Below are 144,179 nucleotides of genomic sequence, written 5' to 3'. Positions count from 1 at the left end.
ACAGGAATGGTTTATCAACATTCAACAGTGATCAGCGTGTCTGCGTCTTGTATCAAAGTGTGTTTGCATGGTATCGGTTATGAAATTGTGTCCTTGGATGGCAGTGGCACTTGTTTTTGGTCTCAGCAGAGGGGCAAGGATTGAATGTGTGTAAAGTCTAAAACGTATGTTATCCTTTTAAGCAGCATTGAAGCTCGGGACCTTTCCATGATCTTTCCCTCTTCCACGCATAATATCTGATGCCTCTTCCTGCAAGACGTCCCCAATGTGCCTGTCATGGTCTCCTCAACCATGAGCAAATATCAGTCTGTTCTTCTGCATTAGCTCTATTCTGGGGAACTAAAGTGGTTCTGAGCCAGACCTAAACCTAAAATGCGACCCCAGCACAGACGCAACATTTCCCCTCTTACAAGCTAATGGCCTCTCTCTTCAACCTTCCCTCCAACCTACATGCAACCACTGCGTCGCCCTTACATCATTGGTAATTGCAACAACTTGCAACTGCCTGCAGCTGGGATGACATAAGGAACCCTGTAATGAATATGTGTTGGAAGTCCCTTTTTCGGAACCATAAAAGGATGATTCCCGTAGTAGGTGCTCAGTTAAACGACCTACCTGGGCATTGGACGAGTGTAATAGCCTCTTTCGGACCCACAAATATGGTGCTGAGGCACAGGCCGTGGACTCTTTATTGAAAGATCCTGAAGTTTTACTCTTAGGTGAATGATGCACTGTCTAAGTCAGATAAGGAGGAGCCAAGTTTCAAGTGGGCTTAGAAACAAGAAATAAGCACTAAACATGATGGCGTCTCAAACTTTGGGCCACAGTAGACCTTACTGTACCACTGAAACATGCTCTCTCCTCTATAAGCTGCAAATTAACCTCTCCCTTTTATTTACCTTCATACCTTTTCATCTAAAACCTCGTATATTGCCCCAACAAATAATGCAAGCAGAGCCCACACCACTACCCCCATCATTTGAACTATATGGAACAAGCCAAATGACGTAGCGTAGCATGTCCTGTTCAAGAAGGTCACACCCACCTGTCTAGCCACAACAGCATCACTTAACCAAACCTGAACAACCACCCTGTGGTCCTGACCAACACAAACATTCAGTGCTGAACCACGCCCACTCCAGCAGCTCACTCAACAACTACTGATCCTGGCCTGGGGTTTTCAGAACCATAGATTTGGCCACAAGGCAATTTTCAGGCCATTTGTTGCACACTGGTGGACTCTTATGGCCTGATGCGATTGCATCATAAGACAAACTGCCCACAGTTGGCATAGCCAATAGGTCTCGCCTTTGGGACCTTATTTTTCCAGCACAATATCCTTGGTGCAACAACGTCAAGTTTTGCATGGCTAAACACTTATAAGGTCCCAAAGGCGAGACCTATTGGCTATGCCGACGTTGTTTTCACTTTGCCTTTGTGCTGCACTGTACATCACACAACCGGAAAGGTAAAGGTTTTAAACTTAGTCTCAGCTTAGTAATTTCAAAACCTATGGTAGACTCACAGAGATACCTTTGCTCTATGGTGCAAAGATGTGTGAGTGGTGCTCGGCAGCCTGATTGTGTGTCAACATTAGGGATAAAGCAGGATAGTGTCACATCCTAGTAGATATGCAACTTTCCAGCTCTCTCCCACTCATGCAGCACAGTACAGCAACATTGGGTGTTGCACTGCTTTGTGTGAAAGTTTTGCAAATCTGGACTTTAATGTTTCTGACTATCTGAATTGTTGGTAACATTTTCAATAGACCTTCTATGAAATAGTAGGATGTTTGAACATTTGGGGCCAGATGTAGGTGGCCATTTACCAGCCAGTAACGGCCGATTTCGGCCGTTACCGACCAGTAAATGGGTTATTGGGATGTAAGGGGCCAATTTTACCGAATCGGTAAATTTACCGAATCGGTAAAATACTGAATCGGTATTTTTACCGATTCGGTAACTTCTAGATGTAGGTGGGACTCTTCTGAGTCCCAAAGGCCTTTCAGATTCGGTATTTTACCTCCCAATCCAATTGGGTGGTAAAATACCGAATCCAGGTGTGCATGCACACCTATGCCATGTGACAGACAGACATGCCCTTATGGCATGTCTGTGTGCCACATGGCACACATGCCTGTATTGGGGGTGCTAGAGGGTGTCAAAGTGACACCCCTGCACCGTTGCTGGAATCGGTATTTACCGAATCGGTAAATACCGATTCTATAATGCCCATTGGTTCCTATGGGCTTCAATGCCCATAGGAATCAATGGGCATTACCGAATCGGAATTTACAGAATCGGTAAATACTGAATCTTAACGATTCGGTATTTACCGATTCTGTAATACCTACATCCCCCCCCCCTCTATTTAACCACTTCTTAAATACCGAATTGGTAAAATTCGGTATTTAAGAAGTGGTAAAATGAAATTACCTACATCTAGGCCATGATTACTACTTGAAAATATTACTTTTTGCTGCTACACAAATACAATCCCTAAGCATTACAAACCATAGGGATATTAAAATGTCATAATATTTATAACCTCTAATATGATCACGATGAAAACTGATCTTGCTTACAAAATTGTCACATTGTTCCGATTAGCAGAGTAAACTGATTTTTAATTAAATGGGCCTCCAGATACATAAATCTTACATTTTGATGGCAACTGCAGGCACTTGCATTTCAGTTTCTAGTTTGAAACTTCTTACGATTTCATGTAAAGTCGCTCTGACCAAAAAATCTTGGCCATATTATCAAGACGGGGCGATAAAATTATCGCCGCTTTATCGGCAGGAAACTGCCGCTAAAGTGGCGATAATGGGCTTGATAATATGCTCTAGAATTCCAATAGAAACCCAGGTTAGATGTCTAACCTGGGTTTCTATTGGAATTCTATGGAGTCTGTAAAATTCCAATGGAAATCCAGGTAAGACATCTAACCTGGGCTTCTAAGGGAATTCTCTAGGCCATATTATCAAGCCACTTATCGCCACTTTAGTGGCAGTTTCCTGCCGATAAAGCGGCGATAATTTTAACGGCACTCTTGATAATATGCCCCTCTATACTTCTTAGTTTAACAGCATAGCAGCTGGGTCACACCTCATTGACAAGTCTTACAATATGCCATCCTGCCATTTTATTGCTGAAGTTTCGGAAGATGAGATAACGAACTCACCTAATGAGATTTTAAGAATAACTATCCCTTATAAATAGCTTTGATAAATATGTATCCATTTTATTACGAAATCAAATCTTCTTGCTTTTCTAAATGATTCAGTTTCATGTTCCTGGAGTACAAAAAGGTTAATCTAAATTAAAATAATGCATAAACTGATAAAGTGAAATCTTTGATATCAAAAAATTATAAAACATAACTATCTGACTGTTGTATATCAAGGTATATTATGACATACATGTAAGAAAGAAAACAAATATATGGGTCTGTGACTGGGTCTGTGTGTACCTGTGTTGGTCTCTGAATGGGTCTGTCAGTGCTTGCATGGATCTGTGGGTGGATGTGTGAGTGGCTGTGTGGGTTTGTGAGTGGGTGTATGACTGCCTGTGTGGGTCTGTGAGTGGGTGTGTAAGTGGCTGTGTGGGTCTGTGAGTAGGTGGATGTAAGAGTGTGTGGGTCTGTGAGTGGGTTGTGAGTGTCTGTGTGGGTCTGTCAGTAGGTGTGTGAGTACCTGAGTGGGTCTGCGGAGGGGTGTTTGAGTACCTGTGTAGGTCTGTGAGTGAGTCTGTGAGTGGCTACGTGGGTCTGTGAGTGGGTATATGACTGCCTGTGTAGGACTCTGAGTGGGTGTGTGAGTGTCTGAGTGGGTCTGTGAGAGGGTGTGTGAGTGTCTATGTGGGTCTGTGAGTGGATGTTTGAAATCCTGTATGGGTTTGTGAGTGCAGGTGTGGATCTGTAAGTGGGTGTGTGAGTGTCTGTATGTGTCTGTGAGTGGGTTTGTGACTGTGAGTGGGTGAGTGAGTGGGTGTGTAAGTTCCTGTGTGGGTCTGTCACTATGTGTGTAAATGTCTGAGTGGATCTGCCAATAGGCGTTTGAGTGCCTACAATTGTATGTGAGTGGGTGTGTGAGTGCTTATGGCCTGTGAGTGGGTCTGAAAGTGCATGCATGATTCTGTGAGTAGGTAATTGAATGCCTGAATAGGTCTGTGATTTGATACGTGGCTGCTTGTTTGGGTATGTAAATGGGTGTAAAAGTACCTGTGTGGGTGTTAGAGTGGCTCTGAAAGTATTTTTTTTTCAAAGTGCACCAAGATTTGCAGATCCGTCGTGGATTTACACAGGGGTGATGCTGAGCCCCGTGGGGGATCTGCGGATTCCCAAAGTGGGAAAAACCCTGGTATAACTCAATTTCATACCCAACATAGGTCCCCAGGACCATTCTCAGATACTTTAAATGGCAGCCGCAACCTCCCGGTCAGGTTGTGGTCAGCCAATCACGGTTTTGCTGATGGAGTGCAACTTCACAGATCCAAAATGGGGGATCCACGGAAGGTCCGGGTCCCTAGACATACGATTTTGTTTTTCCATTAATAACTCTGCATCTACTGAATGGACATACACCACATCACAAAAAGGGTTCTTTCTGGACCAAGAGCTACCTCTTTGCCAAATTCGGTGTAAATTATCCAGTAGTTCGGGTTCTAGTTGTGTTCAGAATCCTTTTTGGGAAATGGCATGGGAAAGGCACATTTTTTTAACCCCTTTTTCTTGGTCCCAGCTTGAAGGAGTGCTACAAAACTTTCCACGCAGAGGTAGACATACCGTTGCACCTTATTTTGGGGGCGATTTCCCGAAGATTCGTCAAATGGCCCCAAAGTTATAAGCAAGTCAAAAAAACACTTTTCCTATGGAAAATAGGTCCTAACTATAACTAATACTCGTGATCACCAGTAGGCCCCCCTCCGCGTAGTGTAATGGCCTGGCCCTGGGGTATTTGGTTCCCAGAGCTGAAATCAACTTCACGGCCTCCCTCCCCATAATATTGGTGCTGGTTGATGAATCTTCACAACATTTTCCAAATAAAGTCCTCCAGTGACTCTTGTTGTGCATGTAATGTTTTAGGGCAATCCATCAAGCAGGGGTCACGAAAAAGGGGAGGTAAAAAAACATGCATTTTCCATGTTAATTACCATAGATATTTAGATATGCTTGCAGCCTGAACCACTGGAGGGAATTACACAACATTTGGCAGAAAGATAGATAATAGTGCAGAGAAGTGAATTTTCTAATCCGGTGCAAATCCATTCAGTAGTATTAGAAATATTAAGAGAAAAGAATGTATATATATCAGGACTCAGAAAAAAAAGAAAAGGGGGCAGGGCAGGAATACTCTGACCTCCATGATGCAGTGTTGGGGTCCCAGAGGGACCACCGCCAAGGCAGAAAATCATGTTTGTTCAAAATGTTCAGTGGGAGCCTTACTGGATATATGGCTCCAATTTAAAAATGTAAAAAAAGAAGTGTAGACTCCTGTGCTTCAATAATATTTAGCCCCCAGATGTGCCAAGTCCTGAGAACAAGAGCAAATATATGCAGGGGGAGGATGCATGGGGCTCCCACCTATGTTTTATTAACCTCTTCACCGCGGCGGACATTCCGCAATGGTCCTGAAAAAAATGACACATGCGCGGCTTAGACAGACCCCGGTCGTCCTCCAAACATGCCCACCATGACGTGGGATGGCTGGGGGCCATCCAACGCATCGAAGAGGTTAAAGCCCCGGGGACCACCACTTCCCCAGAGACTGGTTTTAATGTATGCAGGGGTGTGCCCAGTCGCCACCCCAGTGCCCTGGGCACTACCACCTCCAGAGGGCTCATCCTAAATAAATGTGGGGGATGTGCACTACCCACCGCAGCCCCAGGGACCACCAACGTCTTGGGGCACTTAAACTCATTTATGCGGGTGGGCCAAATGTGCCCGCATGAGCCCCGGGTACCACCACTTCCCTGGGGCTAAAGATCAAATTAATATGAGGGCCCGTATGCTCTCCACTGCAGCCATGCGGACAGCACCTCCTTTGGGCTGAAGATAAAATGAGTGAGGGGTCCCATACAGCCTTCACCACAGCCATGGGAACTGCCACTTCTCAGGGGCTAAAGACAAAATGAATGTTAGGGTGCCACTACGGCCTCCATTACAGCCCCAGGGAAATGCAACCTCCCCGGGGCTAAAGATACAATTAACGCGGGGGGGGGCATACAGCCTCCAATGCAGCACTGAGGACCAGTACCTCTCTGGACAATTCATTCAAATTAATGGGGGCCACACAGCCCCCCATAGCCCTGGGGACCACCATCTCCTTGGGGCTCACATCTAGAAAGAGGGTGACTGTGCGGCCCACCTCATGGGGCCATGGATGGCCCTGGGGACTGCCACGCCTCAGGAGGGCCCCCTCCTGCTTCCTCCTAAGGTGCCCTCCCTCGGGAGGTAGCAGTTAGCTCTTGCTTAGGTGGGGGCTCACAGCTCCTGCCATGCAAAAGCAAACATTACTCCGCTTTCTCCAAGCGAATCTGTTAAACAGCTCCTGATTGCAGAAAGCAGAATTTTCAATTGTTTTCCTGCACGCAAATTTGCATGGAGGGAAACAGATGAAGAAATTGCAGGGAGCTACGATTTAAAGCAGCTTCCTGCAACAATGCCAGCTCCCACAGGAGGTGGGGAGCCAGTTGGGACTGCAGTGGCCTAGAGGCTCCTCCACGGTCCCCTTGCACACTGTATACCCTGGGGTAACACAGGAGATATGGCCCAGGAAGGGGGTTGCATGGCGCTCCTCTACAAAGTATAATATCTGGCCCCGGGGGATGGGTTGTCCGGGGCCGCAATCGGCCTGGGAAAGGGTGCCTCCCTCCCCATAGTATTGGTAGTATTGGTGCCGGTTAACAAATCTTAATGAATTTTTCCTCAAAAAGTGCCCTGGTGTTTTTTGTTGTGCATATAAAAGTTTCGGGTCAATCCGTCAAGCGGGGGTGGAGAAAAAAAGGGGGGTAAAAAATGTGTTTCTCATGTTAATTCCCATAGAGTCTTTAGACAAGCCTGCAGCCTGAACAACAGGGCGGAATTACACCAAATTTGGAAGGAAGGTAGATATTGGTGAAGAGAAGTGCCTTTTCTTGATTTGGTGTAAATCGTTCAGCACTTTTGGAAATATTACGGGAAAACCAAATTTGTATATAAAGTGACACAGATCCTCAAAAAAACTTTTATACAAAGGAAATGGGAGCAGGGTAGGAATAGTAGCCTTAAGGCAATTGCTATAAACACATTTGAAAACAAATATTGTTATTAATTCTCAAATCAACCTTTGATATATTATTAACTACACATATTAGTTCAAACACCATAGAACATTGGCGATGCGGTTACACAAAAATATATTTATTCTGTTGCAGTCACAGAACGATCTTTTAGAAACACATTTTTCTTTTTTCATTACAGTCCATGCTGTTGATCCTTTGAAAGCCTGCCCAATGCATTTCGGGCCTGACTGGCCCTTCTTCAGGGCAATATTTCTGTAACAATGCAAACAATCCACTCTTTGTAATACAACTGCAGGGAAGCATATTGCAATAATAACTGCAAAATCCACAAATGTGTACAAGGTAAATGAAACAATTGTGATTATATTGCCACCTCTGTGTTATTGTTAGTTGCAACTACATGTTTCACCCAAGCAGTATATGTGCCGAGGACGTTGTGGCAGTGATCGTTTTAATGAGAGCACTGGACTTTTAAATGAGTCTCCTTACACTTTGGCATAGATACCCATTTTTGTTATACGTACTTGGAGAGAATATATGTATTCATTTTACCAGCTCCAATATTACACCCAAAGTGGGAAGGTTGCGGGCGCGTTTAGTCCGTTTTCACTTTTATCATATTTTATAGATGTCATACGCTAAGGCGAGTGAACGCGATTCTCCGTTTTGTAAGCAGCGGGGTCAGAGCACCATCTTAGATTGGAAGAATAGTCGCTTTATGAACGGGAAAGGTGAGTAACATCAGTTGTGATAGTTGGTTTGTGTTTCACGTAGATTTAAGAAGCAGGCAGTTTAATGGCTTTTTGTGGTGTTCACAGGTGCAAAATACTGAAGGATATTGGATTACGTGTAATCTCATCAGGTCGCTTCAGTTTCATATTCCTTAGTGTTAGTTCTTTTTGGGAAGCACTAGAAAGTTTGCACGGTTCTCATCGTTGCTGTGATTTCTTTCAGCATCTATGACTTTATGTACTCTACAGGTATTTAGTTGTCTTTGTGAGTTAGTTTTGAATTCAGCACGGCTGGGAGTGGATAATGTGAATTGATTTGGTGATGGGTTTTTACTCTGTTTTCACACCAGATTACTAGTTGGAACACTTTTTTACTATTATCTCCTTCTTATTCTTTCTTTCTTCCAAGCATGATCGGTCATTAACACAGAGATGGCAATATAATCACAATTGTTTCATTGACCTTGTACACATTTGTGGAATTTGCAGTTATTTTTGCAATATGCTTCCCTGCGGTTGTATTACAAATAGTTTATTTTAAAAAAAGGAACTTGGGCTCCTGTGCTTCACTAATATTTATCACCTGGTTGGGCCATGTTTTGAGCGCATGAGCAAATATATGCAGGAGAGGTGCACACGGGCCCCCTCCAATGGTTTATGAAAGTCCTGAGGACTGCCACCTCCCTGAGGTACAGGTTTTAATGTATGATTTGATTTGATTTATCATTTATAAAGCACCTGAATCACCCCCCAAGGGGTATCTCCATGTTAACAAACTGCTTTAGTCAGCCAGAGAAAAGAAACAAGATTCAGAAGTCTACAGAACTGCAGGGTATGCGGGGTTGATGCATGGCACCCCCTGTACCCTTTGGACAACCACCTCCCCAGGGCAAATCCTAAATAAATGCAGGGGATCCGTTGAGGCCCCACAGCCCCAGAGACCGCAAACTCCCTGGGGCACTTAAGCTCAAGGATGTGGGTGGGCCCTTTGTGCCTGTCACTGCCCTGGGGACTGCCACCTCCCGGAGCAGAAGATAAAATGAATGCGGGGGCCATTAAAGCCTCCCGCACAGCCCTGGGGACATTAACCTCCCCAGGGCTAAAGATAAAGTAAATGCATGGCCATATGTCCTCACAGCTGCCCCGGGGACTGCTACCTCCAAGGGCTAAAGGTAATAATGATGCAGGGGGCCCATATGGCCTTCCCAACAACCCCTGAGACCCGCACTAACCCAGGCCTAAAGATAAAATTAATACGGGGACTTGTGTGGCCCCCACAACCTCAGGGACTGCCACCTCCCTGGGGCAATTTATTCAAATTAAGAGGAGCCACCTCCTACTACTAAGAGGTGGGCCAATCCACCCCCTCATGGAGCAATGGATGGCCCTGGGAACCACCCTCCCCCCCCCCAGGGCTGGCTCTTGCTAACCTACAAGGTGCCCACCCTAGGGAGGTAGCCGTTTACTTTTGCTTGGTGGGAGCTGATGGCTTGCACCAACCAAAAGCTAAAATAGCTCTACTCTCATCAAGACGGATCTGTCAAACAGCTCTGGCTTGCAAAAGGCGGTGTTTTAATTTGTTTACCTGCAAGCAAATATGCTTGATGCATGAAAGCATTGCTCCCTCAAGCAGGGATCTGATATTTTAAAGCAGCCTCCTGCTTGCGACAGCAATGCTGGCTCTAGCAGGAGGCGGGGAGACAGCTGGGACCACGGCGGCCATAAGGCTCCCCCTGCAGACACATTGCAAACTGTGTGCCCCAAGGACACCCAGGAGATATGGCTGGGCCTGGTAATGCGGTCCCAGGGCTGAAATTGTCCCAGGAAGGAGAGCCACGTGTCCTCTTTCCCCTAGTCAGTGAAGGCTTGACCCCAGGGGATGGGATCTACACAGACAAAATAAGACGGGGAAGGTGGGCATGTGGCCCCCCTCCCCATAGTATAATGGCTGGGCCCCAGAGAATGGATCCTAGGGGGCCAAAATCGGCCTTGGCAGGGGGCCTTTGGCCCTCCTCCCCTATTAAAAATAAAAAGATAAAAATGCCGGGTCCCAGGAGATGGAGTCCAGGGGGTCCGAAATCGGCCCAAAGATGGAGACTGCGCAGCACCCCTCCCTATAGTATAATGGACGGGATGGAGTTCATGGGACCAACATTTGTGCAGGGAGGAGGGCTGCTCAGCCCTCTCCTCTATTTTAAAAAATGTAATCAAAATGCTGGGCCTCGGGAGATGTGGTCTCCAGAGTGGAAATCAGCCCAGGAAGGGGGCCACGCAGCCCCCTCCCCATTCTAATTATGACTGGGCCCTGAGGGATGACATCCCTGGGTCTGAAATCGTCGTAAGGAGAGGCCATGTGGGTCTCCTCCCCTATTCACTTGGTCGCTGACACAATAATTCACAGACCCACACAGACACATCCACTCACAGACTCACTCAGACACTCATGCACCCACTGATTGACCCACTCAGTGTAATGCACCCACTCAGTGACTCACAAACCCAGTGAGACACTTATGCAGCCACTCCCAGACCTACTTAGACACTCAAACACCCACTAACAGACCCATTGGGAAGCTCACTCACACACCTACTGAAACACTCCTGCATTTACTCAAAGTGAGGTGCTGTGTGGGGGGCTGTTCTGGTGAGTGAGTGGGTGTGTCAGTGGCTGTATGGGTGAGGGAGGTGTGGTGTAAGTGGCTCCATGGGTATGTAAGTGGGTGTGTAGTGACTGTATGGGCGAGTGAGTGGGTTTTTGATTGGCTGTATGAGGGAATGCCTAGGTGTGTAAATGGCTGTATGGTTGAAAGAGTGGGTGTATGAGTGGGTATGTTGTTAAGTGGGTTGATGTGTGAATGGCTGTATTGGAGAGTAAGCGTCTTTGTGAATGGCTGTAAGGGTGAGTGAGTGGATGTGTAGTGCTTGTATGGATGTATGAATGGATATGTAAGTGGTTGTGTGAGATTGTGAGTGCTTGCATGGGTGAATGAATGGCTGTGTTATGAGGCTGTATGGGTGAGTTTGTGGCTTTGTGGGTGGCTGTAAAGGTGAGTGACTGGTAGTATGAGTGGCTGTATGGGTGACTGAATAATTATGTGAGTGGGTTACAAGTGAGTGAGTGGGTGTATGAGTGTCTCTATGGAGGAGTGAGTGGGTATGTGAGTACTGGTATGGGCTGATACAGCTGAGTGGTTGTGTGAGGTGGTGTACAAGGTATTGTATGCAGGTGTGAGTGTTTATGTAGCGGATGTCATGGGTGATGTCATTTGAGATGTCATCAGTGATGTCACTGACCATCTCATGAGGGATGTAATATATCATAAGCAGTGCATTGCGGGGGCATAAGTTATAGTTAGCGCAGGTAACTATAACTGTTGAATATCACTGTCAGTACATCACTGTAACCTTTGGATTTTTAAGTGACTTTCTAAATTTTTTAAAATTCTATTTCCTAAATATAACTTCCGTGTAAATGTAGGTTTTTTAAAGTAAATGTCAATGTTTTTTCAACTAGTAGTCACATTTGCAGAGAGGGTGGAAAAGGGGGGTGGGGGGTCTGACTAGGACTCAGGAATCCTGCTGTGTGAAACTTACTGAAGGTAACAGGAGGGGTTCCTGGCCCCCAAAGACCCTCGGCATCCAAGGGGACTTCATCTCTCAACCAGTAGTGTGCCAGGAGCCTCGTTTGCAGAGTGATGGAGAAAGGGGGCAAGAGCTCCGACAACCTCTCAGTAATCCCACTGTATGGGAGTTACTGGAGGAAACAGAAAGGGTAATTGGCCACCACAGACCATCAGGAGTAAAGTGGACTTCATAATCTAACCATTAGTGTACCAGGAGGCACGTTTGCATAGTGGTGGAGAAAGGGGGTGTGGCCTCCAAAGACCTCTCAGCAATCCCACTGTGTGGGACTTACTGAAGTTTACAGGATGGGTTGTTGGGCCCCAAGGACACTCTACAACCAAGGTGACTTCATCTCCTAATCAAATGTGTGCCAGGAGGGGCATTTGGAGAACGGTGGTGAAAGGGGGCAGGGCCTCCGGTGACTTGTCGGTCCGGATTTTCTAAAAAAATATTTACTAGGTGAGAGAGGCTGTGTGATCCCCCTCACAGGGCCGATTTGGGCCGGATGACCCCATTCCCTAAGGGCATTCCTTTTTGAATGGGGAGGGTGGCCACATGGCCTCTTCCCAGGCCGTTTTCGGCCCTGGGGACCGCATGCCCCGGAGCTCAGCCTTTTTATTTTTTTTATTTAAACAAATAGGAGAAAGGGGGTACATGGCCTTGCTCCAGGGCTAATTTGGGCCTTGGGGACCCCCTACCCCGGGGCCTGGCCTCTCTTCTGAGTGCCTTGGTCCCACCCATGGCACCCAGTTACAACTGTTGGGGACTGCAAGGGAGCCTAAATGCCCCTGGGATCCCTGCTGGCTGCCCACCTCCTGCGAGAGCTGGCATTGCTTTCACAGAGAGGGAGTTGCTAAACAGGCAGATACCTCTCAGTGAAAGCAATTTTGCTTTACTTCCAGCACGCAAGAGCATATTAACTGCTGTCACTACCTGGAAGCAGAGCATTTGCAATGGCTTGGGGGAGCAGTAAAGCTCCCTTCAAGACATAGCAAACACCTATGTCCCAGGTTCGGCACCCCGGGACATAGCAGGAACTGGCCCTGGGGTTTGATGATCCCCATGCCCATCAATAGCTCCTTGAGAGGGGCTGCCTAGCCCCCCTCCTTTCTTAAATTTTGCCCAGAGGAGGTGGTCATACCCAGGGGGTTCAATATAACAAAAGCCCGGGGAGGTGGTGGTCCCCAGGGCTGCGGGGGGTCCCCGTGGGTCCTCTGCATAATTTGAAATTAAGCCCTAGGAAGGTGGTGGCCCCCAAGGCTGGGGGTGTCAGTGGGGCTTCTCTCACCTTTTTTCAAGTAAATGTTCGTGGAAGTGGCAGTCTCCGTGGCAGGGGGTTCTGAGAGGCTTCCTATTTAAAGTAAATAAGCCCCGGGGAGGTGGTCTGCGGGGCAGCGGGAGAGGCTGTACAAGCCTCCCTCTCATTCATTTATAAAGAAGCACTGGGTATGTGGTAGTTCTTGGAGCATTAATTAGTCCCAGGGGGGTGATATGTGTCCCCCTCCATTTTTATTAAAATTCCCCCTGGCCAGGCAGATTAGTAAAGTAGCACGGGAGACCGCGCTTTGATTTTTAATTGACAGGATCCGTCGATCCAAGGCGACTCCCTCCAAAAATCCGGGAAAAACATTTTTTTCTGCCTTGCAGGCCTCGGGGGTCAGTTTTTTTTTACAATGACCCCTATTTCTTTTTTAATATTTTTTCCAGAACTCAGATCAACCCAATTTCAAAAATGGCTACCAACACTTCCTGATTTCATATGTTGGCAGCCTATATATACACACGCACATATATATATATATAAATATATATATGTATATATTCACTGAAAAAAACAAAGCTTTCAGGGACGTTATAGTTAGGCTGACATTTGACTTGTACAAAACCAGAGAAATTCAGCAGTTATAGTTAGCTGACCTAAAAAACCTAAGCCCCGATAATGCACCGCTTATGACCTCACATATTACATCACTCATGACATGGTCATTGACATCACTGATGACATCTCAAATGACATCACTGATGATATCATCTACAGAAACACTGACACACCCACTCATACCCCATAGAACCTTTCATTCACTCACTCCCACACAACCATTCACAGACCCATACCAGTACTTACACACCCACTCACTGATTCATAGATCTACACACACATCCACTCACTCACCCATACAGCCACTCACACAACCACTCACTCACTAATACAGTCACCAACATACACACCCATACATGAATGAGAGAGTACATGAGTGGCTAAATAGAAGACTGTGCAGGTACATAAATGTCTGTATTGGTGAGTGACAGGGTACATAAGTGGCTATGGGTATACAAATCGGTGTGTAAGTGGGTATACAGGTGAGTGTGTGGGTGTGTGAGTAGTTCTATGGGCGAGTTAATGGGTGTGTAAGTAGCTGTATCTGTGACTAAGTGAGTGTGAGACAGGTTGTGTCGGAGAGTATATACTTGTCTCAGTCACTGCAAAGATTAGTGAGTAGATGTATTAGTATATCTATGAGTAAGTGAGTGGATGTGTGAGTAACTGTATGGGTGAGTGAATGAATGTGTGAGTGAATATATGTGTGACTAAAAAGGTATGAGTATTTGTATAGGAGACTGAGTATGAGAATGAGTGTATGAGTGGGTATATAATTATCTGAATGTCTGCATTAATCAATGTGTCAGTGGCTGTATTGGTCAGTGAGTAGGTACATGAGTGGCTGTATATGTGAGTTAGTGGTTACTTTAGTGGCTGTATGGGTAAGTTGATGTGAGTGGCTCTATGAATTAGTGAGTAGTATAACTAACTGGGACGATTTCAGCCCTGGGACTCCAAACCAACTGGGCCCAACCATTTGAAAAAGCATTTTTTTAATAGCTTAAAGGGAGGGGGCTGAGCAGCCCCCTTCCTGGGGTGATCCTTGCAGCTAAAATGCAAAACTGACAGATTACCTGTAATGAAGCTTACAAATGAGAGAAAAACATCACATTTTCTCCAGTAATAACAGTGGCCAATAAAAAACACCACGTGGTGCACCTTTGGTAGATACTTAGCAAAACTAAACCTATGCAAAAACCATACTTACTTCCTCCCTCGTACTAGACTTAGGTTAGGTACATTGGGGTAGGCATATTTTAGAAGCACAAGTTGAGTATTTTAGTCTATATTATTTATGTATGTATTTTTATATGGCTTAGAAACCATACAATGCTCTTACAGTATTATTTCATAATTCTCTTCTCGCTGTACGCATTATACTTTGCATTCTGTCTAACGATTGTGGCAGTTCACCTCTCTTGTATGAGAACGAAGACTGTTCAAAAAACCTTTTATTGAAAAACGCCGGTCTCACTATCTCTCAGCAACTCGGTAGAAACGAAGCATGCACGATTGACTGAGTGAACTAGTTATCTATTGCTTCCACGACTCTGGGAGATATATTCTTATTCTTGGGAAACAAAGTTGTCATGTTTATGCGGTTGTCAGAAACTAATCCCTTCTTGTGAATTCGAGAAAGTTTCTAGTGACCTCTGAGCTAGCTGGAACTCACTATTAAGTTTAGTATATTTGATAGAGACTTATTAACTTAAGTCCTACGTCAAATCTATAGGATATATTATTCCAATACGCAGAGCCTATTGGGAATATAGGAACTACACTACAAGTCTAGAGCGGCCTCTTGCTCTAACATACTACATGCAAACCACTTGCAGATATAAGATATAATTGTTCCGGATAGAGAGAGGCATAGCTTGGAACAGTCACAGGATTCTTGTCAACAGTTTAATTGTGACCGCAGCGATACACTCCACCCAGGAGAGAGAATGGTTTTGCAACATCACGAGGGAGGCTTTAGCATCACACTATTGGGAGTCAAAGTTGAGTCTTGCACAAGATATGAGGTTGGGTATGAGGTAGATGCCCACATTTCTGAGTGGACCAGTGGAATAGTGTGATAGTGTTCACCAACTCAACTCTGGTGCTGTCCCCAATGAGGACAAATCATTCAGATTTGGTCATCATGTTAAGCTAGCCTGGCTGATGAGGGGTGTTACCCCAAAACCGGTCCCGTGATGCCTGTTTCCGGTTCAGGGAAGACCTGCTTGACAGTTCGGGCTGGATTGTTCCCATGAGGCACAGGGTCAAGACTGATTTGCATATAGCTTGGTGTGAACTGAGGTGGCAAAGTGAATTAAGGAACAATGATAGATTCAACCCAGTTCTGTGACTGGGGGAGAGTGTCTAAAACATGTTCAGCGCTCCATCCATCATCTCTTTCTGTTTGCTTTGTTCACCCTAAGTTGGCATGGTATGCCCAGACGTGGGTCCCTTGCTAACTATGCCACTGGATTCAAGCTAGCCTGGCTGATGAGGGGTGTTACACCAAAACCGGTCCCAGTATGCTTGTTTCTGGTTCAGGAAAGACCAGGCTCGGCAGTTCGGGCTGGACTGTTCCCATGAGGCACAGGTTCAAGACTGATTGGCATGTAGCTGGGTCCGAACTGAGGTGGCAAAGTGAGAAAAAGAACAATGATGGATTCAACACAGATCTGTGACTGGGGTGAGTGTCTGAAAAGTTTCAGCACTCCGTCCATCATCTCTTGGTGTTTGCTTTGTTCAGCCCAAGTTTGCAGGGTATGCCTAGACGTGGGTCCCTTGCTCACTTTGCCACTGGATTCAAGCTAGCCTGGCTGATGAGGGGTGTTACCCCGAAACCGGTCCCAGGATCCTTGTTTCTGGTTCAGGGAAGACCTGGCTTGGCAGTTCGAGCTGGACCTTTCCATTGAAGCACAGGGTCAAGACTGATTTGCATAGAGCTGGGTTTTAACTGATGTGGCAAAGTGAGCTAAAGAACGATAATGGATTCAGCCCAGATCTGTGACTGGGGGTGAATGTCTGAAAAGTTTCAGTGCTCTGTCCATCATCTCTTTCTGTTTGCTTGGTACACCCTATTTTGGCAGGGTACGCCCAGATGTGGGTCCCTTGCTCACTTTGCCACTGGATTCAAGCTAGCCTGGCTGATGAGGGGTGTTAACTCTCAACCGGTGCCGGGATGCTTGTTTCAGGTTCAGGGAAGACCTGTTTGGCAGTTTGGACTGGATTGTTCCCATGAGGCACAGGTTCAAGACTAATTTGCATATAGCTTGGTCCGAACTGAGATGGCAAAGTGAGCTAAAGAACGAGGATAGATTCAACCCAGATCTGTGACTGGGGGTGAGTGTCTGAAAAATGTTCGGCGCTCCATCCATCATCTCTTTCTGTTTGCTTTGTTCACCCTAAATTGGCATGGTATGCCCAGACGTGGGTCCCTTGCTCACTATGCCACTGGATTCAAGCTAACCTGACTGATGAGGGGTGTTACCCTGAAACCGGTCCCAGTATGCTTGTTTCTGGTTCAGGGAAGACCTGGCTTGGCAGTTCGGGCTGGACTGTTCCCATGTGGCACAGGTTCAAGACTGATTAGTAATTATGGGCCGAAAATCAGTTCCGCTCGCGGAATTTGCAGATTTTCTGCAATTTTGCGGTCCACAAATCTCGCGAAATTGCTGAAAAATCCGCAAATCCGCTCACATACATACATTTATATACTCAACGAGGTAGCACTTACTGATTAGCCAGTAGAAAGTACTCCAGTTGAGTAGAGGTATGGCACAACACGGCGGCATCTTCATGGATAAATATGCAGGCAGGGTTTATTCTGGCACGATGCTCCTGTCACAAAAATTAAACCTCAACAGGAAGCACTTACAAATATAAATAAAGCAGGTGCCCGAGTTGAAGTTCAAATTCATTAACGCATTAGAATTAGCCCAAAAAACTTGTGAGCAAGGTCGAGGCTATGCAGGTGTGCTTTCTCCCCAGTTCTACAGTCTACAATTAGCTGTATTCCTTGATGGAGGTCTTTGCATCCACGATTTTCTCGAGCACAATCCCTGTGTAATTCCTGAGACCTGGAGGTTGCTTTCTCCTCATTGCTGCTCTGAATTGAGAAAACTAAGAGATATTTGCTTAAAGACTGTTTTTTAGTCATTTGGAGATCAACAATTATGAATTAATGATGTTTTGATAATACACTTTTGAAGTGCAATGTGGTTCTCATTTTGTAATCTGAACTTATCGTCATATTGACAGCCCTGAGGAAGCCCATTTGGGTGAAATGCGTTGCCTGTGGCTGTTGCTGTGTACATCCCTCATCCTTTTGAAAAATAAAGAAGTTTCTACACCGAAGATTGTGAAGATCTATCATTTTCGGCGTATTATAAGCCACTTGCTTCATGCCTCTCTGTGCTTTGTTTTGTTTCTGTTTATATAATAGGTCTTGTGGCAGTGGACCTCAAAGGTGGACACGCTTCGTGTTAAAGATTTTTTCAAGTTACAGCTAGTGATCAATGGGTTAGTGCGGCTTTAATTATCCCTTGCTGCCATTCTTTTCTGTTTAAAGCCAACCCACTTGTCTGTCCATATCACTGGTGTTGTTGTTCAGGGCCAAATACTCCAGGAGGGTGCGCATGATCGTGTCTACAACCACCGGGTCTTGGAGTTTCCGGAGCACTGGGGAGAGAGTCGGTCCCATCTTAGTTCCACTAGTAGGAGGCTGTGGTCCTTGAGAGTCTGGGGGAGGCGGTCCACCTCTAAAATATAGTGCTCATGTCTTCTGTAAATAAAGACCAGGCCGATTCTGGCATAGGTAGTGTGCTGCCGAGAAGTGTGAATAGTCAATTGTAAGGAGGTGTCAGGTGTGCCATACGTCAAATAGGCCTAAGTCTGCTAACAATGTGATTCCTTCCGGGAATAAAGTTAGGGACCCCTCGTGGCACTGTTGCAATTTGTCAGTGGGTTGACTAAGGGCCAGGCTGAAGTTCCCCTCATTGATCGGGGCCCTCTGTGTCATGCACTCACCTGGTTCAAAATGCAGAGACGACACTGGAGCCTATGCTGGACCTCTTATCCCTCTCGAAGTCCCACAAGTTCAAGGGACCAACCTCCTAGATCATGCACAGCCCCTGGGGTAAGAGGGTCTTGGATAAAATAAGAAGAGAGAGACCTGGTATTGTATCAGCTCAGTAGCTGTGCAACACTGTGTGATAGGATGTGTTAATTCCGAGACCTTCTGCATTTAGGAGGTAGATTTGCACTCGACCAGAACCTCTGGTATTGCGATGATGCAATGCTCAGAAAATAACAAGAGGAGGCAATTACCATCAGTACACTAACAGGTCTCTACTCTGTACATACAATGACCATGTATTGACTTAAGTAACATACACATACAGGTTTCATCAGCAGCTCAGCATGAGAACAGAAGAACCAAAATCCCAGATTGGAGTGTGAGCACTTCAACAGATAAACTCGTTATACAAATTAGAGTTACTTGCACTCCCAAGGATAAACTTGTAACACAGGTTGCATTTACTTGCCCTCCTAGAGATAAACTCAGAACACAGGTTGGAGTTACTTGCACTCCCAATGATAAACTCGAAACACAGATTGGAGTTACTTGCACTGCCAAGGATAAACTCGGAAGACAGGTTGGAGATACTTGCACTCCCAAGAATAAACTGGAATCACAGGTTGGAGTAACTTGCACTCCCAAGGATAAACTCGGAACATAGGTTGAGATACAAGGTTCATACATATCAAGGACTCGAAAGTGCTTTATCTTGGCAATACTATTCTCCAGAGAAACACGGAGCTAAAGTCTTATGTCCTTGCACAATCACAGTTCTAACTCTGAGGTTGCAAGTCGGTCCAGACCTTGAACACACAAGAGGTGCTGGAGAAATTCCCAGAGAGGGCATGGAGGAAAGGTCCATGGTCTTTGAAGACACTGATACTCGGTCTTACTTACTACTATAGGAGGATTAGTGTGCACTAACCTGATATCAAGTACTTAGCCTAGTTTTTCCACTTGACTAAAGTTTGAAGAACATCTCAAGGCTTTGAATCAGGGAGTCGCAGGGGATCCAGAGTAGCTGTGCAGGAGGGATAGATAAGGAAGACGTTGAGGGAGCTGGAGCCACAGGGACCGCCGGATCACTTGGACTTGAAGGAGACTGGAGTGCTTCTCGATTCTATATGTGAGTGGGAAGAGAGAAGCTAATTCCGCAGGGAGCAAGACCAAGTGACAAGTTGGGAATTGGTGAGGTTTATATATCCTCTTGCAGGCTCAAGGGATGTAGCTAGATCGCGTGTGGCACATTGGGCACATGGCCATCTGGAAGATTCTCGAACCATTGAAGAAAACACAAGTTAATACACTCGCTTACAGCAAGGGCATGTGCAACTTGACAATTGAGACCAAATAAGAGGAAACAAATGTATTTTTTCCCCTTGAACATGCATAATAAAAAACAACAGAAAGTCCTTAGTAGCAGCTGGAGCAAGGTTTGCCGTTGACTTGCGGAATTCGGGGAGAGACTTGCAGGGACTCAAGCGCAATGGAATTATGGGTTCTTGGGGATGCTTGCAAATACTCAAGCCCAATGGAATCACAGGTTTTGGGGAGCATCAGTCATGGTATTATAGCATGCCATAAAGTGCTATAGGGGTAATACAACATGAGCCCTGCATAGTATGCCCACTCCATAGAGGGTGCCTGAGGGGGTGGTGACACTCTGAGAATGCCATCATTGTTTGAAGAGTGTTGCTCAGGGAGGGTTCTTGACCGGAGCTGGTACAGCAAACTGAAGCTATTCAGAGTGGGAGGTCAACCCAGCAGCCATTGACCTCCAACCAACCTTGTCTATACCACAGCTGTATTGAATGACATGCTTAGGTTGAGCTATAAGTATCACAGCACCCTCCTTTTTATTTGCTAGAGGAGGCATAGTATTTGAGCAGAAACATGGGGCAACTCAGTCTACGAGTGTCTGCTTTCAGAGTGTGGGCCTCTTTAAGCTGGCAAATGGAGGCTCCCATTGTGTTGAGTTCTCTCAGTATGGCAAGCCTTTTAGAGAGATTTTTAGGGCCCTTGACATCGCATGTGACAACATTTAGTGTCAGAGGATTAGTGGTGATCATGTGTTGTGACAGGCTAAATTGCAGTGTTCTCACTATGGTCTTAGGAAGCATGTGTAATGGATGGTAAGGCCTGGTATATACCCACCTTTTCCTTTCCCAGGACCAAAACTAGTAACTAAAAAAAGGAGAAAGAACAAACGTTTGGGCAATGAGGTCCAATCTTTGCTCAAAATGGCATTGTTGGCCACTGCGGGTACTTGTAGGTGGGGTTTATCGGCATTGTAGATGTGAGGCAACACCCACAAGCTCATGAGAACAGCCCATGTTTAAGTTCACTGCAAATCCCAGATACTGCTGAAATGGGCAGACCCATTTACAATTCCATTTTCCATCTTTCAAACCAAAAGAATCTTTTCCTTGGTGCCTATCCAAGAAGAACTCATCAGCCTTATAATCCCACATGTCAGATGTCAGTAATCTAATGCACATTTTTAAAACAACGCTAAAAAACATGTGGGATGTAGGCAAGATTACATTACTGTAACATCGGCCATCGCAAAACCTCTTGAAAATTGCTTTTGAATTTTGCTAATGTTTTCTTCAGCAAATGAATTGTAACAAGCAACCTCACAACAGGACAGATCTTCCCTAACATGAAGAAACCTGCTCTTGACTCAAATGATCTTTCCAACTACCCAATTTCCTTCACTGGTAAAATCATCAATCCTCAAGAAAGTGGTCACTGCCCGACTGAAGGAGCACAGCTTTAAGAATCCCCTAATACAGAACAACCAATCTGGTGTGAGACCTTGCTGCAGCTTGGAGGCAGCTATGCTTCAAACAGTCAATATTTTGCCCTCATCATTAACAAAGGTGAGCCATTCCTTCTGATCGTATTCATCCACTCTGTGACTCTTGACACAATCTATCATCAGACACCTATTCACACACTGAATAAAGCAAAGGTTTTCCAACATGCTTCTACAATTATAACCTCGTCAATTGCTTTCATCTTGTCTCGATGGGTGCCTTAGGCTTCCAGGTATTCCCTATCACCTTCAGAGTATGTTAAGGCCCCATACCCTCCATCAGAAATGTAAGCTTCTACATGGAACCCTCTGGATACATTGTCACTGACAACAATCTCAATATCCATCTATACACTAATAAACTACAATCCTACCTCAAAATCAGATCTGCTTAATACAACCAGTGACTCAAAACTTACCTCAAGCTAATCCAGAACGAAATATCAACCACAAACCTAATGCTCATGGAGGCATGGACTGAATTCCTCCTGTTCACCAGCAACACCAAATGATCACATATTAAAACCTAGTTATTTGACATAGATTTAGATTACTTCTCTCCCAGCTGACAACCAATGCGAAATCACTAGGATTCACAATCAACTTAAATGTCTCCTTCAAGGAACACTTCTCAATGCAAGTCAAAACAGAATGGTATCAGCTCTCTCTCTCTCCTGATAAAAGTGAAATCCTTTGCACCTGACTTCAGAACACCAGTGCAAGCCTTAGCCACCTTCACCCAAACAGAAGCAACCCTCAGCTCAAATACCTCCTCAATATCTCACTGGCACCTCTGAAAGGCATTTTGACACCCTGGCAGGTTTCACCAGGCAGGTCGCTCCCCTCACCGCCACGCAGCCCCCTGTGTGACTTGAGCACCGCTGCTGCTGCCGCCCGTTGACCGGTATCCCGCCTGCGCTTTGCTTTTTACTTCGTTTTTGCTTCTGTACAGCCTGCCTCGTAGTGCTTCTGCCTATATCTCTGTGCCCCCAGTGTTGTTTTTTTGTGTGTCCGTTTTCTCCCTTGTGCCCCCTTCTCTTGTTGTCCCTTTTGCCTTCTGTGATCACCACCCGCTCCCCCCTTAAGTTTCGTGCCGCTGCTTCCCCTGCATCCCCTGCGGCCTGCCCGCCTTCAAACCCATTCACCACCCCGTTCCTGCCTCCCAGCTGCTCCTCCCTCTGACAGCCCCTCATATGGAGGTCGCTCAGTGCCAAATGCGCGCCTAGGGCAAGCCCGTCTGCGCCCCTTCGCACCTGGACCGCGCCCAGCATCAAGACCCCTGGCTCCTGCACACACCAGGATGCCCGCCTCCGCTATGACTACAGCACTCTCCACGCACTCAATGCCGGACTGTCTCATACCTGCTGCCAGGCCGCCCAAAAACGCACCCAAGGACCCTTCTCCTGCCAGGACTGCAGCTTTACCAGCATCCGGCCCGCCAACCCGCCCAACACGGAACCCAACTTCCTCAGATGTATCCTGCTCAACACCCGCTCCGCCCGCAAACAAGCCGTTGAACTCTGGAACCTACTCGACACAAACGCCCCAGACATCGCCTTCTTGGCAGAGACCTGGCTGACCCCCTCCTTGGCACCTGACATCACCATAGCCATCCCAGAAGGCTACAAGAGCACCCACAAGGACCGCACCAACAGAATAGGAACACTCTCAAAATCTTGACACACGCTGACAACACCCTCAACACCGCCAAACACCTGAAATCCAGATCCACACAGACCCCACCACCACCCTCAGAGGCACCGTCATCTACAGACCCCCCAGACCCCTCGGACCCTGACTGCAGTTCAGCGACTCCATCACCGAATTCATCAGCACACATGCCCTCACCTCCACGGACTACATCCTCCTCGAAGACCTGAACTTCCACCTCGAGAACAACGACGCCAACTCCTCCACCCTGATCAACAACCTCGGCATCCTCGGACTCAGACAACTCGTCACAACACCCACTCCGCCGGCCACATGCTTGACCCCATCTACTCAGCGAGCACTCACGTCTTCTTCGACCACACCACCGAACTCCACTGTACCGACCACCGATGCATCTTCTTCACCTTCCAGAAACACACCACCACACCCAGCAGATGCCTTGTCGCAGCTGGTGCAAGATCACCGAGGACCACCTAACTACACCCTCTCCCAGAGCCCACCCGCAGACCCAACCGACCCCGATGCCGCAGCCTCAGACAATGGATCAACGACTGCGCCAACACCCCCGCCCCGCTCAAGAAGCCCCCCAACACCCACACCAGCAAGAGAGCCTGCTGGTTCATTGAAGACCTCCATGCCTCCAAGCGAACCTGCCGAAAAGTAGAAAAAAACTGAACCGGCAAAAAAGCACCAAAAAACTACTCAGCACACAGGAACGCCACCGGCCAACCCCACCAACTCATCAGCGTTTTTGCACATTCCCCCTTCCTAGTCCGACTGTGACGGTGTCAGCGCTCGACCCCGGCGGTACCCGGAAGTTAGGCGGGACCGCATTGCACTCGGGGTTGGCGCTCTAATGTTTTCTCGGCCGACCCTTCATAATCGAGGGAGGAGGCGAACGCGATTCTGAGTAAGTGTCTGCTGTCATTGAGCTTCGTATTTTACCACTGCTGACCCCTTTCTTAACACGGTCTGATTAATATTTTAAATAGCTGTATCTCAGCGCTTTTAAAGTGTACTTTGTGTCTGTATTTTTAAAATCCATCTTCGCCCTTAGCCTGTGCCCAAATCTATTTGCTTGCCTCATTTGCACTTATTGCTCTTTGCTCTTTGCACATTTAGCGTTTTTGCACATTCCCCCTTCCTAGTCCGACTGTGATGGTGCCAGCGCTCGACCCCGGGTGTACCCGGAAGTTAGGCGGGACCGCATTGCACTCGGGGTTGGCGCTCTAGTGTTTTCTCGGCCGACCCTTCATAATCGAGGGAGGAGGCGAGCGCGATCCTGAGTGAGTGTCTGCTGTCATTGAGCTTCGTATTTTACCACTGCTGACCCCTTTCTTAACACGCTCTGATTAATATTTTAAATAGCTGTATCTCAGCGCTTTTAAAGTGTACTTTGTGTCTGTATTTTTTTTTTTTTTTTTTTTAAAAACCTTTATTTGAGCAAGCAGAAATGTACAAGGATGGGCCTACAACCACACGGGCCAGCCGCTAAAAAGGAGGAGAGACATATCACATAAGCCCGCAGAGGTAACCGTCAATCAACAATGCAATACTCCACATTATATACAGGACCAAAACAGGTTTTATATATAAGAAAGAACAAACATACAAAAAGGCGAGAGTGTATCACTGAAGGTCAGCCCAAGGGACGCAAGGGGGGGACAGCAGCGGAGGTGCAATAATAATATCCTAAGCACTAAGGAGTATGGAGCGGGGGGGGGAGGGGGGAGGGGGGCAGAGACCAGGAAGAAGAAGGGGGGAAGAGCCGGTGAGACCAGCTCAGTCCCTATATGAAGATTCCGGGAACGCCAGCCTAGGGAGATAGAGTAATCTCGACAGTGTCCACAAGGGGAGAAGTACAAATGTCGCCACGGTATTCGTTCCATTGACCCCACACCTTCACCCATGCCCTGGGTCTACCCCTGGCCACATAAACAGTTTTCTCACGGAACATGGACCAATCCATATTATCCTCCCATTGCGAGAGGGCAGGGGGCCTGGAGGCCCCCCAGAGTTGCGCAATATCTCGCTTCGCGATCATATAGCCCAGGGTGGCCCATCTAGTCTGTGCCACCGAATAGTCCGTGGGCTCCCAAACATTCAAAAGACAGCGACGAGGTTCCGGTCGCAAGGATATCCCCGTCACCACAGTCATCAGATCAAGCACGGCCACCCAATAAGCAGCCACCATCGGGCACTCCCAAAGAATATGCAGGAAAGTAGCACGCAAACCACATCCACGCTTACACAGTCCATCGGAGGAAAAGCCCATCACTATCAGTCGCGGTCCCGTCACGTACACCCGATGAAGGATCTTCAATTGGACCAAACGGAGTCGAGCCGGTATAGCCACCTCCTTCGGAGAGGAGAGGGCCGATTGCCAATCCTCATCATCAAGTTCCAACCCATCTCCCATCCACTGTTCCCGAAGCCGGGCCAATAAGTCAGTCCGATTGTTAATCAACTTTTTATAAATCAGGGAGACAGTACTATCAGGAAGATGTTCGTCAAGGATACGGTCTTCAAGTGGGGAAGAGTCAGGCGGAATCTCACCAGGAGCAAACACCGAAACCAAAGCGTGCTTGATCTGTAAATAACGAAAAAATTCCCGACTACTCAGGCCGTAGTCAGCCTGGAGGGCCTGAAACGGGCGCACCGAACCCTTAGAATATACATCCCCCACTTTAGAGATCCCAATCAGGTCCCAACGGTCAAAACCCTTGGAAGACCAAAGACCGCCCAAACGTTCTGAAGCATAAAGCGGCGTCGCCAACGTCAAGCGATCCTCCCAGCCCAGGCTCACATTCGCAGCACGCCACACAGTCAAAGCAGTCAAAGTAGGTCCCACAAGATGGCGCCCAGCGGAGCGAGAATAGAGCACTCTATTAAAGTCACCTCCCGGAAGCTGAAGTTTATCCATCTCAAACGCCGGATTACGACCCGGAGAGAACATAGCGTGATTAATAGCGGACAGATGGGAAGCCCAGTAGTATCTCTTAATATCGGGGAGCGCCATGCCCCCATCGTACCACGGGATGGAAAGTTTAGCAAGAGCAATGCGCGGTCGCCCATCCCAAATAAGTTGCCTCTGAAGGCTCTCAATCTCCCGAAAATAGGTCTTGGGGATAGGATCATAATAATTCTGGAGAGCGTAGAGAAACCGCGGTAGTGACATCATCTTAAACAGGGCCGCCCGACCCAATGGAGACAGGGGAAGTTTGCGCCAGCGGGCAACGTCCAAACGGAGCCTAAGCAACGGGGGAAGGAGATTACGATCAAAACGAAGGGACGGATCCAAGGTAACGAACACCCCCAAGTATTTGAAACCATCCCGGACCACCTGAAGAGGAAGTCTACTCGGCAACGGAGGCAAGATACCAGACAAAACGTATACACAGGATTTAGACCAGTTGATGACGAGGCCTGAGTTAGCGCCAAAGGACGCAAGAACGTCAAATAAAACAGATAGAGACTTGCGAGGGGAAGTAAGATACAAGAGGATGTCGTCCGCATAAAGCGAGACGCGGTCTTCGAAGTCCGGGGCCCAACGAATACCTTTAAGGGACGGCTCCCAACGGAGCCAGGCCGCCAACGGTTCAAGAGCGAGCGCGAACAACAGAGGGGACAAGGGGCAGCCCTGACGGGTACCCCTGCCCAAGGAAAAGGGGGCCGACACTCTACCGTTCACTACAACTTGCGCCAGAGGTTTCGCGTACAACAGCCTAATCCAGCTAATAAACTCGCACCCGAATCCAAATTTCTCAAGTGTCGCCCATAAATAGGGCCACTCCACAGTATCAAAGGCCATGGAGGCATCCAGGGACGCCAAAATGGCCGGTTCAGTCAAAAGCCCCGCCCTCGCCAGCGCGCCGTGAAGGCGACGTAAATTCAGAGCAGTGTTGCGATGCGGGATAAAGCCAGACTGATCCGGATGGACCAACTCTCCAAGAACCGAAAGGAGACGAGTCGCCAAAAGTTTAGCCAACACCTTAGGTTCAACGTTTAATAGGGATATGGGCCTATACGAGGAACAGAGGTCACGTGGTTTACCCTCTTTGGGAATGACGACGATTGTCGCCAGACGCTGATCATAGGGAAGCATGTTCCGCTCACGAGATTCTAGAAACATGGCGCGGAGATACGGCGCCACCTTATCGGGGCATAATTTGTACAACTCAATAGGCAAACCGTTCGGGCCCAGTGCTTTGCCCGAACGGAGCGATCGAACTGCATTGGCTATCTCATCATTCGTAAAAGGGGAGTCCAAAGCAATACGGTCCAAGTCGGTGACACAGGGCAAAGCGATATCACGCAGAAGAAGGCGGGAGTCGGCAACATCCCTCACAGACACGGGAGCATATACCACACGGAAATATTCCGCAAAACGATCAACAATGGCGGTCGGATCTATCACTTTCTCACCACTCGCAGACTGAATCACGGGCACCACACGATTAACCCTTTCTTTCTTGTCCAACCACGCTAGGAGTTTTCCCGCTTTGTCACCCACATCATACAATCTGCCCTGCTGCTCACGAAACATCACCTTTGCAGCGTCAGTGACCAGAGATTTATATGCAAACTGTTTGAGACCCAGGGCATGGAGTTTGTCAGGCGTGACACCAGATTCCAACTCGTCCTCCAAAGCAGAGATCTCCCCCTCAAGTTCCACCACCTCCTTCCTCCCTGCCCTCTTAGCTTCAACAATCAAGGAAAGGGCCTGTCCACGAATCACAGTTTTAAAAGCCTCCCACAGGGACACAGCCGAAGAGACCGACCCCTCATTTTCCAGGAAATATGAATCCATGGACTTGAGCAAGAGGGTACGAGTCTCAGGGGAGGAAAGATACCAAGGGTTAATGGGAGCCACTCGGCCCGCCGCCTCCACCCCAACCTCGAAACGAAGCCAGAGCGGCGAGTGATCAGAAATACCCCTCGGCAAGTGTAAAATCTCACGAACCGCCGATGATTGGGCTGCGGGGATCAGGAAATAATCCAGCCGGGACAGACTGCCATGGGCCCCAGAATGGAAGGTGTATTGGAGTTGAGTAGGATGCAACAGTCGCCAGCAGTCCACAAGGCCAAAGGTATCTAAAAACCCACCCAACCACTGCTGAGCCTGCGGGGTATCTCTAGGGGGATGGCGATCGTGAAGGCCGGAAAGCACCGAATTAAAATCACCGGCAAGAAAGAGAGTGCTATCAGGGAGATCCAACAGAACACGGCCCAAGTCAGTAAAAGTAGAGGCCTGCAAACCCGGGGGAACATAAACATTGAAGAGAGATAGGGTGCGGCCTTCATATCTACCCACCAGGACAGTATATCTCCCACGGTCATCATGAATCACCTCATCTATAGCCAAGGGGAGGGAGGTTCGAACAAGAATACCCACACCCCTAGATCCGGAGGTAAACCCTGAGTGCGCCACAAGGCGGTAGCCCCATCTATTCATCGCATAACAAACATTACCAATCAAATGGGTTTCTTGCATGAAAACAATGTCCGGTGACAGACGTCGAATACATTTTAAGACCACACTGCGCTTAATACGATCTCCCAGGCCATTAACGTTCAAGGAAAGAAATTTCAACCCTCTACCCCCCATCCCAACCACCCGAGCCAAGACCCCTCGTCCATGAGCTAGACATCAGAAACAGCAGCAAACACAGGAGCAAATCGCCTTGAAAACAACACACAGAAAAGAAAAAACTTCCCAACCCCCCTCCCCCAAACTGAAGAGAAACACCCCCCACCCTGCACCCCTGCAAAAAGCTAAAGAGCCACCCCAACCTGCAGTGTGCCTGTCGCCCAAGAACCCCTATTCTACACAAAGACCCCGGAGGAGGAAAGGTCTCCGTTCCATCCACCCCCCGACCTCAGCAAGAACAAAAATAACAAACGAAAAGACAGAATGATCACAATGTAGAGGGACGCCGGCCAACACTCCTGAGAATGTATTCAAAATAAGACATAAGAGCCGAACAGTTAGATCTCCACACCACCTTCGGCACCGCCAGGGTGAGCGGCGGAGTCTGTCTCAGGAGGACGGTCAGGCAATGAGTCCAGCCAGTCATTAACAGCATCTGGTCGATCAAAGAAAAGGGTACGTTCATTGTATTCAACCCGGAGTCTAGTGGGAAAGAGCATGGCGTAACGTAGGCCCCGATCCCGGAGACGTTTCTTGGCACCACGAAACTCCATACGTTGTCTCTGAACCTGTTGGGAAAAGTCCGGGTAAAAGTTCACCGTAGCGTTCTCAAAGGCCACCGGGCCCTCCACCCGCGAGGCCTGCAGGATAGCGTCCCGGTCTCTATAATGAAAAAGCTTCGCTACAATGGGTCTCGGCGGGGCTCCCGGCTTGACTTTGCCCCCTGGAACACGATGTGCACGTTCCACCGTGAAAAATTTTGTGAGACCAGAAGGGGCCAAATGGTTCAAGACCAGATCCTCAACCAGGAGATCCACCGAGTGGGGTTCAGGGTTTTCCGGTACACCAACCAGGCGAACATTGCAGCGACGCGCCCTATTTTCAAAGTCCTCCAGGCGACGGGTCATGAAGTCGTTCCCCCTACGGAGATTTCCAATCTCAGTTTGGAGCTCCGAGACGTCATTCGTAAGGCTAGAGGATTTAATATCCAGTGATTGCACCCTCTCATTCGTCTTGCCGAGATCAGCACGAATCAGATTCACCTCAATAGCCACGGTGTCAAGTTTGTGGGCCAAGGCCTCGTACTGTAGGCCGATGGATTCTCTCACACCCGAGATGGCGCCCATGATATCCTGTAAGGAGGGCTCCGCCGATTCTTCCAAAATTCGTTCGGACGCAATACTAGAACCAGGCAGGGCAGCTCCGGGGGACCCCTTAGAATGGGTATAACGGTCCATGACATTCGACTGAACTGGAGCTCCGCGCAGAGGTGTTTTCGTCTTGCGCGTCTCTCTGTCCCCTCTGCCCGCCATTTTGAAGATGCGTCACAGGACGAGCCACCAGGTTCGACGGGCCCGACACCCAAAGTACAGGATCAAAAGTACATAAAAAGGGGGCACAACTCGGGTAGAGGTCGCCAAACCAGCAAATAGGTCACATGAAAGCCCAACAGCCGATCTGCCTACAAGTCTCAGTCGCAACGCGACATCCACAGCCGTGGCCCAAGTCGGAACAGAATCGAAACCGAAACCTAGGAAGGGGGGACCCACAAGGCCAGATCTCCTGCCGTTGTTGTTCAATTGCAGGACGGCTACAGTACCGCACCCCGTCCCGGGCGCACCTCAAGGGCGGAGCCCAAAAGTTCAGAGCACCATAACTCAGGAATACGAGATCCAAATCGATTCCCGAAAAGTGCCAGGGTAATCAGCCAAGCGTCCCCTACACGAATTCTTGCAAGAAATCAGGATTCAGCCAGGATAAAATGTCGGGAGCGGCGAGGGTCCGGAGAGCGCTGTGCTCAAGCGGCCATCTCGGATGCCCGCCAAGCTCCTCCTCCGTGTCTGTATTTTTAAAATCCATCTTCGCCCTTAGCCTGTGCCCAAATCTATTTGCTTGCCTCATTTGCACTTATTGCTCTTTGCTCTTTGCACATTTAGCGTTTTTGCACATTCCCCCTTCCTAGTCCGACTTTGACGGTGTCAGCGCTCGACCCCGGCGGTACCCGGAAGTTAGGCGGGACCGCATTGCACTCGGGGTTGGCGCTCTAGTGTTTTCTCGGCCGACCCTTCATAATGCCATGATTGGACGAGCGCGGAGCGGCCGCGCGCAGCGGGCGCGCCGTCTGCGCGCCGAAGGAGCGCCAAAGGAGGGCCCGTCTGTGCCCGGACGGGCCTAGGGCCAGTGCTCCTGCCTGCCTCCCACGGACTCCACAACGTGCTCCCCTAAGGTATTCTTCCGAACAGTTAGTTGCCCTGAATACTGCTAGATGTGGTGCTGATAGTCCATGGGATGTATCAGGTAGCCTGTTGCGCATTTGCTCCTCATGTGAATTCTGCTTTGTGTCCTCGCCGTGCCCTTTGGATCAGGCGAAGACTAACCCGACGGCTATTAAAGCGGGGCTCATTAATGCCAGGTCTCTGGTGAAACACGCTGCTGATGTGTTTGGGATTTTAGATGAGAATCAGCTTGATCTCTTCTTTATCACAGAGACATGGCTTACGGAGTCCTGCGCTCCGTTGGTGGAGCTTGCAATACCCCGTGGTTTCAGGATCACCAGGGCTGACCGCTCGACAGGTAGAGGGGGCGGCCTTGCTGTGATTTATAGGGACCAATGGGCTTTTACGATCGAACCTCAAGACCCCTTGGGTGAGGCGGAGCTGATCCATTTTTCTGTGGTGCTTACCCCTAATTTCACCTTGGGAGGTACCCTCCTATACCGCCCTCCGGGCCATGTAGGTAGTTTTGTTGGGGGGCTGGAGGAGGTCATTGTTCCGCGCGTCTTGAAATTCACAAGGTATCTCCTTTTGGGTGATTTTAATATGCACGTTGACTTGTGCGACTCTAACGAGGCCATCCGCTTAGGTGAAGCTCTATCTATGGTTCACCTTACTCAATGGGTTGATACCCCAACTCATGAGGCTGGTCATTTTCTAGATCTGGTGTGTTCTAATTTTGAGATCACCATGACTCCCCCGGAAAGGGTTACCTGGTCAGACCATGCTCTGATTCAGTTCGCTTGGTCCCTGAATAGAGATGAGGGCAGGGGGAATCCCCCTCAGTCTCATTCTCAGCGGATCAATTTGGCTATTCTCTCAGACTCCCTTGCCCGAAACCGTCCAGCTCTGCCGTTGGAGATCGATTCCGCGGTCAGTGTCTTCAACTCCTGGGTGGAACAAGGCTCGGTCATGCCTACTAACAGGGGTCGGATCAAGAGGATTAGGTCCACTCCCTCTAAACCCTGGTTCACCCACTTCTTGCGGGAACTTAAATCTGGCTGTAAAAAACTGGAGAGGGTATGGCGTCAAGCCTATCTACCTGAGACTAAGAGCAGGTTGCGTACAGCACAGAAGGAATACTATGCGGCGATCAGGGCCGCCAAGAGCAGTTACTTCGCTGGGAGGATTGAGAAAGCGGATAATAATGGCAAAGAAATCTTTGCCATAGTTCAGAGCTTTCTATCTCCATGTGCTGCGCTTCCCGTGTTACCTTCTTCCGATCTCTGGTGTGAAGAACTTTCGTTTTTTTTTTTACGATAAAATCGCTAAAATCCAAGCTGACTTACAGAGGGTGTGTGGCAATTTTCAGTCTCTACCGGTCCCTCCATCTCTAAAGTTGTCTCAAACCAGCGCCCAATTTACGAACTTCAATCCAGCCACACAATCGGATGTGCTGGCAGTCCTTGAATCTCTGAAATCGGGATCGCCTCGGGACCCCTGCCCGGCGAGGGTGCTAGGGGGGGTGGCGAACATTGTTTGCCAGGAGGCTACTCAGATTGTGAACCTCTCCCTCTCCTCTGCCACTGTCCCTTCTTGCTGGAAGCAAGCCAAACTTCTTCCACTTTTGAAAAAGGCAGGGCTGGATCCATCGGCCACCTCTAGTTATTGTCCCATCTCTCTGCTTCCTGCGCTCCCGAAAGTCTGCGAGAAGATTGTATTCAGACAACTGGATAATGTCATCGAATCCTCTCAGGCCCTTCACCCAGCTCAATCTGGATTTAGGGCGTCTATTAGCACAGAAACGGCGCTGGTGGAGGTGTCTGAGGCCATCCGGGAGTGTCTTGATGGGGGCGGCAGAGCGGTCCTGATTTTGTTGGACCTATCTGCCGCCTTCGACACGGTGCCCCATGCTCTGCTCTTGGCCAGGCTGGCGGAGGCCGGCATCTCTGGACGTGTCCTTTCCTGGCTTACCTCTTTCCTGACCAATAGGACGCAACAAGTGTGGATGCCGCCTTATGCCTCGCGGCCAAAGAATCTTACTACAGGTGTGCCCCAGGGGTCCACATTGAGCCCCCTGCTGTTTAACATTTACATGACCCCCCTAATTCATCTGGCAGAGCAGCTGGGGGCCATAATAATGGCCTTCGCCGATGACACCCAGTTGTTGTTCACCTGGCCGAAGGACAATCTGGATACCTCGGTGGTGCGCTCGTGTCTGGCCTCTGTCTTCCGCTGGCTTGCCCTGGCACAGCTTAAGTGTAATGAGGAAAAATCAGAGGTTCTTCTTTATGGTACCTTCCCGGACAATTTCAGGGACCTCATCTGGCCAGTCGATCTGCCCTGCCCTAAATCAATAGGAGGCCCGGCGAAAAATCTAGGGGTTTGGTTCGGGCAGGATCTTAAGTTTGAAGACCATCTAAAAAAACTGACTGGTATCTGCTTTGCCACTCTTAAGGCATTGAAAAGGTTCTTCCCACTCCTCCCGAGAGAGGCTAAAGAAACGGGTTTGCGTGCCCTCATTCTGTCTAGGCTCGATTATGCCAATGCACTGTTCAGTGGCCTACCTGCATATCTTATTCAGCGGCTTCAGGTCATCCAAAATGCTGCTGTGCGGCTTTTATTCCAACTTCCTAGGAGAGCCAGTGTGCGATCTCACCTTCGCCGTCTTCACTGGCTCCCAGTCGCCCATCGAATCCTGTTTAAATCTTTGGTTCTCGCGTTTCGGGCCACCCACAAATTAGGTCCGATGTATCTGCAAAAAAGGTTTGTCATGTATGTTCCCCGTCGCGCTCTTCGCTCTGCAAATTTGTACCAAATGACCATGCCCAAATTTAAGTATTCAAGACTGGGCGGTCAATCCATTTCTGTTCAGACTGCCAGGGCCTGAAACGCTCTCCCGCTGCATCTAAGAGTGTCTCCGACAATCTGTATGTTTAAGAAGGGCTCAAAACACATTTGTTTAACATTACCATATAATCATTTTTCCTATGCGCATTTTTTTTCTGGATAATCTCACTCTTCGCGCCAGGATACCCTGTAGTAGCAGAGCGCGATATAAAAACATTTAAAACATAACATAACATAACATCAGATCTGCCAAATGGACCGCCTTCAGAGACTGCATAGACAACAACGCACACAATAGCAAAGAGCTCTTCAGCATTGTGAAGGAACTCTCCAACACCAGCTCCAACACCGACATCCCACCATCACAAGACCTGTGCGACTCACAGGCCACCGACACCCCTGCTCGCACGACCACCACCCGCGCCAACTGCCTGCTCGCCTGGCCAACATCAACGACAACGACACCATCAAGATCATGAACACCGTCCACTCCGGATCCCTGGTAAACCCCTGTCCACACCCCATCTTCAACAAACCCAGCAGCATCATCGCACCCCACCTCCAGAAAACATCTCCTTCGAAACAGCGACCTTCCCGAAGAGGTGGGAGCACGCAGAGATCAACGCTTTACTAAAGAAACCCAAGGCAGACCCCAAGGACCTCAAGAACTTCCGGCCCATCTCCCTGCTACTGTTCCCGGCAAAGGTCATCGAAAAGGCCGGCTGACAAAGCTTCCTCGAAGAGAATAACATCCTAGATCCGTCCCAGTCCTGGTTCCGCAGCAACCACAGCACTGAAACTGCCCTTATCGCTGTCACTGACGACATCAGGATCCTGCTCGACAACGGAGAAAACCGCAGCCTTCATCCTCCTGGACCTGTCCGCCGTGCTTGACACAGTCTGCCGCCACACACTAAGAGCACGCCTCCACGGTGCCGGAATCCAAGAGAAATCCCTGTACTGGACCACCTACCACCTCTCCGTGAGAACCCAGAGTGACGGCCTCCCCCTTCCGCTCCGAAGCCACCGAGATCATCTGCGGCATATCCCAAGGATCATCCCTCAGCCCAACGCTGTTCAACGTCTACATGGCACCACTCGCCCACGTCACCCGACAGCATGACCTCAACATTATCTCCTATGCCGACAACACCCAGCTGATCCTCTCGCACACCAAGGACCCCCACACCGCCAGAACCAACCTCCATGAAGGAATGAAGGCCATCGCCAACTGGATGAGGAACAGCCGTCTGACTGGGACGACTCCTGGTGGCCGACAGCACTAGGAGCACCAATTACACCCACCAACCACGCACGAAACCTGAGGGTCATCCTCGACTACACACTCTCCATGACAAAGCAGGTCAACGCCGTCTCCTCCTCCTGCTCAACACCCTTTGCATGCCTCGCAGGATCTTCAAGTGGAACCCCAACAAAACTAGAAGGACAGTCACCCAGGACCTCGTCAGCAGCAGACTGGACTATGGCAACGCACTCTACGCAGGAGCCCTGGACAAACTCCTAAAATGACTCCAACGCATCCAGAACGCCTCCGCACGCCTGACCCTTGTCATCCCCAGCTGCAGCCACATCACACCCCACCTGAAAGACCTGCACTGGCTCCCCATCAACAAGAGGATAATCTTCAAGCTCCTCACCCACGCACACAAAGCACTCCACAACACCGGACCAGAGTACCTCAACAGACGACTCAGCCTCTACACCCATGTCTACCAGCTCTGCTCCGCAGACCAGACCCTCACCACCATCCCCCGCTTCCGAAGAGTGACCGCCGGCAGCATATCATTCTCCCACCTCGCCGCCAAGACGTGGGACACCCTCCCCATCCACCTACGGCAGACCGAAGACCTCCTAACCTTCAGGAGACTCCTCAAGACCTGGTTCTTTGAACAGTAGCAGCATCCCCCCCTAGCGCCTTGAGACCCTCACGGGTATGTAGTACGCTTTACAAATGCTATGATTGATTGACGAGAGCCCTAAAGAAATTTGACTACATCACATCACCCCAATACTAATGAAGCTACATGAGCTAGGATCATACGTAGCAGCATAATTCAAATGGCCATCTGATAAAACAATCAGCATTATTTAATGAGAAACTGCCAATGGAGAACAACGGAATGCCATGAGCCAGAACATTGTCAGACTAGAAATTAATAAATGTAAGAAGGAAATTACTTGAAGAAAGGCTGTCTCCATCTTCAAACTCAGTATCCCCATTGACAAAAACAAATTGAAGTCACGTTGTTTGAAAGAGCGATAACATACTACACATTATGAATCTGACTGATACCTGCCTCCATGCAAATCATCTCAAATTATCTATGGACTGCACCCTTTGTTCAGTGACTGTACTTCCTATATTAGTGTGTCACGTAGAAATACCACTAACCATGGACATACAGTGCAGTAACTACAACTATGCTTAAACATATGCCTATCTACTCAGAAGACATCAACTCACTGTATTAAGTAACAATGCTGGTGATGCTCAGGGATACTGTGGGGAAAATGTTTGAATGAGCCATTTATGCCAATGGAGTAGGTTTATGTGGGCTGCTCCTCACCCAGAGGGACAATCCTCTGATTCTTGAAACCGTTGTTGAATAGTGGAGCTAGTAATGCATGGGCTTGGTGTGTCATATAGGATCTTCAAAATACCCAGGGTATTCCATGTTGGGGGCAGAACCATATATAAGATTACAGTTTATGGCATATCACTACAGAGGATCAATAACCCAATATCAGTGCACACAATAGCGATTCACAAACATATTGGTAAATAAATACAATACACAAAAATATAGACTTGCAATACTTAACCAAGAAAATCACAGATATTGACAACAGAAATATAGCTTTTATAAAGTAGGTTTTTTCTAATATGAAAACATAAATATTGTAAACAAAAATAGCAAAACCTTTAAATAAACATAAAAGTAGTCAAACATACAGCCTCACAGTCTCGACTACATTAATATCACCAAAATAATTAACTTAAAATGACAAAACATTAAAAAAAGCTTTTTAGGATATACTAAATGTGAAAATAAACATTGAGCAACACATAAACATAGTTTTTCTGCATACTCAACATAAAATAAACCTTAATTACCCAAAATAAAAGTAAAGCTAAATACATACAAAAATCAATTGAAATTATTTCTAATAACTACAAACATGTAAACAATATTTAATAAACAAAAAATATATATATCTATAGATATATACTCATATTTGCATAAATATATATTTACAAATTACCTACTGTCGGTCGCCAGTAGGTAGTTATAGTTAGGACCTATTTACCATAGGAAAATGGCAACATTCTATTCCCAATAGCTTTGGCGCCGATTGATGAATCTTCGCAAAATTTTCAAAACTAATTCTTTGTTGAGATCAACTTCTATGTTGAAAGTTTGGGGGGTGATTTGTCTAGGGGGGGCTGAGAAAAAAGGGGGGTTCCAAAACTTATTTAATTTCCATAGGAAAGTTTAGACAAGGCTACAAGTCGAACGGGTGAACGGAATTACCCCAAATTTGGCAGGGAGAAGGGTCTTGGTCTAGAAAGCACACTTTTGTTTATTTGGTGTAAATCCATTTGGAAGTTTTTGAGAAATATCGACATTTACATATATCGATATTTGGGAATTCTGCCATCTGATTGGCTAAAGCGTTACGAGCACAAGCTTGCTGCTGATTGGCCTCGAGCGGTGCGAGCGGTTGTAACTAGGAAGTGTTGGCCGCCATTTTGTGATTCTGTTGAAGCGAGTTAGGGGAAAAAAGGAGAAAAAAAGTGGGAAAGAGGAGGGTAGGAGCGCTGTGAGGTATGTAGGGTGGGTAGGGTGTGCTATATAGGGAGTGTGAAGCAAAGTAATTACCCCTACTGGTGTTAAAGTGCAGTTTTGCCCACTGTGAGATGGTGCTGAGGTGAGGTGCCGGTACACTCTGGGATGAAACCATAAGCTTAAACTGTGAGCTGAGTTGTCTGTAGCATACAGGCAGAACCAAAGTATTTACCCTTACCGGTGCGAAAGTGCTGTTTTGTGTAGAGTGAGATGGTGCAGAGGTGAAGTGCCGCTAAAATCGGGGATGAAACAGTGCACCTAAACTGTGAGCTGAGTGCTGTAAACTGATGTGCTCTAGGTGGTGTAGCATACTGGCTGATGTGAAGTATTTACCCCTACCGGTGTGAAAGTGCTGTGTTGCGCAGTGTGAGATGGGGGGGAGGTGAGGTGCCAGTACACTCGAGGATGAAAGTGTGTGCCTAAGCTGTGAGTTGAGTGCTCTATAGTATACTGGCAAAAGCGAAGTATTTACCCTTACCGGTGTGAAAGTACTGTTTTGTCTAGAGTGAGATGGTGCAGAGGTGAGGTACCACTAAACTCAGTGATGAAACCGGGTGTCTAAACTGTCAGCTGAGTGCGGTAAAGTGATGTGCTCTGGGGGCTGTAGCTTATCTGTGCAGGTGGTATGCATTTAGAGTATAGCGGGAGTGGGAGTCAAAGTACTTAGTGGTACCGGTATGAAGACTCTGGGATAAAACTGTGAGTGTAAGTCGTGAGTTTAATGCTGTGAAGTGATGTGCTGTGGGCGCTGTAGGATACTGGCCGCTGTAGCATACCTGTGTAAGTAGTGTTAGTGTGCGTTTATTCTATACAGGGAGTGTGAAAAGAACTACTTATCCCTATTGGTCTGAAGAGTCGAATGTAGTGTTTTAGGAAGCAGGAAAAAAGGAAAAATCGTGAAGAATATAATGCAGAATGTTGCAATGCCTTAGAAGGAAAATGGTAAAATGAGTTGTGTCTAAGAAAGTGGTTGCGTGTAATAAAGGGATGGAGTTTGAAAGTTATATAGAAAGTGTCTTAATTTTAGTGCCATAATTGGACCCACTGGTGCAAGAGCTAGGGTATCCAGCTGATTCAAAGTTAAACCACTTCTGCTGTATTCAAAAGTAAGCTCCAGCATCAGTGAATTGTATATTACATGTTACAGTTGCATGTGATAAGAAACTTTTCCAGAATTCAATAAAGAGTAGCGTTAGTCTAACCTTTGTAAATATTCTCTCCGTCTTTCAGCATTAGATATCAATATCTGAAAGTATATCAGTAACTGCATTCCTACCAAGCGGTTTTCCTCTCCTTAATAGTAGGTACCTCTAAATATGATCTTACTAGGTGGGGGTCTTGACACTACAATATATCTTTCAGAATTTAGACACACTGGAGAGTTATCTTATTTAGTTGTCCCTACTTTCTGACCTTCTCACTATTCATCTGATTATATAACCATCACAATTTTACTTTGCTAAAATCTGTCACAAGCTACAAACCTCTTGGATTTCTAATCTCTTTGGTCACTGTAATAAATCCTTTCTTGATAGGGGCATCATATTGTGATGTATTTCCTATGGGAACTGTACCAATATACCTGTTTCTGACCCTTGTCCGGTTAATATATCAATAGTGGCCATATAACGGCACAGAAACCCGTTTTCTGATTAGGTCATAGCGCATGCTACCACGTTAGGCAAGCACTATTCCCCCAGCCCCCATAGAAAGCATTTCGAGTTCTCAAAACAAATCAAACCTCCAGCAACCTGGGAAATCCCCCGCAGCTATTGTTTTGATCTAACCAAGAACTCCAGTAGAGAATGTATGAACGACCAGTTCTTATGACATCCTTATTGACGTATTTATGTCCATCCTTACGTCAATCTCGGCACCTTTCAGGTATAAATATTACCGACATTGCCCTAAGCAAACACACGGTGGTGACGAGATTGGAGCAGCGATACTTGCCGAGGAGCCCAGCTGATGCAGAAAAAGCCCACGGACGCTGCCCCTCCCTTTTGACGCGCTGAGAGAGAGACGCTGCCTTTTCTCTTGCCGAGAAATCCAGCTCCGGCGTTCCTAGCCGCCCTTGCGGGCAACTGGGATATCGAGTCCTGAGATTGAGATACCAGCCCTCCAGCCTTCTAAATCCCAGGTACTGAACTGAATAACCCCTCACAGAGAATTCTTGAATCAGATCCTTGGCAAAGCAAACTTAACTTAAACTACTTATCTACTCCCACCCACGTATTAGGCTTAGGTCAGGTACACCGGGGTAGGCGTAGTTAGAAGCACCAGTTGAGTACGATTAGTCAAATGTATATATGTATATAACTTTTATCCATTTTAGTATCATATGGCTAAGAAACCATATAAATGCTTTTACAGTATTATTTTATAATTCTGTTTTTACTGTATGCACTTTACTTAACTATAAGTATTGCAATAATAGCGATTCATTTCTCTTGTATGAGAAAAGAGACTGATCAATAAAATACCATCTTTTTATTGAACCACGCCCATCTCTTATTTCTCTACAAACTGGTGAAACTAAGAATGCACGTACTGACTGAGTAAAATAAGTTGTCTTTTGTTTTCACACGACTCTAGAGATATACTCTTGATTAGGGGAGAGCAAAGTTGTCATGTTCTATGGTTGTCAGAAACTAAATCCCTACTTGTCTATCCAGGGAGGTTAAACTCCTTCTTGCCTATTCGAGAAAGTTTCTAGTGAACTCTGAGCTCGCTGGCACACACATAACTTTTAAGTCTAATATCGTCAGTAGAAGACCTAGTTAACCACAATCCTACGTCTATACTATTGAAGATATTATTCCAATGCGCAGAGCCTATTGGGATAATAGGAACTACACTACATGGCGCCCAACGGTTTGGATAGGCGATAAATCTAACGCAAGACATTAGAGTAACTCAGTCGTGCTTTTTCACACAGACCCCTTTTCCCATAATACTCCAAAGACGTCTGGAGTGGGTGAAAGGTTAAATCCGCCAAAACTTCGTAGGAGGAGACTCCTATGTATGGTTCTTGGTTTATTCAACGTTGAAGGATACACTGTTCCAAAAATATTGTGCATCTAGGGCCCGATGTAGGTAAATCTTTTTTACCACTTCTTAAATACCGATTCATACCGAATCGGTATTTAAGAAGTGGTAAAAAAGAGGAGGGGAGATGTAGGTATTTCAGATTCGGTAAATACCGAATCGTTAAGATTCGGTATTTACTGATTCTGTAAATACCGAATCGGTAATGCCCATTGATTCCTATGGGCATTGAAGCCCATAGGAATCAATGGGCATTACCGAATCGGTATTTACAGATTCGGTAAATACCGATTTCAGCAAGGGTGCAGGGGGTGTCACTTTGACACCCTCTGGCACCCCAAAAATAGACATGTGCGCCATGTGGCACACAGACATGCCCTAAGGGCATGTCTGTGTGTCACATGGCACAGGTGTGCATGCACACATGTGCATGCACACCTGGATTCGGTATTTTACCACCCAATTGGATTGGGTGGTAAAATACCGATTCTTAAAGCCCTGTGGCACTCTGACATGTGCCAGCTACATCTGCATTTACAGAATCGGTATTTTACCGAGTCTGTATTTACCGATTCGGTAATTTTACCGAATCGGTAAATACAGAATCGGTAAAATACCGATTCTGTAAATGCATGCCCTACATCTGAAAACCCTAATACCGGTCGGAAACGGCCAAAATCGGCCGTTTCCGACCGGTATTAGGGCTCCTACATCTGGCCCCTAATCTTTGTTTCCATAGAAACCTGATCTGCAAATAAACAAAATAACCTTCCTGACAGTAAAATGTCAGAAACTGAAGAAGATAGGGAGGCAGCTAGAATAGCAGCTCAACTCCTAGCAAATGACAATAGTCTCCTACAACAAGACCCGGAGGCAATACTAATCCCGGTCAACATAAGGAAAACTATAACGTTAAAACTTATAGAAAATGGACTGACACCAAGAGGTGGTACAGTCATATTCGTAATTGAGGCACACGAATATCGGCAGACAGAGGTATTCTACTCATGGATAAACTTTCCAGCAGCGAACGCTGTAACAAAAGAGTTCCACTATTATAAAATAGAGGAACCACCGGATATCTACACTCCTTTCGAGGAAGTGGAGATATCACTCAAATACCAAGAGCACCTGCTCTTGTTTAATGGCGCCCTAAAACATAATAATCACATCACCAGGCTCGGTCCACTAGGTAGACCAGGAGTAACGTGGCCGGTCCTAGCCGGATACACACCACATCCAGACATTGAAGAAATGTCTGCACCAGATCTTTTATCACAGCTAAAACAACTGATTAAAATACACAGACAATTAGTCCAATATATAATGCGGACTTCAACAATCCAACCAGCTATTAAAATTCCACAGCTGACCCCTCATCAGGGGAACACAAATAAAATTACACCACAGAACATACAGTCCTGTTTAGGTAAAGTACCCGCAAAACGGGAACAAATTCTATTCTGGTTAGCACAAAAAATCACTCAAATAGAGGCGGTATTTCCGGATACCACCCCGGTTGAGAAACACAGGATTCTGACTATCTGTCTTCCAATGGGAATCGCACCACATGTGGAGGACTGTGACACTTGGGGTACAGTCTTTGCTTCCGTTTACACAAAAACACATGGTGTTCCATCCATGTCAGTAATACCAGATGTGCTAAAACAAATTCAAGATGAATACGGTCCAGAACCTGCCTTAACTCTTGGTATGAAATTACTAAAAGACTTCAAGCAGGTCTCGGCAATATTACTAGCCAATATAAAGGGAGAAGCAGCAAATGTGGCGATCCGCCAGAGGTTGAAAGAGACAGATATAGCAGACCAACCATTTGAAATTGCCAGAATCATAGAAAAATCCTATGAAGAACTAGGAAGAGATAGTTTGGGTGGAATACCTGTGAAACCCCAACTAATTGAAAATCCTGAAAAGATATTTATTAAAAATAATCTAAACACTCAAAAAAAGAGCTGGGATGGAAATAAACAATCAACTCCTAAAGAAAAAAGATTCCAAACCAGAGGAAGGTCTCCTCGGCGGAGAGAAAGATCTCCGGACCAAGGACGCAAGTCTCCCCAAAGGGAGCCCTCAGTGAAAAAATACAACCTTAGAAATAGGGATAATATAAAGAAACCTGACAGATATCAAGATATTGATACACGTCCCTCTCAATCTTTTCAGACTTCCTCACAGAAATCGGAAAGAAGAGGACGATCAGAACAGAGGGAAGAGCACGTAAAGTCCAAATACAAGGAACCTCCTCATCCAAATAAAAAATTACAATTTCCAAAGAAGAAGGTAGCCAGTATTAAAGTAATCAACCATGCCGAGAATACTGAGGACACAACTGAAAAACGGAGAATGGGCTCAGACAATGCTAGACAGCGCAGCAGAAGTGAGCATAGCTCGCAAGATCCTGATGAATCATCTGGAGACAGTGGACACGAATGAGTACATTCAGGTGGAAACTGCAGATACCAGAGTTAGCAAACCTCATAAAATATATGAAATAACATTACGTATAGAAGGGGATAAGACTAGGAAAATAAGGGGTCTATTTTGGGATAATCTCTCTAAAGGCTATGACATCCTTCTAGCTGAAAAAGACTGGCCACCAGAGTTTGTCAGGGAGTGCCCTCATGGCGAAGAAATAATTATGCCTGCCTTCTCCAATCATATTCCAATACATAAAAAGTATACACTTGCAAGAAGTGGGCAGTAGCCCAAGCTCCTGCATTATATAAAAATCATGTGGGATGGGATGAGGACTCTCCTCCTCACAAAATCCAGTTAAAATCACAACCTACTGCACAGAGGCAGTACCCAATTAAGCAAAAAGCTAACAAACAGGTAAAAGAGATCCTAGATCAACTTGAATACCAGGGGGTGATTGAAACTTGCACCTCACAAATGAACAATCCTTTGTTTTCTGTCTCCAAACCAGATAATTCATATCGTCTTGTTTTGGACTACAGACACTTGAACTCATGTTGCAAAACTTTTGCAGTGCAACACTCACACAGTGCAGCACTAATGAATAGCATAGTGCGCAAAAAATACAAAACAACATTAGACATCTCTAATGGATTCTTTTGTCAAAATATAGCACCTGAAAGCAGATATTTGACCGCTTTCTCAATAAATGGCTTGCAGAAAAATTTCTGTCGTTTGCCCCAAGGGTTCAAGAACAGCCCAGGATTATTCTCAGCAAGAGTAACAGAGTTACTACAAATGTATGATGATGAGGCATTATCTTATGTCGATGACATCTATCTAACAGACGATGACTTGGATACTCACTTGAAAAGAGTGAACACCATAATACTTGGGTTCGCAGCAGAGGGTTACAAATTCAACTTCAAGAAGTCAAGAATTGCCCATCTGACTGTCCTATTTTTAGGATATGAATTATCAAGTGAAGGCAAAAGCCTGGCTAAAGATTTCCTAGAGAAATGTGCTGTAATCCAAGCACCTAGGACACTGAAAAACTTGCAATCAATTCTAGGTTTCCTGAATTTCGGAAGAACTTACATTATAAACTATGCAGAGAGGGTTAAACCCCTCTATGATTTAATAAAATCAGATTTTAAAAGAATCAACTGGACTCAAAAACACACAGAAAATTTGAGATCTTTACAAACAGACATGTTAGTTAAAACAAAACTACAAACACGTGACAACACACGCAACCTTGTGATTCGAGTCATCCCAGGAAGATGCGGATTCACATACCTGACCTCTAACGAGGGAGAAAAGGTACCGATAGCATACAAATCACACTTGTACACAAAAGCTGAAATGAAATTTAGCCCAATGGAAAAAATCCTTACCGCAGTACAGACTGCTGTAGCGAAAGAAAGAGCCCTAGCACAAGGTAAACAAATAATCATCGTGACACCAATACCAGCCCTGGAGGCGGTAACAAAGGCAAGCATTCCAAATGCTAAAGCACTTCATCCGAGATGGATACAATGGGCTAATTCCCTTGCTGCAACAGACGTGGTATACGAATTTGATCCTAATTTAAAAACACAAGAATTTCTCCAATATGAATTTGAATGTCCTCTGCCCACAGAAATTCTGCCTCTGGAACATTACGGCTGTATAATATATACGGACGGATCAGCACAACCTGCAGAGGGGGTAATCAAGCTTACAGTGCTGCGTGCGCGATTGTTAAAGGTCGCTGGCACGAAGGAAAATTTAGACCACTTGTAACTAAAACACAATCTCTAGGAGATTGTACAGCTCAGCGATCTGAACTACTAGCATTCAAGATGGCGCTTGAAAATACCGATCGAGAATTCCCCACACTTATAGTGTGCGATTCATAATATTGCGTTCAGTCTTACAATGAATACTTGCAGATCTGGGTTGAGAACGGTTTTAAAGATGCAAAAGGTGGCACAATCAAGCATAAAATGCTTTGGGAACAAGTAGTTCTTTTACAAAAAGAACTACAAAAGACTCACGTGATACATACACTGAGTCATCAACGTGATGGCGTTCACGTTGCAGGGAATTCATTGGCTGATGAAGCAGCGAAGGCAGCTGTGCAGACGGCTTCCGTAGCTGCTATCACCCGGTCAAAAACAAAAATAGACAGCGAAATATTACAGGCTGTCAGCGCTACAGTAAAAGATGCGATAGAAACACTCCCGAAAGGCTTTCCAGTAAAGTACTCATACATAACTGATGCGAATAACATTCCATTTGCTCGAATCCCTGGAGTGGGGGATAGGGCAATTCCAATCATGGAAAATAGGTTAGGACTCATTATAGCGGCACACGAAGGGCTTGCTTCTGTACATGCTGGCGTTTCAGCCACAGTATCATTATTAAAACAGAGATACTGGTGGCCAAGAATGAGAAGACAAACTAGGAACTATGTTCTAGAATGTGAAATATGTCAAAGAATGAAGGTATCAACAGTGAAACGACCAGCCCAGACGCCCCTTCTAATCTCAGATAAACCATTAGCGTGTGTTTACCTGGACCACTGCGGTCCCTTACAAAGGGATGGTAACTATAAATATATCATGGTCGCAGTGGATTCATGCACGGGATTCATATTGATGTGGCCCCAGCGATCGGCTGACGCCAGAACAGTTATAAAAGATTTGCGAGTCTTTATCGGCACATACGCAATTGGCATGCTGCATTCTGACCAGGGTCCTGCTTTTAGCTCTCGGGCTTATAAGGAGGCCATGACCAGCATGGGCATTGCATTGCGGTACTTTTGTCCCTTTCATTCTGAGGGAAACGGAATCGTGGAAAGAAAAAACCGTGACATAAAGCAATCGATAACAGCAAAGGTATTAGGTTCGGGAGCTGGGTGGGTCAAGCATTTAATAAGTGTCCAACGTAGTCTTAATAATCTGCCAAGAAATTCTCTGAGAGGTCTCAGTCCGTACGAACTATTGTTTGGGACTAGAATGTTAGTCCAGGACTTAGATAGTCAGACTTCAGTGGTTAAAGAAAAATGCTTTGATATCAAAGATCGCTTGGCTATTTTACAGGACTTAAATGAAACAAGAAGAGACCTGAGCAACATAAAGTTGAAACAACAGCCAACAACCACTGAAGAGAAACCACCTGTCCCAGCAAGGCCTGTATGGATTCCAAAAATCGGGGATCTGGTCAGAGAGAAGATCGCGGTAAAGAAGGAATTTGGGCCTTCTTACAGAAAAGCAGTTCCTGTCTTGTCTGTCAACGGGACGAGATCAGTAGTATTACCGCCCCTTGCTGGTAAAAAGGAGAACCGAGTTGTATCCATCGACCTGGTTAAACCACAATCATGTGGCCAATAACAAGTAGTAGGCCAAGTGGACTCCCAAGAAGTAGTAGAACACCTAAGTTTGCTACATCCACAGAGGTTCCAACTGAAAGACTGATCACATTTGAAAAATCTACAGTGAACCAACAAGGACTATGCAACAAAGCAATAGAACTTGAACCTCTTAAAAGCCAAATCAAAACTTTACATCAAGAAACTCCACTCTACAATGATGTAACGGACTATGCTAATGAAACAAAGCAAATCCTAAAAACAAAAAGTAATCCAGATGCAATTGAAACAATTGACAGAACGGCATCCGGCTACTTCATCAATTTCGATGATTTTTCTGAAGATCTGAATGAACCTGACGATCATCCAACAAAAAGAACTTTTAAAGATAAAGCAAAGAAACTTTTTCATCAACTGAAAGCAACCTATCTGATTTCTCCATGGATTGAAATTTGGGTGGCATTTGGTGCATTTATCCTCATACTTTGGCTCATCATGGTACTATGCTTGGGACATTTCATTGAGGGAAAATATGCTAAAATGGACACAGCAAGCCAGAATATCAACTTGGTCCTTAAACCACACACATCTTCACACGTCGAGAAAAGAGAACTTTCGTCTGTAAACTTCACAGCCAATCCTATACCCGGCGGGGTAGCATGGGACAAAACTGAATATGAAATATATGGTCCGGTTGAACTACTGAAGTACCCACACCAATTTAACATTTCATTAAGTGACTTTGTAAAACCAAGCACATTCGCTGATGATTGGGATTTTGAAAGTATTAATGATATGATGTCTGATCTAGTGATGTCAGCCACATTTACAGAACATGATTATTTACAAGGTTCATCAAATTACGATCAAATGTTTTGCTATAATCATTATGGTAACCATTATCTGCATAAATCTACCCAGCCTAGAAATGTTTTAAATTTTAACCAATGGGAACATTGTGCAACTCCACCAAAAGGCAGTTCAAAAACATTTTATGATAAATATTCATACTTTTCAGGGTTTAACACAAGTAATGCAGAAACATTCTATTTCAAATTGTTAAATAAGACAGGGGTTAAAACCATGCTTACAAACACAAAATTGATATATTCAGACTCATTTTTTGAAAAAATGAATTCCTTTTAGTTTTGATTTCTGGAATGATAACATTGAAATGAAAACGATCTGGGGCACAAAAGATTGGCAAGTACAAGGTATAGAATCTTTATTTAGAGCCTGCATGATCCCAGAACAAATTATATTTTTTGAATGACACAATTCAGCAGACCACCTGTCTTGGTCTAGCCAAAATCAAAGACTTAAACAAACCGTCTATTCCAAAGCCAACTATGGATAGTAATAGCACCTCTGATGTTGAGATAGACGTAACCAGTATTTTAAACCAAAACAGAACACATCCTGAATGGAAACAATGGTTGATCTGGCCCACAGACACAAATAACTGTCAAGACAGATTCCTGAACAAAATACAGGGTTTCACATTGACCAGGCCAGACCCTAGATACTCCCAAAGACAACATCCAGGGATTGTAACTACTTACAGTGTGGGAAAGCTCTGCCTTCAATGGCTACATACATCCACACTGGCGGAAATTAAGCAACACCTAACTTTACTTAATGAAGGTGCTGACTTGCGCGATTTCATTATGGGACCACGCAAACAGCGTCAAAAATGTTTCATAGCGGCCTCTATATATGCAGCTTATAATGAAGCTTGGAAAGTAACTCAAATTGAGACAGGAGAAAAAATACGGGAAATTGACCGTGTTAATTTGGAAAAATCACTTTCTGTTGTAGACAATGGGTGAATGACTCTGTCCTCCAGAATATATTCACTGGACGGTATTGTGTCTTCAGCAATCGATATAATAGAGCAAGACTTACTGATGTTACAACACGGTCAGTCTCAATTGCGTTCTATTGTACAGCTTGGCTGGACGTTACAAAATGTGCGTTCAGGCTATGTGCCTTGGCGTTTAATCAACACAACGTCATTATTTAATATCTTTAACCTTACTGATAAACAAATCAGTTTGGCACAGAAGGGTGCTGACTATACAATTCTGAGCATTGAAAAACTGGAGAGATTACCATTGACAATGTCAGAACGACCTGTCATTGAATGGATAATACATGGGATAATAAATATTCCGATAACAACTTTTCAGTTTCAATACTGCCAAAAATATATACAGGCAGGCCAGTATGAAAGGTTGGGTAAAGGATACATTAAGTTGACATGGGACTTGCCCTATACACACACTTGTGTTAGTAACAAAGGACAGAGTGTATTTCTTAGTGGCAATAATTGTGCAAAATCACTAAGTGGTATACTTCTGTGTCAGGGTTTAAGTTTGCATGGGGCCTGTGAAGGGACTTCAAATAACCTTTCATGTCACCAGCTAGGCACACCTGCAACACGAATAGAACCATTCTTTAGGAGACTCTCGAACTGGAGTTACATTCTAATTGTAGATCGCAGATGTTGCAGCCTAATGCCCGGAAAACCTTATCTCGTGAGCGTGACTACCAGGGTCATGTGCTGTGAAAGAGTATTGTTCCCGAACGATACTCCAGACAGGGAGGCAAGGTTATGGCCCAGTTTTAATTTCTCTTCTATTCGAATTGATACTTTAAGCAGAATGAAGACTGTGCTCCTACAGACACCAACCAGGTTGACGTCATCAAAAGAAACGTATGATCTCCAAGTTGCAAGGACAACGGCAGAGATTCATTCACTGCTATCAACGAATAGCCCCCTACACTTCGCAGAAATACTAAACGAAATCTTAAATATTTCTGATACCAGTGGTATCGCCAGTGTATTTCAGACAGTTTTTTCAGGCGCTTTAACACCATTCAAAGCGATCCTGGGTATTTTTCTAAACTTCGTCCATTCTCTCTTTGGCGGACTACCTCTCCTGTTGGGACTAGTAGCAGGCGTCCTATTTTTGCTACTTTTGCTTCGATATGGCAAACCGTGTCACAGACATGACTCCACCAACAATGGGAGAAACAATCCTAGCTATCCGCTACCGGGACCGCATAACTAAAGTCCTTGGATTAGCACGGCTACGCGATTTAAATATGACTTGGTTTCTTTCATTCAGACCCTTGTGGCAGACCTGTGTTATGCCTGTATTAAGGTGCTTGCTATGCGGCGAAGAATGCGTGTTGGACACCTGTCTCACACTACAATCGGAAGTGCCATTGGATGCAGAAACTTTGTTGAGTCCAGTTAAGGCTCATGCATTGTGCTGTCCCCAGTGGCTACCAATCCTGATGACGGCATTCGTGGAGACTTCACCACTGCGATTGAAGGGTAGTGAAGTACAAGATGAAAGCAGCATCGATCAGGTACGACCATCTGTCAGCTATGCTGATCAAACCATCACTGAAAGCAATCATGCTCATGACTGCATGGTAGCGTCATTTTCCAACTTTGTCGAACTCTCACCAGAAGCTGTTGACTGTTTTTTTGAACATCTAAATGATATGATGTTTTCACCAGAACAGAAAGAATGACTTTGAGCAAATGTGCACACAGCGTTCCCTGAACTCTGAATTTGGCCTTCAAATTTAAAAATAAAGCCACTAAGAATTCTTCGAGTCTGCTCCTGCAAACAGGAACGTTCTCCAAACATCCAAAATATTTACCTTTCAGGCACTTATCTTCTGCTTAAAGTAAACTATTCTTAGAGAACAGACACTTCTATTTTTAGGTACCTCTAGGAGACATTACCTCGAACTCTTGGTTACTTACACATACGATTGTATTTCTATGTGATGAAATGGACTCGCACTTTTTCTTCTGTATTAAGAGCCATTTCATGTGTTATTTTCGCAAATCATTCGTGCAGATATAAAATGTGCATCCTCTTTGAATGATTACACTGCTTGAATGCATACAGTAACTATATTCATTTTCATGTACTACGCTAATCCAAATTTAATGCATATTAATGTATTTTGGGCGGGTTTGAATACACATACAATATTAGTTATGTTTACTATGCTTAGGTTAGTAAATATGGACATAGATTCCGTGGAGTGGGTGTGATGTATTTCCTATGGGAACTGTACCAACATACCTGTTTCTGACCCTTGTCCGGTTAATATATCAATAGTGGCCATACAACGGCACAGAAACCCGTTTTCTGATTAGGTCATAGCGCATGCTACCACGTTAGGCAAGCACTATTCCCCCAGCGAAAGCATACCGAGTTCTCAAAACAAATCAAACCTCCAGCAACCTGGGAAATCCCCCGCAGCTATTGTTTTGATTTAACCAAGAACTCCAGTAAAGAATGTACGAACGACCAGTTCTTATGACATCCTTATTGACGTATTTATGTCCATCCTTACGTCAATTTTGGCACCTTTCAGGTATTAATATTACCGACATTGCCCTAAGCAAACACACGGTGGTGACGAGATTGGAGCAGCGATACTTGCCGAGGAGCCCAGCTGATGCAGAAAAAGCCCACGGACGCTGCCCCTCCCTTTTGACGCGCTGAGAGAGAGACGCTGCCTTTTCTCTTGCCGAGAAATCCAGCTCCGGCGTTCCTAGCCGCCCTTGCGGGCAACTGGGATATCGAGTCCTGAGATTGAGATACCAGCCCTCCAGCCTTCTAAATCCCAGGTACTGAACTGAATAACCCCTCACAGAGAATTCTTGAATCAGATCCTTGGCAAAGCAAACTTAACTTAAACTACTTATCTACTCCCACCCACGTATTAGGCTTAGGTCAGGTACACCGGGGTAGGCGTAGTTAGAAGCACCAGTTGAGTACGATTAGTCAAATGTATATATGTATATAACTTTTATCCATTTTAGTATCATATGGCTAAGAAACCATATAAATGCTTTTACAGTATTATTTTATAATTCTGTTTTTACTGTATGCACTTTACTTAACTATAAGTATTGCAATAATAGCGATTCATTTCTCTTGTATGAGAAAAGAGACTGATCAATAAAATACCATCTTTTTATTGAACCACGCCCATCTCTTATTTCTCTACAAACTGGTGAAACTAAGAATGCACGTACTGACTGAGTAAAATAAGTTGTCTTTTGTTTTCACACGACTCTAGAGATATACTCTTGATTAGGGGAGAGCAAAGTTGTCATGTTCTATGGTTGTCAGAAACTAAATCCCTACTTGTCTATCCAGGGAGGTTAAACTCATTCTTGCCTATTCGAGAAAGTTTCTAGTGAACTCTGAGCTCGCTGGCACACACATAACTTTTAAGTCTAATATCGTCAGTAGAAGACCTAGTTAACCACAATCCTACGTCTATACTATTGAAGATATTATTCCAATGCGCAGAGCCTATTGGGATAATAGGAACTACACTACAATATTATGGGCCTACTATCTAACACAGCACTTTGAAACTAATTAGAAGCACATAGTCTGGCTTGTGAAAATCAGGATGCAACATATACTGACACACTAATATGCAGAATATCATATCTCTTTTTTCAGATGTGAAGAACCCCCTTATTTTAATATATGTTTGTTATGTATCTGTTTGGCCCTAATGAAGGTGATGCAAACTAAATAGTTCACTGAAACGTACGTAGGCCCTATACATCTGGGACACCCAGACAAAGAAACGTACAAGGAATGCGATCTAAAAGAAGAAGCAATACACAAGATAGAACTCAACAGAGTGAAAAATCATAGGAATTTATTCATAATAGATCAAATGGGATTCTCAGATGTATTGATGTCTTTTTTTGTTGTTTTTTATTGCACTTTATCACTGGTATGAGTATGTGTGGAGTTAGAATGAGTGATGTAGAGTGAATGATAGAAAGACTGTCAATATTGTGAAGTTTTTATGTGGGGTTCAAAAAGGAATTTGTCACTGTAAATATTGTCTATCCATTTTTCACTATTAACAACAAAAGAGAGCCTACAAATAGTGAATTATTAAACAACAGTTTGTCTCAGATGAGGAACAACAACACAGTGAAAAAATTAATTTAATTTAAATGGTCAAAAAACAAGGGCCTAGGTGAAGAGAAAAATATTATTCTCTAGAAGAACCCTCACTCACCCTAGTGGTGACATGCTTCATCATGGGGTTCAGTCACAGATGGGGCCGACTATCCCCACCTGTGTGCTTCAACGCCTGCAAGTGCAGCGGAGCAGGTATGTGAAAAAGAAGTGGTGTAAGTGATCAGTGATGGAAAAGTGTATTAAAAGATCACAGCTGTGCCTCAACAAACTTTATTAAAGGCCAGTTGTTCACAATAAAAACAGTGAAGTTACTGGGATATATATTAGAATTACAGTGACTTAATGTGGGTGGTCAACATGTTTCTGCTGGTTAACGCCATTTTGACTCAGCTTTCATCAGGACCAAAACAATAAAAAGAAAAATGCCCTACGGGGGTCCACACACGCTAAGGCGTGCCCACACCGTTAAGACTCCAGAGAAAAGACAAAAAAAGGGGTTTATACTCTCCTCTTTTAGACTCACGGTTTTACCCGTCATCAATGTTCCTGCTAATCGTCAGGATGTATTCTGTAAAATGATCAGAAAACAAACATATATATTAAATATGTCCCTTGCAGTTAAATGACCAGCTGAGTAAATCTTATTCCAGTTATTCTATTTTTAGCACATTGATGTAATTTAACATATAATGACGCTATTTTGGCAGATGTACACGCTAATCAGAATATACATAGTGCCACCACTCCAATGGAGACATTGATCCTATTGAATCGAAATTCATGATTAAAATACCAGCTATTCATAACATAAAAATCTAGTCCTCAACGCTGACTTTGGAGGCCACGGAGGCTAAATCCCAGACACAGGAAAAGCGGACTTAAGTCAATAAAAAAGCACTTACAGTGCTTGCAAAATCAGCATGCCTCATGGACTCGCAGTGTTAGGCATATTTTCACTCCCAGCTCCGTCTGATGAAAACCAAACGATACACATTAGTAAGTGCGAGTGATTATCGCTACGAATACAACGTAAGTACTGTGAGGACCGCCCCACCATGAAGCGGGATACATCCTCACGGAGACTTCGCGCATACACTTACTGTGTGCCGGGAGACTCGCCGCCTGAAACCTGGTGTGTTCGCCACTGCAGCCCGGATCTTACCATCCGCATTTGCTTGATGGTTTTTAAAGTTCCGTATTCCGACGTGTTCCGGCGTACTAGCGCGTCATCAGTCACGTGATCATGACGGTGTCATGCAGTCGCGGAACTAATACGTGCAGTATTTTGTTGTTATCAACAGTTTTTTAGAAACTTAGATATACGTTTGGATATAGATCAGCCGACCTAATCGCAATTTCATTTGTCACTACGCTCACAAAGGAATATAAATATTTTTATTTTCTTACTTGGATGGATGGGTTTTTATATAGCGCAATATCACCGCCAGGTCTCAAAGCGCTTTGCATTGGGAACCCGTCCTGGTTTTTCCCTGTGAGATAGCCCCTACTGGGTATCCCCAAGGTGAAAGCCAGGCATCCCGCCGCGGGGGGCCGTAGTGGAGATTAAGCAAGCTATTGCCCAGAGTTGCAGAGTGTGAACCTGTGATTCGAGTAGGCACCGAAGCGAGAATTACCGAGTCCGTGGACATTTTGGGCTCAAGACCCTGCCGCGTCGGGAATTGAACCCTGGTCCAGGGTCTGATCTCAGCGTCCGGGTCTGCCTCCTCTAACCAGTGAGCCACACTTCAAGTCCAAGGTAGCGTGAGTACACTTCCGGTATATGCAAATCTAAAGGCTAGAACGCTAACCCTTTCACAGTAGTAAAGTTAAATACTAGTAATTCCCAAAAGATGTTTAGTGCAAACTAAGGTGTCGCAAGGTTGATAACTCTACAAACTCGCAAAAGTATGAAGGATTCAGATTCCGAAATTAATCAGATAATCATGTAAAATATTTAATTTCATAGGATGTAAAATTATGATCATCGGGATTAGAGGGGTTATTTAAGTACATTACCCCACGGGATATCATCATTAAGTCCCACCTGGTGAGATGCTAAGCGATGAACCCATCTCTGCTCCTGTTCAAATAACCTTTGTTCACTGCCACTCTGTAAATGTTCAATCACTGTCCAGTGGAAATTATCGGGGGAATGTTTGTATTCCAAAAAATGAGTGGTCATCTTGGTGTTGCTCTTCCCACATCGTATATTGCTCCTGTGTTCGCATATACGTAGTTTGACCATTCTTTTTGTCATTCCCACGTATCTTAAACCACATGGGCAGGTTATTAGATAGACAACATTTGTTGTATTACAATTAGTGTGGCTTCTTTGTTCCCAGATTTTATTGGGTTCCAAGGTCAAGGTTTTCGAACTGCTTGTGAAGGGGCAAACACTGCAACTACCGCAAGGATAGTGGCCCACTACAGATGGTAGGCCCCACAGATTCAGGACGCTTCTAGTCAATTCTGGTGTTTTCCGGGGGCGTGTATGGACCAAAGCATCCTTGAGGCTTTTTGCTCTTTTATAAGAGAACAAAGGTTTGTCCCAACTGCAGGTATTGGATGTGAGAATCCTCCAGTGTTTGTTAATACTACGAGCCACCATATTCGAGGCTGTATTAAATGTTGTTACACAAGTAAGGGGTACTTCACCATTCTCTACTGTAGGCTTATCTTCCAAGAGGGAATCCCGATTTTGGTTTCGGTCCCTTTTGTAGCTTTTTGACAGAAGATGTCTAGGATACCCTCGAATTTGCATCTTCTCAGTAAGATCTTTGGCTTGTACCTTGTAGTCTTGAATATCCGAACAGTTTCTCCGTATACGGAGGTACTGCCCGAATGGCAAATTCTCCCTCAATGGTCGGGGATGAAAACTCGTGTAGTGTAACAAGGTATTTTTATTGGTTGGTTTGTAGTGGGTTCTGGTTTTTAACTCATTGGCAACCTTTGTGATGGTGACATCCAAAAACACTACCGTGGACTCATTGTGCTCGTGTGTGAACTTAAGGTTCGGGTCGCAGTTATTGACCCATGTGAAGAAAGAAACCAGTGATTCCTCATTTCCTCTCCAAATCAAAAGCACATCATCTATGTATCTTTGCCATAGAATGATGTTGTCACAGAACGGGTTGTTAGCGGGTAAAATGTGTAACTTTTCAAAATTAAATACATACAAACCCACCACACTTGGGGAAAAAGTACTGCCCATGGAAGTACCAGTGGCTTGTAAATATAACCGGTCTTCATATTGAATGAACTTTCTTTTAAGGGCCAAAGAGGCACATTCAACCACAAAGGACTTTGATGTGTTATAATCCCACGGGTTGGTTTCTAATGTGTGGGCAATTACCTCAATGGTAGCATCTTGCGGAATGCAAGTATAAAGTCTTTCGATATCTAGTGTAGCCAAACAACATTGTCCATCAGGCAAAGTGACAGATTCCAACATAGCTAGTAAGCTTTTGGTGTCCTTGATGTACGTACTAGTGGTTTCAACTATGGGTCTTAAGAAGTAATCACAGTACTTGGACAAGGGCTCAAGCAAAGAGCCCAGCCCTGAGAAAATTGGTCTCCCTGGTGGTGGAAGGATCCCTTTATGTGTCTTTGGGAGAGTGTAAAAATATGGAATTTTGCCCTCTGATGTTGTTAGGAAGTCAGCTCCTTGTTTGGTAATCAACCCTTCGTATTCCGCTGACATCACAAGTTCCACTATTTCAGATTTTAGACTCTCAGATGGGTCCTCTCTTAATAAGACGTAGTTGGTCTCATTATTCAACAAACGCCTACACTCTTGGTCATAGGCCTTCTTGTGTTGTATAACAACACCTCCCCTTTATCTGCACTTTTTATTACAATGTCAGTATTCTTCTGCAAGGTTTGTCTGGCCTTAAATTCACCCGCTGTCAAATTTTTGTAAGGATTTGGGGGTGCCAAGGATTCAATTTCTTTGACCACGGCTTGTTCAAAAGCCAGTATTTCCGGTGGAACACTGTGTGGAGGGGGTTGGAAGGTGGACTTCAGTCTAAAATTCGTATCCCCCTGCGTCCTCTGTGTAGAGTCTGTCGTTTGTCTCTCAAAAAAGCTCTTGAGTCTTAATTTTTGGAAAAAATCAGTCAATTCACAACGTAGTCTAAAAATATCTAGGCTAGGGGTTGGAACAAACCCCAGACCCTTCTCCAAGATACTTTTCTCATCCTCTGTTAGGATTACATTAGTCAAATTGGTGACTAAACGTTCTGGTTGCTTGGGCCTGCTCTCTGGTCCGCAGTTTTGCTTCTTGTATTGTCGCCCACTGAGTCCGACTGCTCCCAATGGACCTGGTTTTGTCCCTTTCGTTTTCCCCTTGTGCCCCGGCCCCTCCCTAAAAAAGGAGGTTGGAAATTTTTCAATCAGATTATTTTTCTTGCTTTATGATATTTAAAAAAAACGATAAAATGTTAAAAAAAAAAAAATTCTCGCAAATTGTGAAAATAAAATAAATGAATAACTAAAGAACAATATGTTTATGTGAATACTTCCTATCAAAGTTGCATCTCTGTGAAATGTTTAGGTAAATTCTATTTTGAAAGAATTATAGGTCAGTATAGAGGTGTATTACATGTATTTGCTGTTTATTTCTCCCCCTCTAGACCTAACAAGTATACTTGGGAGTACCCTTTATATATTATTTCTGCAAGAGCTAGGGTATCCAGCTGATGCAAAGTTAAACCACTTCTGCTGTATTCAAAAGTAAGCTCCAGCATCAGTGAATTGTATATTACATGTTACAGTTGCATGTGAAATAAACAATAGCTATTACACTTGAATGACTCTACATTCTATAAATAAAATAAAGGTAGGATACGATTACCACATGTATTGTTTAAGAAAAGAAAGAAATGTAAAAAAAATTGCAAAATGTAGTCATCAAACTTTTATGTACCTTGGCAGTGCTTTTTTGTAACAGAAAATTATCAACAGTAAAATTGTTGTCTGTTGTACAGTAGATTCAATGTGGTGCTTGTCAGAATTGGTACTAGTTCTACCCACATTGGAACTTTGAAGATGAATACAAACATTTCACTTCTGAGAAGCACATTCAGTACCTTTGTAGTCAAACCATACATTATTGTCTTCAGCTGTTTAAAAAAAAACATTCTTGTGGAGAGAGCGATGGCATCGAGCTTAAAAAACTACAATCGCTTCTGATGTACTCAAATCGAAGCTCCTGCATCAGTGAATTGCACATTATATGTTACAGTTCTATGTGATCTACAAAATAGCTATTAGACATGAATAAATACATTGTATAGTGAAAATAAAGGTAGTTTACGATTACCACACTGTGCCAACCAGTTCCTAAATAAAGTCGTCTTTTTGCAATTTTATCGTGAGGTTCTGAGCAGAGGCTGACTTTGAGTAAAATTGTGTGAAAGGGCTTTGTGAATAACCGGCAGGCAGAAAGGTGTGTGCACAGAGAATAGAGGTGGTTTCTAAATGGGTGTCGGGTTTAGGTTAATTTTGAAAGTAAATAGTGTATTTGCATAATCCATACATCACCAATTCCTGGTTAGACTGGAGACGAAAGGAGCAATCATGAGGATAGAGTTCAAATGTCTGAGTATACTTAGAAATGTATTATATCAAAGTAGTAGGATTGAAGTGCATTATGAAAACTTTAAAGGAAAAAGGAAAAAAAGATGGAAAAAAATCCATTCAAGAATAATGTGAGTTTTTTACAAGTCTTGGAGATTCCAGTTCAGAAGTTCTTCAGTGGCTTGAGATGCATAATGTTCCAAGAGGCTATTGTTGCCATTGTGTGAGAATAGGGAAGCGATCCAATTCATTTCCTCGAAGGGACAGTAATGTAACCCTGAATGTTGGAACAGTAATTTGAATGGCATGCAATCTGCGATGTTATGAAAGGTCGCTCGTTGCAGGAGATCTGCACAGAAATCCCATTCCGCTGCGATTCCTTTTTGCATTGCGTTCGCCATTGCTCTGCTGCCAGAACAATCAAATTCATGGTTTTCAAGATACTCCATTACCTGCTGGATATCTGGAGCGATTGTTGAGATGTTGGCAAGGCATACATCCATTCGCCAGTCGAATGGGCAAGTTTTGCAATCAAACAATGGTTCTACGCACATTGCATAGGTTTAGATAAATGTTATGCTGTAGCTAGCTCCAATAATAGATAGATAGAGGCAGGTAGCCGAAATGTTTTTCCGTTTTTTTACAATATTGATGTAGCTTGGCCTAGAGGCGTATTTTGTCTGATATAGTTGTTACCATAGAGAGTGTAGCCATTTCTAGAAAATGAATTAGTAGTAGGATGGCCGCAAAGAGGGCGAGAATTATGGGCACTGTTCCTGTTATTCCAGAGATGATGGAAAGAATGTCTGAACGTAGTCTGGTATTAAAAGAAGAACAGTTTGAAAGCGTGTTAGAAGGCTGTAGGAGACCGTGTTAAAAAGTGTGTCAGACCTTGAGTGTGACATGTGTTAAAAATTGGGTAAAAATTAACAAAATGTAATTGGCGGTTCGTGGTATCTGCAGTCGATAAATTTCTTTTGTAGAAGTGAGGAAGACTTCTGTTCTGAACAAAGGTGCTTTTAGTTTGGTTTGTTTCTTGAAATGTGTTTTCAAATTAGGATTGAAGGCCAAGTTGAAGTTTGGGAGTTAGTTTGTGTGGGTGGAAATAGATTTTGCCACAGGAAGTTACTGTGTTTGAAACAGTAAGGACATGCGGTATGCCAGCTCACATTCCGTAGGAGTGTATGTTATTGAGAAGCAGATAACTGTCATTAGAAAGCTGTGTGAATGTTGGTGTGATTGTGGGAGTTGGTGTGCTGTTAAGAAAGGACGCAAGATTGGTGGCTATAAGCTTAGAAGCGCAGTGTAGTTGGACAATCTTGGATAGTAATGAATGACTGCCATTGTGGTCGCACTATTTACCTGTAAGAAAAACTTTTGTATACTCTTTAAGACAGCGACATGTAAATGGAATAAACCACTGCTCGTGAATAAGCGCTCTACCTTATATAATGACATTCAACATGACAAGCAACATGTGCACGTAGCAGACACAATGACACTACATACTGTGGGAACCGTGGCTAGCTACGTATACAAATTAACATGGCATGGCACCTCTGCATCGCTATGCAGAATGTGGGGAGAGATGAGAGCAAAGTATGTGCGAAGGTTGCAAGTAATTTTCGATTATAAAAGTATACAATGCAAAGTCTTGAGGGGATGTGCCGGACAGACTTGAGTATGCAGAGCACAGACATGTACATGTCAACATACATTGATGGTCTATTGAGTGAAGTGGACAGTGGACGCAACCATGATAGTACAGTCAGTAGGGAAAATTACGGAATGGTGGCGCGTACGTGCCTCCCCCCAAATGTTTAGGGAAGTTGTCTGGCTCGGCATACGCAAGGCTAGCGTAGGGGTATGAAAAAAAGGCACGTTTCTTTGGGTGTGGTTCTCTTCCGGATTGGCGAACGTGTCTGCCAGGTCTGCACAGCTTACACCGCCATGAGGCTGATGCTGTGAGGAAGGTGGGTGCATGAATGATGCTCTCAGCGTGCTGGTACAGAGAAACCATCATCGATGCATGTATGCCCCACAGTTCACCTTTCAACACCGCTGTACGTGAAAGAGGGCCCACCACTTGCCCGCGGAAGATCCTGGCCCGAGTTCTGCGAGCTCGGAAGGCCCCTGAAATTAACGCAGGCTACAGCGGCACAGGCACACAGCACCCAGCCTGAGGCCCAGGAGCGTGGAGTGCTCTGTATAATAGTATCACAGTAGTACGACAGGTACCGACAGATGAATGGTGTTTTTGATAACATAGTGGGCGATGATAGACCTGTATCTGAGAGTGGAGATGAAGGTACTCCTTTCGACCAGGTGCAAACAACTCTGGGTCCCAACCGTGGAACGGTGTCTTGATCCCACAATGGACGGTGTTAGAACTGCATCTGAGAGTGGAGATGTAGGTACTCCCTTCGACCAGCTGCAGCCAACTCTAGGTCCCAACAGTGTAATGGTGTTTTTGATACCATAATTGGCGATGCTAGAACTGTATCTGAGAGTGGAGATGAAGGTACTCCCTTCGACCAGCTGCAACCAACTCTGGGTCCCATAGTGGTAGACTTTACCCCTACCCTCTCAGCCAATTAGGTGCTGATCGAAGGATCGGAGAAGGACGCAGACTCCTTTTTGGAGTCGCCATCTTGGGGGGACGCACAGTCTGTGGGCTAGTTGTTTAACTTGGAGGAGATAAATTGCAGAGCCAGTGCGCACACGCCAACTTCTAGCTGCCCCTCCCTTTACCACTATTTATGACACCGACAGGGCGTACGTGCAGAGGACGCCAATGGCGCTCCAAAGGCAAGCCCGTCTGTGCCCGTCCGCGCCCGGACGAGCCCAGAGGCCGGAAACTCTGCACAAAACAGTCCCCCTGCCCCGGTTGCTACCCGGTTAACATATTCTCACAGTGCTTTACGCAAACTTAGAGCTAGAGCGCTCTTCGACTCGCGTAGCATTTGTTGCTCTATGAATTTCCCAGGAGCCCTTGAACACCCGGTAGCCTGCAGCATCTGCAGCTTCCATACTTTCTCGGATACTACTGACCGTTATGACTCATCTAATCAACCCCCTCAAATTCTCAATTCTCCTAAATATATTTTATGCAACGTACGCTCTGCGGCTAAACATTCGGTAGAGGTATGGGACATGATCTCCACTCACTCCCCTGATCTCTGTTTCATCACTGAAACTTGGCTGACACCAACTAATCTCCCCTTGATCAACTTGGCCATTCCGGAGGGTTACAAAATTATACATCTGGATAGAGCGGGAAAAATTGGAGGCGGTATCACCGTTGCCTTTAAAAACCATCTAAAGGTTCAATGGCTGTCCTCCATAACCAATGATATCCTGGAGTTAGGGATTTTTAAAATCGCTAGGTCCCCCTCGGAGGTTTGGAATGGAACATTGATTTACCAACCACCAGGACCAAAAGCACATTTTGCTACCTATTTGATCGAACTTATTGCTATGCAAGTCCTCGCCTCCACAAAGTTTATCCTACTTGGCGATTTTAACGTTCACAGTGAAGATCTCGCAAACCCACAGGTGAATACATTGGTTTCCAGCCTCAACCTTATTGGCTTTGTCCAAAAGGTGGGTGGCCCTAAACACCAAGCTGGGCACATGCTGGACCTAATTTTCACCAATATGGAACATCTAAGCTGTCGAGGCAGACCTTGGTATAAACTTACACTAGAGTCCTTTAACGAGGCTATTTCATGATACAGGGGAGAAAATGACAATACTGACGGTAATGTCTCTGACAGGTTGGACAATTTCAACTCCAAGCTGATAACAGCATTTGACTTAGTCATTCCCCAAACTAATCACAGCACGACTCAACGACGACGATCTGCCACCTGGTATTCAGGAGAGCTGAAAAATGACAAATCCAGCTGCAAGCGCCTTGAGAGACGTTGGAGAAGCACAAAAAATCCTCAAGATAGGCATATCTATAAACTAGCACTCTCCAGCTACCATCAAAACATAAAGAAGGCGAGATGTATATACATCCTGAACCAAATTGAACAAGAGACCAACTCTTCTAAAGCTTTGTTCGACATAGTCAAAGATTTTGTGGCACCCCAAGCCTGTAAGGAAATATCAGTGGAGGCCCATAGGAATGAATGTCAATTACCGAATCGGTAATTACCGATTCGGTAAAATAGGGAAAGAGTCAAGGGTGGCAGGGTGGCACTTTGACACCCTGTTGAACCCCTGCATAGTGCTTGTGTGTACATGTGGCACACATACATGCCCTAAGGGCATGTATGTCTGTCACATGGCACAGGTGTAAATGCACAGATTTGCCTTTACAGAGGTATTCGTTATTTACCACCAACTAATATTGTTTTAGGATACTTGCTTCAAGAAGTTTTTTTTATATAAATTAGAGGTTTAGTAAAATTACCAAATTCATCTTGCAAGTCCAAAGGAACAGTGAATAGTGTAGACTGTGGAGAGATGAAATCCCAATTCGTAGTGTTTTGATTTATTCATTGTAGAGTTCTCTGTAATTTATGTATTTTTATTTTGTTAAAAGGGAGTGAGAAACAGTATTGATCGTTGTGTGTCTGAGTACTCCTTTTAATTAACAATGCAGACAGTAGTGTTCACAATTCAGATCGAGCTGCTATTGTGGATGATGCAGTCCTGTAAGAGAAGAGATTGCTGTAGTGTGCTCTGTCTGGACCACCTTTACACATCATTGCAGGCTCCGCACACGTTTTCTTTGCTTTGTGTATTGCAAACTCTAGAGCTCAAGTCAATGCTACGTGACTGTGGGCTCTTGTTGAAAGCTCTCTCTGGCCTATACTGCAGACTTCCGTGTTCACATTTGACATTGAGTCGGTATTGTAGATTATGCTGTCCTGTAGGAAAAGACATTGCTCCAGTGTGCTCTGTCTGCACCACTCATACGCATCATTGCGGGCTCTGCACACGTTTGTTTTGCTTCAAGTACTGCAAACCGTAGAGCTCAAGTCAATGCCAGGTGGCTGTGGGCTCTTGCTGACTGCTCTCTCTGGCCTACACTGCAGACAGCAGTGTTAGCAATTCAGATGGAGTCGCTATTGTAGATTCAGTAGTTCTGTAGGAAAAGACATTGCTCCAGTGTGCTTTGTTTGCACCACTCATACGCATCATTGCAGGCTCGGTACACATTTCTTTTGCTTTGTGTATTGCAAACTGTAGAGCTCAATTCAATGCCATGTGGCTGTGGGCCCTTGTGACCGCTCACTCTAGCCTACACTGCAGACAGCAGTGCTCATAATTCAGATTGAGTTGGTATTGCAGATGATGCAGTTTTGATGGCAACAGATATTGCTCCTAGTACTGCCTGTCTACAGCACGCATTATCGGTGGCTGTGCACATGCTGAATGCTTTTGATGTGGTTATGTGAGTGCACTAGAACTGATTAATTGTGTGTCAGTATACCACAAGTTGTTGTTCTTTTACGATGAAATTATTTCTATCTTATTTCACATCTACTGTCCCTACCTTAGTGCAGCATAAATTATTGATTCTTTTAATATTGAATCTCTGTGTGTGATCCAATGATTACTGTTGTAGTTGATGCTAGCAGCAACCATTCTCTGAAGGCTGATTTACACTTACCGCACACACATTCAGCACAGACGTCACTGGATATGTCACCATGGTAATAAAAAGGAGTCGAGCATACGTGCCCGTATCCGCTTCCTCTATCTATCTGTGTCCATGTGTTCATTATCTATGCATGATGCTGTCTCTGTGCCGTACTTTGTTACGTTGTGTTGTGGACAGCGTATGCAACCATGTTACCTGTGGTATTAGAAAACATTTCGGTAATGTAACTTTTAGGTGAATGGGTATCATAGGTGGAAGGCTACTTTACAGATCATGAATATTGATAAAAATGATGGTTGCATGTTGTGTGTAGTGTAAGATATGTGTATATTGCAAAACGGTTTGAACAAAGCTCTCTAAGCAGAAGAGGTGTATCTCATGAAATGCAGTACAGATATTGACTAAAATGGGTGGAGTTTGCAAACTGTTACAATGGGAAATGTTATGAACAAATGAAATTCTTTTTTTATGGTTACACTGCAATCGTGCAGCCAGTGCGCAATGAGAATGCACCCGATGTGATTTTGCGAAAATATATTTAGTATGAGATAAGTTTATTAGATTTAGAAATATATAACTGGTTAAAGTATTTCCAATTATCGCTTTCTCTCATATACACTTTAAAGTTTTTGAGATATAGTTTTGAGACAAAAGAAATGAGGGAATGGCGTATGCGGCGCGACATCGTAGGTCTATGACGTAACACAAGGCGTGGCAGCGTGCACTCGTCGCATACTCAACACGCAGCGGGCGCGACCCTATACGTACATGACGTAACACGTGGTTTGGTAGTACGTACCCGTCGCATACCAAAGTAGCAGCTGGCGCAACCTTATATGTACATGTTGTTACTCGGAATGCGGTGCCACAAACCCATCGAATACGAAATGCGCATCATTTAAATGTGGTGGATAGGATTCGCGTGTTGATCTAGCTTGGTAGACTAGCTGTACGAGACTGTAGTTTTCTCAACAAAAAAAAGATATACATGTTATGTGGGGAAGATATAAAAGATTACATACTTTGTCAAGTTTAAAAAAGGATGATAGAGTTGCAAAATATAAAAAAACTATTTGGAAAAATATAGGTTTTGTAAATATTAAAATATGAAATTAACATTTAAAAAACCTTCGAAACTCACTTAAAAAACCATAGGTTTTACAGACAATATAGTTAGGAATTAGCATTTAAAAAACCTTAGAAATTCACTGAAAAAACCATAGGTTTCAGGGACGTTATAGTTAGTTGGACATTTGACTCATGTAAAACCAGAGAAATTCGCCTGTTATAGTTAGTTGAGCTAACTATAACTTGCGCGCCTGCAATGCTCTGCTAATGACGTCACATATTACATCACTCATGACATGGTCAGTGACATCACTCATGACATCTCAAATGACATCACTGATGACATCATCCAGTGAATGTGTGTTTCTTTAAAGTTTAAATATTTTCATATATATGTATGCCAAGGTCTATTCAAGAATAAGTTGATGTAAAAGTGCATGAATACGTTATTTAGTAGATGCATGACTGACTCTATAAGTCACTGATTGAATGTATTTTACTGAATGCATGGGACTATTGTTTATAGGTATGCAATACTTCTATATTGAGAATCCTCAATGGTAGTACCACTAGAGAAGGTTAGCATGTTTATTGCCCACTAGGGCTGAACTTGCACTCACCAAAATACTTAAAAGGTATTTGCTCACTGATTATGCAACCATACAAAAGATCCAAATATACCAAGGGGTTCGTAAAACAATGTTAAATTGTAATATGTTTCTTTACTGCATAACAGTTTGTATGTTACCGTCTCAATGATGAGACTAAGGATTACGATTATCTGATTTGAAATGCTCACTGGGGCTGTACTGTTGAATACACTATGATGAATTCATGCCCTGGGCATGGTATTTCCAATGCATGATGGAGGCTGTACATGTAGTACCATACTTCCATGAATGTTGCACTGGTCGAAGTATTGAACTAAGAGGAATAAATAATGAAACTGTTAGTTTAACAGTTGTCATAATGAATTACGGAATAATATTTGATTGAATTTCCTTATGAGCTGCATCAGTGTGCATGCATAAGAATCCTTTTAAAGATGGAGACCAAAGTGACTCCATAGGTTTTGTATTTCTACTATGTCTATTGTATTGTAATCATCAGTTTATGTGAATGTATTGCACCACTAAGTGAACGATTGGCATTGTGACAAAGGCACAAAAACGCCGAAAAGCATTGATACGTGTTTGTCCACCATATGAGGATTAATCTGTTTATCTTAACTTTCCAAGAGAGCTGTATCTTTATATATACATAGAAGGGAAGTACCACCGGCCCTTAGGAACCTGTAGGCCGTAAGCCACCACCTGTGTTTGAGATTTATATATATCAAAACAATACCAATTAGGGTTTAGAGTGCAGCATAAATTATGTTAATATATATATATATATATATATATATATATATATATATATATATATATATATATTCACTGAAAAAAACGTAGGTTTGACACCAGTTATAGTTAGCTGGAAATTTTACTCGCATAAAACCAATGAAATTCCCACGTTATAGTTAGTAGGACTCACTATAGCTTGCGCGTGCAATGCACTGCTGATGACATCACATATTACATCACTCATGACATGGTCAGTGACATCACTCATGACATCACTCATGACACCATCCTTGTGACAGAGTGACAGACCTCCTTTCACTGTAATGTAAACCTTGATCTGAAAATAACACTTTTCATTGGTTCAGATCAGTTTTGGTTTCCAAATGATGAAAGCCCGGATCATGTGACTTGAAAATAACACTTTTCATTGGTTCAGAACAGTTTTGTTTTCCAAATGATCAAAGCCTCCACCTTTTTTCCTCATTCTCACTTTGTTATTTGAGTGAGGAAGACCTGCTTTTTCCTTACAGAGATGGCTACAGTCATATCAGCAGATGGAGCATCTGCCCCACCATCACCACCATCAAAAAGACCACCAGAAGATCACATTGGTGGTCAAGAAGAAGAGCAGGAGGATGATGAAGAGGAGGAACAGACAAGGTACTTCCTGCCTGAAGATAATCCCCCATACAAACCAAAAGAGCACTTCATATGGGAGTTTTACAAAATCCCAAGGGGTTTCAAAAAAGTCAACGCTGCGAAGGTGACTTGTCTGATCTGTGGTGCTGAGCTGTCCAGGGGGAACCCTAACAAAAAATATTCCTTTGGGAATCATACTATGGTTCGGCACATGATGCGTTTGCACCCTAACAACTATTCTGCAGCAGAGGTAAGGGCCCTCTGCAGTAAGCTACCCCAATCAACATCCAGACCCTCAACATCCAAAGAACCCATTCCATCGGGTCCAGAGACACGGGAGACGGTCCCAAATATACAAACAAAGTTTGGGGATTACAAAATTGTTTGTATATATTGCAAAAAAACAATTAATTATGGTCAGCAAAGCATCACACTAAATAATGTTGCTATGGATAACCACAAATGCCCGAAGAAACCATAATTTTTCCTGATTTTTTTGTGCTCCAGTTGAGCCATTTTCAATTCCCTGTTTTTTGTTTCTCCCCAAAGAAAATAAAAAAAAAATATAAAACTGTTCAGAAAAGCCAAAAAAAGTAAAAAATGTTCCAAAAACCAATAAAAAAAATATAAAACAACAAAAAGAATAAAAAAACAGTTCTTTTTAGAACTACCTCTAATTTATAAAAAAAACAACAATTTTAAAAAACTCTGTCATTCTTTTTTCTCAACGGTACGCGTAACGGTACGCGTACCGGGCCGCGCACCAAAAAAAGAAGAAAAAAAAAAGAATGAAGGAGTGAGCATGAGGGAAAGGGACAGAGAGAGTTATGTTAAGAGAAAGAGAGCTAGACAGAACAACACAAAGGGACTGTGTATTGGATAGTAAAACAGTGACGGAGGATTAGAAAAGAGAAGTGACTCTAAGTAAAGAGCGGTAAAAGAGGGTGGATAAAAGTGAATAAGGATAAGACATGGGGAGTGACAGACAGAAAGGAGAGAGACAGTAAAGGAAGGAGTGACTGAAAGGGAATGAGAGAAGCCGCAAACAAAGGTAAGTGAGGGAGTGTGGGTGAGTTGTAGGGAGTGAGCATGATGAAAGAGTATTGACAGATTGAGGGGAGAGAGACAGCGACGATAAGAGAGACAAAGTGAGGGAACGGAAGTGAGGAACTGTTAGGACAGACGGACTGAGAGAATGAGTGACAGGAGTGAAGTAAATGATTAAGGGAAAGGGACTGAGTGAGGGAGCAAAGGAAGGGAACAGAGGGTAAGGGAAGTAAAGCGGGGGGACTGAAACAAGTTGAATGCCGTAGGAGAGTAAGGGAAAAAGGAGTAAACATGGAGGATAAGAATAAGTGAGGGAAGCAGAGTAAGTAAACAGGAGTGAGGTAGGGTGAGGTTAAAGCAAAGGGTGATGATAAACTACATTTTTTAGTCACACTTACCATATAATTAATGTAACTTTAATTACATTTTTTTACTACACTTTGTATCTGTGAAAGTGAGAAGAAAAAATAAGTTATAATTAGTAAAATATATATTTCAAAATAAAAGATACAAATGAAGAGGTTAAAAAACATAACAGTGTATTAAGAAATAAAGTAAGAGTGAAGGACACAGAAAGAGAAATAAAGTAATGTAGAAGGACAAAAAGAGGGAAAAATTAGAAGGAGAGCAAATTACTAAGGGTAAGGCATATAGATTCACTGACAGAGAGGAAGAGAAGAAGAGAGAAATGAACTGAAGGTAAAAAAGATACTAAAAGAATGTGAGTTAGCAAACTAAATCAGGAAACAGAAGTAAGTAAAAAGATAATGACTGAGAGAGAAATGAGTCTAATTAAGGATGCATTTAGAAGAATGAGGAATGGAAGATGACTGAGAGTAAGTGAAGGAGAGTCATAGAGTGAAGGGATGAAGGGAGAGAGGATAATATAGAAGGATTGAGGGAAAAAGAGTGAGGAAGTTAGTAGACAGAGAGACTAAGGGAAGTACTGAGTGAAGTGGAGTACAATGAGTGAGGAAAGGAAAATGAGTAAGGGAGCAAAAGAAGGAAAGAGAGGAGAAAAAGACTAAAGCAGTGTTACTTAGAGAAAGTGATTCGGTGATGAAAGTAAAAAGAAGGACATTGAAAGATAGGAAATGAGGAGTAGTAATGGAACCGGACTAAAAGAAATGGGGTGAAGAACGATGAGAGAGAAGCAGTGAAGTTGTTGTAAGAGAAATGATAGAAGGTAGATAAACACAAGTGAACATAACACAAGGAGAGTGAGGGACTGAGGACATAGAGGTAGTGAACGGAAAATAGAGAGAAGAGGTCAAAAGAAAGGAGCAAACAAAGATAAGCGAGGGAGAGTGGGTGAGTTATAGTGACAGAGTGCAACAATACTGGTGAGTGAGTAAAGGGAATTACTAAAAGAGCAAAGGAGGAAAAGACGGAAAAGGGAAGTAAAGCAGAGAGACTGAAAGCTGAAAAGTGCTGCAAGGGAGAGAGGGGATGCAGACAGTTGAAATGGAAATGAGGGGTTGTGAAAGAAGTGCAGTAAACAAATGGGTGTGAAACAGAGTGACAGAAAGGCAGTGTGAGTGAGTAAAGAGAGCTGAAAGAGAGAGGAAAAAGGAAAGTGAGTGTGAGACAATGGGAATACAATATACATTACACAATACAAAATATAGAATAATTTATACAACAGGTTAGATAGTTTATTTTTGCTGTTCTCAGAACATATTGAATTTCACTAAAAACAGTGAGTTCAAACTATTCATCATATGACAGCGCGAAAAAAAACATGTAAACTTACAAATCACATATGTACACTAATCTTTGATTCACTTACTTTTCCTTTAGGCCAAATAGTACATCATGAAGGTCCTTTACGTTGGAAGGTACTCTGCTGTTCTCTAAAAATTCCATTTCATCGACTCTCTAGAAAAAAAGCTCCAAGAACATCTGAAATATGTTTCAATGTTTTCATATACTCCTTCTGTTCAGTCATGACTCTTTGCTCATTCCTTCACCTTTCCTTAAGGCCATATAATGTCAGATGTATCAGTATATTTTCAAATTACTTAAAACACACTCTAAAATTACCGTTTTCCCGACGTTCTGAAAGAAAGGCTCAAACAACATCCACTTACCATACCTTTATGAGAACTATAAATTTTATATTATCTTCATCACTGTTACTCACAATATAATTTTAAACAGCAAACTAACTTTTATTAACTGCTCACGTCTTCATAGGGCAATTACCTTTACTTAAATTTTGGTTCTAAAAACACTAGGTATGAATTTTTTAAGTCAAAAGGCAAACGTTGTTTGAAAGTCAAATGAGTGTCATTACACATAGTCCAACCTTTTCGACATTTTAAATAGCATGTGTAATGCCCTGATGTTGTTGAAGGACCGTCATGATAAATATTAGCTACAGTTGCAAAAGTTCTTCCTGATATTGATAACTGAGAAGCCACGAAATTTTTAATAGAAGTTGTCAATTTACTTCCATCAGGTCTAAATCGTTGGAACATTAAAATGACATACTGACCATAATTTTGTATAAATAATGTGGACAGCATTGCAGACTTACATTGGGTGCACACCATATTGTGATCAGCTGCTTTAACTAGATTATTAAAAGACACTGATTTACAGTCTAGTAAAGTCAAATATATAAATCTTTCAGTGTCTATTGTAGTACTACTTGATAAACTACAGTTGTCGCAGTCATGCTGCCATTGATAAGAAAGGCTAAAAAGATTTTTTATATCTACACCTTCATCTTCCAATACATCAAACATATACATTAAAAATTCCTGACAATCCTGCTGAATATTCTGTGAAAATTGATTTTGACCAGAACATATGTCTAGAAGATTTCGAATTTCTGAAACACTTTCTATTTTTGCTCTATCACTGCTACATTTCTCAAACACAGAATTCAATAAACAGCAGAATGTTTGATCCCGATTTTCAACAATCTGTTCTTGTAAATTTTGAAAAAAAAAACAACATTAACCACTACATTAGCATAGCAGTTGACACCAGAACTGTTTTTAAACTGAAATCCAACAACATCTTCAACAGAATCCGTTTTCCTTCTGCTTACAATTACAGTTTCATCTACTTTTTGTCTTTTTGCTACTACCTCACTGCAATTATTCTCATTTCTTCTTTTTCGGCCTACCACACGTTTTTCAAACAGAGGATATTGAGGCAAATGTGGAGCATACTCTCTTCTTAACCTATTGTATTCTTTAACACAATCTAGATCTACACACATTTTTGATTCATCACACTCAATCAAGTACAATCCTGATAAAGTTCTGACTCGTGATAATGCCACATATGCCATACCCTCTTTAAATACAGAACTTCCAATGTTCACCAAAGCACTATCTACACTTAAACCTTGAGATTTATGGATTGTCACCGCATATGCCAAACAAACAGGAAACTGTTTTCGGCGAACATATAAGTCTTTCACAAGCAAAAATCTAGCTGAACAACGACAAATTTGTTCTATTTCGTCAATGCCATCAAATTTTATTTTTAAAATTTCAATTCCATCTCTATTTTTGTAATTTACAAAATCAACAACATGACCCATTGCTCCATTTACCAGACCTCTTTCAACATTTAAATTCCTTCTCCAAATGATACGACAATTTAAACACACATTCAGAGTCTTTTCAAAACCAGCAGTTTTAGATATAGTCTTCTCTAATGAATCCAATTTTGATTTCAAATTTTCAGACAAAATGATTGTTGCTCCCATATGCTCTATTTTATCTATAGCTTCCAGTTTCACTATCTCTTCATTTTCAAACTTTAACATTTTGTTGTTGAACATGGAACATTCTTTCAGAGTTGGCATCAAACATATCCCAGATTTCTTTTCGTTAATTCTCTTAAAAATATTCTCTGGAAGAATGTTTTAATTTGGGTACAAATTTGAAATTAATCGTCCATGAAAAGCTTCTTTCCCATGCTGACTTACTTTTCCGATTCTTACATCTTGTAGAATATTTTTATAATCTTCATCCTTTGACTGCCGCATATTTTGGAGTAGTTCTGCATATTTGAAATGTAACCATGTATTAACGTTTCCAATGCTTCCTAGGCACTTCCTGGTATCTTCATGTGTGACCATTTTAAACACTGGTTGTCCTTTCACTGGAGTCAACTGCAGTAGATCTCCAAAAACAATAATGTGTTTCCCTCCAAATAACACATCATACTCTGTTCTAAGAATTTCTTGCATTCTCAAATGCACAAAAGCAAGCATTAGATTTGAGACCATGCTTACTTCATCAATGATAAGAAGTTTCATTTTCTTCAGGACTCTTGAAACTTCGGAACACACATCTCCATATAGCTTGTGGTATTGCAATTTGTTATCATGCTCCACTGGCAGCATCAGTAAACGATGTAAAGTAATCCCTTTAATATTATGTGCTGCCAGCCCAGTTGGAGCGGTAACAACACAAGATAGCGGTGATTCAGTCCTTTTCTGCAGATAAGTTGCAATTGCTTTAATCAGAAAACTTTTTCCAGTTCCCGCTTCTCCACTCAGGTACAGTTGGACAGGCTTAAATGATGTACATGAGCCCTCTTTTTTCTCATGACTGAATCCATGTTCAATCTGTTCTGTGACTTTGTCATATATCTGCTTCTGCTCAAGGTTTAGTTGTTTCACCAAATCTTCTAAGTTTACTACATCATCTTGAGCTTGTTCCATAGCTCTTTCCACCTCATCCATGGCAGTGGCAGCTTCATTTTGGATAATTGGTCCTCCTAGTGGATCCTGACTCAATGAAGTAGAACTCTGACTGTCTTGAGAACTGTCTCTAGCAATCTCTACAGCAATTGTGGCTTCTTGCTCTATCTCTTCGTTCAACATTTGCGGATAATTTGGAAAAACAGGACGTTCTATGGTATCCTTGTTTGCATTAAAAGAATCTTCGTAACAGAGAAAATCTCCAAGTAGTTCCTCTTCTGTACGCCATGGCTTAAAGCGTTGCAAAAGAGCTAAATAGTAAAATTCCCTTTTCTCTGGATTTTCGCAAGTCAATTTTCGATGATTAATCAAATGGCCTTTTCTCTGCTTCACTAGACATCCTTCACACCCAATGACAGCATATATTCCATTATTGATATCTTCTCTGATGTTCCTCTTATAAATATAGTTTTGCAGAACTTCATACAAACAACTGTTCTCAAGATGACTACTTCTATTTGGATAATATGTATCCAACATGTTTGTCTTCAAAATATCTGTACTGTTTGGTTCTTTCTCCGCCAAATACTCAATTTCTTGTACAGATTTCAAAACTCGGTTTCGTGTTGTAGCAAGACCTAGACTGGCCCAAATAATTGTTCTAGACTTGGCGTAGAGACTTGCTGATGATAACCGATCAGAACATTCATATGCTCCAATTTCTCGATGCGACAACATCTTCAGACTGACACTGTATAATTTTTTACTTATACTCTTTTCATGTGAAATGTCCTCCCACATTTCCTTCAGTTCTGTCTTTTCTTTTTTTGTGATGTAAGACGTCACATATCTAGCCACAGCAATAGAGTTGTCAGCAACGAACTGAATATCCATGTTAGCATTCCACATGGACAAAATCACTGGGTTGTAGTCGTTAATGTACTTGGACTCTTCGTTTCTTTTTAAATTGTATGTATTTTTTGGTGATTTCCTCGTCACAGTATGTCGCAGAGAAGACATCAAATTATTTACTCTTCCTTTAGAAATCACTGGTCGTGGAAACCCGAAACGACATTTTGTGTAGAACTTGTCCTTGTTTCTGAATTTTCGACGACAGTACTTTCCACAACAATGGGATTGAAAGAGTAAAACTTGTTGCCTTAAACTGTTTTCTTCGGTAGTTTTCGGATCAGCACATGTTCAATACTCTTCAATGAAGCTCATCACTGTCTCATCCGAATCTGTTCCAAAATTGGGTGCATCTTTAATCCACAACAACATATGTATGTGAGGAGCACCTCTCGCTTGATACTCCTTTCTCCAAAAGAAATCCAAAACCTCTCCAAGGGGAGGATTTTTTTTGTTGGTAATAAAAGACATCATAGCTTCAAATCTATGATTGAAATATCTGCATACATTCACTGGATCCAAAGAACACAGTTCTCCAGCAGTTTTGAATTCTATATTTTGTATATTTGCATTTTCCTCTCGTAGAAATTGAAGTAAGTCGTCCCATGCATACTCAGCACAGCTAAGAGTGAGGAACCATGTAGGAGTTCTTAAGTTTCTTAGCATACTTTTCAATTCCCCATGACGACGGTACCAATACTCATTTGTACCACGCTGACATGCTATGAGATTGATTAGATGAGATTCCAAAATATTATCTTGCAGATTGACTTTCTCCATTAAGTCCCTCGCCGAAACATTTTGCAGATGTGCTCCACTTTTCAGTATATGGTTTACTGCATAAGAAAGCCCAGACAAGTCACTTTCATACAGTAGATGAAACAAATATGGAATGCATTGACGAAACCTTGGATCTTCAGCATATAATCTTAAAGTTCGATATTCAGATGCAGGAATTTGAAGTGGTCGATCGTCATATCGTCCACCTCGACCTGTTGGAAATAAATATGGAAAACAACGAGCTTCCAAACTTTCTTCCCATACACTAATGGGACTTCCTTTTGCTGCTTTCATTTGAAACAAGTCAATTGCATTCCCCATCACTTCTTTGGAATGCAAAGGATGAACAGTATAATGTTCATATATTTCTTCACTTCTAGACACATCAACATTTTCAATGTGGCCAGCTGAACAATCACTGTCTTCATCTGCAGCTGTTTCCTCTGCTCCAACACATACATGTTTGTAGTACTCATTGTTTTTGACCAAATACAACGTTGCCTTTTTGACTTTCCTAACATCCACTAAATCTTGCCAGATTTTCTTACTCTTTGTCAGAACCCCATTAACTAGAATAACCAGAGGTTCCTCTTCCACTTTCTCTACACCAATTGTATCAATATTTGTCTTGAAATCTAGAGGCAAATAAACAACTCTTCCCTTTAATCCTCTCTGTAAATCTGAAGGAGGCAATTTCCATATCTTAGGCTCCATGCGAACAATTGCCTGAAAAGGATGGACACATTGAATGAAAATAGACTCATATGTATTTAAATCCATCAATTCAGGAGGAATGTCTACCAACTCCAGATTATTATGAACAGCTCTAGCAGGCATTCTGTTTTGATTTAATTTATCATAACAATATTTACAAATACGCTGATCAGTACTCAAATCAAAAGAATTCTCCACCCACAAATAAGTTGCAAAATCCTTCCACTCATAATTATTTCTCTTATCACTTTTTACGTATAAATCAACTAATCTAGTTTGATGCTTATAATGAGTTCGTCGACAACAAACACAATTAAAATTCGGCCTTTCTCTTGATTTCACCTTAAACCTGGTAATTTCCTGGTCAAACTTTTCTGTACTTGAAATCTGTACATTGTCTTCCACATTACCTTGAATTTCTGTGTCAATTTCTACACTTTCCTCTTTATCACCAAAATAACAAATCTCAATTTCTTCACAAATCTTCTTCACATCTAATTCAGTTCCATGCAAAAGAGCACTGTTTAATAGTTTAAGTTTAAGTGCTGGACTTTTTGCATAATACAACCTTCTCACTAATTTCCTCATTTTGTTATGATGCACTACTAACATCCTAAAATGATGAAAAACACTCTGACAGACTTTTCTAGAAAGACAAGCCAGTGAATGCCCTTGCAAACCTGTGTTTTCTCTCACTCTGCAAGGATCTAAGTCTTGCAACATCTTCATTTTCTGTTTTAGACTTTTCTTACTATATGTACATAAGAAATTAGAAAACAAATCGATTGATTCCTGTCACACACTACAAATACTACTACACTTCCAAGTGTACACTGGACCCTTAGTACGTCTCCCTAAAACTTCATCAGTTAACACCTCTTCTGGTTCTCTAGGCACAAGTTTCTCTTTTTCAATCGGACAACCGTCTTTCACCTCATATGCTCGACCACTGGTGTCAACTGCATGCACTACATCATTCTCCTGAAAGTAACTCTCCTCATTAAAAATGGCTCACAACTTGAACTGTGCATCCATTCTCCAGAAAAAACGTTACAAAAATGAGTCCGATTAATTACTCTTTTCCATCTACTGTTTGATTTGAAAACATCAATTGTCTTGTTAAGTGTCCTAATTCTATTGATTATTAAAATAAATAATTTTTTCTTAACTTCAAAAGCCTGATCAACAATCTTCTCTACACTTTTCTTTTTCTTATAAAAATCAGATCTCTGTTTACCTTTTTTTAATATTTTTTAACAAATTTAAAACCACCCTATTGCGAAACATTCATTTACGAATGTCCCTAAATTGGTTTTGCCTTCTATTCCTATACATATTATTCTCTCCTGCTCCAGTACTAACATTTTTGGGGGGCCTCTCCTTCGTTTTCAAATTTGCTCTCTCCTTCTCTTTTTCTACATTCTGTCCAACATTTTTTATTTATCTACATATGGTCCATAAGAAAGACTTAGTTGTCTTACCAGGAGCTTTTTTCCTGTTTTTTGAAGTATTTGTTGTAGAGGAGTACTGTAATTCCGTTGCTGTTTTTGATTTTTTCCGCTTGGCATCTTTTCTTCTCCTCTGCCTTGAGGGCATATTTCCTTACTATTGAAATCTTGATTTCAATCTGTGGTAAAGAAAAAAATAACACATTATAGACCACTATTACCAAACAACAAAGCAATGACAATAAGCAAACGGTCTATTCAGGGTTACAGATGAGGTGAGGATTGTCCAGGGGTGCAGAGGAGGTGAGGTCTGTATTGAAAAGTGTAGTGGAAGAGAGATATGTCTAGGGGTACAAAGGAGGTGAGGTCTGTGTCTAAGAGTGCAATGGGGGATAGGCTTCATGAAGTCTAGTCCACTGCACTCTTAGACACAGGCTTCACCACCTATGCTCCCCAGGAAAGGACTCTCTCCCACTACAGTCTTGAACACAGGCCTCACCTCCTCTGTACCTCTGGACATGCCTCACCTCATCTGCACAATCTACTTCCTAATCTGAGGTAACACAGGTGACATCATTGTGAAAGGTTTAAATATATTTATTTAATCATGCAGACACTATTTATTCCTTCTCAAAAATCTAAAAGCCATTGATTTTCCTCAAAATCGTTTTTCAAATCAAATTTAAGAAACACAGCACAGGTCCTATGTACAAGCATTCAATTTCACTACTGAAACCTCACTATTTCACAAAATACAAATCCTCTATCTTGCAAATGTTGATACCAGGCATTATCAAAAAAAATGACACAAACCAACAGCAAAGCAGCTCAATGTGCTTCCTAGTATGAGGTAACACATGTGACATCATTGTAAAAGGTTCAAATGTATTTCTTTAATCATGCGGACACTATTTATTCCTTCTCAAAAATGTAAAAGTCATTCATTTTCCCCAAAATCGTTTTTCACATCACATTTAAGAAACACAGCACAGGTCCTATGTACACGCATTCAATTTCAACACTGAAACCTCACTATTTCACAAAATACAAATCCTCTATCTTGCAAATGTTGATACCAAGCATTATCAAAAAACATGACACAAACCAACAGCAAAGAAGCTCAATGTGCTTCCTAGTATGAGGTAACACAGGTGACATCATTGTAAAAGGTTCAAATGTATTTCTTTAATCATGCAGACACTATTTATTCCTTCTCAAAAATGTAAAAGCCATTCATTTCCCCAAAATCGTTTTTCACATCACATTTAAGAAACACAGCACAGGTCCTATGTACAAGCATTCAATTCAACTACTGAAACCTCACTATTTCACAAAATACAAATCCTCTATCTTGCAAATGTTGATACCAAGCATTATCAAAAAACATGACACAAACCAATAGCAAAGAAGCTCAATGTGCTTCCTAGTATGAGGTAACACAGGTGACATCATTGTAAAAGGTTCAAATGTATTTCTTTAATCATGCAGACACTATTTATTCCTTCTCAAAAATGTAAAAGCCATTCATTTTCCCCAAAATCGTTTTTCACATCACATTTAAGAAACACAGCACAAGTCCTATGTACAAGCATTCCATTTCTCTACTGAAATTCAACCATTATCAAAAAACAAGACACAAACCAACAGCAAAGAAACTCAATGTGCTTCCTACTCTGAGTTAACACAGGTAACATGATTGTGAAAGGGTCAAATTTATTTCTTTAAGCATGCAGGCACTATTTATTCCTTCTCAAAAATGTAAAAGCCATTCATTTCCCCCTAAATCGTTTTTGACATCACATTTAAAAAACACAGCACAGGTCCTATGTACAAGCATTCCATGTCACTACTGAAACTTCACAATTTTACAAAATACAATTCCTCTATGCAAAGAAACTCAATGTGCTTCCTACTCTGAATTAACACATGTAACATCATTGTGAAAGGGTCAAATTTATTTCTTTAAGCATGCAGACACTATTTATTCCTTCTCAAAAATGTAAAAGCTATTCATTTTCCCCAAAATCGTTTTTCACATCACATTTAAGAAACACTGCACAGGTCCTATGTACAAGCATTCCATGTCACTACTGAAACTTCACAATTTTACAAAATACAATTCCTCTATGGACTAAAAACTTTTTACCAAGCATTTTCAAAAAACATGACACAAAGCAACATTAAAAAACCACAATTTGCTTCCAAATCTTCTCCATAGAGTATACAAGTCTCTCTCTATATTAAATGAATCATTACTCACCTTTACAAATGATTTAGGAGATTGAGAACAGTGTCAGACACACACACCAATATTTCTTTAGCAGAGCAAAAGGTATGTACTCCAGGCACTGCAACCATGAATGGCACAGAGAACTTCTAATTCTACACACATATTCCTCATGGTAACCAATCAAAACTCTTCCCTCTCTATTTTCAAACCAACACCCTTCCCCCCCTCAGCCCTTTCTACCTGTTACCATAGCAACTCCCTCCTCACTGAGCTCTCAGGTTTAAAAGTTTATTCTACAATGTTGCAATTGAACTTAGCAAGGATGTTTGACCTCTTAATACACCAGCTTATCCAGTGCAATGTTTCTTTAAATGACTTTTTCTTAACCATTCAAATTGCTTCTTTCACAAAACAGAACCATGCACCCTAACTTTCAGTTTTCAACTATCTGAATCCACCAATCATTGATTGTGATTTAAGAGCACTGAAACTCCACAGTTTTGTTTGCAAACTCCTAATGTTCCAACTGCCATTTCATTCCCACACTTCATCTGATTGCACCAGAACCTCCTCTTACCATGTATTCTGTCTGGATTATTGGACATAGCTACATCCACTGGGCTCAAAGGTATGCAGCTACCAGAACTTTTCACAACCTTGATTTACCAAATGTGAACATCAAATGGATTGGCCAGAGAGGATTGAGATGTCATCAATTGATACCATTGGTGAAAACCTTTTTTGCATCTGCCACACCCTCACCTCATAATTCTGCACTGTGGTGGAAATGACTTAGGCACTTTGACTGGGGTAGGTCTGGACATGCTTTTAAAGGATACCTTTGAGCAATTGATGGCACTTTTTCCTCAAACTGCCTTGGTATTTTCCAATATATGCCAAAGACAGAAATGGAAGTGGTCCAACCAATTTTGTCCACAATTTGAGAAAGCACGGAAACATGTGAATAAATCTGTTTCTGCTTACATGAGAGACTATGGAATGGGTTCAATATACAACAATAACTTGCGTTACAACATGCAAGATATCTACAGAGGAGATGGTGTGCACTTCTCAGATGAGGGGAATAGAATATTCCTCCTGAATTTAAGACTGTGCATTGGAACCTACTTGTAGGTACCTAAATCAGCCACAGAACCCAAAAGCTCTTTTCAGGGCTACCCTACCTCTGATCACTCCAAATGATTATTTTACTCTAACTTTTTTCACTGTTTTTCACCAAAGTACGCTCCCCGGTACTCGTACCGGGCGCTCCCCCCGCGAAAAATAATTTTGTTTTCGTTTTTTCGCCTATATGGGCCTCCTAAGCCCCCCTCAGAAAACCTAGGGGGTCAGGTGGTGTCTACCGTGCCCCCTTTTACCTATTCCCAACATTGTTTGTCCTCTATCTTGTGTCTCAAATCTACCGAAACACAAGATGGAGGACTCCCGTTGCGCTGCCAGTATGCATACCGGGGAGTGCACCGGGAAGCTCTCCCAAAATTTTTTAAAAGTTAATTTACATAAAAACCACCGGAGACACTTTCACCAAATATAGAATAGGCCCTACTACATACCAGTCCCTACCATTTTCCCAAATTTGGTGGAATTCCATTGAGCCATTTGAGCTGTAGCACTGTCTAAATATCCTGAGGTAAATTACATGACTAAAACACATATGAAAGTGTTAGAATTTGCAACCAATGAAAATGTTACTTTCATTTTGTATTTTTATGTGCTGACATTTCATTGGTTATAGACATGAATATATATTAAAAATGAGAGGGAAACACAGCCATTTTGACTAGTACTACCTGAGGTACATTTATTAAAGATTTCCTCTGAAAACATCAACTCCTTTCTGAAAGGTAAGTTGTTAATTTGTAAGGGCAACTATGTTCTGCACTTTAACTTAAATTGGAAAAACGTTTTCTGATAGTTTTTTACTGTCCCTCTGTTATAGTTATAGATTGAGATAGGCTTCTCTGTTATAGGTATGGATTGAGTTAGGCTTCTCTGGTATAATTATGAATTTACGTAGGCTTCATCACATGCACTTTTTTATATTTCTACTTCCTGCCTGATACCATACACTGCACAAAGATAACTTCACTGTTAAAAACTCAGAAGTACCTGTCTGAACTTAAACCCAACAGTGCCCTAACTCTACTGATATAGTTATTTTTTATGCAATTTACAGCAAACAAATGGAAGGTAAAGAGGAGAGCAATACAATTTCTTTTGAAATTATGGATAAAGATATTCTTAACGAAGACTTGGATTTCATGGATGAGTCTGAGGATCAACAACTAATTGACTGTCTTGAATCATTTGAGTCATGTAATGAAAATTTGGAGGACATTCCGGATGATGTAATATTAGAAGTGTTATTAAATTATGAACAATCTCAACAATAAATTTATATTTAATAATTAAAAATTGTTCGAGACATTATTCATTTTTATATGTAATTCATGAAATACTACCAAAATGATTATAATATAAACTGAGACTTACAGTATACTGTGCAACTTTTTGTGTTACATAGTAAGTTTGCTCAGTTACTTCCTTTCTCCCACTATATTATCTCCAATGTGTTTTTCACATCTCTTTTTCATATCCTGCCTCCTTTCTCTCACTCTCTGTCTCTAATGCACCATATCACCGCCAATTTTGTGTAGATTCAGAAGAGAGTAAAATGTAATACTTGAAAACATCATAAGGGAGCAGGGTAGACTACCCATGATCCCCTAGGCCTTCTCAGGGAGTCCTTAAAGGATCTGTTTCTGCTTTCCTGACAGACTATGGTATGGATTCCATATACCACAATAACTTCTGTAACAACATGCAAGATATCTACAGAGGAGACGGTGTACATTGAATTTAAGACTCTGCATTGGTAACTACATGTTTGTACTTAAATCACCCACACAACACAACAACTCTATTCATAGCTACACTACCTCTAAGCACTTTAAATTATTATTTTACTGTTTCACTGGGTTTTCCCATTGGTACGCTCCCTGGTACGCTCCCCGGTGCGCGTACCTGGCACTTCCCCCGCGAAAATCGATTTTTTTTATTTTTTTTCCCCGCGGGGACCTTTTATGCCCCCACATCAAACCTAGGGGGTCAGGGGGGTCTACCCTGCCCCCTTATGGTCATTTCCCCCTTTGTTTTTGCCACCTCTTGTGTCTCAATCCTACCGAGACACAAGATGGCGGCCGCTCCGGACTGTTTGGAATGTTGACAGACACCCGAGAGCCAATCAGCTTTCCGCGCGCGAACTCGCGTTACGCGCCGGGTGCGCTCCCGGTGCGCTTACCGGGGCGCGCTTATAGATATATATTTTTTTTTAACCTAAATTACTCAAAATCCTCTGGAGCACATATCTTGAGACATAGCAAAGGCACATCGGGCTACCAGTCCCTACAATTTTGCCAAGTTTCGTGGGAATCCATTCACCCGTTCGGGCTAAAAGTGAGTCCAACCGCCCTATGGAAATTAACATGGGGAAAACACGTTTTGGGACCCCCCTTTTATCTCAGCCCCCGCTTAATGAATCCCCATCAAACTGTCAGGGAAGGAGCGGAGCGCAGCGAGGCAAATTTGAGGAAAATGTCAGGCAGATCCCTCAATCTGCGCCAAAGTTATTCCCAATAGAATGTTGCGGATTTCCTATGGAAAACAATCCTAACTATAACTACCTACTGGCGACCAGTAGGTAATATATATATATATATATATATATATATATATATATTCGCTCCAAGTCCCACTGAAAAGTCCCGGGCACTTGCGGGCGGGTGCAGTTTGCGGTTGAGGGTTCCCGCAATGATACCACGCTCGGCTTCAAAAGTAGTTCACTTTTTCAAAGAACCGCACTCGTAAACCCATTTCCGTACTCACACCATCAAGTTTATTTTTGTCAGAGACAACAGACGCGTTTCAGCCTAAAGCCTTCGTCAGTGTTGATAGCACTGCGTATGCTGACTCGAGTTTACATGCATTCGTTCCTGATACTTAACATTAAAGATGGACTGCAACAATGTAGCAAGCTTATACGCCATCTTACAACATGTCTATATACATTCTATTTGTTCTTTTACGATACATAATGCAAATGCACATTTGTCAATAGTTATATAGTGAGTCAGTGATGTCATCAGTGATGTCATTTGAGATATCATCAGTGATGTCACTGACCACGTCATGAATGATCTAATATGTGACATCATCAGCAGTGGATTGCGGGTGCGCGAAATATAGTTAGTACAACTAACTATATAGGAGCAATTTCAATGGTTTTGTATGAGTAAAATGTCCAGCTAACTATAACACCACTAAAACTTATAGTTTTTTGAGTGAATTTCAAAGGTTTTGTAAAAGCTAATTCCTAACTATATAACTCCTGAAACCTATGGTTTTTTCAGTGAATTTCAAAGGTTTTTTAAATGCTAATTCCTAACTATATAAGGCCTGAAACCTATGGTTTTTTCAGTGAATTTGCAAGGTTTTTTAAATGCCAATTCCTAACTATATAAGGCCTGAAACCTATGGTTTTTTCAGTGAATTTGCAAGGTTTTTTTAAATGCTAATTCCTAACTATATAAGGCCTGAAACCTATGGTTTTTTCAGTGAATTTCAAAGGTTTTTTAAATGCTAATTCCTAACTATATAAGGCCTGAAACCTATGTTTTTTTCAGTGAATTCGCAAGGTTTTTTAAATGCTAATTCCTAACTATATAAGGCCTGAAACCTATGGTTTTTTCAGTGAATTTCAAAGGTTTTTTAAATGCTAATTCCTAACTATATAAGGCCTGAAACCTATGGTTTTTTCAGTGAATTTCAAATTTTTTTTTAATGCTAATTCTATTAGCGGATAACGTTTAAATATATTAATATCCTAGTGGGACCACCTGAGCAGCCCTAAGGGGTCAGGGTGTTTCTACCCTGCCCCCTTTTAGTGTTCTACACGTTTGTTTTTCTGCTTTCTTGTGCCTCAGTCTACTAAGACCCAAGATGGATGCCAACACTTCCTGGTTAGAAGTGTTGACAGCCAATGAGCATGCAGCTTTCTCGGGAAGGCATGCTGATTGGCTGTCACTGTCTGTCAACACTAGCACAAGATGGATGCCAACACCTCCTGGTTAGAAGTGTTGACAGCCAATGACCATGCAGCTTTCTCGGGAAGGCATGCTGATTGGCTGCCACTGTCTGTCAACACTCAAAACCAGGAAGTGTTGGCAGCCATCTTGTGCCTTGTTAGAACCAAGGCACAAGAAAGCAGTGAAACAAAGGTGTGAAACTCGCAAAGGGGCCAGCGTAGAAGCCCACTGACCCCCTAGGCCTGCTCAGGGGGTCCCACAAGGACCCCAAGGCAAAAAAAAAAAAGAAGTTGCGGGGTACCTCCAATTTATATAAAAATGCTACATTTTTAAAAAACTCTTTCTTTCTTTTTTTCTCCAGGGTACGCGTACCGGTACGTGTAACGATACGTGTCCTAGGGCGCGCACCCCCTCAAAAAAATAAAAAAAATAATGAGTGTGTGTGTGTGTGGCGTGTGTGTGTGGGGGGGTGGATGTGGGGTGTGTGTGTGGGGGGGTATGTGTGTGGGGTGTGTGTGTGTAGGATGTGTGGGTGTGTGTGTGTGTGGGGGGGGTGTGTGGGTGTGTGTGTGAGGAGTGTGTGTGAGGGTGTGTGTGTGTGAGAGGTGTGTGTGTGGTGTGTGTGTGTGTGTGTGTGTGGGGGGGGTGTGTGTCAGAGGTGTGTGTGTGTGTGTGGGGGGTGAGGTGTGTGTGGGGGATGTGTGGGGTGTGTCTGTGAGGTGTGTGTGTGTGTGTGGGGGGGAGTAAGGTGTGTGTGGGTGGGGGTGTGTGGGGTGTGTGGGTGTAGGTGGGGGTGTGGGGGTGTAAGGTGTGTGTGTGGGTGTGGGTGTGTGGGGTGTTTGGGTGTGGGTGGAGGTGTGGGTGTGTGAGGTATGTGGGGGGTGTGATTGGGGGGTGTGGGGTGTGTGTGTGTGGGGGGTATGTGTGTGGGGTGTGTGTGTGTAGGATGTGTGGGTGTGTGTGTGTGTGTGTGGGGGGTGTGTGGGTGTGTGTGTGAGGAGTGTGTGTGAGGGTGTGTGTGTGTGAGAGGTGTGTGTGTGGTGTGTGTGTGTGTGTGTGTGTGTGTGTGTGGGGGTGTGTGTGTGTCAGAGGTGTGTGTGTGTGGGGGGGTGAGGTGTGTGTGGGGGATGTGTGGGGTGTGTCTGTGAGGTGTGTGTGTGTGTGGGGAGGGAGTAAGGTGTGTGTGGGTGGGGGTGTGTGGGGTGTGTGGGTGTAGGTGGGGGTGTGGGGGTGTAAGGTGTGTGTGTGGGTGTGGGTGTGTGGGGTGTTTGGGTGTGGGTGGAGGTGTGGGTGTGTGAGGTATGTGGGGGTGTGATTGGGGTGTGTGGGGTATGTGTGTGTATGAGTAAAATGTTCAGCTAACTATAACTGGTGTCAAACCTATGGTTTTTTCAGTGAATTTAATAGGTTTTTTAAATGCTAATTCCTAACTATAAGTGGTGTGAAACCTATGGTTTTTTCAGTGAATTTCAAAGGTTTTTTAAATGCTAATTCCTAACTATATAAGGCCTGAAACCTTTGGTTTTTTCAGTGAACTTGCAAGGTTTTTTAAATGCTAATTCTATTAGTGGATAACGTTTATATATGTTAATATCCTTGTGGGACCACCTGAACAGCCCTGGGTGTTTCTACAAGGCCCCCAAATATTTTTTTTTCTTTTAAAAAAATGAGGTACACGCACCGTACGCGTACGGGTACGCGTACCATGCGCGTACGGTACACGCACCGTAAGCGTACCCCGTGACTTTCCGAATTTTTTTTCTTTTTTTTTGGGGCCTTGGGGGTCCTTGTGGGACCCCCTGAGCAGGCCTAGGGGGTCAGGATGCTGCTACCCTGCCCCCTTTTTGAGTTCTACACATTTGTTTTTCTGCTTTCCTGTGCCTCAGTCTACCGAGGCACAAGATGGCTGCCAACAGTTTCTGTTTTGGAGTGTTGAAAGACATTGGCAGCCAATCAGAATGCAGCTCGTGCACTAGAGGTACGCGTACGGTATGCGTAGGTGCGCGTACGGTATGCGTACGGTAAGCGTACCGTAAGCGTACGGGTAAGCTCACGGGTAAGCTGCTATAGATATATATTTTTTTTTTACCTAAATTACTCAAAATCCACTGGAGCACATATCTTGAGACATAGCAAAGGCACATCGGGCTACCAGTCCCTACAATTTTGCCAAGTTTGGTGGGAAACCATTCAGCCGTTCGGGCTAAAAGTGAGTCCAACCGCCTTATGGAAATTAACATGGGGAAAACACATTTTGGGACCCCCCTTTTATCTCGGCCCCCGCTTGATGAATCCCCCCGAAACTTTCAGGGAAGGAGCGGAGCGCAGCGAGGCAAAGTTAAGGAAAATTACAGGCAGATCCCTCAACCGGCGCCAAAGTTAAATTCCAATAGAATGTTGCGTTTTCCCTATGGAAAACAATCCTAACTATATATACCTACTGGCTATCGCCAGTAGGTAATATATATATATATGTATATATATATACTGGTGGTCACCAGTAGGTAGTCATAGTTAAGACCTAGTTTCCACCAGGAAAGCATATTTTGATTTGTCTATTTTTTTGGTGCCGTTTGACAAATTTTCAAAACTAATGGCCCACTTTGGTCAGATTCTGTCTTGAAAGTTTCAGGGTGATTCGTCAAGCGGGTGCTGAGAAAAAAGGGGGCTCTCAAAACACATTTTCTCCATGTTAATTTTCATAGGAAAACTTTGTTGCAGCTACAGCCCGAACACCATATTTGGCAGAAAGGTAGCTCTTGGTCCAGAGTGCACTCTTTTTATTAAATGGTGTAAAACTGCTCAGTAGTTCATGAGAAATTCATATATTTAGAAATATTAGTATCTGGTTGCCGCAAAGGATCCACAAACCCTCTCAATCCTGAGCCTGACTCTGATTGGCTGCCAACATTTCAAACCAGGGAATGTGGGAAGCCATCTTGTGACTCGGTTGAACCGAGTCACAAGAAAAAAGGTAGAAAAACAAGAAAAGGGGGAAGGGTAGAAACCCCCTGGCCCCTGAGGCCTTCTCATGGGGTCCCACGGGGACTCTGAGGAACCAAAAAAGCATTTTAAAAAATAATTTTGTTGGGATTTGCATACGGTCCGCGAATCCCGGCGAAAAGATAAAACAAAAAAAAATGCAGTCTCCTGCGCTTTATTTAATTAAGCCCCGGGTGGGCCAGGTCCAAGGGGCAACCACAAAATATGATGCAGTGGCCCTGCGGGCCCCCACAGCCCTGGGTACTGCCACGTCCCCAGGGCAATTTTAATGATATATGGGGGGCCACATGGGGCTTTTTAATTCAAAAAGCTTTGGGGGCTCCTGCCTCCATGCTGCCCTGGGGACCACCACCTCCTTGGGCATTTATGAATTATGGGTGTGGGGCTTGTAGACCCCCAAGCACCGGGGAGCACCTTCTCCCTGGGGCTTCAATTTCTTAAATGCAGTGTGGGGGGTTCCTGCCCCCCCACACTGCCCTGGGGACCACCACCTCCCAAGAACCTTCATTAATTAAAATGTGTGGTCCGTTACAGGCTAGTGGCCCTGGGGACCTCCACTTCCCCGGAGCTTTAAATTTGATGGAGGGGAACCCCTTCGTGGAGCCCTCCATGGCCCTGAGGACCACCACCCCGCAGGGCTGGCTCCTGCAATGTCCCATGGTGCCCAACCCTGGGACATTGCAATTTGCTATGGCAGGGCAGGAGAACTGCTTCTACCATGCCATAACAAACATTGCTTTGGTTCATGGAAGCAAGAGCAGGAAAACTCCTCTCACTTCCATGAAGTGAAGCAGTATTGCTTTTGGGAAAAGGGAGCAGTACGTTTGCAGCTCCCTTTGCCTAAAAGCAATGCCGGCTCTTGCAAGAGGCGGGGAGCAGCAGGGAACACGGGGCATTGTGGCTCCTCTGTGGTCCCCAATATTATGGTCGTACCCCGGGGGATGAGGTCCCTGGGGCCAAAAATGGCCCGGGAGGGGTGCCACTCAGCCCTCTCCATTTAAAAAACATTTTTAAACCATAAGGCCCCCTCCACATTTTTTTTGTTGAAAAGGCAGGGCTGGCCCTGGGGGATGGGGTCCCTGGTGCCAAAAGTGGCCAAGGGAGGGGGGGGGGACACACGGCCTCCTTCCATAAAAAAAGTTTTTGCTGGGCCCAGGGAATGGGGTACCTGGGCCAAAATCAGCCTAGGGAGGGGGGGCTGCATAGCCCTCTCCCCATTAAAAAAATAAATAAAGGCCTGACCCTGGGGTATGGGGTCCCAGTGGCCATAATCAGCCTCGGGAGGGGGCCACACGCCCCCTTCCATTTTCAATATATGTATATATTTTTTTAAATGGCTCAGACCCGGGGAAGGGGTCCCTGGGGCCTAAAAGGGACACATGAAGAAAAAACCCAGAAAATCCCCTCCCTGCACCACTCTACAATCACGCCTCTTGGCACGCTCTGGGTTAGGGAATGAAGTCCACTTAGCTGGTGAGGATCCTTAGGGCCAACTAGCCCACCAGGTACCTCCAGTAAGCCCCATACAGTGGGATTTCTCGGAGGTGGTCTGAGGCCACACCCCTTTTTACAACCCTCTGCAAACTCGTCTCTTGACACTGCTGGTGGGGCGATGAGGTACCCTTGTGTCCCACTAGCAGCAGTGCACCAGGAGGCGTGTTTGCAGAGTGGTTTAAAATGGAGTCATGGCCTCTGACCACTCCCAGCAATCCAGCTGTGTGGGGCTCACTAGAGATAACAAGAGGGCTAGTTGGCCCCCAGGGACCCTCATGAGGCAAGGGGACTTCACCCCCCAACCAAGAGCACACCAGGAGGTGCCTTTGCAGAGTGATGGAGAAAGGGGCATGACCTGTGTCCACCTCTCAGGAATCCCAGTGTGTGGGGCTTACTGGAGGTAACAGGTGGGCTAGTTGGCCCCTAAGGTCCCCCCGCAGTAAAGGGGACTTCAGTCCCCATCCTAGAGCATGCCACAGAGTGTGTATGTAGTGTGGTCAGCAAAGGGGGCGTGGGCCTTTATGAGAACTTAGCAATCCTGCTGTGTGGGATTTATTAGAGGTAATAGGAGGGGTAGTTGGCACCAAAGGATGTCCTTGGGGGCCAACTACCCAACCTGTTACCTCCAGTAAGTCCCACCCAGTGGGATTGCTAAGAGGTGTTCTATTCGGAAGCCACGCCCCTTTTTCCCACCACTCTGCAAACGCACTTCCTGGCACACTACTTGGTTGGGGGATGACATTCTCTTTACTCCTGAGGAACTTTGTGGGCCAAGAAGCCCTCCTGACACCGCCTGTAAATCCTACGCAGTGGAATTCCCTTAGCTCTGGTTGGAGGCCCAGCTCCTTTCTCCACCACTCTGCAGATGTGACGACCAGTTAAAGAAGCATTTGCGATATAATTGGTTTCAAATTTGCAAGAGATAGAGCTATTGGCATTGTAAATGTAAAAGTTTTTTCTAATGATTTTTGGAGTGCAGTGGATGTACGTTGTGAGCAGTGAAATTATGTGGTATGTTTAGCAGTGAAATTATGTGGATAGAAAGTATGTGGTATTTAGTGTATAGGAATTATGTAGAGCGGGATTTTGTGTTATGGAGTTATGTGTATATGGTAGTCTGTGTTGTGGACTGGTAACCTCAGGTTTAGTCTTCATCGTTTGTTCAGGACCTAGTCAGAGGTATGAGCAGGACCACTGGAATTATGCGACTGTTCAGCTGCATCGATTTTCACACAATTATATGTTTCAGCATTTGCCACATAATCCATAATATGCTACATAATCTTCAGATTTGAACAAAGAAAACATTGTTTCTAGCTCAAAAGGTTCAAATGTTACCAAAAAAGAAGCAACAAGTGTTACAATGTGGTGGAAGGACCTTTGCAAACCTGGAATGGTCACCTGTTACTTATTGCTAAATGTGGGCGTTAAATTGGTACTAATGGTGTGTAAACTACTCTTCCTTCTTTCTGTGCCTCTCTTGCCTCTTTCTGCATTTCTCTTGCTTCTGTCTGCACCTTTCTACCTTTTTCTGCATTTTTGTTGCTTCTTTCTGCCCAGCTCTTCTGCTTTCTGCACATCTCTTCTTTCTGCACCTCTCTAGCTTCTTTTTGCACCTCTCTTGCTTTTTCTGCACCTTTTTTGCCTCTTTCTGCACCTCTCTTGCTTCTTTATGTACTTCTCTTGTTTCTTTGTGCACCCTCTTTTCTCTTTCTGCATCTCTCTTCCCACTTTCTGCACCTCTCTTGCCTCTTTCTGCACATTTCTTGCCTCTTTCTGAGCCTCACTTGCTTCTTTCTGCAATTCCCTTGCTTCTTTCTGAAGCTCTCTTATTTTTTCTGCACTTCTCTTGCTTCTTTCTGTACTTCTCTCCCCTCTTTCTGTATTCAAAGGGGAAGTGCAAGCCGTCAAGTTTAAATATCTGCGTGCTCTTGTGACCGAGGTATATGTCTACATGTACATGTATTCTCACATGTGTTGTGCATCTGAAGATATAGCTTAAACAGTGGGTGGCTTATCCTATAGGTGGTCAAATCTCAGCTCACCTCTGTCATGCAGTTGCACAGGCAGACATGTCTTATGTATAAAGGGTGTCATAGAGCCCCTCAAGTATACTATTGAATACCCATGAACCCTGTATTATGAGCAGCTAGAAATACATACACTTTTTTGTACACAAATTTACAGAGTATGCTGTTTTAAACACAGGTGTTCAAGTATTTGTATGTATATGTTTATGTAACATGTCACTAGGTAAAAGCAGAGACACATGCATGCATACCTTCACAAACTAGGATCACAGTTTTACATTTGGTAGGCCTAACATTCTGAGCAGTCGATGAATAGTGAACCTTCAAGAGAAAAGTGAGGTTTAAGACAACTTGGGTGAAGGATCAGTGATTAGGCTACCTTGTATGAGTCAATGGAAAGGTACAGTCAAAGTAGACCTGTTTATGCACCTCTGTTGCTTCTTTGTGCACTTCTCTTGCTTCTTTATCCACCTTTCTTCCTCTTTCTGGACTTTTGTTGCCTCATTCTGCATTTTTCTTGCTTCTTTCTGCACCATTCTTCCTATTGCTGCACCTCTCTTGCCTCTTTCTGCACTTCTTTTGCTTCTTTCTCCACCTTTTTTCCTCTTGCTGTACATGTCCTACCTATGTAGGCATAGTTAGAAATGAGCATTGAAAAATCCTTGGAAATTCACTGAGAAAATCACAGGTTTCAGGGACGATATAGTTAGGAATCACCATTTTAAAAACCCTTAGATTTTCACTGAAAAAAACGACAGCTTTCAGGGACGTTATACTAAGGCTTACATTTCACTCATACAAAGTGAGAGAAACTCAGCCATTATAGTTAGCTGAGCTAACTATAACTCGCGCCCTCCAATACACTGCAGATGACGTCAGCAGCAAAAAGAACAAATGATGGACAGAATGCAGAACAATGTCATGCATTCATCCCAGTACAGAGATCTGGGCTTAAATCCATCGTTTTTTTGCTCACCATGCCATTCCAGTTTGAAACCAGCCATTTGCAAATCAGTTTTGACCCTGCGCCTAATGGGAGCAGTCCAGCCCGAACAGCCAAGCCAGGTCCTCCCTGGACTGGAACAAGCATCCTAGGACTGGCTTTGGACTTTCAGCCATCATCGGCCTGGATAGCTTGCCTCCAGTGGCATGGAGAGCAGGGGACCCATGTCTGGGCATACCCGTCCCACTCGAATTCGGAACAATGTCATACATTCACCCCTGTACAGTCACATATTACATCACTCATGTCATGGTCAGTGGCATCACTGATGACATCTCAAATGACATCATCTACTTAATATCTAATGCACTTCCGCACGCCCTAATATAATCTTTCATATACCCACTCTAAAATACAGACTACCTTTCTCAAAACCATAGATACAACAATAAATATTAGTAAATACCCACTCACTGATTCATAGGTCTATGCACACATCCACTCACTCACTCACTCACCCATAGAGTTACTCATACACGCAGTCAGTCACTGAAAGAATCAATCACACTGCCATTTACTCACCTATACAGTTATACACATACCACTTCAATTATCACTGATGACATCTCAAATGACATCACTGATGACATCACTGATGACATCATCCTTGTGAAAAAGTGGCAGACCTCCTCTCACCGTAATATAACCTTTGATACATACATTCAAAAATATAAACTAAAATTTTCAAAACAATGGAGATACCAATATCAGTTACAACAACCTATTCAGTAATTCCTAAATATACATACACGTACACTCATTCACCAACAGTTATATATAGACACTCATACATGTTCTCACTCATCATATGTAAAAGTAAAACCACTCAATGTTACCCTATGGAAGGAAATTCACTTAGCAGGTAAGTAGTGTTATCCAGCACTGGTGCATCTCATGTAAACAGTTGAACTTTTCTGATGAAAACCAGACAGTGGATTCCTATGGAAGGAAATATAAGTTACTGGTAAGTACGGTTAGAACTACTTTTCAGGTTCAGTGCTGGGCTAAAAGATGTAGCTCTGGGTTCTCTCCTGATAACAGGTGAGGTAATCGAAATTCATTGTTCAGGTGATTTTAGGTGAATATTTTAATGTTCCAAAACTATTCTAAGTGAAACCAGTCAATGTTAGCCTATGATAGGAAATTCAAGTTACTAGAAGTATGGTTAGAATTACTTTTGAGAATCAGTACTGGGCTCAAAGATGCAGCACTGAGGTCTCTCCTGATAACAGGTGAGTAAATTGGAATTCGTAGTACATCCAGTAAGCGTCACAGAGCTGCGTAGCAGAGAGATGCAAAAAGGGGCACGGCATGCACCACCTCTCAGCAACGCAGCGCAGTGGCGCTTCCTGGAAGCACCTGGTGGACTACTTGGCCCCCATGGTCCCTTAGGTTTGAAGTTGAATTTTTTCCCCAACTTAAAACGCGCCACAGGGCGTGTTTGCACACATCACGTCAGGCCCCATCCCCTCCCTTTACCACTGTGTAAACGCGCCCTGTCACCATTCTAAGTTGAGAGATTAAGTCCCCTTCAATCCTAAGGATCCTTAGGGTCAAACTAGCCCACTAGGTACCTCTAGTAGGCACCACAGAGCTGAGTTGCAGAGAGGTGTAAAAAGGGGCGTGGCCTCTAAACACCTGTCTGCAACGCAGCTCCCTGGTGCATACTGGAGATACCTGTTGGGCTATTTGGCCCCCGGGGACCCTCAGTATTGAAAGAGAATTAATTCCCTAACTTTAAACGCACCACAGGGCGCGTTTGCACACTGATGAAGGAAGGGGGCATGGCCTGAGGTGGCATGTCTGCAGACATGCCCTGTGGTGCGTCTTAAGTTAGAAAATTAATTCCTCCTCAATCCTGTGGGTCCCTGGGGGCCAACTAGCCCACCAGACACCTCCAGTATGCGCCAGGGGACTGTGTTGCAGAGAGGTGTTCAGAGGCCATGCCCCTTTTTACAACACTCTGCAACGCAGCTCCGTGGTGCTTGCTGAAGGTACCTAGTGTGCTAGTTGGCCCCCAATGACCCTCAGGATTGACAAGGAATTAATTCCCCAACTTAAACCGTGCCACAGGGCATGTTTGCACACAGGTGAACCCAGGCCCTGCCCCCTACCTTCACCACTGTGCAATCGTGCTCCGTGGCGCGTTTTAAGTTGGGAGATTAACCCTGAGGGATCCTGGGGCACAACTAGCCCACCAGCTACCTCTAGTAAGCGCCACAGAGCAGTGTTGCAGAGAGGTGTTAAAAGGTGCGTGGCCTCAGAACACCACTCTGCACCGCAGGCCTCTGGCGCATACTGGATTCCTGGTGGGCTAGTTGGCCCCCAGGGAACCCCAGTATTTCGGAGTTTTTCTTTATTTTTTTAAAGACCCTATCCCCCAGGGCTTGCCCCCTAATTTTTTTTTACATAAAAAAATGGGTAGGGGGGCTGTGAGGCCCCCCTCCCGGGCCACTTCTGGCCCCGGGGACCCCATCCCCCGTTGCCTGCCAGTCTCCTTTTAAATTTCTTTTTTTAATTATTTGGGAGCGGGCCACTTCTGGCCCTGAGGACCCCATCCCCGGGGCCTGGCCTCTCGTTGGGGACTGTGGGGGGGTCCCCAATCCCCCCATGGTCCCTGCCGGCTCCCCGCGTCCTGCGGGAGCCGGGTCTGCTTTTCTACATGGGTAGCAGCTAACATGCTGCTTCCCATGTAGCAAAGCAACAGTCTTTGGTTTTTGGAAGAGAGAGCAGGTTTCCTGCTCTCTCTTCCAAAAACCAAAGCAGTTTTCTATGGTAGGGTGGGAGCCTTGAGGCTCCCGCCCTTCAATAGCAAACTACAGTGTCCCGGGTTAGGCACCCCGGGACACTGCAGGAGCAGGCCCTGGGGGCGTAGGTCCCCAGGGCCACCACAAAGCTCCAGGAGGGGGGCTGCACAGCCCCCCTTACACCATTTAAAAGCCCCAAGGGGTGGTGGTCCCCGGGGCTGGGGGATCCGTCACCGATCTCCCAATTGAAATATTTTGTGCCCGGGGAGGTAGCGGTCCCCGGGACGTGTGAGGGGGCTTGAGCCCCCACACAGGTTTTTTTATACTATTAAAAAAAAGAAGCCCTGGGGCTTCGGGGGGCCTTGAGCCCCCCGCATACATAATGGTAAAGTCTCGGGGTGGTGGTCCCCGGGGACCCTTTGGGCCCCCATTATTATAAAAAGAGAAGCCCAGGTGGTAGCGGTCCCCGGGGTTTGCGGGTGGGCTGTGAGCCCCCTGCATACCTAACATTAAAGCCCCAGGGGGTGGCGGTCCCTGGGGCTGGGGAGCCACTCTGGGCCCCACATAATAATAAACAACATTGCCCATGGGATTTGGCCCCATGGGGCTAATTACAAATTAATCAGGCTTTGGTTTTTTTGGCCTTTGGGGTCCTTGTGGGACCCCTTGAGCAGGCCTAGGGGGGTCAGGGTGTTTCTACCCTATCTCCTTGGCATCTTTTTGCGCACTGGTTTTTCAGTTTTCTTGTGCCTCGATTCTACCGAGACACAAGTTGGCTGCCAACACTTCATGGTTTGGAGTGTTGACAGACAGTTGACAGCCAATTAGCATGCAGCTCGTAATCGTAAAGGTACGCGTACCCTACGCGCCTATAGTTACATCTATGATTTTACTTTTGATTTTCTCAGGAAGTACTGCACGGATTTTCCCCATTTAACAAAAAGCTAGATCGGTCAACCAAACTCTGCCTTTTTGCCAAATTTGGTAATTCCGTTAAGCAGTTCGGGCTGTAGCCGCGCTTAAAGATCCCTATGGAAAATTGCATGGGGAAAACACGTTTTTGGAAGCCCCTTTTTTCTTGGCCCCCGCTTGACGAATCACCTAAAAACTTTCAGGATAGGAGCAGAGCGGGCCATCTTCTTGGAGAAATTCGCAAAAATTCGTCAACCGGTGCTAAAGTTATTCCAAATAGAATCTTGCGGATTTCCTAGGGAAACTAGGTCCTAGCTATAACTATCTACTGGCGACTGTATATGCACTGGAAAAACATTTAGGTTTTAGGGGTGTTATAGCTTACTGGACATTTAACTCATACAAAACCATTGAAATTCCTCCGTTATAGTTAGTTGTACTAAGTATAAGTCACACGCCCGCAATCCACTGCTGATGAGGTCACATATTACATCATTATTGACATGGTCAGTGACATCACTGATGACATCACTGATGACATCTCAAATGACAGCACTGATGACATCATCCAGTGAATGTGGTTTGATTTGATGCTTAAATAAGTATTATATATATAGCAATCTGCATTGAAGACTGAGTGGATGCCTAAGTGTCTGGATAGAGGATTTAGTAGCACTGTGATTGACTGTCTAAGTGACTAATTTAAAGTGTCTCTCTAAATATATAAAGGGGTGTTTGTAGAAATGTGTAGCTTAGTAAATGTAAGTATGATCACTTGTTTCCATAAGTGAGTAGGATGACTGCATAAGTGAATAGGATGTGTGCTTGTGTGTAATGTTGATGTAGGTGTATAAGTATATTTAATAATGTTCTATTGATCTTTGTTAGCGTGTATGAGTGAATCTATAGGTAAGTGTTTAGATGCGTGTGTAGATGTAGGAATCACTTAGTGGGTTTTTAGAAACTTGTATTGGTGTGTCATTGGTTTCAAATATGGTACTCTATATTGTATAATAAGTGTTGAAAGGTTATACTAGTGTATGATGAGGTGTATCAGATTGTCACGAGGATGAAGTCATCAGTGATGTCATCAGTGATGTCATTTGAGATGTCATCAGTGATGTCACTGACCATGTCATGAATGATGGAATATGTGACATCATCAGCAGTGGATTGCGGGCACACGAGTTATACTTAGTACAACTAACTATAACCTGTCTGAAACCTATGGTTTTTTCAGTGAATTTCAAAGGTTTTTTAGAAGCTAATTCCTAACTATAACATGTCTGAAACCTATTGGTTTTTTCAGTGAATTTCAAAGGTTTTATAAATGACAATTTTTAAATGTATTAATTGTTATATTTTTTTTATACTGATTTACTAAATGTTTTTAAACTATTTATTTTTAGATATTTTATTTTTTAAATTACATTACAATGACATTATACATTACATTACAAAATATACTTTCTCAGAATGAATTACTTTAGTTTAACACAATTTCAAACATAATGCAACATTGAGCTCAATGGGGATTTCTACTTAAATGCAATTAGTTACTTTATGGATTACTTCTCTAACCACAGGACTGGATCCTAGATTCAGTCCTGTGACATCTCCTGTAAACAGTTGAGTAAAAGTGTTTTGGTTACAGTAGGGGTTTTTAAGGAATATTATTGTATTTTAATAGTTGACACAAACTTTTTCACATAGAATCACCAATGTTATCCCATGGGAGGAAATTCACTTAGCAGGTAAGTAGTGTTATCATTACTTTTTCTTACTCAGTGGTGGATCCTGGATCCAGCACTGGTGCATCTCCTGTAAACAGTTGAGAGAATGCGTTTAAGTCATACAGACGATTTTTAAGGAATATTTGTAGTTTGTGAAAATCGACAGAAAGTTTTCTGGTGAAAACTACACAATGGATTCCTATGGAAGCAAATACAAGTTACTGGTAAGTACGGCTAGAACTACTTTTCAGGTTCAGTGCTGGGCTAAAAGATGCAGCACTAGCTTCTCTCCTGATAACAGGTGAGTAAATCGGAATTCGTTGTTCGGATGATTTTAGGTGAATATTTTAAAGTTCCAAAAGTTTACACTTCGAAGAATTTCCAAGTGAAACCAGTCAATGTTAGCCTATGGAAGGAAATTCAAGTTACTGGTAAGTACGGATAGAATTACTTTTCAGGATCAGTACTAGGCTCAGAGATGCAGCACTGAGGTCTCTCCTAATAACAGGTGAGTAATTCAGACTTCGTAGTTCGGCTGATTTTAGAGGAATATTTGTAAGTTTCAAAACTACACCCTTAGAAGAATTTCCAAGTGAAACCAGTCAACGTTAGCCTATGGAAGGAAATTCAAGTTACTGGTAAGTACTCTTAAAATTACTTTTCAGGATCAGAACTGGGCTCAAAGATACAACACTGAGGACTCTCCTGATAACAGGTGAGTAAATTGGAATTCGTAGTTCGGCTTATTTTTGAGGAATATTTGTTAGTTCCAAAACTCCACACTTTGAAGACTTTCCAAGTGAAACTAGTCAATGTAAGTCTATGGAAGGAAATTCAAGTTAGTGGTAAGTACAGTTAGAATTAATTTTCAGGATCAGTACTGGGATCAAAGATGCAGCACTGAGGTCTCTCCTGATTACAGGTGAGAAAATCGGAATTCGTAGTTTTTACTGATTTTACTTTGGTCCACTATATATAGAGCCACTTTCCTACACCATCCCTTCCCTTCAACACTGTCTAAACGTGCCCTGTGTACATTACAATTTGGGAGATTAAGTCCCCTTGAATACTGAAGGTCACTGAGGTCCAAGTAACCCACTAGGTACCTCCAGTAAGTGCCACAGAGCAGCTTGCAGAGAGGTGTAAAAAGGGGCATGGCCTGGGCCACTTCTCTGCAACACAGTGCAGTGGCGCTTACTGGAAGCATCTGGTGGGCTAATTAGTCCCCAGGGGCCCTCAGGATTGAAGGGGAATTATTTTCCCAACTTAAAACACGCCACAGGGCGTGTTTGCACAAGTCACCTCTCTTCCCCCCTGTGTAAACGCGCCCTGTGTCTGTTTTAAGTTGGGGAATTAATTCCTCTTCAATCCTGAGGTCCCCTGAGGGCCAATGAGGCCACCAGGTGCCTCCAGTATTTGCCAGGGAGCTGCGTTGCAGAGAGGTGTTCAGAGGCCATGCCCCTTTTTACACCTCTTTGCAACGCAGCTCTGTGGTGCTTACTGGAGGTACCTTGTGGGCTAGTTGGCCCCCAGAGGACCTCAGGATTGAAAGGGAATTAGTATCCCAACTTAAAACACGCCACAGGGTGTGTTTGCACACATATCACCTCAGGCCCCGCCCCCTACCTTTAACACTGTGCAAACGTGCCCCGTGGCCCACCAGGTACCTCCAGTAAGCGCCACGGAGCTGCGTTGCAGAGAGGTGTAAAAAGGGGCATGGCCTCAGAACACCTCTCTGCAACACAGCCCCCTGGTGCATACTGGAGGTTCCTGCTGGGCTAGTTGGCCCCCGGGGACCCCCAGTTTTCAAGGGGAATTTATTCCCTATCTGCAAACGCGAGGAGGGGGCGTGGCCTCCAGCGTGATCCAGTTTAAAAAAAAATAATAATTAAGAAGGGGTATGTTTAGCCCCCCTTCTTTTTTTTATTTATTGGCCCTGTTGACCCTATCCCCCAGGGTTTGCCCCCAATTATTTTATTTTTTTAAATGTAAAAATCGGGAAGGGGGCCGCATGGCCCCCCTCCCGATGCCATAGTCTGCCCCCGGGACCCCATCCCCCGGGCTATGGCCCTTTTTTTGTGATATTTTTGGGGGCAGTGGTCTGCCTTGCCCTCCTCCTGTGGCTACTTATTGCCCTGGGGACCCCATCCCCCGGGGCCGGACTTTTTTTTTTTTTCAATTTGAGGAGGGGGGCCTCATGGCACCCCTCCCGGGCAACTAATAGCCCAGGGACCCCATCTCCCGGGGCTGGCCCTCTCTGTTGGGGGCCATGGGGGGTCCCCAATCCCCCACTGTCCCAGCCTGCTCCTCGCATCCTGCGGGAGCCGGCATTGCTTTTCCACATGGGGAGCAGCTAACATGCTGCTCCCATTGTGGAAAAGCAATCTAATTTGCTATTTGGAAGAGAGAGCAGGTTTCCTGCTCTCTCTTCCAAATAGCAAAGGAGTTTGCAATGACAGGGTGGGAGCCACGAGGCTCCCGCCCTGTCATTGCAAACAGCAGTGTCCCGGAGTAGATCACTGGATAATGTCATCAGTGATGTCATGTGTGATGTCACTGACCATGTCATGAGTGATGTAATATGTGACATCATCAGCAGTGCATTGCGGGGGCAGTGAAGCCGAGTCCCAAGATGGCTGCCAGCGCTTTCTGTTTGAAGTGTTGGCAGAAAATCAGAGTTCTGTTTTTCCCTGCATGAGCTAATTTTTCTTTTGCCAGGCCGTCGCAGCCAGAGATATCACTAACTCTATTTTCTTAAATTTCAAAAAACCTACCAAACAGATTTACACCAAAAAAGAAAAGGCACAATATGCATCCCAGCATAAACCTTTCTGCCAAATTTGTTGTAACTCTGTTTAGCAGGTTCATGCTGTAGGTTCACTATGCATCTCATTGGAATTAACATATGAAAACACACTTTTTTGGAGCTTCCTTTTTGTCTGTCCCCGCTTGATGGATCAACTGATACTTGCCATGCACAACTAGATTTACTATTGTTGGGGGAAACACAGTACATAAGCAAGTGAATAACTCTCTATGAAATGTTCTAACCAACAAAAACCAGTATGGTTAACAATAAATCATGTACATGGATTCAAAAGAAAACAGCAGAAAAATATATACCATTATTAGCATATATATATATATATATATATATATATATATATATATATATATATATATGTGTATATATATATATATATATATATATATATATATATATATATATATACATATATATATATATATATATATATATATATACTAGCAGCCCGTCCCGACGTTGTACGGGAGCAATCAGGCTTCCCCGACCCCCGCCTGCCCTGACATTGTCCCCCGGAGCCTTACCTTGTGAAATGCTGAAAAGTACACAATTATGGCAGTATAAAACAGAGGACACTGTGTGTAAACTTTGCATTTAATTCCTTTTAGTTACTCACTGTTAGTGTTTTCTATGATGCTGATCACTTTTGGTTAAGTCATTCTGTGCCCACTGATCGATGATAAATTGCAGTCTTACTTTCTTGTTTATGCAATGTTCTGTTGTTTGATTTTCGAAATCCGGTGAACCTATCAACGCAGCCCAGCTTCGGTGACAGACTTACCACTATGCAAAGGCCTCTACCACGGTCTGTCAACAGAATGTGCATAAGTCCCCGTCCCCCGCCTGCCCCGACCCCCACCTGCCCTGACATTGTCCGTGTTGAGGCGCTCTGAGTCCCCCGCCTGCCCCGACATTGTCCCCCGGAGCCTTACCTCAGCCGCCGCTCCTTAGTTCACCGCTCTGCCGCTCACCTCTGTTCTTCGCCGCTCCTCAGTTCACCGCTCCGCCGCTCACCTCTCTTCCCGCCGGTCCGCTGCTCTTCACCGGCCACTCGTCACCGCTCCTCCCCCGCGCCATGTCCGCCTGGTCCGCTGCTCCTCACCGGCCGCTCGTCACCGTTCTTCCCCCGCGCCATGTCGGCTGCTCCTCGTCGCGCTCCTGACGTGAGCACGCTACTTCTCTGGGACCATTTTTTTACTTTATATAGCCTATGTCCATCTGCACACCCTGAGGATTACAAAGATGTATCGGGTGTGTGGATTGGCGCTGTGGCTCCCGAGTTTACCCGCCTCAAAGCCTCAACGTTCTTCCTTTATATTAGTAGTATAGATATATATATATATATCCTGAAAGTGCACAAAAATGCTGCCAAGCCCCCAGGAAGGCCAATTATATCTGCAAGAGCGAGTTTACTTGAGAATGTTTCAAAATATGTAGATTACTTTCTTCGAGAGCGGGTACACAAAATACCCTTCCCACATAAGAGACACCAGTGATTTTATATTTAAGATGAACAGTTTCAAGTGGGACAAACAATTCTATCTTTTGACTTTGGATGTGTCTTCTTTGTAAACTTGTATAAACCACAAAGATGGCCTTCGTGCAGTGGAATTTTTCTTTAAAAAGAACAAAAGCACCTATCCCCAACATGACAACATGCTACTAAATATGATCAGTTTTTGTTAAAATAATAACATTTTCTTGTTTGATCAAACATTTTATCATCAAATGCGGGGAATAGCGATGGGAGCCAGCTTCTCCCCCAGCTATGCCTGCTTATTTATGGGATGGTGGGAGGAGCTGGTTCTCAAGGGCACACACAGATTACTTTTTGATCGCCATGTGAAACTGTATTTTCGATATATTGATGATTTGTTTTTAGTGTGGGATGGAACCCAAGAACAAGCTTCCAATTTTATTGTTCAAATCAACAAAAATTATGTAAATTTACACTTCACTTCCAGTATAAGTAAGGACAGCATCAATTTCCTAGATGTAGAGGTTTATATTCACAACAATAACCTAGAAACCAGGCTGTATAGAAAGGAGACTGCGGGAAACTCGGTTTTACATTTCTCGAGTTTCCATCCGCGGCATTTAGTACATAGTATTCCCTATGGAGAAATGCTACGCATAAAGAGAATTTGCAGCAATCCTACAGACCTGGCAAATGCCCAACAACTAAGCAAAAAGAGGTTTTTGGCAAGAGGCTACCCTCTGAGAACAATCCAAGATGCCATGAATAAAACACAAGAATTGGGCAGAAATGAACTCCTGATCTCAAAAAAGCAAGAAAATAATACCTTGACTACTAAAGCTAACCCAGATACCCTGAGATTCATTACTAACTACAGTTCCCAAGAAAAAGCGATTAAGAAAATTATACACAAAAATTGGGCACTGGTTAAAAGTGATCCATTTATAGCACATGACTTGCCCAATAAACCCAGTATTACTTACACAAAAACTCCCTCCATGCATAGCAATCTAGTGTCAAGCAGCCCAGAATCATCTACTTCTTCTAATTGGTTGTCTGTCCCGAATGGATTTGTAAAATGCAAATCTTGTAAAGCTTGCCAATATGGAATTAACAAAAAAAAGCTATTGCACTGCTTTCAGTGAGAAAGAAATTAAATTAACAAATCTCTTCACTGTAAAACAGAATTTGCAATATACGTATTAGAATGTACTTATCCATTTAAATATATTGGCAGTACGAAATTACCTGCAAGCAAAAGAATTTTGCAACACATTAGGGCAATCAACAATCACGATCCCACCTACCCTGTTGCTAGGCATTTTCGTGAAGTCCACAATAACAACTTGAAGGACCTCTCATATTATGTGATAGATGCCGTACCAAAAACTAAAAGGGGTGGGGATAGGGAATCTTCGCTGCGTAAGCTGGAAACATGCTACATTCTCAATGTGAACAGCAAAGTCCCGGGAGGGCTCAATAATACTGAGGATTTATACACATGCCTATAATCCAATAGTTACCCTGTTTTTTACCTTGAACCCTGCGCGTCCTTTTGCACAGTATATAAGATGAAAATGGATTCTATTCTATTCTATTCTATTCTATGTGTTTGGTGAAGCGCAACAGCTACCCCAGCAATGGGGCGTCCCGGCGCTGAGAGACAGGCACACACTTTACTGGACGGGGGAAGGGGGGAAAGAAGAGATACCCTAGGGGGCAGGGAAAAGGAAAGTTTTGATTGCCTTACGAAAGACCGAGAGAGTATCAATGGAGCGTATACTGAGAGGAAGATCGTTCCAAAGTTTGGGACCGAGAACGCCAAAGGATCGGCCTCCCGTACGACAGCGCTTTGTTCTGGGTACTTTCAGGAGAAGTTGGTTGGAGGAGCGTAGTTCACGGCCAGGGACATAAGGGCAAGCCAGGTATCGCTGCAGAGGGGGGTTTCCCTGTTTGGCAATTTGAAAGATCGTAATGAGAGCCTTAAATTTGATTCTGTGTTCTACGGGCAGCCAGTGGAGTTTGCGGATGGTGGCTCTGGCTGAACATCTCCGTGGGAGACCGACCAACATTCTAGCTGCCGCATTCTGGACTCGTTGGAACCTAGCCGTTTCTGCTTTGTTTGCTCCCAGGAGGAGGACGTTCGCATAGTCTAGGCGTGACAGAATGGTTGCCTGGACAATTATCTGTCGACCCTTAGGATCAAAGAATCCGAGTATAGGCCTGAGGTTTCTTAGAAGACCTATACAGGTGGCTGCCACCTTTTTAGTGTGTGACTGGAAGCTGAGGTTGGCATCCATCCAAACTCCCAAGTTTTTTACACAGTTTTTGGGGAGTGGGGTGGTGCCAAGGGATGACGGCCACCAGTGCTCGTTCCATAGGCTGGTGTTTCTGCCCAGGAGGAGCACCTCGGTTTTTCCGGCGTTGAGTTGAAGGTGGTTATCCGTCATCCATTGTGCCACTGCTGCCATGCCCTCTTTGAACCTGGATGCCGCGGAGGACGGGCTTTCCGTGAGAGAGACAACCAGCTGGGTGTCGTCGGCGTATGACACCAGCGTGAGCCCCCACTCTTTGGCCACCTCTGCAAGTGGCTGGACATACAGGTTGAAGAGGGAGGGGCTCAACGCTGAGCCCTGGGGTACTCCTTGGGCTATAAGATGGGATTTTGAGAGGAAAGGGGGGGCTGATACCTTAAAGGATCTGTCCTTAAGAAAGGAGTGGAACCAGGCGAGCGCGAGGCCAGACACACCGGCTATCTCCAGCCGATTCAGAAGGATGTCATGAGATACCGTGTCAAAGGCTGCACTGAGATCTAAGAGGATCAGCGCAGCACTTTGACCGGAGTCTAGAATCGTCCGGAGATGTTCGGTCGTGGCCAATAGGGCAGATTCGGTACTGTGACCTGCTCTAAAGCCATTTTGGGATGGGTCCAGGATTCCATTTAGGTGCACATGTTTAGAAAGAATGCCATTGAAATGGGCTTCTGCTATTTTAGATATCCAGGGGAGGAGGGATATTGGTCGGAAATTTTCCGGCTTTGAAGGGTCCAGGGTGGGTTTTTTGATTATAGGTGATACCCAGGCTTGCTTCCAAGCTATGGGTACGGAAGCAGAAGTGAAGGAAAGGTTGAGAATATCCATCATGGGGGGTAGGAAAAAGTCAATCGAATCCAGAAAGTGAGAAGGGCTCATGGGATCCGTCGGGGAGCCAGATTTCACTTTCTTGCAAAGTTGAATCAGCTCAGTAGCCGTAATGGCAGGGATTTGGGTAAGAGGGGTGCTGGTAGAGGCTGGTTTCTTGCGTTCCTCAGAATGAGGAGAATTCTGCAAAAAAGTTGCATGGATTTTTTGGACTTTCTCCACAAAGAATGTGGCCAACTGCTCGCATTGTTCGTTGGATGAAATTTTTGGAGAGGGTGACCTAGGGTTTTGTAGCTCTTTGACAAGTTTAAAGATCACTTTAGATGGGTTCGGGTTGGAACTGATTTTATCAGCATAAAAAGCTGCGCGGGTAGAGCTAATGGCTTTGTGATAGGTTTTGAGCTTGGATAAGTAGTTAGTTTTATCCTGGCCGTCAAGGTTTTTCCTCCATTGGCGCTCGGCTCTCTTACAGTCCTTATGCATGCTTTTAAGGGTTACATCATACCAGGGATTAGAGGGTGTGAGTCGTCCTTTAGTAAGTTTAGCTGGAATGAGAGTATCAAGCCCATCTGTGATCCAGGTAGTGAAAGAGGTATAGGTCGTGTCTATATCCTGATTGGCTTCACAGTGAAATCCTCCTAATGTTTCATGAAAAGTGGGGATGGAGAGTTTGTGCCAAGGTCTTTTTAAGCGACGGTTGGTTTCAGAAGTATACTGTCGTCCTGGGGCTGGGACCGTTAGTTTGATGAGGTAGTGGTCCGTCCATCCCATCGGGATGGGGATCTCTGTGACAGCCTCTTGGATATTGGTGAATACCGGGTCTAGGGTATGGCCGGCTATGTGGGTAGGAACGTGGATAAGGGAGTTAAGCTGCAGAGCCGAAAGGTCTGTAAGGAGATTAGTAATTGTGTGGTCATTAGTTAGCTCAAAATGCAGATTGAGGTCGCCCAGAATCGTGAAGTTGGCAGATTTAGTAATGAGTGCCGTAGACGTCTCGAGAAGGGCGTCAATGAACCTAGACGCGGGGCCTGGAGGACGGTAAATGTATAGACCCGACATCGTGAACTGAGGGCTAATATTAATTTTAAATTGGGCACATTCACAGTCAGGGAGAGTTTCTTTAGTAAAAGAGCAGGTGAAGTGCTTTTTGTAAATTACTGCTATGCCACCGCCTCGAGTTTCGCGATTTATGGTGGCCAAGTGAAACTCATCTGGAAGCGTCAGGTTGGGAATGGTAGATACGCCTTCTCGTAGCCAGGTTTCGCAGAGGAAGAGGATGTCAGGGTTTTCATCCAATAAGAGTGAGTTTACCTCTAGATGGTGTTTAGAGAGGGATCTGACATTGAGCTGGAGTATCGTCAGAGGCGGGGTTGTAGTTTTGCCACAGTATTCCCAGACGCGAGAAGGAGTATTGGTGGAAAAATGGCAGCGGTTGCAATGGAGTTTTGAATGGCCCAGGGTGCCAGTAGCATCGGGACATTTTTGGCTAAGATTCATGGCAAGGAGTTCTTCACGGTCGTACCGTATGAGCGTATGGGGGCTGGTTGGACCAGGGGGACTGGCGAAAGGCGATGTTGTGGCGATGACGGGCGCAGACGGGCTTGCCTTAGGCGCGCCTTCGGCGTGCCTTCGGCGCTCCCGCTGCGCTCGTCCGCTGCGCTTCCGGTGACAGCACATGATGTAGGGGGCAGGGGGGCGTGGCCTTCAGGGGGCGTGGCCTCAGTCCTCGCCGTGATGGCGTTTTGTCAGGGATTTTGTTTTGGTTTACAGCGAGTCAGCGCTAAATCCGCTAATCGTTGTGCAGAAAGGTGAGTGCCCTGGCGCCTTGCAAGCGCGTGAAGAATTAAAAGGTACAGGAAATAAGGTGACAACAAACAAATAATTCGCTTTAGCAGTTTTTTAAAAACTCCCGGCTTTCCGCCTCAGGAGTGTGCGTGAATCAGACTCAGGCGCTAGTGTTCAGCGTCTTAAGTACAGCGACGGGGGGCGTGGCCTTCAGGGGGCGTGGCCTCAGTCCTCGCCGCAATGGCGTTTTGTCAGGGATTTTGTTTTGGTTTACAGCGAGTCAGCGCTAAATCCGCTAATCGTTGTGCAGAAAGGTGAGTGCCCTGGCGCCTTGCAAGCGCGTGAAGGATTAAAAGGTACAGGAAATAAGGTGACAACAAACAAATAATTCGCTTTAGCAGTTTTTTAAAAACTCCCGGCTTTCCGCCTCAGGAGTGTGCGTGGATGTAAATGTACAGGAATTTATATAGCGCAAATCACCAAGCGGTTTCTAAGCGCTTGCTTAGGGAACCCGTCCTGGTATTCCCCTGTGAGATAACCCCGGCAGGGTATCCGCAAGGTGAAAGCCAGGCATCCCGCCGCGAGGGGCCGTTGTGGAGATTAAGCAAGCTATTGCCCAGAGTCGCAGAGTGTGAACCCGTGAATCGAGTAGGCACCGGAGCGAGAATTGTCGAGTCCATGGACATTTTAGGACTCAAGACCCTGCCGAGCCAGGAATTGAACCCTGGTCCCGGGCTGACCTCTGCTTCCAGGTCTGCCTCCTCTAACCAGTGAGCCACACTTCTCCACAATCTTAGCTATCACAACAAATCAGCTCAATATACTTACCATTATGCCCTCCCACTTGAATGTTACTGTATTTGAAACTGCTAAAGTTTTTTTAGCCTCCTGTGGGACATCATTATTTGAACGTAAATGGGGGCTGCAAACCCACTTTAACCAAATAACATTGTGGTTTTTTAACATTATTCTGCACATATATGCACCAATCACTTTAGCACTTTTATGGGCTTTTTCTATTAGATTTTATTAATCTATATGAGTGGTGTATTGAAGAGGACTTGTAGTTGGCACTTAGCACTTTCTTTTTCTTCAAATGCTATAGGCAATCATCGTCAATTTTTTAACTGAAATGTTTGACATTTATGTCAAAATAACTATGTGTGAATTCGGGATTTTATCCCAATATTTGTTTCACTGTTTTGCTATCATGGAATCACATGTATATATTAGGTTTATTTATAGTTTGTACATCCGATTTATTAATTGAATTTTTTTTTATGGTATTTCTAAAAAAATTTAAGATGTCAGAGGCATTTAAAAAAAAAATTATTTAGAAATGTCTGATATAATATTTATCTAAAATGAATGTGAGCATTTATCTCATGCCTTTTAGAGATTTTTTTACCTATATTTATATAAATTGCATTTTATATGATAGGTGTTTCTTAGCAAAAGACCATGGAGTTTTAACAAGATCACGAAATGTCCGTAAACATCAGAATAGCATTTAAATGTTTCTTCTATTTTTATTCCACGTCAGCAATCACATGTAAATGTGCAGCAATTTAATAGGTCTTGAATGTAAATGGCGTTGTCATGTGATCAAGCTTCTTTTGGAGGTGAAACGCGTTATGGCCGACAATAAACTGCTAAATTAGAGCACTGAACTTTGGGTCTGTGTTTGCTTGCTGAGAGGCATTTCTGTGGAGTGGCGAAGCAGCGTTTTGGATATATATATCGCCAGTAGGTAGTTATAGTTAGGATTGTTTTCCATAGGAAATCCGCAACATTCGATTGGGAATACCTTTGGCGCAGATTGAGGGATCTGCCTGTAATTTTCCTCAAATTTGCCTCGCTGCGCTCCGCTCCTTCCCTGAAAGTTTGGGGAGGATTCATTAAGCGGGGGCTGAGATAAAAGGGAGGACCCAAAACGTGTTTTCCCCATTTTAATTTCCATAGGGCGGTTGGACTCACTTTTAGCCCGAGCGGGTGAATGGATTCCCATGAAACTTGGCAAAATTGTAGGGACTGGTAGCCCGATGTGCCTTTGCTATGTCTCAAGATATGTGCTCCAGAGGATTTTGAGTAATTTAGGTTAAAAAAAATATATATATCTATAAGCGCGCCCCGGTACGCGCACCGGGGAGCGCACCCGGCGCGTAACGCGAGTTCGCGCGCGGAAAGCTGATTGGCTCTCGGGTGTCTGTCAACATTCCAAACAGTCCGGAGCGGCCGCCATCTTGTGTCTCGGTAGGATCGAGACACAAGAGGTGGCAAAAACAAAGGGGGAAATGACCATAAGGGGGCAGGGTAGACCCCCCTGACCCCTTAGGTTTGATGTGGGGGCCATAAAAGGTCCCCGCGGGGCAAAAAAAATAAATAAAAAAATCGATTTTCGCAGGAGAAGCGCCCGGTACGTGCACTGGGGAGCGTACCAGGGAGCGTACCAATGGGAAAACCCAGTGAAACAGTAAAATAATAATTTAAAGTGCTTAGAGGTAGTGTAGCTCTGAATAGAGTTGTTGTGTTGTGTGGGTGATTTAAGTACCAACATGTAGTTACCAATGCAGAGTCTTAAATTCAATGTACACCGTCTCCTCTGTAGATATCTTGCATGTTGTTACAGAAGTTATTGTGGTATATGGAATCCATACCATAGTCTGTCAGGAAAGCAGAAACAGATCATTTAAGGACTCCCTGAGAAGGCCTAGGGGATCATGGGTAGTCTACCCTGCTCCCTTATGATGTTTTCAAGTATTACATTTTACTCTCTTCTGAATCTACACAAAATTGGCGGTGATATGGTGCATTAGAGACAGAGAGTGAGAGAAAGGAGGCAGGATATGAAAAAGAGATGTGAAAAACACATTGGAGATAATATAGTGGGAGTGTAGTGTAGCTCCTATTTTCCCAATAGGCTCTGCGCATTGGAATAGTACCTACAGCAGTAAAGGCCTAGGCCAGACGTTAACTAGGTCTACTACTGTCGATACTAGACTTAATTTTTGGGTTTGCCAGCTAAGCTCAGAGTTCGCTAGAAACTTTCTCGAATGTTCAAGGAAGGATTAACTTCCCTGATTAGACAAGAAGGGATTTAGTTTCTGACAACCATAGAACATGACAACTTTGCTCTCCCCTAATCAAGAGTCAATCTCAAGAGTCGTGTGAGCACAAGGCAATTATTTTACTCAGTCAGTACGTGCATTCTTAGTCTCATCAGAATGTAGAGAAAAGGAAGAGACGGGCGTGTTCAATAAAAGATGTTATTTATTGATCAGTCTCTTTTCTCGTACAAGAGAAATGGATCGATATTATTGCAATACTTATAGTTAAGTAAAGTGCATACATTAGAAGCAATAGTATAAAATAATACTGTAAAAACATTGATATGGTTTCTGAGCCATATGATGTTTAAAATGATTAAAATATATTTACATACACATATACATTTGACTAAACGTACTCAACTGGTGTTTCTAAATACGCCTACCCCGTGTACCTGACCTAAGTCTAATGCGTGGGCGGGAATAGAAAGTTACAGTTTAAGTTAAGTTTGTTTTTGCCAAGTGAATAACTAAAGAATTCTCTGTGAGGGGTTATTCAGTTCTGTACCTGGAATTTAGGATGAATGAGGAATGGTATCTCTTTCTCTGCTCTCGATATTCCAGGCTGCCTGCGAGGGCTACCCGAAAGCGCCGGTGCTGGGTGTCTCGGCTTGAGATAGCAGCGCGTCTCTCAGCGCGTCAGGAAGGCGGGGCTGCGCCAGCGGGGTCTGCTTCTGCTCTCGGCTTCGGCAAGTATGGCTGCTCCGTCTTGTCACCACGCGTGTGTTTGCATAGGGCAAGGTCGGCAATATTTATACCTTAAAGGTGCCGGGATTGACGTAAGGATGGACATAGGTACGTCAATAAAGATGTCATACGACTTGCTCGTTAGCACATTCTTTACTAAAGTTCTCTGTGAAATCAAAACAATGGCCGCACGGATTATCCAGGTTGTCATAGGTTTGATTTGTTATGAGAACGTTGTATGCCTTATCAGGGGCTGGAGGAATGTCGCTTGTCTAATTAGATCTCAAGCGTTATGACCTAATCAGATAACACGTTCCTGTGCCGTAGTGTGACTGCGTCAGATAACGGTATCTGCATCATGGGGGTTTTCTTGCCTCATGGGCTGACTGTTAGTTAACTAGCTAGGTAGTTTAACCAGAATAGGGTCAGGAATAGGGGGATCGATTCAGAACCTATAGAAATACACGACACCCACTCCACGCTAACTATGGTCATATCTACTAATCTATGCATAGTATAACATAGTACAACATACTATAGAGTATAGTGTATACCTTACCACCCCAAAATACATAAATGCATTTTGAAATTTTCAAATATACTGAAAAATTGCAGTCATATATATTGTATGCACTTAAGCTATGAATTAAATGCAAAATTAAACACGCATTGTTATGCATTATTGCTTTTTGGTATATGAGAAATACACATGAAATGGCTCTTAATATAGCTATACAGAAAGGAAGGTCGAGACCATTTCATCACATAATAAAATATTTGTGAACATACCAGCGGGCAGCTAAAGTCTATATAAAGTATCTAAAATAGAAATCTTAGTTCTCTAGGAATAGTTTCTTACTTTAAGCAGAAGATCAGTGTCCCGGGGAAAAAATATATAGAACATTTTTTTAAGGGCTTGCTGAAAAAAGTTGCTGTCCGTGAACTGGATTGTAATTGTTCATGTGACTTTATTTTTAAAGTTGAAGGCCGAATTCAGGGAACGCCGTGTGCGAGTTTACTCAAAAGTCTCTATTTCTGTTCCGGAGAGAACATCATATCATTCAGGCTTTCGAAAAAACTGTCAACAGCTTCATGGGAAAGTTCCACTAAGTCGGAAATAGGGGTAACCATGCATTCGTGCGCATGATTGTCTCCATTGACATTCTGATTTGCATTGCTGACAGAAGGTCGTACCTGTTCGATGCTGCTTTCATCTCGAACTTCACTACCCTTCAATCGTAGTGGTGAAGATTCCAGGAATGCCGTCATCAGAATTGGCAGCCTTTGAGGGCAGCACAGTGCGTGAACCTTGGTAGGAACCAACAGTGTATCTGCATCCACCGGCGCATCCGATTGTAGCGTCAGACAGGTGTCTAACACGCATTCTTCTCCGCATAGCAGACACCTTAGTACAGGTAAAACACACCTTTGCCACATTGGTCGAAATGATAGAAACCAAGTCATGTTTAGGTCTCTAAGCCGGGAGAGTCCCAGGATTTTTGATATCCGGTCCCGGTATCCAATGGCTAGGATCGTATCTTCCATTGTCGCGAGAGTTTGATCTGTGACATGGGTTGCCATAACGAAAAATAAGGACTAGGAATAGGATTCCTGCAATTAGTCCCAGGATCAGGGGAAGTCCGCCAAAAATCGAATGGACGAAATCTGGAAAAATACCCAGTATGGCTTTGAATGGTGTTAATGCCATCGAAAATACTGTCTTAAATACCTTTGAGACCCCAGTGGTATCAGAAATATTTAAGATTTCGCTCAGGATTTCCGCGAAATGTACGGGGGAATTAGTTGATAATAATGTATGTATCTCTGCAGTCGTCCTTGCGACTTGTAGATCATACGTTTCTTTAGATGACGTGAGCCTTGTAGGCGTCTGAAGAAGCACTGTTTTCATTCTGCTTAAAGTATCTATTCGAATAGAAGTAATTTTCAAACCGGGCCATGCCCTTGCCTCCCTGTCTGGAAAGGAGCTGGGGAACAAAGATCGTCCACAGCACTTGACCTTCGCCGTCGTAGTGACGAGATAAGGAGTCCCGGGCATAAGACTACAACATCTGCGGTCTACAATAAGAATGTAACTCCCATTATAGAGTCTTTGAAAGAATGGTTCTATTTCAGTTGCAGGTGCGCCTTGCTGGTGACATGAAAGGTTGTATGAATTCCCTTCACAGGCTCCGTGCAAACTAATACCGTTACACAGAAGCGTGCCGCTTAGTGACATAGCACAATTGTTGCCACTAAGAAACACTTTCTGTCCTTTGTTACTGACACATGCATGTGAATAGGGCAGGTTCCAAGTTGTTTTAAGGTACCCCTTTCCCAATTTCTCGTACATGCCAGCCTGTATATATTTTTGGCAGTATTGAAACCTGAAGGTTGAGATTGGAATATTTATGATTCCGTGGATTATCCATTCACTGACAGGTCGTTCTGACATTGTCATTGGTAATCTTTCTAGTTTTTCAATGCTCAAGATTGTATAATCAGCACCCTTCTGCGCCATACCGATTTGTCTATCAGTAAGGTTAAAGATTTGGAATAGTGACGTTGTGTTGATTAAACGCCAAGGCACATAGCCTGAACGAAGATTTTGTAACGTCCAGCCAAGCTGTACAATGGAACGCAATTGTGACTGTCCATGTTGTAATAACAGTAAGTCTTGCGATAATATATCGATTGCTGAAGACACAATGCTGTCCAATGAAAAAATTCTGGAGGACAGAGTCATTAACCCATTGTCCACTACAGAAAGTGATTTTTCCAAATTAATACGGTCAATTTCCCGTATTCTTTCTGCTGTTTCAATTTGAGTAACCTTCCAGGCCTCATTGTATGCTGCATATACAGAGGCTGCTATGAAACGCTTTTGACGCTGTTTGCGTGGTCCCAGTATGAAATCACGCAAGTCAGCACCATCAGTAAGTAAAGTTAGGTGTTGCTTAATTTCAGGCAGTGTGGAAGTTTGTAGCCATTGAAGGCATAATTTGCCCACACTGTAGGTTGTTATTATCCCTGGGTGATGTCTTTGGGGATATCTAGGGTCTGGCCTGGTCATTTTGAAACCCTGTGTTTTATTCAGGAATCTATCTTGACAGTTATTTGTATCTGTGGGCCAGATCAACCATTGTTTCCAATCAGGATGTGTTCTGTTTTGGTTAAGTATATGGTTTATGTCTATTTCTTCATCTATTTCAGAGCTATTGCTGAACATTGTTGGCTTTGGAATAGACAGGTTATTTAAATCTTTGATTTTGGCTAAGCCAAGACAGGTGGTTTGTTGAACAGTGTCATTTAAAAATATCATTTGTTCTGGGATCATGCAGGCTCTAAACAAAGCTTCTAAACCCTGTACTTGCCATTCTTTTGTACCCCAAACACTTTTCAAATCAACATTTTTGTCCCAATAATCAAATCCAAAAGTATTCATTTTTTCAAAGAACGAATCAGAATATATCAATTTTGTGTTGGTTATCATGGTTTTCATCCCTGTCTTGTTTGACAATTTGTAATAAAATGTTTCAGCATTACTAGTGTTAAAACCTTGAAAGTATGAATATTTGTCATAAACGGTTCTAGAGCTCCCTTTTGGAGGTGTAGCACAATGTTCCCATTGATTATAATTTAAAACATTTCTTGGTTGTGCAGATTTATGCAAAAAACTGTTACCATAATGGTTATAGCAATACATACTATCATAATTTGTAGAACCTTGCAAATAATCATGTTTTGTAAATTTAGCAGACATTACTAAGTCAGACATCATATTGTTTATACTTTCAAAGTCCCAATCATCAGCAAATGAGTTTGGTTTTGCAAAATCACTCAAGGAGATCTTGATTTGGTGTGGATATTTCAGGATCTCGACCGGACCATAAATTTCATAGTCAGTGTTGTCCCAGGCTACCCCACCAGGTATTGGAATTGCTGTGAAGTTGGCTGAAGAAAGTTCTGAAGAAAGTTCTCGTTTCTCGACGTGTGAAGATGTGTGTGGTTTGAGGACCAAGTTGATGTTCTGACTTGCTGTGTCCATTTTAGCATATTTTCCCTCAATGAAGCGTCCCAAGGTAAATACCATGATGAGCCAAAGTATGAGGATAAATGCACCAAAACCCACCCAAAATTCAATCCATGGAGTAACCAGATATGTTTCTTTCAGTTGTTTCAAAAGTTCCTTAGCTTTGTCTTTAAAGGATTTTGATGATGGCTGTGTCTTTTGTTCGCTGAAACCTTCAGAGGAATCATCGAAGTTGATGAAGTAACCAGATGCAGTTCTGTCAATTGTTCCAATTGGTTCAGGATTTTTGTTTCTTGCATTTTCACTTGGAACTTCATTGTAGATTGGTGTGTCTCTGCTAAATGTCTTTATTTGGGTTTTCAGAGGTCTGAGTTCTATTGCATTGTTGCATAGTCCTTGTTGTTCTTCTTTAGGCGTTTCGAATGTGATGAGCCTCTTTGTTAGGACCTCTGTACTGGTAGCAAACCTTGGTGTTCTGCTACTTATTGGGAGTCCACTTGGCCTACTGTTTGTTATCGGCCACATGTTGTGGTTTTACCAGGTCGATGGATACAACTCGGTTCTCCTTTTTTCCAGCAAGTGGCGGTAGTACAACTGATCTTGTCCCGTTGACAGACAAGACAGGAACTGCTTTTCTGTAAGAAGGCCCAAATTCCTTCTTTACCGCGATCTTCTCCCTGACTAGATCCCCGACTTTTGGAATCCAGACAGGTCTTGCTGGGACAGGTGGTGAATCTTCAGTGGTCGTTGGCTGTTGTTTCAACTGTATGTTGCTCAGGTCTTTTCTTGTTTTGTTTAAGTCCTGCAAAATAGCCAAACGGTCTTTGACATCAAAGGTTTTTTCTATTACCACTGAAGTCTGACTATCAAGGTCAGAGATCAACATCCTAGTTCCGAATAATAATTCGTACGGACTGAATCCCTTCAGAGAATTTCTTGGCAAGTTATTTAGACTACGTTGGACACTTATTAGATGTTTGACCCACCCAGCTCCCGAACCTAATATCCTTTCTATTATAGATTGCTTTCTGCCTTGGTTTTTTCTTTACACCGTCCCATACCCTCAGGAAGGAAGTGAGAAGATTCCCGCTGGGCTGTGCTCATTTGGCCATGTTTCCCCCCCAGGCTGGTTTGCCTGAGTGAAAGAAATGGTCGAACGTAGCATGCTCTTAGCGTATATGCCATTTAGACTCGCAAATCTTGTATAATAGTCCGGACGTCAGCCGAGTGCTGGTGATCTACATTATAAGTGGAAACTAGCCTGTATATGTTAATCGCAAGCCATTCTTTTTGCTGGTAATATTATCTGCCTTGATACGACGAGGTATTAAACTGCTTCTCTCCCCACTGCGATCTCTGTTGCAGTTTGGGCAGTTTTTTACAAACATGGTGTAGTGCAGGCTCATGCCTGGCCACCAGTACCGTGATTGTAATTCTTCCAGAGAATCTTTTAATTTAAGGTGTCTGTGACCCTCGCCCATGTGTGCGTCTGCGATTAACAAGTTTCTCCTGTCCATGTTTGGAATCACTCTATCCCCCACTCCAGGGATTCGAGCAAAAGGGACGGAGTTTGCATCGATTATGTATGTATAATTGAGTGGATAGTTGATCGGTAACGCTGAGCAGTCGCCTTTTGATGACGTTTTCACCGCCAGCAATGTTTCACCGTCAATGTATTTTAATGTACGCTTTTTTCGATCTACGGGAGCCGGTTTAGTGGCTGCCGCTGCGGCTGCTTCAGCCAATGAATTCCCTACAACGTGAACGCCATCACGTTGATGACTCAGTGAGTGAGTCACGTGAGTCTTTGGTAGTTCTTTTTTCAAAAGAGCTACTTGTTCCCAGAGCAGTCTCTGCTTTATTGGTGCATCTGTGTCATCTTTGTAACCGTTCTGAATCCATGTCTGCAAATCGCTGTTATATGATTTGACGCAGTAATATGAATCTGACACTATAAGTGTCGGGAATTCGCGATCCGCATTATCTAGCGCCATTTTCAAAGCTAATATTTCAGTTTGTTGTTCTGAATTGGTTTCTACTGAGTGTGTCTTTGTTAATAGAGGTCTTAGTTTACCTCCGCGCCACACTTCTTTTGTAATCTCACATGTGGGGTTGTATGCTTGTTCTCCCCAAACGGATGGTTGAGCATGTCCGTCTGTATAGATTACACAGGCGTAATGTCGTAGAGGCAGAATGTCGATTGGCAGAGGATACGTCTTTTCATATTTTAGATTTTTCAATTCTTCTAGTTCTGGATCAAAGTAGTAGTATACTTTGTCCGTTGTGATTGAATTCACCCATTGTATCCATTCCGGATTCAATGTTGTTGTTGGTAAATTACACGGTGTTGTTAGTGCCTCGAAGGCTGATTCAGCTGTTCTGACTGTGATATGTCTACCATCAGCTATGTCTTTTTCTCTAGCTATTGCGGTTTGAACTGCTTGAACCATTTTTCCTTTGTTGCTGAATCTCTGTTCAGCTTTTGTGTACAAATGTGATTTGAATGCAATTGGTACCTTTTCTCCCTCATTAGAGGTCAGGTATGTGAATCCGCATTTCCCTGGGATGACTCGGATCACAAGGTTGCGTGTATTATCACGGGTTTCTAATTTTGTTTTAATTAGCATGTCTGTTTGTAAGGATCTCAAAATTTCTGTGTGTGCTTGAGTCCAACTGGATCTTTTAAAGTCTGGTTTAATTAGATCATAAAGGGGTTTGACCCTTTCTGCGTAATTTGCAATATATGTTCTTCCGAAATTTAGGAAGCCTAGAATTGACTGTAGGTTTTTTAGTGTTTTAGGAGCTTGGATTACGGCACATTTCTCTAGGAAATTGTCTGCCAGGCTTTTACCTTCACTTGATAACTCATATCCTAAGAATAGGACCGTCAGATGGGCAATTCTGGACTTTTTGAAGTTGAATTTGTAACCCTCTGCAGCGAAACCAAGTATTATGGTGTTCACTCTTTTCAAGTGAGTCTCCAAGTCATCATCTGTTAAGTAAATGTCATCGACATAAGATAATGCTTCATCATCATATAGTTGTAGTAATTCTGTTACTCTCGCTGAGAATACCCCCGGGCTGTTCTTGTACCCCTGGGCTAACCGACAGAATTGTTTTTGAGTGCCATTTACTGAGAAAGCTGTTAAATATCTGCTCTCTGGTGCTATGTTTTGACAAAAGAATCCATTGGAGATGTCCAAGGTTGTTTTGTATTTTTTGCGCACTATGTTATTCATTAGTGCAGCACTGTGTGAGTTTTGCACTGCAAAAGTTTTGCAACATGTGTTAAGGTGTCGGTAATCCAAAACTAGTCGATATGAATTGTCTGGTTTGGAGACCGGAAACAAAGGATTGTTCATTTGTGAGGTGCAAGTTTCAATCACCCCCTGGTATTCTAGCTGATCTAGTATTTCATTTACTTGTTTTTTAGCTTCTTGCTTAATTGGGTACTGCCTTTGTGCAGTAGGTTGTGATTTTAACTGGATTTTGTGAGGAGGAGAATCCTCATCCCATCCTACATGATTTTTATATAAAGCAGGTGCTAAGGCCACTGCCCACTTTCTAGCAAGTGTATATTTTTTATGAATCGGTATTTGATTCGAGAAGGCAGGCATATTTACTTCTTCGCCATGAGGGCACTCCCTGACAAACTCTGGTGGCCAGTCTTTTTCAGCTAGAAGGATATCATAGCCCTTGGAGAGATTATCCCAAAATAGTCCCCTTATTTTCCTAGTCTTATCTCCCTCTATACGTAATGTTATCTCGTATATCTTGTGGGGCTTGCTAACTCTGGTGTCTGCAGTTTCCACTTGAAGATATTCATTCGTGTCCACTGTCTCCAGATGATTCATAAGGACTTTGCGAGCTATGCTCACCTCTGCTGCGCTGTCTAGCATTGTCTGAGCCCACTCTCCGTTTTTCAGTTGTGTCCTCAGTATTCTCGGCATTGTTAACTACCTTGATACTGGCTACCTTCTTTTTTGGAAATTGTAATTTCTTTTTTAGTTGAGCAGGTTCCTTGTCTTTGGACTTGGCGTGCTCTTCTGATCGTCCTCTTCTTTCCGATTTCTGCGAGGAATTCTGAAAAGATTGAGAGGGACGTGTATCAATGTCTTGATATCTATCAGGTTTTTTAATATTATCCCTATTTCTAAGGTTATATCTATTCCCAGAGGGGTCACTCTGGGGTGACCTTTGTCTCGGGTTTGGAGATTTCTCTCTTCGCCTAGGAGACCTTCCTCTGGACTGGAATTTCTTTTCTTTAGGATTGGATTGTTTATTTCCATCCCAGTTCTTTTTTGGTGAATTATTATTATTATTAAAAAACATTTTTTCTGGACTTGTAGTCAGTTGCGGTTTTACTGGTATTCCACCTAGACTATCTCTGCCTAGTTCTTCATAGGATTTTTCTATGATTCTGGCAATTTCAGCTGGTTGGTCTGCTATATCTGTCTCTTTTAACCTCTGGCGGATCGCCACGTTTGCTGCTTCACCCTTTATGTTGGCTAGTAATATAGCCGAAACCTGCTTGAAGTCTTTCAGTAATTTCATACCAAGAGTTAAAGCAGGTTCTGGACCGTATTCATCTTGAATTTGTTTTAGCACATCTGGTATTACCGAAATGGACGGAACACCGTGCGTTTTTGTGTAGATGGAAGCAAAGACTGTACCCCAAGTGTCACAGTCCTCAATGTGTGGTGCGATTCCCATTGGGAGACATATAGTCAGAATCCTGTGTTTTTCCAGCGGGGTGGTGTCAGGAAACACCGCCTCTATTTGGGTAATTTTCTGTGCCAACCAGAATGGTATTTGTTCCCGTTTAGCTGGAACTTTACCTAGGCAGGATTGGATGTTCTGTGGTGTAATTTTATTTGTGTTCCCCTGGTGAGGGGTCAGCTGTGGAAGTTTAATAGCTGGCTGAATTGTTGAAGTCCGCATTACATACTGAACTAATTGTCTATGAATTTTTAGTAGTTGTTTTAGCTGTATTAACAGCTCTGCTGCAGGCATTCTTTCGATGTCTGGATGTGGTGTGTATCCGGCTAAGACCGGCCACGTTGCTCCTGGTCTTCCTAAAGGACCGAGCCTTGTAATGTGATTGTTATGTATTAGGGCGCCATCAAATAAGAGCAAATGCTCTTGGAATTTGAGTGGTACTTCCACCTCCTCGAAAGGAGTGTACTCATTAGGAGGTTCCTCTACTTTGTAATAGTGGAAGTACTTTGTTACAGCATTTGCTGCTGGAAAATGTATCCATGTATAGTATACCTCTGTCTGCCGATATTCGTGTGCCTCAATTACGAATATGACTGTGCCACCTCTAGGTGTCAGTCCATTTTCTATAAGTTTTAAGGTTATAGATCTCCTTTTGGCGACCTGGATGAGTATTATATCCGGGTTTGCTGTTTGCATGGTAGCATCAGCATCTGCTATTTCAGTTGCTAATCTAATTGCCTCTCTTTCATCATCACTTTCAGTCATTTTACTGACCGGATGGTATTATAGCTGTTTGCAGATCAGGTTTCTTTATGGAAACAGAGATTAGATGCACAATATTCTGGAACTGTTTTATCCTTCAACGTTGACTAGACCAAGAACCATACATAGGAGTTCCCTCCTGCGAGGTTTTGGAGGATATAATAACCTTTCACCCACTCCAGACGTCTTTGGAGTATTTGGGAAAAGGGGTCTGAGTGAGAAAGCACGACTGAGTTACTCTAAATGTCTTACGTTAGTTTTATCGCCCTTTCCAAACACGTTGGGCGCCATGTAGTGTAGCTCCTATTTTCCCAATAGGCTCTGCGCATTGGAATAGTACCTACAGCAGTAAAGGCCTAGGCCAGACGTTAACTAGGTCTACTACTGTCGATACTAGACTTAATTTTTGGGTTTGCCAGCTAAGCTCAGAGTTCGCTAGAAACTTTCTCGAATGTTCAAGGAAGGATTAACTTCCCTGATTAGACAAGAAGGGATTTAGTTTCTGACAACCATAGAACATGACAACTTTGCTCTCCCCTAATCAAGAGTCAATCTCAAGAGTCGTGTGAGCACAAGGCAATTATTTTACTCAGTCAGTACGTGCATTCTTAGTCTCATCAGAATGTAGAGAAAAGGAAGAGACGGGCGTGTTCAATAAAAGATGTTATTTATTGATCAGTCTCTTTTCTCGTACAAGAGAAATGGATCGATATTATTGCAATACTTATAGTTAAGTAAAGTGCATACATTAGAAGCAATAGTATAAAATAATACTGTAAAAACATTGATATGGTTTCTGAGCCATATGATGTTTAAAATGATTAAAATATATTTACATACACATATACATTTGACTAAACGTACTCAACTGGTGTTTCTAAATACGCCTACCCCGTGTACCTGACCTAAGTCTAATGAGTGGGCGGGAATAGAAAGTTACAGTTTAAGTTAAGTTTGTTTTTGCCAAGTGAATAACTAAAGAATTCTCTGTGAGGGGTTATTCAGTTCTGTACCTGGAATTTAGGATGAATGAGGAATGGTATCTCTTTCTCTGCTCTCGATATTCCAGGCTGCCTGCGAGGGCTACCCGAAAGCGCCGGTGCTGGGTCTCTCGGCTTGAGATAGCAGCGCGTCTCTCAGCGCGTCAGGAAGGCGGGGCTGCGCCAGCGGGGTCTGCTTCTGCTCTCGGCTTCGGCAAGTATGGCTGCTCCGTCTTGTCACCACGCGTGTGTTTGCATAGGGCAAGGTCGGCAATATTTATACCTTAAAGGTGCCGGGATTGACGTAAGGATGGACATAGGTACGTCAATAAAGATGTCATACGACTTGCTCGTTAGCACATTCTTTACTAAAGTTCTCTGTGAAATCAAAACAATGGCCGCACGGATTATCCAGGTTGTCATAGGTTTGATTTGTTATGAGAACGTCGTATGCCTTATCAGGGGCTGGAGGAATGTCGCTTGTCTAATTAGATCTCAAGCGTTATGACCTAATCAGATAACACGTTCCTGTGCCGTAGTGTGACTGCGTCAGATAACGGTATCTGCATCATGGGGGTTTTCTTGCCTCATGGGCTGACTGTTAGTTAACTAGCTAGGTAGTTTAACCAGAATAGGGTCAGGAATAGGGGGATCGATTCAGAACCTATAGAAATACACGACAGGAGAAAGGAAGTAACTATGAGCAAACTTACTATGTAACACAAAAAAGTTGCACAGTATACTGTAAGTCTCAGTTTATATTATAATCATTTTGGTAGTATTTCATGAATTACATATAAAAATTAATAATGTCTCGAACAATTTTTAATTATTAAATATAAATTTATTGTTGAGATTGTTCATAATTTAATAACACTTCTAACATTACATCATCCAGAATGTCCTCCAAATTTTCATTACATGATTCAAATGATTCAAGACAGTCAATTAGTTGTTGATCCTCAGACTCATCCATGAAATCCAAGTCTTCGTTAAGAATATCTTTATCCATAATTTCAAAAGAAATTTTATTGCTCTCCTCTTTACCTTCCATTTTTTTGCTGTAAATTGCATAAAAAATAACTATATCAGTAGAGTTAGGGCACTGTTGGGTTTAAGTTCAGACAGGTACTTCTGAGTTTTTAACAGTGAAGTTATCTTTGTGCAGTTTATGGTATCAGGCAGAAGGTAGAAATATAAAAAAGTGCATGTGATGAAGCCTAAGTAAATTCATAATTATACCAGAGAAGCCTAACTCAATCCATAACTATAACAGAGAGACAGTAAAAAACTATCAGAAAACGTTTTTCCAATTTAAGTTAAAGTGCAGAACATAGTTGCCCTTACAAACTAACAACTTACCTTTCAGAAAGGAGTTGATGTTTTCAGAGGAAATCTTTAATAAATGTACCTCGGTAGTACTAGTCAAAATGGCCGTGTTTCCCTCTCATTTTTAATATATATTCATGTCTATAACCAATGAAATGTCAGCACATAAAAATACAAAATGAAAGTAACATTTTCATTGGTTGCAAATTCTAACACTTTCATATGTGTTTTAGTCATGTAATTTACCTCAGGATATTTAGACAGTGCTACAGCTCAAATGGCTCAATGGAATTCCACCAAATTTGGGAAAATGGTAGGGACTGGTATGTAATAGGGCCTATTCTATATTTGGTGAAAGTGTCTCCAGTGTTTTTTAGCTCAACGGGAGTCCTCCATCATTTGTTTCGGTAGATTTGAGACACAATATGGAGGACAAACAACATTGGGAATGGGTAAAAGGGGTCACGGTAGACACCCCCTGACCCCCTAGGTTTTCTGAGGGGGGCTTAGGAGGCCCATATAGGGGGGGAGCGCCCGGTACGCGTACCGGGGAGTGTACTTTGGTGAAAATCAGTGAAAAAATTTTGAGTAAAATAATCATTTGGAGTGATCAGAGGTAGGGTAGCCCTGAAAAGAGCTTTTGGGTTCTGTGGCTGATTTAGGTACCTACAAGTAGGTTCCAATGCACAGTCTTAACTTCAGGAGGAATATTCTATTCCCCTCATCTGAGAAGTGCACACCATCTCCTCTGTAGATATCTTGCATGTTGTAACGCAAGTTATTGTTGTATATTGAACCCATTCCATAGTCTCTCATGTAAGCAGAAACAGATTTATTCACATGTTTCCGTGCTTTCTCAAATTGTGGACAAAATTGGTTGGACCACTTCCATTTCTATCTTTGGCATATATTGGAAAATACCAAGGCAGTTTGAGGAAAAAGTGCCATCAATTGCTCAAAGGTGTCCTTTAACAGCATTTCCAGACCTACCCCAGTCAAAGTGCCTAAGTCATTTCCACCACAGTGCAGAATTATCGAGGTTAGGGTGTGGCAGATGCAAAAAGGTTTTCACCAATGGTATCAATTGATGACATCTCAATCCTCTCTGGCCAATCCATTTGATGTTCACATTTGGTAAATCAAGGTTGTGAAAATTTCTGGTAGCTGGATACCTTTGAGCCCAGTGGATGTAGCTATGTCCAATAATCCAGACAGAATACATGGTAAGAGGAGGTCTGGTGCAGTCAGATGAAGTGTGGGAATGAAATGGCAGTTGGAACAGTAGGAGTTTGTAAAAAAAACTGTGGAGTTTCAGTGCTCTTTAATCACAAGCAATGATTGGTGGATTCAGATAGTTGAAAACTGAAAGTTAGGGTGCATGGTTCTGTTTTGTGAAAGAAGCACTTTGAATGGTTAAGAAAAAGTCATTTAAAGAAACATTGCACTGGATAAGCTGGTGTATTAAGAGGTCAAACGTCCTTGCTAAGTTCAATTGCAACACTGTAGAATAAACTTTTAAACCTGAGAACTCAGTGAGGAGGGAGTTGCTATGGTAACAGGTAGAAAGGGCTGAGGGGAGGAAGGGTGTTGGTTTGAAAATAGAGTGGGAAGAGTTTTGATTGGTTACCATGAGGAATATGTGAGTAGAATTAGAGGTTCTCTGTGCCATTCATGGTTGCAGTGCCTGGAGTACATACCTTTTGCTCTGCTAAAGAAATATTGGTGTGTGTGTCTGACACTGTTCTCAATCTCCTAAAGCATTTGTAAAGGTGAGTAATGATTCATTTAATATAGATAGAGACTTGTATACTCTATGGAGAAGATTTGGAAGCAAATTGTGGTTTTTTAATGTTACTTTGTGTCATGTTTTTTGAAAATGCTTGGTAAAAAGTTTTTAGTGCATAGAGGAATTGTATTTTGTAAAATTGTGAAGTTTCAGTAGTGACATGGAATGCTTGTGCATAGGACCTGTGCAGTGTTTCTTAAATGTGATGTGAAAAACGATTTTGGGGAAAATGAATAGCTTTTACATTTTTGAGAAGGAATAAATAGTGTCTGCATGCTTAAAGAAATAAATTTGACCCTTTCACAATAATGTTACATGTGTTAATTCAGAGTAGGAAGCACATTGAGTTTCTTTGCATAGAGGAATTGTATTTAGTAAAATTGTGAAGTTTCAGTAATGACATGGAATGCTTGTACATAGGACCTGTGCTGTGTTTTTTAAATGTGATGTCAAAAACGATTTGGGTGGAAATGAATGGCTTTTACATTTTTGAGAAGGAATAAATAGTGCCTGCATGCTTAAAGAAATAAATTTGACCCTTTCACAATGATGTTACCTGTGTTAACTCAGAGTAGGAAGCACATTCAGTTTCTTTGCTGTTGGTTTGTGTCATGTTTTTTGATAATGGTTGAATTTCAGTAGTGAAATTGAATGCTTGTACATAGGACTTGTGCTGTGTTTCTTAAATGTGATGTGAAAAACGATTTTGGGGAAAAGGAATGGCTTTTACATTTTTGAGAAGGAATAAATAGTGTCTGCATGATTAAAGAAATACATTTGAACCTTTTACAATGATGTCACCTGTGTTACCTCATACTAGGAAGCACATTGAGCTTCTTTGCTATTGGTTTGTGTCATGTTTTTTGATAATGCTTGGTATCAACATTTGCAAGATAGAGGATTTGTATTTTGTGAAATAGTGAGGTTTAGTAGTTGAATTGAATGCTTGTACATAGGACCTGTGCTGTGTTTCTTAAATGTGATGTGAAAAACGATTTTGGGGAAAATGAATGGCTTTTACATTTTTGAGAAGGAATAAATAGTGTCTGCATGATTAAAGAAATACATTTCAACCTTTTACAATCATGTCACCTGTGTTACCTCATACTAGGAAGCACATTGAACTTCTTTGCTGTTGGGTTGTGTCATGTTTTTTGATAATGCTTGGTATCAACATTTGCAAGATAGAGGATTTGTATTTTGTGAAACAGTGAGGTTTCAGTAGTGAAATTGAATGCTTGTACATAGGACCTGTGCTGTGTTTCTTAAATGTGATGTGAAAAACGATTTTGGGGAAAATGAATGGCTTTTACATTTTTGAGAAGGAATAAATAGTGTCTGCATGATTAAAGAAATACATTTGAACCTTTTACAATGATGTCACCTGTGTTACCTCATACTAGGAAGCACATTGAGCTTCTTTGCTGTTGGTGTGTGTCATTTTTTTTGATAATGCCTGGTATCAACATTTGCAAGATAGAGGATTTGTATTTTGTGAAATAGTGAGCTTTCAGTAGTGAAATTGAATGCTTGTACATAGGACCTGTGCTGTGTTTCTTAAATTTGATTTGAAAAACGATTTTGAGGAAAATCAATGGCTTTTAGATTTTTGAGAAGGAATAAATAGTGTCTGCATGATTAAGTAAATATATTTGAACCTTTCACAATGATGTCAGCTGTGTTGCCTCAGATTAGGAAGTAGATTGTGCAGATGAGGTGAGGCATGTCCAGAGGTACAGAGGAGGTGAGGCCTGTGTTTAAGACTGTAGTGGGAGAGAGGCCTTTCCTGGGGAGCAGAGGTGGTGAGGCCTGTGTCTAAGAGTGTAGTGGACTAGACTTCATGAAGCCTATCCCCCACTGCAGTCTTAGACACAGGCCTCACCTCCTTTGTACCCCTGGACAAACCTCTCTTCCACTACACTCTTCAATACAGGCCTCACCTCCTCTGCACCCCTGGACAATCCTCACCTCATCTGCAACCCTGAATAGACCTCAACTCATCTGCATCCTTAGACAGGCCTCAGCTTATTTACACCCCTAGACACGCGTCACCTCATCTGCACCCAGTTACCATCAATTATACCCAATACATTGAGGCCTGTTCAGAGGACACAGGTGAGGTAAGGCTTGTCCAAGGGTCAGAGGAGGTCAGTCCTCTCCACTGCACTCATGGATACTGAATGCTTGTACATAGGACCTGCGCTCTGTGTCTAAAATGTTATTTAAAAAACAATTTTGAGGAAAATCAATGTCTTTTAGATTTTTGAGAAGGAATAAATAGTGTCTGCATGATTAAATAAATATATTTGAACCTTTCACAATGATGTCACCTGTGTTACCTCAGATTAGGAAGTAGATTGTGCAGATGAGGTGAGGCATGTCCAGAGGTACAGAGGCGGTGAGGCCTGTGTTCAAGACTGTAGTGGGGCCTTTCCTGGGGAGCATATGTGGTGAGGCCTGTGTCTAAGAGTGCAGTGGACTAGACTTCATGAAGCCTATCCCCCACTGCACTCTTAGACACAGGCCCCACCTTCTTTGTACCTCTGGACAGACTTCTCTTCCACTACACTCTTCAATACAGGCCTCACCTCCTCTGCACCCCTGGACAATCGTCACCTCATCTGCAACCCTGAATAGACCTCAACTGATCTGCATCCTTAGACAGGCCTCAGCTTATTTACACCCCTGGACATGCGTCACCTCATCTGCACCCAGTTACCATGATTTATACTCAATACATCGAGGCCTGTCCAGAGGACACAGATGAGGTAAGGCTTGTCCAAGGGTCAGAGGAGGTCAGTCCACTCCACTGTACTCATGGACTCTGAATGCTTGTACATAGGACCTGCGCTCTGTGTCTAAAATGTTATTTAAAAAATGATTTTGGGGCAAATCAATGGCTTTTAGATTTTTGAGAAGGAATAAATAGTGTCTGCATGATTAAATACATATATTTCAACCTTTCACAATGATGTCACCTGTGTTATGTCAGATTAGGAAGTAGATTGTGCAGATGAGGCGAGGCATGTCCAGAGGTACAGAGGAGGTGAGGCCTGTATTCAAGACTGTAGTGGGAGAGAGGCCTTTCCTGGGGAGCATAGGTGGTGAAGCCTGTGTCTAAGAGTGCAGTGGACTAGACTTCATGAAGCCTATCACCCACTGCAGTCTTAGACACAGGCCTCACCTCCTTTGTACCCCTAGACAGATCTCTCTTCCACTACACTTTTCAATACAGACCTCACCTCCTCTCCACCCCTGGACAATCCTCATCTCATCTGTAACCCTGAATAGACCGTTTGCTTATTGTCATTGCTATGTTGTTTGGTAATAGTGGTCTATAATGTGTTATTTTTTTCTTTACCACAGATTGAAATCAAGATTTCAATAGTAAGGAAATATGCCCTCAAGGCAGAGGAGAAGAAAAGATGCCAAGCGGAAAAAATCAAAAACAGCAACGTAATTACAGTACTCCTCTACAACAAATACTTCAAAAAACAGTAAAAAAGCTCCTGGTAAGACAACTAAGTCTTTCTTACGGAACATATGTAGATAAAAAAAAAATATTGGACAGAATGTAGAAAAAGAGAAGGAGAGAGCAAATTTGAAAAGGAAGGAGAGGCCCCCCCAAAAATGTTAGTACTGGAGCAGGAGAGAATAATATGTATAGGAACAGAAGGCAAAACCAATTTAGGGACATTCGTAAACGAATGTTTCGCAATAGGGTGGTTTTAAATTTGTTAAAAAATATTAAAAAAGGTAAACAGAGATCTGCTTTTTATAAGAAAAAGAAAAGTGTAGAGAAGATTGTTGATCAGGCTTTTGAAGTTAAGAAAAAATTATTTATTTTAATAATCAATAGAATTAGGACACTTAACAAGACAATTGATGTTTTCAAATCAAACAGTAGATGGAAAAGAGTAATTAATCGGACTAATTTTTGTAAAGTTTTTTCTGGAGAATGGATGCACAGTTCAAGTTGTGAGCCATTATTTAATGAGGAGAGTTACTTCCAGGAGAATGATTTAGTGCATGCAGTTGACACCAGTGGTCGAGCATATGAGGTGAAAGACGGTTGTCCGATTGAAAAAGAGAAACTTGTGCCTAGAGAACCAGAAGAGGTGTTAACTGATGAAGTTTTAGGGAGACGTACTAGGGGTCCAGTGTACACTTGGAAGTGTAGTAGTATTTGTAGTGTGCGACAGGAATCAATCAATTTGTTTTGTAATTTCTTACGTACATATAGTAAGAAAAGTCTAAAACAGAAAATGAAGATGTTGCAAGACTTAGATCTTTGCAAGGGCATTCACTGGCTTGTCTTTCTAGAAAAGTCTGTCATAGTGTTTTTCATCATTTTAGGATGTTAGCAGTGCATCATAACAAAATGAGGAAATTAGTGAGAAGGTTGTATTATGCAAAAAGTCCAGCACTTAAACTTAAACAATTAAACTGTGCTCTTTTGCATGGAACTGAATTAGATGTGAAGAAGATTTGTGAAGAAATTGAGATTTGTTATTTTGGTGATAAAGAGGACAGTGTAGAAATTGACACAGAAATTCAAGGTAATGTGGAAAACAATGTACAGATTTCAAGTACAGAAAAGTTTGACCAGGAAATGACCAGGTTTAAGGTGAAATCAAGTGAAAGGCCGAATTTTACTTGTGTGTGTTGTCGACGAACTCATTATAAAGCGATACAAAAGGGGATGATGGACGGAGCGTTTGAGCAAATCAAAGACTCACCCCCAGTCAACTGATCTGGGTTTAATCCATCACCATTCTTTAGTTCACTCAGCCACCCCAGTTCAGACATGGCTATATGCAAATCAGTCTGACCCTGAGCCTCATGGGAACAGTCCAGCCCGAACTGCCAAGCCATGTCTTCCCTGGACCGGAAACAAGCATCCTGGGACCGGTTTCGGATTCATAATCCTCATCAACCAGGCTATCTTGAATCCAGTGGCCAAGTGAACAAGGGACTCACGTCTGAGCATACCCTGCCAACTTAGGGCGAACAAAGCGATACAAAAAGGGGATGATGGACGGAGCGTTTGAGCAAATCAAACACTCACCCCCAGTCAACTGATCTGGGTTTAATCCATCACCATTCTTTAGTTCACTCAGCCACCCCAGTTCAGACACGGCTATATGCAAATCAGTCTGACCCTGAGCCTCATAGGAACAGTCCAGCCCGAACTGCCAAGCCATATCTTCCCTGGACCGGAAACAAGCATCCTGGGACCGGTTTCGGATTCATAATCCTCATCAGCCAGGCTATCTTTAATCCAGTGGCCAAGTGAACAAGGGACTCACGTCTGAGCATACCCTGCCAACTTAGGGCGAACAAAGCGATACAAAAGGGGATGATGGACGGAGCGTTTGTGCAAATCAAACACTCACCCCCAGTCCACTGATCTGGGTTTAATCCATCACCATTCTTTAGTTCACTCAGCCACCCCAGTTCAGACATGGCTATATGAAAATCAGTCTGACCCTGAGCCTCATGGGAACAGTCCAGCCCGAACTGCCAAGCCATGTCTTCCCAGGACCGGAAACAAGCGTCCAGGAACCAGTTTCGGATTCATAATCCTCATCAACCAGGCTATCTTGAATCCAGTGGCCAAGTGAACAAGGGACTCACGTCTGAGCATACCCTGCCAACTTAGCGCGAACAAAGCGATACAAAAAGGGGATGATGGACGGAGCGTTTGAGCAAATCAAACACTCACCCCCAGTCAACTGATCTGGGTTTAATCCATCACCATTCTTTAGTTCACTCAGCCACCCCAGTTCAGACACGGCTATATGCAAATCAGTCTGACCCTGAGCCTCATAGGAACAGTCCAGCCCGAACTGCCAAGCCATATCTTCCCTGGACCGGAAACAAGCATCCTGGGACCGGTTTCAGATTCATAATCCTCATCAGCCAGGCTATCTTGAATCCAGTGGCCAAGTGAACAAGGGACTCACGTCTGAGCATACCCTGCCAACTTAGGGCGAACAAAGCGATACAAAAGGGGATGATGGACGGAGCGTTTGTGCAAATCAAACACTCACCCCCAGTCAACTGATCTGGGTTTAATCCATCACCATTCTTTAGTTCACTCAGCCACCCCAGTTCAGACATGGCTATATGCAAATCAGTCTGACCCTGAGCCTCATGGGAACAGTCCAGCCCGAACTGCCAAGCCATGTCTTCCCTGGACCGGAAACAAGCATCCTGGGACCGGTTTCGGATTCATAATCCTCATCAGCCAACCTATCTTGAATCCAGTGGCCAAGTGAACAAGGGACTCACGTCTGAGCATACCCTGCCAACTTAGGGCGAACAAAGCGATACAAAAGGGGATGATGGACGGAGCGTTTGAGCAAATCAAACACTCACCCCCAGTCAACTGATCTGGGTTTAATCCATCACCATTCTTTAGTTCACTCAGCCACCCCAGTTCAGACATGGCTATATGCAAATCAGTCTGACCCTGAGCCTCATGGGAACAGTCCAGCCCAAACTGCCAAGCCATGTCTTCCCTGGACCGGAAACAAGCATCCTGGGACCGGTTTCGGATTCATAATCCTCATCAGCCAGGCTATCTTGAATCCAGTGGCCAAGTGAACAAGGGACTCACGTCTGAGCATACCCTGCCAACTAAGGGCGAACAAAGCGATACAAAAGTCCACCGCCAACCCCTTTTGTACTGCTTTTGGCTGCCATAAGTGTGGCAGGGTATGCTCAGAGGTGAGTCCCTTGCTTACTTTCCCACTGGATTCAAGCAAGCCGGGCTGAAGATGGCTGGAATGCCAGAAACCGGTCCTCGGAGGCTTGTTTCCGGTCCAGGGAAGACATGGCTTGGCAGTTCGGGCTGGACTGTTCCCATGAGGCACAGGGTCAGACTGATTTGCATATAGCCATGTCTGGGCTGGGGTGGCGGAGTGGGCTAAAGAACGGTGATGGATTAAACCCAGATCTTTTGACTTGGTGTGAGTGTTTGATTGATTCAGATGCTCCGTCCATCACCACCCCCTTTTGTACCGACGTACTCATTATAAGCATCAAACTAGATTAGTTGATTTATACGTAAAAAGTGAAAAGAGAAATAATTATGAGTGGAAGGATTTTGCAACTTATTTGTGGGTGGAGAATTCTTTTGATTTGAGTTCTGATCAGCGTATTTGTAAATATTGTTATGATAAATTAAATCAAAACAGAATGCCTGCTAGAGCTGTTCATAATAATCTGGAGTTGGTAGACATTCCTCCTGAATTGATGGATTTAAATACATATGAGTCTATTTTGATTCAATGTGTCCATCCTTTTCAGGCAATTGTTCGCATGGAGCCTAAGATAGGGAAATTGCCTCCTTCAGATTTACAGAGAGGATTAAAGGGAAGAGTTGTTTATTTGCCTCAAGATTTCAAGACAAATATTGATACAATTGGTGTAGAGAAAGTGGAAGAGGAACCTCTGGTTATTCTAGTTAATGGGGTTCCGACAAAGAGTAAGAAAATCTGGCAAGATTTAGTGGATGTTAGGAAAGTCAAAAAGGCAACGTTGTATTTGGTCAAAAACAATGAGCACTACAAACATGTATGTGTTGGAGCAGAGGAAACAGCTGCAGATGAAGACAGTGATTGTTCAGCTGGCCAAATTGAAAAAGTTGATGTGCCTAGAAGTGAAGAAATATATGAACATTATACTGTTCATCCTTTGCATTCCAAAGAAGTGATGGGGAATGCAATTGACTTGTTTCAACTGAAATCAGCAAAAAGAAGTCCCATTAGTGTATGGGAAGATAGTTTGGAAGCTCGTTGTTTTACACATTTATTTCCAACAGGTCGAGGTGGACGATATGACGATCGACCACTTCAAATTCCTGCATCTGAATATCGAACTTTAAGAATATATGCTGAAGATCCAAGGTTTCGTCAATGCATTCCATATTTGTTTCATCTACTGTATGAAAGTGACTTGTCTGGGCTTTCTTATACAGTAAACCATATACTGAAAAGTTGAGCACATCTGCAAAATGTTTCGGCGAGGGACTTTATGGAGAAAGTAATCTGCAAGATAATATTTTGGAATCTCATCTAATCAATCTCATGGCATGTCAGCGTGGTACAAATGAGTATTGGTACCGTCGTCATGGGGAATTGAAATGTATGCTAAGAAACTTAGGAACTCCCACATGGTTCCTCACTCTTAGCTGTGCTGAGTATGCATGGGACGACTTACTTCAATTTCTACGAGAGGAAAATGCAAATATACAAAATATAGAATTCAAAACTGCTGGAGAACTGTGTTCTTTGGATCCAGTGAATGTATGCAGATATTTCAATCATAGATTTGAAGCTATGATGTCTTTTATTACCAACAAAAAAAATCCTCCCCTTGGAGAGGTTTTGGATTTCTTTTGGAGAAAGGAGTATCAAGCGAGAGGTGCTCCTCATATACATATGTTGTTGTGGATTAAAGATGCACCCAAATTTGGAATAGATTCGGATGAGACAGTGATGAGCTTCATTGAAGGGTATTCAACATGTGCTGTTCCGAAAACTACAGAAGAAAACAGTTTAAGGCAACAAGTTTTACGCTTTCAATCCCATCGTTGTGGAAAGTACTGTCGTCGAAAATTCAGAAACAAGGACAAGTTCTACACAAAATGTCGTTTCGGGTTTCCACGACCAGTGATTTCTAAAGGAAGAGTAAATAATTTGATGTCTTCTCTGCGACATACTGTAACGAGGAAATCACCAAAAAATACATACAATTTAAAAAGAAACGAAGAGTCCAAGTACATTAACAACTACAACCCAGTGATTTTGTCCATGTGGAATGCTAACATGGATGTTCAGTTCGTTGCTGACAACTCTATTGCTGTGGCTAGATATGTGACGTCTTACATCACAAAGACAGAACTGAAGGAAATGTGGGAGAACATTTCACATGAAAAGAGTATAAGTAAAAAATTATACAGTTTCAGTCTGAAGATGTTGTCGCATCGAGAAATTGGAGCATATGAATGTTCTGATCGGTTATCATCAGCAAGTCTCTACGCCAAGTCTAGAACAATTATTTGGGCCAGTATAGGTCTTGCTACAACACGAAACCGAGTTTTGAAATCTGTACAAGAAATTGAGTATTTGGCAGAGAAAGAACCAAACAGTACAGATATTTTGAAGACAAACATGTTGGATACATATTATCCAAATAGAAGTAGTCATCTTGAGAACAGTTGTTTGTATGAAGTTCTGCAAAACTATATTTATAAGAGGAACATCAGAGAAGATATCAATAATGGAATATATGCTGTCATTGGATGTGAAGGATGTCTAGTGAAGCAGAGAAAAGGCCATTTGATTAATCATCGAAAATTGAGTTGCGAAAATCAAGAGAAAAGGGAATTTTACTATTTAGCTCTTTTGCAACGCTTTAAGCCATGGCGTACAGAAGAGGAACTACTTGGAGATTTTCTCTGTTACGAAGATTATTTTAATGCAAACAAGGTTACCATAGAATGTCCTGTTTTTCCAAATTATCTGCAAATGTTGAACCAAGAGATAGAGCAAGAAGCCACAATTGCTGTAGATATTGCTAGAGACAGTTCTCAAGACAGTCAGAGTTCTACTTCATTGAGTCAGGATTCACTAGGAGGACCAATTATCCAAAATGAAGCTGCCACTGCCATGGATGAGGTGGAAAGAGCTATGGAACAAGCTCAAGATGATATAGTTAACTTAGAAGATTTGGTGAAACAACTAAACCTTGAGCAGAAGCAGATATATGACGAAGTCACAGAACAGATTGAACATGGATTCAGTCATGAGAAAAAAGAGTGCTCATGTACATCATTTAGGCCTGTCCAACTGTACGTGAGTGGAGAAGCGGGAACTGGAAAAAGTTTTCTGATTAAAGCAATTGCAACTTATCTGCAGAAAAGGACTGAATCACCTCTATCTTGTGTTGTTACCGCTCCAACTGGGCTGGCAGCACATAATATTAAAGGGAATACTTTACATCGTTTTTTGATGCTGCCAGTGGAGCATGATAACAAATTGCAATACCACAAGCTATCTGGAGATGCGTGTTCCAAAGTTTTAAGAGTCCTGAAGAAAATGAAACTTCTTATCATTGATGAAGTAAGCATGGTCTCAAATCTAATGCTTGCTTTTGTGCATTTGAGAATGCAAGAAATTCTTAGAACAGAGTATGATGTGTTATTTGGAGGGAAACACATTATTGTTTTTGGAGATCTACTGCAGTTGACTCCAGTGAAAGGACAACCAGTGTTTAAAATGGTCACGCATGAAGATACCAGGATGTGCCTAGAAAGCATTGGAAACGTTAAAATATGGTTAAATTTCAAATATGCAGAACTACTCCAAAATATGCGGCAGGCAAAGGATGACGATTATAAAAATATTCTACAAGATGTAAGAATCGGAAAAGTAAGTCAGCATGGGAAAGAAGCTTTACATGGATGATTAATTTCAAATTTGTACCCAAATGAAAACATTCTTCCAGAGAATATTTTTAAGAAAATTAACGAGAAGAAATCTGGGATATGTTTGATGCCAACTCTGAAAGAATGTTCCATGTTCAACAACAAAATGTTAAAGTTAGAAAATGAAGAGATAGTGAAACTGGAAGCTATAGATAAAATAGAGCATAAGGGAGCGACAATTATTTTGTCTTAAAATTTGAAATCAAAATTGGATTAATTCGAGAAGACTATATCTAAAACTGCTGGTTTTGAAAAGACTCTGAATGTGTTTTAAATTGTCGTATCATTTTGAGAAGGAATTTAAATGTTGAAAGAGGTCTGGTAAATGGAGCAATGGGTCATGTTGTTGATTTTGTGAATTACAAAAATAGAGATGGAATTGAAATTTTAAAAATTAAATTTGATGGCATTGACGAAATAGAACAAATTTGTCGTTGTTCAGCTAGATTTTTGCTTGTGAAAGACTTATATGTTCGCAGAAAACAGTTTCCTGTTTGTTTGGCATATGCGGTGACAATCCATAAATCTCAAGGTTTAAGTGTAGATAGTGCTTTGGTGAACATTGGAAGTTCTGTGTTTAAAGAGGGTATGGCATATGTGGCATTATCACGAGTCAGAACTTTATCAGGATTGTACTTGATTGAGTGTGATGAAACAAAAATTTGTGCAGATCTAGATTGTGTTAAAGAATACAATAGGTTAAGAAGAGAGTATGCTCCACATTTGCCTCAATATCCTCTGTTTGAAAAACGTGTGATAGGCCGAAAAAGAAGAAATGAGAATAATTGCAGTGAGGTAGTACCAAAAAGAAAAAAAGTAGATGAAACTGTAATTGTAAGCAGAAGGAAAAAGGATTCTGTTGAAGATGTTGTTGGATTTCAGTTTGAAAACAGTTCCGGTGTCAACTGCTATGCTAATGTAGTGGTTAATGTTGTTTTTTTTCTTAAAAATTTTCAAGAACTAAATTTTTGAAAATCGGGATCAAACATTCTGCTGTTTATTGAATTCTGTGTTTGAGAAATGTAGCAGTGATAGAGCAAAAATAGAAAGTGTTTCAGAAATTCGAAATCTTCTAGACATATGTTCTGGTCAAAATCAATTTTCACAGAATATTCAGCAGGATTGTCAGGAATTTTTAATGTATATGTTTGATGTATTGGAAGATGAAGGTGTAGATATAAAAAATCTTTTTAGCCTTTCTTATCAATGGCAGCATGACTGCGACAACTGTAGTTTATCAAGTAGTACTACAATAGACACTGAAAGATTTATATATTTGACTTTACCAGACTGTAAATCAGTGTCTTTTAATAATCTAGTTAAAGCAGCTGAACACAATATGGTGTGTACCCAATGTAAGTCTGCAATGCTGTCCACATTATTTATATAAAATGATGGTCAGTATGTCATTTTAATGTTCCAACGATGTAGACCTGATGGAAGTAAATTGACAACTTCTATTAAAAATTTCGTGGCTTCTCAGTTATCAATATCAGGAAGAACTTTTGCAACTGTAGCTATTATTTATCATGATGGTCCTTCAACAACACCAGGGCATTCATTACACATGCTATTTAAAATGTCGAAAAGGTTGGACTATGTGTAATGACACTCATTTGACTTTCAAACAACGTTTGCCTTTTGACTTAAAAAAAATTCATACCTAGTGTTTTTAGAACCAAAATTTAAGTAAAGGTAATTGCCCTATGAAGACAGGAGCAGTTAATAAAAGTTAGTTTGCTGTTTAAAATTATATTGTGAGTAACAGTGATGAAGATAATATAAAAATGATAGTTCTCATAAAGGTATGGTAAGTGGATCGCATAGTAAGTGATATCAGTATTATAGGAAATGTTCAATATGAGGGAGCCTGAGATGGAATTATGAATATTTAAATATTGTGAACATGTTGTTTGAGCCTTTCTTTCAGAACGTCGGGAAAACGGTAATTTTAGAGTGTGTTTGAAGTAATTTGAAAATATACTGATACATCTGACACTATTTGGCCTTAAGGAAAGGTGAAGGAATGAGAAAAGAGTCATGACTGAACAGAAGGAGTATATGAAAACATTGAAACATATTTCAGATGTTCTTGGAGCTTTTTTTCTACAGAGTCGATGAAATGGAATTTTTAGAGAACAGCAGAGTACCTTCCAACGTAAAGGACCTTCCTGATGTACTATTTGGCCTAAAGGAAAAGTAAGTGAATCAAAGATTAGTGTACATATGTGATTTGTAAGTTTATATGTTTTTTTTTTAACACAATCTTTTTGATTGTGTTTTTTTTTCCCCGCTGTCATATGATGAATAGTTTGAACTCACTGTTTTTAGTGAAATTCAATATGTTCTGAGAACAGCAAAAATAAACTATCTAACCTGTTGTATAAATTATTCTATATTTTGTATTGTGTAATTTATATTGTATTCCCATTGTCTCACACTCACTTTCCTTTTTCCTCTCTCTTTCAGCTCTCTTTACTCACTCACACTGCCTTTCTGTCACTCTGTTTCACACCCATTTGTTTACTGCACTTCTTTCACAACCCCTCATTTCCATTTCAACTGTCTGCATCCCCTCTCTCCCTTGCAGCACTTTTCAGCTTTCAGTCTCTCTGCTTTACTTCCCTTTTCCGTCTTTTCCTCCTTTGCTCTTTTAGTAATTTCTCTTTACTCACTCACCAGTATTGTTGCACTCTGTCACTATAACTCACCCACTCTCCCTCGCTTATCTTTGTTTGCTCCTTTCTTTTGACCTCTTCTCTCTATTTTCCGTTCACTACCTCTATGTCCTCAGTCCCGCACTCTCCTTGTGTTATGTTCACTTGTGTTTATCTACCTTCTATCATTTCTCTTACAACAACTTCACTGCTTCTCTCTCATGGTTCTTCACCCCATTTCTTTTAGTCCGGTTCCATTACTACTCCTCATTTCCTATCTTTCAATGTCCTTCTCTTTACTTTCATCACCGAATCACTTTCTCTAAGTAACACTGCTTTAGTCTTTTTCTCCTCTCTTTCCTTCTTTTGCTCCCTTACTCATTTTCCTTTCCACACTCATTGTACTCCACTTCACTCAGTCCTTCCCTTAGTCTCTCTGTCTACTAACTTCCTCACTCCTTTTCCCTCAATCCTTCTATATTATCCTCTCTCCCTTCATCCCTTCACTCTATGACTCTCCTTCACTTACTCTGTCATCTTCCATTCCTCATTCTTCTAAATGCATCCTTAATTAGACTCCTTTCTCTCTCAGTCATTATCTTTTTACTTACTTCTGTTTCCTGATTTAGTTTTGCTAACTCACATTCTTTTAGTATCTTTCTTACCTTCAGTTCATTTCTCTCTTCTTCTCTTCCTCTCTGTCAGTGAATGTATATGCCTTACTCTTAGTAATTTGCTCTCCTTCTATTTTTTTCCCTCTTTTTGTCCTTCTACATTACTTTATTTCTCTTTCTGTGTCCTTCACTCTTACTTTATTTCTTAATACACTGTTATGATTTTTAACCTCTTCATTTGTATCTTTTATTTTGAAATATATATTTTACTAATTATAACTTATTTTTTCTTCTCTCTTTCACAGATACAAAGTGTAGTAAAAAAATGTAATTAAAGTTACATTAATTATATGGTAAGTGTGACTAAAAAATGTAGTTTATCATCACCCTTTGCTTTAACCTCACCCTACCTCACTCCTGTTTACTTACTCTGCTTCCCTCACTTATTCTTATCCTCCATGTTTACTCCTCTTTCCCTTACTCTCCTACGGCATTCAACTTGTTTCAGTCCCCCCGCTTTACTTCCCTTACCCTCTGTTCCCTTCTTTTGCTCCCTCACTCATTCCCTTTCCCTTAATCATTTACTTCACTCCTGTCACTCATTCTCTCAGTCCGTCTGTCCTCACAGTTCCTCACTTCCGTTCCCTCACTTTGTCTCTCTTATCGTCGCTGTCTCTCTCCCCTCAATCTGTCAATACTCTTTCGTCATGCTCACTCCCTACAACTCACCCACACTCCCTCACTTACCTTTGTTTGCTGCTTCACTCACTCCCTTTCAGTCACTCCTTCCTTTACTGTCTCTCTCCTTTCTGTCTGTCACTCCCCATGTCTTATCCTTATTCACTTTTATCCACCCTCTTTTACCGCTCTTTACTTAGAGTCACTTCTCTTTTCTAATCCTCCGTCACTGTTTTACTATCTAATACACAGTCCCTTTGTGTTGTTCCATCTAGCTCTCTTTCTCTTAACATAACTCTCTCTGTCCCTTTCCCTCATGCTCACTCCTTCATTCTTTTTTTTTGGTGCGCGGCCCGGTACGCGTACCGGGGAGTGTACCATTACACGTACCGTTGAGAAAAAAGAATGACAGAGTTTTTAAAAAATGTTTTTTTTTTATAAATTAGAGGTAGTTCTAAAAAGAAATGTTTTTTTATTCTTTTTGTTGTTTTATATTTTTTTTAATTTTTTTTTAACATTTTTTACTTTTTTGGGCTTTTCTGAACAGTTTTATAATTTTTTTGTATTTTCTTTGGGGAGAAACAAAAAACAGGGAATTGAAAATGGCTCAACTGGAGCACAAAAAAAATCAGGAAAAATTATGGTTTCTTCGGGCATTTGTGGATATCCATAGCAACATTAATTAGTGTGATGCTTTGCTGACCATAATTAATTGTTTTTTTGCAATATATACAAACAATTTTGTAATCCCCAAACTTTGTTTGTATATTTGGGACCGTCTCCCGTGCCTCTGGACCCGATGGAGTGGGTTCTTTGGATGTTGAGGGTCTGGATGTTGATTGGGGTAGCTTACTGCAGAGGTCCCTTACCTCTGCTGCAGAATAGTTGTTAGGGTGCAAACGCATCATGTGCCAAATCATAGTATGATTCCCAAAGGAATATTTTTTGTTAGGGTTCCCCCTGGACATCTCAGCACCACAGATCAGACAAGTCACCTTCGCAGCGTTGACTTTATTGAAACCCCTTGGGATTTTGTAAAACTCCCATATGAAGTGCTCTTTTGGTTTGTATGGGGGATTATCTTCAGGCAGGAAGTGCCTTGTCTGTTCCTCCTCTTCATCATCCTCCTGCTCTTCTTCTTGACCACCAATGTGATCTTCTGGTGGTCTTTTTGATGGTGGTGGTGGTGGGGCAGATGCTCCAGCTGCTGATATGACTGTAGCCATCTCTGTAAGGAAAAAGCAGGTCTTCCTCATTCAAATAACAAAGTGAGAATGAGGAAAAAAGGTGGGGGCTTTGATCATTTGGAAAACAAAACTGTTCTGAACCAATGAAAAGTGTTATTTTCAAGTCACACGATCCGGGCTTTCATCATTTGGAAACCAAAACTGATCTGAACCAATGAAAAGTGTTATTTTCAGATCACATGACCCGACGCGCTTACGCTACGCGCCCCGGTGCATGCCCGGGGGCACGCCCCGGGGCGCGCCCGTAGTCATGCCCCAGTGCGCGCCCGGCGGCGCTTACGTTACGCGATCGTATGCGTTCGGGTGCTTCCGGGTACGGTTACGCCGTGCATCATATGACGCATCACGCGGCTACGCGGCTACGCGGCTACGCGATACGTCACGATGTTGTTTTCGTTCGCGGCAATAGCGCTTACGGGACGCTCCCCGGTACGCGCCCCGGGGTGCGCCGTAACATTGCCCTCACCGGTGAGCGCATCGGTACGCGCCCCGGGAGTGCTCCGAGGCACAAAAAAAATAAAAATAAAAAATAAACATTAAAAAAATAGTATTATTTTAATATAAAAAATATTACATTTCATACCTATAGAGATTTGCTATTAAAAAACTTATGAAATTCACTGAAAAAACCATAGGTTTCACATCAGTTATAGTTAGGAATTAGCATTTAAAAAACCTATGAAATTCACTGAAAAAACCATAGGTTTGACACCAGTTATAGTTAGCTGGAAATTTTACTCGCATAAAACCAATGAAATTCCCACGTTATAGTTAGTTGGACTCACTGGGCCCGATTCACAGAACTAACTTAAGACAAAATCCTAAACTTACTACTTTTGGTATTCACAGAAGTTAGGATTTTGTCTAAAGTCAGACTTAAGACAGACTTAAGACAGACTTAAAACAGACTTAAGTTAGGATTTTTTCTTAAGTCTGTCTTAAGTCTGTCTTAAGATAAAATCCTAACTTCTGTGAATACCAAAAGTAGTAAGTTTAGGATTTTTGTCTTAAGTTAGTTCTGTGAATCAGCCCCACTATAACTTGCGCGTGCAATGCACTGCTGATGACGTCACATATTACATCACTCATGACATGGTCAGTTACATCACTCATGCCATCACTGATGACACCATCCAGTGAATGTGTGTCTTTCTGAAAAATAAATATGTGTTATATATGTATATGTAAAAGTTGATGGAAGAATAAATGTTTAAATAAGTGTTTACATGGATTTTCTTTTTAATTGATTGGTTAACTGGCTTATTAAGTGTATCTTAGTGAATACATATATTAGTGAGTAATGTTTAAATATTTAAATATATGTATTAGTGTTTCACTTTGTGTATAAGTGGCTGCATGGGTTGGTGAGTAGCTACATGTGTATGTATATGGGTTATTAGATGTTTTTTTTAATATCAGTATGAGTGTCTGTATGGTTTGGTGGGAGATGTATGAATCACTGACTCTCTGTTTGTATCTGTTTTGAAGACAGCATATGTGCAGGACTGTATGGGTGAATGAGTGTGTATATGTGTGTGTTAGTGAGTGAATGACTGTCTCACTAGTGTCTTTATCAGTAACTACATATGTTTTAATCTAGTATATTTGAATATTGATGTATATAAGTGAGTATATGTGAGAGTAAGAGATTGTAAGAGTTCCTGTTTAAATAAGTATGTGTTTCTATAAGTGATTGTTTAAGAGAGTACATATGTGTAAGTTTCCTTAGAAGTAAAGTGGTAGTGTGTGTATAGCTGTATATGCAAATAAATGGATGTTCAATAGTTTATTTGCATGTGTGAGTATGTGTGAGAGTATCTTTTGGATGACTGTCGGTGTGTAACAGGATGTATAGGTGTATCACTACATATGATGAGTGAGTATATGTATGAGTGACTATATAGAACTGTTGGTCAATGAGTAGATGTGTATATAGATGGTGATATTATTGAATTGGTTGTTGTAACTGGTATGGATATCTCCATTTTTTTGAAAATTTTAGTTTCTATTTTTGAATATGTGTTTCAAGGGTTACATTACAGTGAAAGGAGGTCTGTCACTCTGTCACAAGGATGGTGTCATCAGTGATGTCATGAGTGATGTCCCTGACCATGTCATGAGTGATGTAATATGTGAGGTCATCAGCAGTGCATTGCACGCGCAAGTTATAGTGAGTCCAACTAACTATAAACTGGGAATTTCATTGGTTTTATGCGAGTAAAATTTCCAGCTAACTATAACTGGTGTCAAACCTATGGTTTTTTCAGTGAATATATATATATATATATATATATATATATATATATATATATATATATATATATATATATATATATATATATATATATATATATATAACATAATTTATGCTGAACTCTAAACCTGAATTGGTATTGTTTTGATATATATAAATCTCAAACACAGGTGGTGGCTTACGGCCTACAGGTTCCTAAGGGCCGGTGGTACTTCCCTTCTATGTATATAGAAAGGTACAGCTCTCTTGGAAAGTTAAGATAAACAGATTAATCCTCTTATGGTGGACAAACACGTATCAATGCTTTTCGGCGTTTATGTGCCTTTGTCACAATGCCAATCATTCACTTAGTGGTGCAATACATTCACATAAACTGATGATTACAATACAATAGACATAGTAGAAATACAAAACCTTTAGAGTCACTTTGGTCTCCATCTTTAAAAGGATTCTTATGCATGCACACTGATGCAGCTCATAAGGAAATTCAATCAAATATCATTCAGTAATTCATTATGACAACTGTTAAACTCACAGTTTCATTATTTATGCCTCTTAGTTCAATACTTCGACCAGTGCAACATTCATGGAAGTATGGTACTACATGTACAGCATCCATCATGCATTGGAAATACCATGCCCAGGGCATGAAATCATCATAGTGTATTCAACAGTACAGCTCCAGTGAGCATTTCAAATCAGATAATCGTAATCCTTAGTCTCATCATTGAGACGGTAACATACAAATGGTCAACAACTGTTATACAGTAAAGAAACATATTACAATTTAACATTGTTTTACGAACCCCTTGGTATATTTGGATCTTTTGTATGGTTGCATAATCAGTGAGAAAATACCTTTTAAGTATTTTGGTGAGTGCAAGTTCAGCCCTAGTGTGCAATAAACATGCTAACCTTCTCTAGTGGTACTACCATTAAGGATTCTCAATATAGAAGTATTGCATACCTATAAACAATAGTCCCATGCATTCAGTAACACACATTCAATCAGTGACTTATAGAGTCAGTCATGCATCTACTAAATAATGTATTCAGGCACTTTTACATCAACTTATTCTTGAATAGACCTTGGCATACATATATATGAAAATATTTAAACTTTAAAGAAAACACACATTCACTGGATGATGTCATCAGTGATGTCATTTGAGATGTCATGAGTGATGTCACTGACCATGTCATGAGTGATGTAATATGTGACGTCATTAGCAGAGCATTGCAGGCGCGCAAGTTATAGTTAGTTCAACTAACTATAACAGGCGAATTTCTCTGGTTTTACATGAGTCAAATGTCCAACTAACTATAACGTCCCTGAAACCTATGGTTTTTTCAGTGAATTTCTAAGGTTTTTTAAATGCTAATTCCTAACTATATTGTCTATAAAACCTATGGTTTTTTAAGTGAATTTCGAAGGTTTTTTAAATGTTAATTTCATATTTTAATATTTACAAAACCTATATTTTTCCAAATAGTTTTTTTATATTTTGCAACTCTATCATCCTTTTTTAAACTTGACAAAGTATGTAATCTTTTATATCTTCCCCACATAACATGTATATCTTTTTTTTGTTGAGAAAACTACAGTCTCGTACAGCTAGTCTACCAAGCTAGATCAACACGCGAATCCTATCCACCACATTTAAATGATGCGCATTTCGTATTCGATGGGTTTGTGGCACCGCATTCCGAGTAACAACATGTACATATAAGGTTGCGCCAGCTGCTACTTTGGTATGCGACGGGTACGTACTACCAAACCACGTGTTACGTCATGTACGTATAGGGTCGCGCCCGCTGCGTGTTGAGTATGCGACGAGAGCACGCTGCCATGCCTTGAGTCAAATGTCCAACTAACTATAACGTCCCTGAAACCTATGGTTTTTTCAGTGAATATATATGTATATATATATATATATATATATATATATATATATATATATGTTTTTTAAATTATTGTATGCAAAAAAAGTTTTGTTTTCTTCAAGAAATAGCAAAAAGCGTAAATATACCAACCATATAGTCATATACCTAAAAGACACAAAGCAATGATATTACAAATCGTTATTCAGTTTGGTTTCAGTTGAAATATCCGATGTCACTGTAGATCGTTGGAAGGCTAGCGGTGATGAGATGAACCCAAACTGAATAATGAATTGTAATATCATTGCTTTGTGTCTTTTAGATTAAAGAAAACAAAAATGTTATTGCATACAATAAATAAAATCATATCAAAATTTTATAAATATGCTACTAATGGTATATCTTTTTCAGCTGTTTTCTTTTGAATCTATGTACATGATGTATTGTTAATAAACATACTGGTGTTTGGTGCTTGGAAAATTTCATAGAGATTTATTCGCTTGCTTATGTACTGTTTTTCCATCAACAGTTCATTTCTCTAATGACTAGCATGTATACAGTGTATGTAGGGGATCCTATTTTCTAAAAATACAACAAGACTCACTATGACACTTTATTGGAGAAATGTTGTGAAGATTTGTCGACCGGCACCAAAGATAAAGGCAACCTATGGAACTTAGGTCCTAGCTATAGCTACCTACTGGTGACTGCCAGTAGGTGATTAATATATAAATATTATCACAGGAAACTCCTCCCAGACCACTAATACTTCGGGCACTGTGGCACAGCAGGAAATCATCCACAGCTAGGTATTTCTGCTTTATTAACGTGAACATCAATTTAAAAATAGTTAGATGCAATACGAACAAAAATATTTTTATGTATAGATATATATATTTTATTTTCAATAAAAGCAAAGGTTACAAGGCTATAGTTAGGCTTGGATTTCACACGTAGAAAACCAGTGAAATTCAGCAGTTATATTTACCTGAGCTAGCTATAACTTATGCCCCGCAATGCACTGCTTATGACCTCACATATTATGTCACTGATGACATGGTCAGTGATATCACTGATGACATCATCCAGTGAGTGTAAGACTTAAAGATCTCTACTAAGCGGTAAACAACCTTTACAACGCAACTTTTACATCGCAGAG

This window comes from Lissotriton helveticus, chromosome 1_1 (assembly GCF_964261635.1).
Source record: "Lissotriton helveticus chromosome 1_1, aLisHel1.1, whole genome shotgun sequence".
NCBI classification, from domain to species: domain Eukaryota; kingdom Metazoa; phylum Chordata; class Amphibia; order Caudata; family Salamandridae; genus Lissotriton; species Lissotriton helveticus.
The sequence above is the reverse complement of the archived record's forward strand: the minus strand, read 5'-3'. Positions refer to the sequence as shown.